Genomic DNA, 144,179 nt, shown 5'->3' on the forward strand with positions numbered 1-144,179 from the left:
AGAGTCTTAGTGAAGGCTGGTTCAATTGTGTAACATTCTTCTGCCAGCTTAGAGCTTTCTTTTGGCAATGAACAAGTCTTTTCCTTTTTGGTATATTTGATATATGCAAAGATGCTAATATTTAATCACTTATGAATGTTGATGCTAAATAAAATGATGCAAGTCTGCACAATATAACTTGTGAAAAAATTCAAACTATTTCATGACCATAAAATCCAAATATTTTCTTTTTATTATATTCCATAGTGCATACTTCCAATCAATTTAGCACAATACTAAATAAGCAAGACAATATTTTGTAAACATAATTGAGATTATTGCACCCATCGACTGATTAGTCACCACAGATTGATTCACTTTTGCTTGGTAATTGGAGCAGCAAGTTGTACTACTGCCTCACGAGTCTCAAACTGTGCAAATGACTGGAACAGGTCTGTGTCAGTCTCAACACGGTGACCATGTGCTTAGCAAATAATGTCTGTAGAGTTTGGGCCTCAATGGTTATGCAAGGTTCATTTAGAGCACTAGTGTGAAAGACTGTCCAATCTGGCTTTAACAGAGTGAACATGATCTCAGTATTGCAGTTTGTTACGAGATCTCAGTATTGCAGTTCATGCATGCACAAATGTGGAATTGTTCTTTATCTTTGATTTTGAAATGTACATTTTTAAGAAAATAGTTTAGAAAATTTAAATATTTGATCATCGTGATGGGAAGGTCAGCATTTAGCAGCCTCCTAATTTTTGAATATACAGGCTGTTGAATGAACACACAAGCAAAGACACCTTGACTTAAAATGTTCCTATTTACACTTCATTTGCAAGGTCACTTAGGCCCAAAGCAAAATTTGAGCAGCTATGGGTCAGAATGACCAGATGTTGCTGAACAGATGTCATCCAGTGACAAAACATTTAGAATTGATCCAGTGAACAGCTCCTGAGCAAAATAAAGTGATGGCAGTAAATTAGTGTAATTCAAGGTACAACTCTCATTTGTTACTGCATATGGCCCAGGATTGGTCACCCAAAGTAGTTCCTTTTACAGCTATCCTAAACCTATTTGCACATTTTAGTGAAATTGCTCCCATCCATTCTAAATTCGTTGGTAACAGTTTAGCTTCAGTCTGAGAGAATACAATTTCAAATATTTCTGAATGTTGGTAATAAAAAATAAATGTAAACACAATTGTTCATTTAAAAAGTGATTTCGATGATCATATTTACATAATCATCAGATTGAGTTCAACAGTTTAAATAAATGAAAGGAAGTTAATTAGATGCTTATTAAAGTACAGGCTCATGACATCACATTTCCATGCAAATGATGAGGGGTGGGGTATTCATAGATACCAAGTCTGCACTCAAAGCATTTAAGAAAGATCAATTTAATTCAGTAATCACCGTAATCATTTTTTTTTGGTCAGAAATGGATGAAATTATTCAACTACATTAAGATTGGCAAAACCCATCCTGTGGCTCAAATGACTGTGAGAGAGTGGTGAATGAGAAGAATACCATTGTAATTCCCACCCAGGGTTTGCTGAGATGAAGAATTATCATGGCATGGGGAGAGCAAGTCTCCAAATGATAGGGAAAAAATATTAAATGGAGACAGTCACTCCGAATGAAGTATTATTGACTGGATGTGCACCCAAAAAGGATTTAGTTTCTTATCTACAAATATTTCACGAGACTGCCATTTAACTTTTTCCTCCGTTAAATGCAGGAATATTTAAGTACCGATTCAAACACTGTGAGGTGGGGCATAGCAGATGTGAACCAGAGATCATGTGTTTAAGAATAATATCAACACCACTAAACAAAATTAATTTTGAACATAACATGCCAGAATAAATCTAGTGAAAGAGGAAAACAGATTCAGCATGACTGATTAAAAGCAATTTTCACTTTAATTACCATTTTTATCAAAATGAAGCTTGAGCATAATTTGCTGAGTATATGTACCATTTTTATTTTTTCCTTCCCCCAAGAGCTCATATCATCCATAATGAGCAAGTATCTTTGCCTCCTCCAATCTTTAGCCAATGTTATTCCAAAAATGTTCTGAAATTGCCCTGGATAAGCACCTTATGTCATTGCAATTATGATTTACCTTGATAAAATCCCAAGCACAAATTCATTTGCACATTTTCTCCACCATTCCATGAGTTCGGTTCTAATGTTATGTCACTATAGCATGCAATCAAGATCAAATATTGTACACATTCCTCTATGCTCCTTCTGGAGGTAAAAAAATACTTTTGTTGATCTAGTTTAAACCAGTTAATAACAAATCAACTCAAAACATACAAATTTGAATGTGCCTTCGCACCATCAGACAGATTTGGTCTTTTGGCTTTTCAGTAGGATGTGGAAATGGTGGTCATAAAACTGAATCAAGAGGCCTACACAAAGGATTCAACAAAAACTGGTTCTCAGTGATCTTCTGCAAGACTAACATGGATCAGTGGGTGAAAAACCCCCCAAAAGCAAAAAAATCTTCCAGAAACAGTTCATCTGACAAAGTATTTCAGCAAACTGATCTAAAGACAATGATTGAATTAGCATAGTAGAATATATAAATAATCAAAGACGTTTGACAATAGTTTAACTGTATAAACTTCTTTACTAGAATACTACTTTTTGAGATCCTTCCAGCATCCTGAGAACCCATTTTAAATTATTGGCACTGGTTCAATTACAAGAACTTTGAAGCCCTTTCCAAGAGTTGATACGTTTGATGCTTCTGTTGAAGGTGCATTGATTAAAGTGCCTTGGTGCTTGTGGAAGGGACAGTGTGGGAAGCTGGTTTCTGTGGGTAACGATCATAGTAGTAAACTTGAAAAAGAATAGTAATGTCAACAAAAACTTGCAGTAATCCACATATCCAGAACTGGAAAGGTGCCTGATTCAGAATGAAGTAAGCAGTCTTGAAAGTGTCACCACTCGTCCACATCAACACCATTGTGATACTTTATGGGGAGAAAAAAAAACATTATAAATTAGTTATCCTTCACTTACTAGACTTGTGTACTCAAATATATCTAAGGTAACATGATTTATATTATAGCATATACAGTACCTGCTTCATTAATAGGCCAGATAACCTACTCTTTTTATTGCTGGCAAGTTCCACAAAACCATTTACTGGCCCCTCAGCTTGACTGAACTTGACTAATTGAGTTCTGATTAATACTTTTGAAAAATTAACGTTTAGAATGAGGGTAAAAAAAAATCAGAGGGCGTCCTGGATAGTGTAGCAGTTAGAACAATGCTGATACAGTCACAGCAACCGTGGTTCAAATCCGGCACTGTCTACAAGGAGCTTGTATGTTGTCCTTGTGTCTGCGTAGGTAATCTCCGGGTGCTACGGATTCTTTCCACCCTTCAAAAGGGTTGTAGCCTAATTGGATGTCATGGGCTCATGGTCTAGAAGAGGCTGTTACAATGCAGTATGGCAAAATTTTTTTAAAAGTACAGTAATTATTTGCTGTGGTTCAATTGGTAGCAACCTTGCCGTTCTTTCCCTTCTGCAAAGAAAGCACAAAATGTTGGTGTTCCTTTACAGTAATGGGAGAGTCTTGCTCTACTAAAAGGGTCATTTTTTTTGGATGAGCTGTCAAACCAAGATATCAGATGGATAGAAATGAGCTTAAGGAAATGTCTTGAAGTGGAGCAGGAGAGTCCTTTCTGACATCCAAAGCAATCATTTAGTCAAGGTTATGAAAAGCATATAGTTGGGTCCTTGACTTGATGATTGTGGGATTCCACTGTGCATTTCCTACATTAGAATAAGTAGTTTGATGGCAGGTATATGTTTAGGGAATTGAAATGCACATCTTTTTCCCCCATGGCACATCAGGACAGAAACTATTTCACATTTGCATCATCCTGCCTCAGCCAAATCTCATCTCAGCATTATTCCCCATTCTTCCTAGAACTTTTGACTGATCACATTAAAAATAGCAACAGCTTGTATGTGGAACAATCCATGATTTTGGATTCAAACAGGAGGATGAAAAGCTCCAGATGACAAGATTAAAGTACAATCATTAAACAAAAATCAAGTTTCAAGCAGTGACTTTAAAGTAAAATGGCAAACTGAAAGACTGCAAATCCATTTAAAAGAATAGGTTTTATTCATGGCAGCATCTTTTTTAAAAATTGTGAGTTTCTCTTGGCAAGGAACAACAATTATGATGAACATTCAAATAACTTGAAAATTTAGCTTATTTTGCTCATCCCTTGTGCCAAATGTCAATCAAGTTTAAAAACAATGTTGAAGTTTTTGCTGTGAGAAATACAGCTGCAGAGATGAATGTTTCTGATCTGTCTTGATTCTCTTTGTCATGTTTTTCTAAAACAGATTTCATTTGACAAGCTGACAAATCTAGGGCTTCTGAAATTGTTCTGACTAGTAAATTAAGATATTCCTCAGATTTGCCCCTTCCATTAGTGTCCCATTATAAAATAGGCCTAGTTACTTAAATACTGTATCCTAACAAGTGATCTCCAGCACTTCCCCATAATTACTCCATTCCCTCATGACATTCTTCCTCATGCATTGTTTATAACAATTAAAGATAAACCATCTGGATTAAAGATGATCAAAGATAAACAACAATCACTTTTGAGAGCAGAACCTCAAGAAAGACTGACTGGCTGAGTTGGGTAGATTCACAGAAACCACTATCAGAATGTACAGGATGAGACAAATCCTGTGGGTCCAAACAGAGTTCATAATTGTTGATCGCACTGGAAATTGATGGGTGATCCAAAGTAATTTAGAAGAATAAAGTTTTGTTTTATAAATGATCTATAGCTTCATATGTACAGAGGATCCTGAATGATGAACAAATATCCCAGAGTAAGCTACTTTGCTGACTAATACATCAAGTTGTGAGCCACCCTTGAACCCAACAACACTGGACAACAAAGATTTTGCATCCTGAACACTTTTGGGTGTATTTTATGGATTTGGGGCTGCTTATCATGAAAATCACCTTAAAATTTTCTATCACATACCTTTTTTAGATATTACCTATTTTTGTGATTTCCTGACATATTTTAAGTCTACTTCAAGCTTACAAATCTATGAAGTACAACATGTCATTAAAAATTCAATTTCAGCATTCATACTTGGACTTCGTCCCTGCTGATCTTGGTGCAGTCAGTGTCAAAAATGGTGAAAGGTTTCACCAGGACATTGCAAAAGTGATCAGGGCAACTGGGAGCCATCAATGCAATCCGACTATTGTTGGACACTGACTGACATGAGAGGCATCAGATGCATAGTACCAGCAAAAATCAGGGGCAAAACATTTTTAGGTCAGTTGAACTAACGCAATGCGTCAGCATCATTGGGCGATTAAACAGTCTAAATTCAATAGAGGTTCATTTAAAGTTTCTCCAACTTCCTACGTGATACAGCAAATATGAAATTATCTTTGAGCTCAGCTCAAAGTTGTCTATCATGATCCCCAATTTTTTTCAGGAAGCAAACCTTTTGAAAACATGTTGTCCTTTGTAATTTTATGATGAAATGCAGCTCAAGAGGAGTACATCAATTTGACATTTGTAGGATAGGAAAACGGACCCATTACTGTATTTGCTTGCTCTATGGAGTTTGTTAATTTAGAAGTTTACACTTGTCTTTCTGGTTTAGATTCCAAGTTGCAACTACAAGAAAACAAGGATTGAAGCACATAGCCATCGTACAAAAGCAGAAGTTCATGCTTTGATCTCAAGCTCTTGCTAACTTAAATAAATAAGCAGATAAAGATATAAAATATAAATGAGGATAATTTAAGGAATTATCATCGACAATGAGAGCTCACGAGTGAAACAAAATCTACAGATGCTCTGACTACAGTAACAACAAAAATGTTGGAGGAACTCAGCACGTTTCACAGTGTACATAGGAGGACAAGATATATAAAGGCTTCAGGCCTGAGCTCTTCTTTAAGGTATGAGTAAAAAGCAGGCAAGCATCTGAATTAAAAGAGCAAGGTGTTGTTTGGGGGAGTGGGGGGGAGAAAGAGAATGGGGCAGGGAATTAAAATAGGAGGCCACTGGGACATTCTGCTATTGCGGAGGACAGAGGCAAGGTACTGAACGAAGTGATCTCCCAGTCTGTGCCCAGTCACTCTGATGTGGAGACGCCTGCCTGCTTCTTATTCATACCTTGAATAAGGACAAATTCCTGAAACGTCATTTATATATCTTTGCCTCCTATGGACGCTGTGAGACCTGCTGAGTTCCTCCAGGATTTCTGTGAATATATTCATGGAGCCTACCTAATACAAACAGTATCAAAATGTATTGTATGCAGTTCTGGTTGCCGTGCCATAGGATGTCACTAAGCTAAAAGGGTGTGAAAAGATTCACAAGAATTTCACTGGGACTGGAGGACTTGAGTTACAAGAAACTGGATAGGCTTGGAGATTTTTCACTGGACACAGGAGTCTGAAGTGCAACCTTAGAGAGATACATAAAATCATCAATGGTATAGATAAAGTGAATGGTTTGGTCTTTTTGGCATAGCAGAGGACCCTAAAACTAGAAGGCATGCATTTAAGATGAAAAAGGGAGCAATTTTTCCAAGTAAATGGAATGAGCTGCCAAAGGAAATTGTAGAGGCAGGCACAATTATAACATTTAAAAGACATTTGGATTAGGGAAGGGTTAGAAGGTATGGGCCAAATGCAAGCAAGTAGGCTAGCTAATGTAGGTCCCTTGGTCAGCATGGATGAGTTGGGCCAAAGGGTCTGGTTCCATATTGCATTGCTCTATAACTAAAATAGAATCAAAACTGATTCTAGATAAATTTTCAACCTGATTTACATTTCAGACATTTACGATTGTTGCCCTCTGGAACAGCTTCAACAGATACCAAATTTGCTCTGCAAGTGCTCAGACTATGTCATGGTAGCAATGCACATCGTTAACAAGGAGCTGAGAAGAAAGCAAGACAACTGATTCCAAAAATAATTGAAATTAAAGATTTATAATTCAGGAAAAAATACACTCAAGAAGTTACCTTAATGAAGTAGTTATTTTGTGTAGAAGAGCTGACAGGAGTTAGAAATGGGAGAAAACAGGTCAATAGAATGGGCATGGAAATGAGAAAGTACTACATTAAGAACAGACAAGCCAAGGAATTAAAGAAAATATATTTTTGGCAAAGACTGAGTCAGAATAATAAGAGTTAATACAGGAAGTACAAACTTCAAATGCTAAAAGGGCACCAGAATAATAAATGCTTAAAAGAAAAATCACATTTTTTTTTCTCATTTCTGAATTTCCATACTTCAAAAAAAAAATGATGAGCTTAGTGAGAGATCTTTTAACAAACGAAGGACTATTTTGGGGAGACCCAAGCACACTTGGTCTATCAGCAGCCTTTATCCAAAGGTAGTATGCCGCTGTATTATTAATTGCAAATTTAAGCTTGCTTCAATAGGACTATAACTCTCACTTTTGCGTTATGAAATATTCAAACCAGAGTCCAGAACCAGAACTTCCTAAGGTAAGCTGATAGTTCAATGTAGTACTGAGTTAGCAGTTCCAGCTGGGGTGTGAAATGCAGTAAGGTGTAAAATGGAGAATTCTTCTGATATCTTGACCAATATTTGCCCATTTACTTTCAACAAAGAACATCTTCATTACCATCTTTATGGCCTTGCTGAACCTCCAAACATAACCAGAAAACTCAACGGTGCAGGAATTGGCGGAAGCTTCAACCCACTATAGTTCCGCTTTAAAAAGATAATAGCCAAGCTAAACACAATAAATAGATTTGTGCTTTCCATAAAGATGTTATTAGCATTGCTCTTACCTCATGCCTTCTGTGGATTTGTTCTCATAGTTGCGATACAACTGCGGTGTGCCGAGCATGGCTTCAGTGAAGACAGCACAGAATCCAAGTGTTTCCACAAAGAGTGAAGAGTCCATAAGGAGGTAGGTTATGTATGCAGCAACAACGGTGAAAGCCAACACACACTGGACATAATCAATAAATCTGCTCCACTGCCAAAAGTATTGTAGATCAAAGTCTAAAGCAGAAACAAAATGTTAAGGAAAGTGCCATGCAAATTTCTAGAATTTTATTAGTCCTAGATTTTATCACAATGAATTAAACATGTCACATTCAACTGTTATACAAGCAAATGAACATAAAGATTTAAACTGTACAACTTGCTATATTTGTTTTCCTGTTTAATGAAATGGCATTATCTATGCAACAATGACACGTCGTCCCAATTCAATTTTTTTGTTCCTCTTTTTTAATCACAGTACATATGACACTACATTCATTATCTATATTGTCAGTCCCTATGAAAACAATTTAGTTACAAATACTGATGTCACTAACTTCTACAAAACGAGAGTTCTTAATCTGACACTGAAGATGAACTCTTATCTAGAATGTATTGTTGTACAGGGACATTAACGTCAGAACAAAATGATAAAACACTCCAGAGAAGCAAACTGGGAATTATTTGTACCAAACCAAAGCAGGATATGTTTTAAAAAAAAACAATGTTACTGAAATAGACAGGCTTTAAGAAAGGTTGAAGAACAGAACTTTGGACAGTGGCAAGGTTTAGGGAGAAATTCAAAAGGTTTAAATCTAAACACCTCATGACAGGTGAAGATTGGAGAAACCCAGGAAGAGAGCAATTTTTTTTTTAAAGTTTGAACATTGCAAAGGTTACAGAAATGATGAGATGAGGCTATCTTAGCTTTTTGAAAGGTTTGAGAGGGGATCAGGTCAGTGACTGAGGTACTGGCAGAGGAGCCCTGACATTGGTACAAACAAGATACAAGCTTTAGATCTTTGCACAAAATGAAATTAGAAAGTAAAAGGAGCCTATTCAGCCCCTTACATTTATCCTTCATTCTAATAAATCACAGATGATCTTTCATTCACCTTTTCATAAATCCTTTGATAGATTCACCTGACTTAAAAAAACATAAATGCTGTATAATAGTCTTTTCATTTTTCTCCTGCTGGAAGTACACAGTAGAGAAAATAGCCCATCTGTGTTTATCCCTGAAGGCCCTTTCATACAGTCAAGAAGCTAGAGTGTAAGGAAGAAATTCTCCGCTCTTATGTTGGGAGACTTACCTCCAAGGCACTGACTGCGATCCTCTTGGGGGAAGGGTCAGTGGCGGAGCCACCTAGCATTAATGCAATGCTCCTGCAGGCAGGGATGGGCTAATAACATTGCAATGACACCGTGACCCATTTTCCCTCTCCCTCCATGACCCCATAAGGGCAGGGGCGAACGGTGCGGGGGACGTCAGGCCAGGGACGGCCGATGTAGGCTGTGATAGCTCCACCAGCTGCTCCAACACTTCACTGGGCTGCTTTGACCTTCAGGGCTGGCAGTGTCAGCTGCTCAAAATGTGGCAGAGCAATGGCATTCTTCCCTACCCATAATGCCTCATGCAGCTGGAACCGCTCCAGGAAATGAAGAGCAGTTCCAGCTGCATGGGGGAATTATGGGTAGGGAAGACAGCCATTGCTCTGACACGCATTTATGTCAGGCAGTGCCAAGGCAATAGTCGCCCTGTCGACAGCGGCTCCAGACAAAGCCTTTTAGGGCTGCTCCCTGAACAGCTAAGTTTAAAAATTTTATCTGCCTCTGCAGCCAGCCTAAAAGTGGAGGCCCAGCATGAAAACACCAAGAAATGTCTTCAACATTTGAAATAACTCAAATTTATCACTCATCTCCCTTCAAAACTGAAGAATGCAAATGGTTTCTGAAATTGTTCGTTACACTGGACTACAAAGATACTGCTTCCTGAACATTTTTGGGTGTATTTTATACAAGGTCAATGCCAGAACAAGTGTTAGAGGGGGACATTAGGGTATCTGGGATTGGGAATGGGGGGCACAGTCCAACAGTCGTAAACTCATTCAGCAAGGGGGAGTGCACTGGTGGTCTACCTGCCATTTGGATGTAAACCTCCTCCGTGCCTCTGCCATAGCAGCCAAGCGCTGTTTTTATTGCATGGAGAGTCACTAGTGTGTGCTGGTGACTCCTGTCTCACAGTAGTGACGTGGGTGGGGCAGGTGGTAATTCACTAGTGTGCGTCAAGCTAGACGCTAGAGATGCTTGACGCACGCTAGAGATGTGGACGGGGCTGATGGCAAGCGAGCCTGTCATTTTTTTTTTTGTGATTTCCTGCCTTGTTTTAAGTCTACTTAAAGCATATAAAACCATAAAATGCAACATGTTATAAAAAACTCATTTTCGGCATTTATACTTGGGACTTCTTCTCTGCTAATCTTGGTGCAGTCAGTGACGAACATGGTGAAACATTTCACCAAGACATTGTGACCATGGAAAACTGGTATCAGGGCAACTAGAAGCCATCAATGTTGGTCGACTATTGTTGGACACTGATACGAGAGGCATCAGATGCGTAGTACCAGCAAAAATCAGCGGCAAAACATCTATAGGTCAGTTGAACTGATGCAATGTGTCAGCATTATTATACGATTAAACATGCTAAATTCAATAAAAGTTCATTTAATGTTTCTCCAACTTCCTATGTGCTACAGCAAATCTGAAATCATATTTATGTTAAGCTTGAAGTTGTCTATCATACTCCACAATTTTTTTTTCCCAGGAAGCAAACCTTTTGGAAAAGAAATGTTGTCCAGTATAATCAACCTCGTGTCTCAAAACCCAAATCCCTTAACTCCATGAGTTCTTCCAGAAATAGGTTCCTGTGCATCTTTATCAAAGTCCGTCTATATTGTGAGGATTTTACCATATTGAAAATTGTGTATCCTGTTCATAAAGGGTGGCACGGTTGGCGTACCAGCAAGTGCAATGCCTTTATAACACCAGTGCTCGGGACCAGTCCAGGGTTCGAGCCCCACGCTGTCTGTAAGAAGTTTGTACGTTCTCCCCATGTCTGCGTGAGTTTCTCTGGAGGCTCCTGTTTCCTCCCACCATTCAAAACATACTAGGGGTGTAGGTTAATGTGGTGTAAATTAGGCGGTTACAGTAATGGCCTGTTACTGTGCTATTTGTCTAAATATAAGAGTTATATTTAAAAAAATTTAAAACAGAGAACAAATCCAGACTGGCTATTTTTTGCCAAGTCACAATGACATCTAAAGAGGATTTACCTAGCACAGGTATGAACACTGGAATTTTAGTTGTCCTCAGTTCAAAAATAGTTGGATCCAAACTTGATCTGAACATTGAATTCCAGAAGTGAGAGCGAATGAAATGAATATATTTGACTCAAAGTAGCATAAAGGAATCTTGTTAAAGTTGATGTTAACGTTAATGGGATCAAGGGTAAACACTACAATGTTCACACAAAACATTATGGGAGATTGTTAGAAGCCAACCATTCTAGCTCAGGAACTTTGCTGCAGGAGTTCCTCAGAGAACATGCTAATAAATCGTAACTAACATTTACTGCACAAAAGTACCAAGCAGGAGCATTTCAGGTAAGAGAATCCTAATCCTGACATTCAATACTATTACTCTTGTTGAGTACCTCCAGCCCAAACAACATCTTAGACCAGGGAACAAAAAAAGGGGATGGGAGAAAGAGGAGAAGGTGAAATAGGATCAAAACTCAAATCTAAATTGGACCAGCCACATAAATATAGTGGCTGCAAGAGCAGGTCAAAGGATGGGGCTGTGAAGTAACCAACATGCTTTGTAATACTACAAGAACTTGCCATGGGTCAGGAAATTGTGTCAGGGAAATGTGAAATATTGTCCCCATTCCTAAATAAGCCTAGCACCAGCAACAGTTAAGAAGAACATCACGTTGCAGAAAATGAACAGGGTGCCTGCTGAGTACCCCCATCTGCTGCCCTAAAACATTCAAATCCTTTGATTCTACCACACAAGGCATCATGTTCACCATCTACAAAATGAATATAATCTTTACCATCAATGACAAAGCCAGGAGACTATCTGCACTCACCAACACATCCAAATTGTAGACCAACCCCCCCCCACCCCCACCCAGAAGCACTGGAAGAGCATCCTTACCTAGAGTGGGAAGTTCAAGGTGCAACTCCATCAGAACTTTGTTGAACTATTAGAGATGGACAATAAATTACAGCATTGTGCCCTTGAAAAATGAATTTTAAAAACCCTCCAAAGCAAAACAGACTTGGCAGGCAGAGATGAACACTGATGGGACCCCACCAAGACTAACAACTATAGCATCAATCTCTCACCATTTTAGTTCAACCTCCTTGAGTTCCAGTAACCTCTCAGATCAGGTTTTGTATCTATGACCAAGTTTCCGATTGGCATGGTCCATCAAAACACTGCCCTTGTACCGTTGTTGTTGAGGTCAATATGTGGATCCTCATACAAGTATGAATGAACTCTGGAATTTTAGTTGTCCTCAACGGCACACACTCAACACCCTGATGTAGATATCTTTCAGGCTCACTACCAGACTTAAGGGTGATTGACTTCAATGTCTCTGCATCCTATCTGATAATGTCCTCGACTCCATGTTCCTCTACCAATGTTCAGATGTGGTGCTCACTGTCTTAATCTAATCACAACAAGGTCTGAACTTTCTTGCTTTTCTCTGAATAATGCTACAACTTGACCTGTGGAGAACCAGTTCTCTTGCTTTGCCAATTTTATCTCACTTGACCCCTTGGGCCTTTCTGCAATAGAATAATGCAGTGACATTGGGAAGGGCAGGCACATCAACACACAAAATCCCCAAGTCTTGCCAAATCACTGTGCTTTTTGAGGCTCAGAAAAAATTCTGGGTCCTGATCAATCAGTAAAACAAGATCCCAATCAGTCTCTCTCCGATCCAAAGGTAATGATCTCTCGAGGTGAATTATGAATGGCATTGCTTTGCTCAATGCCAATTTTCAAACCTCTCATTCCATTTATACAACTTATTACAACTAATTAATAAAATAGGAACATTTTTGTTGGAAAAGTTTCCCTGACAATGTGTAATGCACCCTGCAAATTGTATAGGGTGCGCATATGATTTGCTGTATTGCTATTCAAGTATGCTGCCATTAAAAACAGAGATACATGTTGAGCACCTCACCAGAGAAGAGGTAAACAGAATCAATTAGCTATCGGGAAAGGAAAACAGATATATGGGGGTGGGGGGGACGGGGATGGGACTAAATTCTTCAAACTCTTAAACTAACAATAGCAGTTTATGTCTGGGTTTATATTTATTCATCTTAAAAAAGGTCTAAACAGATTCACTGACAAGGCTTCAGGATATTTTCCCCTCATTACATTAATTCTGGGCCATGTATAAATAGGTTTAAAAAAAACTAAGCAACATGTTAAAGGTTATCTTACGCAACAATAATTAGAGAATACTTGCTTTTACTCTCATATGTGCCAATTATTTCTGGTACTTTATGATGGAGGTTTACCAGCATCCAAACTGCATTTAAAGTTGGCTCTTTCCTTGTCACTCAGATACATTTTTTCATATTTAGGATGACAATTTGATTTCTGAAAAAGCTTCATATTCACAGAGAAATTATGCTCCACAATTTGATCCACATTGCATTACAATATTCAAACCCAATGTCAAAATGCCCTCTATCGGGTCCAAATCTTTGGTTTCAATACTTGCAAAAATATATATATATATTGTCCAAAGTAACACTTGTGTTAAAGTTTCTTCCACATCTCTGAGTATGGAACATTTGGAACAAATGTTTACATTTCAATGGAGATTCAAAAGCAGCTAAACAATAAGACAAAGAACCCTGATTTTGATTGGGGAAGATCAAAGATAAGAAATAGGAAAACAGAGCAGCCACAGGAGAAACAGCTTGGTGGCGCTGGATACCTAACTTTTGAAAGTAATGAATGGGCAACAGCTCATTTAACTAAGCTAAGCTTGGACAAATGGGTCTATAATGATGAAGCTGCAAACAAGTATAGAAAGGAAAGATATAAAGAAGTTTATGTTAAAAAGTTATAATGTACAGCACTGGGAAACTGGAAGATTGGGATAACTTTAAGAGACAACAAGGGGTTACAAAGCAGGTCATAAAAAATGGGAAAAAGGATTATGAAAGTAAATTGGCACAAAATATAAAAACAGAAAGCAAAAAATTTTTTAAATATATAAAAAGGAAGAGGGTGGCCAGAGTTAACATAGGACCCTTGGAGGAGGAGAAAGGAAAACTGGTAGCAAAAAATGAGGAAATGGCCGAGGCATTGAACAAATATTTTGTGTCAGTCTTCACGGTGGAAGACACGTCCAGCATGCCCAAGTGCAGAGTTAAGGATGCGAATGTTGGGGAGGGCCTTGATAAAATAGTTGTTACAAAGGAAGTAGTGATGGAGAAACTAATGGGACTAAAGCCAGACAAACCACCTGGTCCTGATGATATGCATCCAAGGGTTCTGAAGGAAATGGCAGAAGTTATAGTTGATGCATTGGTGGTCATATACCAAAATTCCTTTGATTCTGGGCAGGTCCCGGCAGACTGGAAGGCAGCAAATATCACGCCATTTTTAAAGAAGGGATGTAGGCAGAAGACTGGAAATTATCGGCCAATTAGTTTGACGTCTGTAGTTGGAAAAATGCTTAAAGATGAAATAGTGAAACTTTTGGAACATAAAGGTTCAATCAGGCAGACGCAGCATGGTTTTAGAAAGGGAAGATCTTGTTTGACAAACGTTAGGATTCTTTGAGGATATAATGGGTGCGGTGGACAGAGGGGAAGAGGTTGATGTTGTATATTTGGATTTCCAGAAAGCGTTTGATAAGGTGCTGCACAAGAGATTTATCAGCAAGTTACAGGAAAGTGGAGTCCGGGGAAGTATATTGGCATGGATCAAAAATTGGTTGTCTGACAGGAGGCAGAGAGTCAGGATAAGTGGGAGTTTTTCAGGTTGGCAGAGAGTGGTAGGTGGGGTGCCGCAGGGGTCAGTGCTAGGCCCACAACTGTTCATCATTTACATGGATGACTTGGAGACTTGGAGGAGGGGACAAAATTTGGTGTAACCAAGTTTACGGATGAGCAAATTGTAATGAGGATGTGGAGAGTCTGCAGAGGGATATAGTTAAGCTGGATGAGTGGGCAAAGGTCTGGCAGATGGAGTACAATGTTAGTAAGTGTGAGGTTATCCACTTTGGCAAGAAAAATAAAAGAGCTGAATATTATTTAAATGGTGCTTGTGCATGAATCGCAAAAAGTTAGGTAGCAGGTGCAGCAGGTTATTAAGAAGGCAAATGGAATGTTGGCCTTCATCACTAGAGGAAATGAATTCAGGAGTAGGGAGGTAATGTTGCAACTGTATAAGGTAATGGTGAGACTGCACCTGGAGTACTTGTCCAGTTCTGGTCTCCATATTTGAGGAAGGATATACTTGCTTTGGAGACGGTCCAGAGTTGGTTTACTAGGTTGATCCCTGGGATGAAGAGGTTGACTTATGATGAAAGATTAAATCGTCTAGGATTGTATTTGCTCGAGTTCAGAAGAATGAGAGGAGATCTTATAGAAACATAAAGGATTATGAAGGGTATGGATAGGATAGATGTAGGAAGGTTTTTTGAGCTGGCCGGGGAAACTAAAACCAGAGGACACAGTCTCAAGATTCGGGGGAGTAGATTTAGGTCAGAGATGAGGAAAAATAGTTTTTCCCAGAGAGTAGTAAATGTTTGGAATTCTCTATCCAGGGAAGTGGTTGAGGCTGCTTCATTAAACATATTTAAAATTCGGTTAGATAAATTTTTACATGATAGAGGAATTAGGGGATATGGGGAGAAGGCAGATAGGTGGAGTTAGGTCATAAATTAGATCAGCCATGATCTTACTGAATGGCGGAGCAGGCTCGATGGGCCATTTTTGGCCTACTCCTATTCCTACTTCCTATGTTCCTATTATGTCAGACCATTTAGCCCAAGAAATTTTCCATTTTGTTTGAACATTTGATTGAGACCTTATAGTGGGCAGAATGAGGAGATAATGCATGCAAAATAGTAACATAATGTCAGTCATTTGCCAATATTAATTCACAAATTTTTAAAATGCCAAAGTCAATAACACAGATGCAATAAGTATCTCAGCCCAGAAAATAAACAAACTCTCTACTTTCTTGTCCATTTCCTAGAACCATTGACTCCTCAGTAGACCAAAACCACCAACCATCACTCTCTAGAACAGGGGTGTCAAACTCAAATTCACGGAGGGCCAAAATTAAAAACTTGGACTAAGTCGAGGGCCGAACTAAATATTTATTGAAAATTTTCAACAACATCTGCATGTTTTCTCTTCTTTCAACATATGTAATGTTAAACTTTTTCTTATTAAAATAAATGTTTAATAATAGTTTTGGATAAACTCTTTCCAGAAGCATTAACAAATGAGAAATAAAATATTCAATAAATAATATTTCTCTATAGAGGATTTGTCAAATGTTGCTAGTGTGCTGTCGAATAGTAAAATCTGAGGGCTATTGAGAATGTGGGAGAATAACATGATTCCTGAAACAATCAAATGGGCATGAACTCTAGCAGGGTTATTTGCCATGCCCATTTTCCATTGGTACAGATATCCTTTGATTTACACACTTTTCAAGTTTTATGCCTAATGAGCTTGTATCCAGGTGCAGGACCATTTTTAACCAGGAATATATTTATCACTGTGACATGAAACTATTGGAAGATCATTTTATCCTGAGATTAAAGTTCATAATACTTACTCAGGCCTGTGTGCGGGAGGGCGGGGGTTTGTGGGCGATCGGGTTGGGCAACGACAGTGTGGGGGCATCGGCTCTCGCTGCAGGGCGGCATCTCGGCGGATCAGCGGCCCCGTCACCATGAGTCGTGGGTCGCCTGCGGCAGGGAGGGGGAGTGGGCAACGGTCCTGGCGAGGTCAGGCCCGAGGCCTCCGGTTCCGGGCGCTAGGAAGCGGCCTTGGCTTCCCCTGACACCGGCCATGCCGCGCTGCGGTGGGGGGGCGGGCGGGGGGACACGACAGTGCGGGGGCATCGGCTCTCGCTGTAGGGCGGCATCTCGGCGGATCAGCGGCCCCGTCACCGTGAGTCGCGGGTCGGCCTGCGGCAGGGAGGGGGAGTGGGCAACGGTCCTGGCGAGGTCAGGCCCGAGGCTTCCGGTTCCGGGCGCTGGGAAGCGGCCTTGGCTTCCCCCGACACCGGCCAGGCCCAAAACCAGAGTCCACGGTGAGACCCTGCAACGTAAACAGAGGAGGTGGGGGCGATTAGCGGGCTGACGCCAATGCATTCTGGGATTTGTTGTATTACTGTGCATGCGCTATACTGGCGCGGCGGCCAGCGGGCCACCTCTAATACATTTTTTAAATGATCTTGCGGGCCAAATATAATTATATTGCAGGCCAAATTTGGCCCGCGGGCCAGAGCTTGACATGTATGCTCTAGAATATGTTCAATGATTCAATTTCCACAGCTCTCTGGTGCAAAATTCATAGCCCAAGAGGGAAAAATAGTCCCTATCACCTCTCTCTTAGAAGGGCAATTCCGTATTCTAAAATAATGGCTTCTAGTTTTTGATTTTCATCAAGGGGAACCCCTTCACAGCATCCATCTCGCCAAGCTCCCTCAGGAACCTGAATATTTCATTAGGATCATTTCTTGTTTTTAAGACAAGGCAAACTTTTTCAAGCTTTCTTCATATTCCTCCATTGTCATCTATCCTTTATGAGAAAGGTGACAGAATCTGTACTGTGCTCCAGTATTCTGTACATCTTTCCAACATTCTGCAGTTGTGGAAAAACTTACTTTAAAAAAAAACTCTATTCTCTTTGCATTAACTTGCCATACTCACATGCTGACTTTCTAACTTACAAACGAGAGCACTTAGACTCCTTTTAAAACACTATCAAGTCTCCATTCAAACAGCATCTTGCTTTTCTACTCTTCCAAACGAGGTTTTGTCTCCTCACATCTTGCCCTCGCTTTCCCAGATTTTTCTCATTCACAATCTATATCTCTTTTCAGATTCTGATTTGTCTTCACATTATAATTTTTATCTTCTTTGTACTGCAATATTATGTCCCTTCATGCAAATCATTAATGCAGATTGCAAATAATTGAGACCCATGCTAATCCTTGTCTCGTCAGGCAGGGCCTCATTTGTTACTTCAGAACCCAGAAAAGTAGAGAGGAAGTTACTCTTGATCCCAGTTGACGGCCAACGGCAACACTAAATTTCCGATGTCATTTGCACATTGAGCTAAGTATTGTGTATGTGGTTTTATTAAGGGGTTCTCATTAGTAGCCACTAAGAAGTAACCCAAAATTTTTAAAGGAATCTGGTATTTTAGCAGTGCAAATTTGGCCAACGTAAACATTCAGGGCGTGGTTGGGGGGGGTGGGGGGGGGGAAAGAGTAGGGATTCAATTTGAAAATAAAGATTACCAGTACTTCATCTGTTGCTATTATCTTTCTTTTCAGCCACAGAGCGACAAAGTGACAAATTCATGAATGCTTTGTTCTCACCACCTAACACAATTATCCAGAAGCTTGATAATTTTCCACAAGTCCCATCATTTCTACTTCCTCCATCCCTCAAAAAAAACACCCACAGGATCATGCTTTTGGGGTACCATTCCAGTGGAAATGCACCCCACATTACAGAGTAATCAATTCTATTAGAAAAGCAGCTTTGGAACCTATCGCTTTACACCCACGCATAACATGGTTATGACAATTTGCAATTCTGTGCTATTGTTGACTTTGGCCAAGCACAGTCACTATGCAAGTGTATTAATTTTTTTATGGATTGTAATGTCAATATTTCTCCCAAAATTTATATTTCAAATATGCTTTGATTTAATTACTTTTTGCTTTCAGCTTCTATCCTACTCATTTTCCATGTTCACCAATTCTGCACATTAAGCCATTATTGAGTCTAAAAGCACGCATATCAAAAGCTTTTTGGAAAATGAAATCTTGATTCAACTACCATGAGGTAGCAACATAAAATCCTTTATTTAATACTCCATAAAGTGGTTAAGTTGATTAATAATTGTGTTATTTCTTTTTGGAACATGGAGATAATTTGTCAATGGGAATGGATGCTCAGTCTTGGATGACATGACTGTACTGTATGCCAACGATCCCCTTGAATCTACGCCCAACAACAACCTCGGTTGTAAAAGAAGATTTTGCCAACACAAACACTTGATCTTGGTATGGTTAAAGGATGAGCAGTTGCATCATTGCTTTGCTGTTAAGTGCACACCCTGTGCCAATGTTTCTGATGTGAATCCCACAATTTAATGCCCATGTTCTGCAAACAATGTAACAATGTAATGAAGAATAACATCAGAATAGATTGAACCATATTGGACTTTCCAGAGTTTTGCAGATAACACCACATTCAAACAGGCAGTCATCTGAAAAACACGAATCCCTCCTCATCATATCCTCACACAGATCACTAGATTTAACTCGTGCCATAGATCCTGGAATTTGTTACAATAGACAATAGGAGCTGGAGTAGGCCCTTCGGCCCATCGAGCCAGCACCGCCATTTTACAGATCATGGCTGATCACTACCATCAGTACCCCTTTCCAGCCTTATCCCCATAACCCTTAACTCCTTTGCCCACTAGAGTCTTATCTAACTCTCTTTTGAACATAATCAGCGAATCTGCCTCTACCACCCTCTGTGGCAGAGCATTCCACAGATTCACACTTCTCTGGGTAAAAAAATGTTTTCTCATCTCCGTCCTAAAGGGCCTACCCTGTATTCTTAAACAGTAATCAATTAGTTTATTTGCAGCATTATAGGGTGCCATCATCATCAGCTTTTATAGTTGAATTCACATTGCAATGTACTGTAAATTTGTTCCATTAATGTAGGCTTGCTGATTCCTTCTGAATTTCTTGTGCAAGCTGGCTTATCATTATAGTTTCCTCTCTCTAACGTACTCCTTCTCCCATTTGCTAACACCCATGTTGTTGGTGCTAATTAAGTGTGGGTTTCTCTTGAAATTGATTTTCCAAGGCTTGGCTTCATTAGTAAAAATCAGAATTTAATGTCTATCTCTCATTGTACTTGAACCAAAATGGTTTCATAGTCCTAAATATTGATGGAATTGGAGACACGTTTAAGTCAAACCAGGCAAGGATAGCATATTCCTTCCCTGAAGGACATTAGTGAACCGCATTGGTTTTACGGCAGTCTAATCATTTCCATGGTCTTCATTACTAATGACTCAGGTTTAGTTTGAGGCATCATACATATAATCAAATATTTAATTTCTGGTATGTTTGCAGCCTATTTCCATTCTGCTCACATTTTCACAACTTGCCTCATCCCTTTCTTCTCTTCCACCTCCACCTCAAAGGTTAGGGGCAATACCTATTACAAGACCTCAGATTCCCAAGTTTCTTGAGCTCCATTTCTTCCATTTTATTGAGACTTTCCAAGCCTGTGCTTCTGCCACGCATTGCTTTTTCTTTATCCATGGTTTCCCTCTGTCATAGTTGATTGTTATCTGCTCTCATCCCCTCGGCTTCCAGCAGAGGAAGTATAGGGTTCCCCTTGTCCTCACTTTCCACTCCATTTTCAACAGATCATCCTCTATGATTTCTACTTCCTTCAAATTATGATACCAACATTCACACCTTCCTCTCTCCTTTCAGTGTTCTGAATGGACCACTCCTATTGCAACTTGCTTGTTCACTCTCTACCAACTCTTCTCATATGCAACAGAGAAAATGCTACATTGGTCCTTTCGTCTCTTCCTTTCCCACGATCCAGCAATCCAAGCAGTTCTCTCACAAGCACTTCTTTCAATTTAGTGTTCTACACTCACAACATAGTTTCTTCTACAATGGAGAAATTAAAATGTTTTGCAGAGCATCCATCCCAGTCCTATTATTGGACACCCTACAATGTTCCAACGAGGCCCAATGCACATTTAAGAAACAGCACCACATTTTGAGTCGGACACAGTTGAAACAGTACAGAATTCAACAAATTCAGAGAAACCAGCCATTTCCCTTTATGGCTAAATGCAAAGCAAGATTGATTCACCTCTGACATTATATCAGTTTTCTCTCCAATAGATGTTAACTGATCGCAGTATCTCCAGCATTCTCTTTTACTTCACCTTTGCCACAATCACAGAGTTCTGCATGCCACAATTCCAAAGCATTTTCCTCTCTCTAGCACCAGTATTCTTCACCCTCCATTTGCACTCCTCTAAAAAAGATCAGCTGCGATTGACATGCATGTTAGCCACTGATATTGCAGTGGATAATTTGAGAGGAGAGAGTAACGAGTTGCATTCGAGGAAGTTCAAACAAAACTGTTAACTTTACAGGCGCACAGAACCTTTTAAAAAAAACCCATGAGACTGCATTGTGGCATTCGGCAGCTAGTTTGCTGGAATTTGCAGTGCTGCTACACATTTATCTCTTGTTTTTAAAGTGGCACCAACACCATTTTTGTCACTTAGACAATTTTGGTCTCTTCCCACCCAGACATCATAGATATACCCTTTGAACTCGTCATTCGACTCAGCAACTTAAAACAGTTTGACAAGTAATCATCATGTAATGCCAAATCCTTATCCATCTCCATAGAATGGAAATTTGAGACAGAGAAAAATTATCTGATCGTCTCCAGCCTTCTGCGTTAAATTTAAATTCGACATGAAGCATGGTCAGGCCCTTCCAGTCCGCAAGCTGTGCCCTCCAGATACATTAGTTAACTATAATCGCTGAACGTTTTTGAAGGATAGAAAGAAACTGAAGCACTCGGAGGAAACCCACACAGACATGGGGGGAACGTACAATCTCCTACAGACGGCGCCAGATTCGAACCCGCGTTGCTGGCGCTGTAATAGTGTTGCACTAACCACTACGCAAACTGCTCTGCCCAACTGGTACTCTCATTCAGACTTGCAGCAGTACTTTTTTTTTCAGCTTTTTGAAAGAAAGCAAAACAATTTAAATAATTATCTGATATTCTATTTTCATTCCAAATGGATGCAGTCATTGGAACTAAGCAGGGTAATAGATTGGCACAGACTAGATGGGCCGGAGGGCCTGTTTCAGTGCTTTACTATTCTATGATTCTATGGAAATGAAGGGGCCCTAAATAAGAAGATCAATAACTGAGGTCAACCTCAACCATAGAGCAATAGAAAGGTTTCCCAATATACACTAAAAGATAGATTGCCATATCTTTTATGTTGCATAGACAAGGCACAAGGAGATGCCAGAAAAGGAAAGCCCATGAAAAATGGTATATCAGTGACTTGTATAAGACTGATAATCTCTTTGTTAGATTCAATTTAATAATTCAACGTGATAGTAATCTTGCTCCAAATCCTCTAATGCTTTCATCACTTGGAGGAGGGAACAAAATGCAAGTTTGTCCGTGATGTAAAAAGAGTAGGGAAGGGCATACTGTGATAAGGACATTATGACTTGGATCATAGACCCAAACTTGCATAAATGGAACCTTCAGCCTAACCAAGCTATGCTGACCAAGTTGTCCATCGAAGCTAGCCTCATTTGCTTGTACTTAATTCTGCAATGCGATAATGGAAACATTAAGTGATATGGCATAAAAGTGTAAAGCCATAAACTTTGGTAAAAGAAGTTAAAAAGTGAATTATCAAAATGGAGATGAACTGAAACTGAGTGAAGTTTAGAAGAATTTAGGTGTTCTAAGGTTTAAATCATAAAAAGTTAACAGGCAGGTTGAACAAGTAGTGTAAAAAGCGTGGGATTGGAGCTTAAAAATAGGATGGTTTGGTTACAGTTGTACAGGACGCTGGTGAGGCCTCACCTCGAAAATTGAACACATACTTGACCTCTATATACAAAAGAAATACATGTTTGTAGGCAGCCTAAATTCAAGATGCCAATTCCTGGAATGCAAGGATCACCCTTTCAAAAGAGGCTGGAGAGATTGGGACTTCATTTTTTGGGGTTTAGAAGAATGATAGTGACCTTATTCAAACATACAAGATCCTAAAAGGGCCTGAGAGGGTAGATGTTGAGACGTTTGCACTGGTGAGAGAGTCAGGAAAAAAAGAGGTGGGGCATGGATACGAAATATAGCATTGGTCATTCGAAAACTAGGTGTACAGAAAAATCTCAGGTAGTAATGAATCTCCAGCATTCTCTTTCCCAAGGAGGGTGAAGGCCAGATTAATACATATGCTTAAGATAGAGATGAGTAAATATTTGAAAGGAATTGAGGGTTACAGCAGAACTGTTGCAGAAGAGGCCACTATAGATCAGTCATGATCACATTGAATGGTGATATCTGCTCGAAGGGCCAAATGGTTTACTCCTGCTCCTATTTTCTTGTGGCTTTTTTTGTGTTGGAAAGCTGTTATCTTAGGATCACAACTTTGTAATGGTCATCCTGCTGAACTATCTTTTCTGGAACCAGAGGCTTATTTCAATTGTTGTACAGATTCTCCTGAACATTCAGATTTAATGAAGATACCCTGGCAGGTGTCATCCAACCAATATCAGAATCTCCTCAGTTTTTAATCTCCAATTTCTTTAAGAATGTGCAGGACAAGGATGCCTCCATTTTGACCATTTCAGTTAGAGAATTTTATGATTTAACATCAGCAAAATCATTTGATTTAGAAATTGACAAAAGAAAATTTCATAAATGGTCCCCCCATCCGCCCACTATAAGCTATATTTGGAAGCACTCGGTTGTAGGTGCTGATCACCTTCCAATCTTCAGTTTGAATGGAGACACACCACATACATTTGTTAAGCATTTAAAAGTGTAATATAATGATACAACCCAAAACAAATAACAGTGCTTAAATGCTGGCCCTGTGTCAGACATCTTGAGGGCATATAACATGGAAAATCTTTCGGTAGAGGAAAACAGGATTTGTGCAAACATGAGACATAATATTTCTGTATGCACAGGAGTCAATCCTTGAAATGATAAATAACTTACTTCTCTTTGCTCAGTTTGAAAACTATGTTATTTGTGCCTGTTCATTAGCAGTATCTGAAAGGTAGGTATCAAGGTAACTCAGATGGTTTGATTTAGTTTACTATGCTTTTAGAACCAAGGAAAGAAATAAATGCACTTTTGCTGCAAAGTCTGAAAATATTCAGAAGAATCCCACTTGGCACTTAAAACAGGGAAGTCCAAAAAGAACTGAGGGGGAGTACAAAGCCAAAAGACATAGCAAAAAAATAGGCTATTCAGCCCATTGAGACTGCCCCACCATTCAATCTTGAGCCAATCAATTTTCCCCACTCTGCCCCACTGCCAGCCTTCTCACCATAACCTTTGCTGCCATGGCTAATGTGGAATCTATCAATCTTTGCCTTGAATACACCCAGACTTGGCCTCCAAAACCACCTGAGGTAACAAATTCTACAGATTCCTCACTCTCTGGCGAAATAAATTCCTCAACATCTCTGCTTTACGTGGACACTCTTCATTCCTGAAGTTGTGCCCTCTTGTCCTAAACTCTCCCACCATGGGAAACAACCTTTCCACATCTACTCTTCCATGCTTTTCAACATTCGAAATGTTTCAATGACAGCTGTCCTCATTCCCCAACAAGTACAGTCCAACAACAAGTCAACAAGCCATCAAACATTCCTCAAAGGTTAACCCTTTCATTCCTGAATCATCCCTATAAACTTCCTCTGAACTCTCTCCAACACCAGCACATCTATTCTTCAATGAAGAACCCAAATCTGCTCCCAATAATCCAAGTGAGATCTCACCAGTGCCTTGTGAAGCCTCATCATCACATCCCTGTTCTTATAATCTATTCCTCTTTAAATGAATGTCAGCATTGCATGTGCCTTCTTCACCACCGACGTTTACCTTCCAGGTTCGCGGCACGAAGATTCCAAGTCCCTTTGCATGTGACCATTTTCGAAAATGGTCGGCCCACTTATTTCTTCTACCAAAGTGCACGACTGTACACTTTCCAACATTCTATTTCATTTGCCATTTCTCGGCCCATTCTGCTAATCCATCTGTTCTTCTGCAGACTCCCCAGTTCCTCGATACTACTTGCTCCTCCACCTAATTTCATAGCATTAGCAAACTTGGCCACAAAATAATTCATTCCAGAATCTAAATCATCGATAACAATATAAAAAGCACCCCAACACCAAACCCTGTGGAAGACCACTAGCAACTGATATGATACCTGTATTCTGATTCTCTGGCTCCTGCCATTCATGCAATGCTCTACCCGCACTTATCTTGGTAAGTAACCTCATGTGTGGCACCTTGTCAAAGGCCTTCTAATTACTGAAATACACCACATCCACTGCATTTCCTTTATCTAGCCTACTTGTCACTTTAAAGAATTCCAATAGGTTTGTCAAGTAAATTTTCCCTTGTAGGAAACCATGCTGGCTTTGGACTATCTTGTCATGGGCCTCCAAGTATTCTGTAACCTCATGCTTGATAATCTCCAACATCTTCCCAACCACTGATGTCAGGCTAGCTGGTCTATAATTTCCTTTCTGCTGCCTTCTTGAATAGTGGGGTGACATTTGAGATTTCGAGTCCTCTGGAACCATGCCAGAATCTAGCGATTCCTGAAAGATCATTAACAATGCCCCCACAATCTCGGAGGGTGCAATCCATCTGCTCCAGCAGACTTACCCACCCTTAGACCTGCATTCACTTTCATTCCCTGATACACACTGATAATGTCTCCTTGTCTCCCATTATTATTTCTCCAAGCATCATTTTCTACTCGTCCTATGTCTATTCCTACTTCCATTTTATATACTTGAAAAAAAGTTTTTTGTATCCTGATATTATTTGCTAGTCTACTTTCATACTTCATATTTTCCCTCCTAATGAGGTTTATAGTTTTTAAAAGCGTCCAAATCCGCTATCCTCCCACTAATTTTTGCTTCCTTGTATGCCCTCTTTTTATGCTTTTAGATTGACTTTGAATTCCCTTGTCAGCTACAGTTGTGACATTTTTCCATTTAAATATTTTCTCCTTTTTGGTACGTATCTATCCTGCATCTTCCTCATTTCTCACAGAAACTTCATCCATTGCTGCTCTGCCATCCTCTCTACTAGTGCCCTCTTCCAATCTGCTTTGGCCATTTCCTCTCTCATCTCACTGTAATTCCCTTTACTCTACTAAAATACAGACACCTCTGACTTTAGTTTCTCCTTGATAAATTTCAAATTTGAACTCAATCATATGGTGATCACTTCCCCCTCATGGTTCATTTACCCTAAGCTCTCTAATCACCTCTGATGCATTACACAACACCCAATCCAGTACAGATGTTCCCTAGTGGGCTCATCCACAAGCTGCTCTAAAAAGCCATCTTGTGGTCATCTACAAATTCTCTCTCTTGACATTCATCCCAAACTGATTTTCCTAATTTGCTTGCATGTTAAAATTCCCCATGGTACCATAACATTACCCTTCTGACACACTTTTTCTATTCGCTGTTGAAATTTGTAGTCATTACCCCAGTTACTGTTTGGAAGTCTGTGTCTATAACTGCCAACAGTGTCCTTTTACATTTATCAGTTCTCAACTCAACCCACAGTGATTCTATATCTTCTAATACTATGTCACCTCTTTCTAATGATTTAATGTAATACCTTACCAATAGAGGAACCACCACTCTCTCTGCTTACCTGCCTATCCTTTCGATACACTGAACATCCTTGGACAGTCAGCTCCCAATGACATCCATCCTTTAGCTACAATTCTGTGATGGCCACAACATCATACCACCAATCCTACTACAAGGTCATCCACTTTATAACTTATGCTGTGTGCATTTAAATACTAAACTTTTACCCCTGTATTTGTTACATAAAAAAAAAATATGTTCTTGTTGTATTATAGCTCATCCCATTGGCTGCCTGTCCTTCCACCCCAACACCCTACCAAGTGTCTCTACTTGTGCACCAACTGCCTTTTCCTCAGTTCAAAGCCCTTGTGAATCCAGTTTAAACCACCTCCAACAGCATAAGTAAACCTCCCTATTAGAATACTGACTTCCCTCAGTTCAGGTGCAGCCCATCCCATTTGTATACATCATCCCTTCCCCAGAAAAGGTTCCAAAGATCCAAGAATTTGAAACCCTGGCCCATCTCCTCAGCCACTCATTTGTCTACTCTAACTTCCTGTTCTGACCTTACCTAGCTTGTGGCACCAGGAGTAATTCTAAGATTACCACCTTGGCGTTTCTGCTCTTTACCCTCTTTCCCAACTCCCTAAACTTGTTTTGTTGGACATCCCCCACCCCCCCCACCCCTTGCCTAAAACTTTGGTACCAATATGTACCATGACTCTGGCTGCTCACCCTCCACTTTGAGAATATTTTGCACCCACTTAATGACATCCTGGACCCAAGCAGCAACACACTATACTGGACTCTTTTTTTGTGGCAACAGAATTCTCCTATCTGTTCCCCCATCGACTCCCTTATGACTATCATTTCACCTGACTATCCTTCCCTTCTGAGGTTCAGAGCCAACCATCGTACCAAACCTCCTCCATCAGTATCCCCCACTTTGCAAAAGTTCACTTTACGCCACTTCACTTTTACAAAAGACCTACATTAGTACCTTTTTTTGCTATCTGAAAGAAATCAGATGAGGATTTTCACTTTTACAAAAAAAGCCGAAAAGCGAAAATAGCATTCAACATTTATTTTGCAGCAAGCCATTATAGAGGCAGAACGCATCCCGAGAAGCGAAAGCGGCACCACCAAGCTCCTTCCCCAGTATCTACACTCAGCATCAAGTCACCATAGCTTTGAACTGTCTGTGAATATTTGTGCTTTATCTTGATTTATTTTGTGCATCTGTTAGCAAGATATCTCCTAAGGTATCAGAAAAGCCCAAGAGAGCTCATAAAGGTGTTATGCTTAGCGTAAAACAGGATGTAATTAAGCGTTTTGATCATGGCGAATGAAATAAAAACATTGTGTGTGTGTGTTGAACTTGCCCCCGTCCACCATTCGTACTAATTACACACAGAGAGAAAGATTATGATTTATACATTAAGTAATTTAATACATTAGGTTTTATGTGTTATTTGCTAGGTTATTTTTTGGGTCTGGCAATGCTCAAAAATTATTCCCATATAAAATAATGGTAATTGCTTCTTTGCTTTACACCATTTCGGCTTAAGAAAGGCTTCATAGGAATGCTCTAATTTCAGATAGCAGGGGAAATCTGCACTTGTTGTTGAGAGGATCACACCTACTGTAAGGGTCCAAGACATTACATGTCAAGTCTCCAGCAGCTGGGAATAGCTGAAAAATCTGCAAGGATTTTTAAAAAATCTAAAACCGATTAAAGGAAAAACATTATTTTCTTTGACTTCTTAAGTTCAATTTTTTTTTGTTCTCATTTTCTCCTCTGCAGTTCAGTAAAAGAATGTGCATGCATGGACAATGTACAGAACTGCAAAAAACTTAGATCATAAAGTGACTATATGCAAGTCTGGTGTATATTAGCACTTTAACAGGCATCAAGTTTAGTTTTAAATTAAATTTATTTCAGATGCTTTCAGCAATATTACATGCCTTTAAGTAAAAACCCCAAAAGATATTGAATCAGATAATTAATAATTTAAGCAGATGAATTTTCATTGTTTATATTTAAATGCCTGTTTAAAAGTTACACATGTCAGATACATTGTGATCACTGTCAAAACCTGCCTCCTACAGGACAAAAAATGTATTACCCCTTTAAAAAAATTTCATCAGGCAAAAACTGAATCTCTCATTATTTAATGAAACAGATTTAAGGTCGCCATATCCTACATAGACATGCAGGCTTAGCAAAACTAATGAGCATTTATACTAAAACACCGAACACAATGTTCCCATATTTGAAAAACAGGTAGATACAACTTATACTCCGACTAATTCTTCCTACACTCCTATGCATAGGAATATGCACATGTTGGATGTCATTCAATGATTTGTTATATTTTCAATCTTATGGATCAGAGTTTGATCAAAGGAATTGTATATTTTCTTTGAATTATACTATTGATCCCAAATACTAGGGCTGCACGTCACAGCATCTCTATGTTCAAGAACAGTTTTTATCCAACAGCTATCAGTTTCTTGAATGTCTCCTTTCTAACCTAACCAGGATGAACAAAAGATCTGCAACATCAAAATGTCACTTATTTTGCACCAACTAAATCTGTAACTATTTCTCATTTATAATGTTATTTTCTTTTCTTTTCTTTTTCTCTCTTGGCAATATTGTGATAATATACTATTGGAGTTGGTGTGTGGTATATGCCCATTTGGCTGTAACAGGAACTTCAGTGCATCTGTACATGACAATAAATACTAATTGCTTAAAAAATGGTGGTATTGTCAGAGCTGCTGTAACAGCAGCATTGCTGCAGGTGCAGACACACAGAGAACAGCACTCCCCCGTCTGGTCCCACCGCTCAGTCCAGGATTTAAATGGCTTGTTAAAGCAGCTGACAGTGATTTATTTTAAAATCCTGCGACCACTGGGTCCAAATGTTACAGACTCTGGGGAAGTTGAGGACTGATACAGGGCACCAGAAAAAGCGAAGGTAATCCTCCATTTGAGAAGGAAACAGCCCATAGGACGGTGACCATGGAGCTCTGAAGGATGAAGAACACAGCTGATGGTGGGCTGTTGGTGACTTGAGGCGAGGAACCCACACAGTCAGTCGGCTCTCACCATGCTGCAGATGGCTAGAGACTGTTCAAGTCCGGCTGAAGGGATACCAGGTATTGGAACCTGGATGCAAGAAGTTGCTGAGGATGGGGTGGGAGGGTCAGTCCTGATTGTGTCAGAGGTTCCGTTCTGGAGCTTGGGTTGCTCATGGTTTGGACTAAAAACTGTGTAGCTACAGAAGTACTAGAGGCGAATCCATGGACACTCAGCAACTTGGGGGTGGGTCTCTCTTTGCTTCTCTTCCTCTAAAAGCAAGGGGAACCAGGCAATTTCTGCCGATGGAAAATTTTCGTCTGCCTTACGTAGACTTAAGGAAATTTCATGTAATTACTTTTTTTTTAAACAGAACAATAAAATAATCTAGAATTAATCACAAAAACACTAGAAATATGGAGTAGGTCCAGCAACATTATGCTTTATTAGAGCGAGCATAATGCCCCGGGTAAAAGAATAAGCAGTTCCACCTTTGTAACTGCTCTCCATTGAAGCTAATTTTCCTCCCAGCCTGTTGTCAAAAAAATGGTACACACACTACTGGAAACAGATTCCACGCAAGGCAGGCCCAAGGTCATGAGTAAACGATGCAAGTTGCAAATTCAGACAGAGCTCACTTTTGTCTTTTGAAAGGGGATAACCTTTCAAGAATTCTTCCTTCAGAGAATAAATTTTAAAAAATTCTGCCTTAGCACATACATTTTATTCATTCCACATGCACAAGAATAAAAGAGCAACATTATGGCAGAATCATCAACTTGATAGCATAACACCATGTGGAAATTTTTTGAAAGCCTATAATTTTTACTATTGACTAAGTTCACTTCAAATCAATTCAAAAAAATTTTGCTCCCATTGTTAGAGATTAAAATTTTACACCCACCAGAATGAAATACATTAAAAAATAATCTGAATATAAAAACAAAGTTAGAAATCAAATACAAGATACAAATTTATCTTAAAAACAAAACTTTTTCCAACTTTCCTTAGTCTTGGCATATATGCTATACCACTGGCCACGTTAATGCAATGGTTCTTGGATAACTAATTTACATTTTTCTTTACCAATTTTCAAATCGGAATCTCCAGGCACTGCCAGTCATTAGACTGATGCATCTGGTACTTTTGTTTCGGATTTCGAGCATTCAAGGTATATTTTCCTCCGATTAATTGGAACAATATGACGATTCTGGCTCTCTCTTTTACGTTCTTTCCCGACTTTCATTGACTTGCCCCATTAATGCCTCGTTAACTTGCACTACATTATATTTTTTTCATTTATTCTCTCCCACACTTACCTGATCACAGCCAATTTGCTTCCTTTCATCTTAAAATGTGCCTATATTTCCCAGCTCTGACAGAAGATAATTGGACAGATGCCACTTGTTTGCACAGATGTCACCTGTCTGCAATACCTTGATACTTCTTTCTGGCTTAATTTCAGATTTCCAACATCTGCAGCATTTTATTTCTTTCAATGTATTAATTTCCATGCATTCATGGAATATTACTACTGTGTTAACATTAAAAAAAAGATCTAATACAGGTTACCCTAGTAACATTGATCCCCATAGAAAGTTCAGTACACTCGATGACCTGATGCAAGTGTGATCGGTGAAATCCCATGAAAGGCATAACAAATCAGATTAAATCACTGAAGCATGTATTCTTGCTGCCAATGCAGATTAGTTCCTGCGATGAATGCAAGTCATGCAATAGACATGCTGGTTAAAAATAAACTACAAAGTTATAATATGCAGCATTACATTCCCAACAGATTATTGAACTCAAGAACGTGTGGGATAAGCGGTAACAACATCACCCAAAATAAATAAATGACTGCAAGTTGTCCGAAAAAGTTCCTTATCCAACTAAAAGTTTGTAGAAAGTATGCATCATCAGAGAGGCCAAGTCTTGATTATTCATCTCTAAATTTACTGATCTTGCTTTTCAAATTTCACTGGGGTTTTTTATGTTTAAGATCCTCAATACATTTAAATAAAATTATTGTCTGGTATATTTAAAATTAACTGGCCAATAGTGCAATTAAAGTGGCAAAATAATTTCATGCTCCTGGGTTAAGTTTTCATATGCTAATTCCCCAGTACAAATCAATTAAACAGCTGTTCCATAGCAGTCTTCAGAGCAGGGAAAATCATTCTTCATTAACATAGCATGCAAACTTCCCAGTCTCAGTCATTGTGGCAGGGGTAGCTTGGCAAGAGAGCGCATTCTGTTTTAAGGAAGGAACAGAAATCCTTGAATGTTAATGGGGAGGGGGAGAGGAAACTGTCACTCAGGAAATAGGAGAGTTCTTGCAGAATCATGTTAAAATAGTTATTTGGAAATCTTAACTTTTATAACAGCATCTCCAGTGTTAATTAGCCTGGCACAGCTGGAGAATTGCTACACAGTTAGGAACTCAGATGCTACATTATTTAATTTGAAAGATTTAAATTGCTATTTATGCCTTGGTGTAATCCAAATTTAGCTTTTAAATTTCCACACACTCAGTTTACTGAGACTACATAGGTATAATGATATTTCTGAATGAATTAAGACTTGAAATGCACAAATTTTCAGAGGAGAAAATTAAGTTGTATACCTATGTGCTCATTATTCTAGGGTTGGTGCCAGAACAATTCATAGCAGGAGCATTAGGGTAACCATTGGGGGCACAATCTGACCTTCAAAAATTTGCTCAGCCGGGGGACGGCCTACCTGCCTGCCTTCCATGAATCCCCCCCACCAACGTAGAACATAGCAGAAAAACGCTTTGCTTATATTGCCTATAGACTAGTGACGCCAAACGCTAGAGACTCTAGACTGCGCGTCACAATACCTCATTTAGAGGGCAATGGCTGTGAGCAGGTGGGGGAAGCACAATACCTCATTTGGGGGTGCAATGCCCATGAATGGCCCTCCTTGTCGCCAACCCTGCATTACTCCCTGATCAAGATGTCAAATATAGATAATTATAGACAATTAATACAGTACTTAGAAATAAAATAATTATCATAAGAAAATATGAATAATAATTGTACAGATTTAGGTGGTTTCTTTCTTTCTCTTTTTCTTTCTTTTCTTTTGGGGTGGGGAGGGAGGGAAGAAAATATAAAAGTTTTTGTATCATTTTGTATTATGTTATAATGTGGTATCTATATACATTGAGTTAATGTCTGTATTGATACAAATGATAAATAAAATTTTCCACAAAAAATGACAAATATTGTCAAGGCTTTCCAATGATCAGAATTACACAATTACTCCCATTTTATTTCAACATTGTGCAAACATTCCTTTCCAATGAACAAAAACACTGTGCGGGTCAAGTCTTAAAACCACACCAAAACAAGCATGCATTCAACAAAACAAAATTAAAATGGAAAAATGCAAGGGTCAAAGTATGGCTAAGGAATAAATCTTGGGTAATTGCACACTACATGGGTGTATACATACCCAAAAAGAACTTCCTAGGAGTTTTGAGTTCTTCATCTTTACTGTCTGATATGATAGACCAATAGCCCAAAAGAGAAGAGAACAAGAGCAAATTGATTTTGATTCAACCCACAGTTTTAGTGACCAATGCACAGTGCTACTTTGTTAGCAGAGCAGAAATGTTAGTAAAAAAAACTTGAATGTTAATCATTTCACCCATACTCCCCTCTCCTCCCCAGACACACCCGCAAAAATTATTTCCTCCTTTGCTGTAATTGGTTTTAACAATAGACCTTTCATGAAGTAGCTCCAATAATTGTCATTTTGTGTAAACCAAGAACAGAAAAGCTGTAAGTAGTTAACATGGTTAACACAGTCACAATAAAAAAAAACATTTTCTGCAAGGAAAATGTACCAGTTTCTTTTTCAAAAAGGTTGTTCAGCAAAAAGTACAAAGTAGCATTAAATCTCACCATGAAATGTAAAGAATGGGTTCGTGATATTACCATTCCCAGCTTGCACATATTCAGATGCATTTTTTTAAAATATTAACAGACGGCCTATTCTCATGTCAAAGAGTCTGAGCAATACATAACAGTAGAAGGCTCTTCGACTCAACTCACCCTGCCAACAAAATGCCTACAGTTAGTCCCATTTGCCCACGCTCACATCACTCAGAATCTTTCCTATTCATGTACCTGTCCAAATGCCTTTTAAACATTCATTTTATCTGACCCTACCATTTCCTCTGGCAGCTCGTTCCTTTAACCTATTACTCAGTGTGTAAAACAGGTGCCCTTTAAGTCCCTTTTAAGTCATTCACCTTAAATCCATACCTTCACGTCTTAGACTTTCTACCATGGGGTAAATCCTGTAACCATCCATTTATCTGTGCCCCTCATTATTTTATACACTTCCAAAGTCACCGCAGAACTTCCATTGCTCCAGGATAAACTGTCTCAGTCTTTATAACACGTGCCTCCCAATCCCAGCAATGTGCTTGTGAATCTTTTCTGCACACTTTCCAGCTGAATTATATCTTTCCAATAACCAGTGGACCAGAACTACAGGATTAGTATTCACTCCTTTTAAGAACATCTATTAAGAAGCAGTGCCTTAAGCAAGCAGCCCCCATTATCAAGGATCCTGACCACCTTTCTCACTTCTACCAAGAGGAAGGAGATACAGGAATCTGAAGACAAATACCCAATGACACAAAACAACATCTTCCCTCCGCCATCAGATTTCTGAATGGACAGTGAACCACTGACATCACCTCACTTTTTCTCTTCCTTTCTTTGCACTAATTTACTCATTTTTAAATAATGTGTTTATGGAAATGTAATTTATAGCACTGTTTGCACCTGCAATGCACAATAACTGCTGCCACAAAACAACAAATTGTGTGACATATTCATGACAATAAACCTGATAATATACTCCTTACAGTTTCACCTACATCTTGTACAGCTCTAACACAAATATTCCAAGTCCTGTATTCTCTGCTTTGAGTGACACCAAACACCTTCTTTAACACCTTGTCTATTCGTATCACAACTTTCAGAGAACTATGTACATGTACCCCTTGGTCTCTATTCTATAACCTTCTCTGAGGCTCTCCCATTTACTCTCCCATGCCTTGTCCTGTTCTAACTTGCCAAAATGCATTAGTTTGTGTTTAAGGGGTGGCACAGTTGGCGTAGCGGTTAGCACGCCTTTATAGCACTAGCGACTGGGATTCAATCCCGTGTTGTCTGTAAGGAGTTTGTACATTCTCCCAGGGTCTGTGTGGGTTTTATCTGGGGGGGGGGGCTTCAGTTTCCTCCCACCTTTCAAAATGTACTAGGGGTTGTAGTTTAATAGGGGGTAAATTGGGTGGCACAGGCTCATGGGCCAAAATGACCTGTACCGTGCTGTATATCTAAACTTAAAACAATATTTAAAAATGTTAATTCCATCCGCCAATACTTGGTCCACTTTCCCATTTCACCATGATCTCCCTGTAATCTTAGATTAACATCTGTAGTGCATTCTGAATATCCTCTACAGGGATGTTGTCCCCAATCATTGAACTTGTCAAATTCAGCAGATATTGACATCCTCCCATCATTCACAGCAATGACTATTTGGGACCCCAAACCTTTCTTCCCCTTGCACTTTATGCATCAATATTGGGGTGTCCCATCAAGTCAATTATTGTGGTGCAATTTAAAATTATACAGTCCAAGGTGGCTTGTCCACAGCTTGCTTATCTCAGGTACCAGAACTGCTGAATGGCACAGATAACCTTCAACTAATTTCTTCACGATGATTCAAAAGGGACCATTCATCAATCCCAGTTCAAATATGTGTACATTTAGCTCTGGGAGGAACAAGGTCAGATTCAGTTAAATTATGCCCATTGGTAAGAATAAAACAAAGGTATTTATCTCCTAGATACACAATCTGATAGAGGACACAAAATATATAGGGAACATGCAGCACTTCAAGTCACTGAGCCCTTTGAGCAGTGGTTCTCAACCTTTTTATTCCCCCATTCACATACCACTTTAACTATCCCCTATGCCATTGGTGCTCTGTAATTAGTAAGGGATTGCTTAAGGTGGTATGTGGGTGAAAAGAAAGAATGTGAAAACCACTGTTTTAATTGTACCTCATTGACTAGTTATGTGCACGGTTTCATAACTCCAAAAGAAATGGGCCAATGACAATTTTTCTTAAGCAAAAATATTTCAATAACAATTGGGTCTAGAGCAGTGAGTCTCAACCTTCCCTTCCCACTCGCGTACCACCTTAAGCAATCCCCTACAAATCAGAGCACCGATGGCATAGGGAATATGGGATGGGAGTGGAAAGAAAAAGGTTGAGAACTGATGTCTTAGAGGAAATTACACTTGGGGAAAATTTTATTCCTTCCCTCATTGGTTTTCATATATATGTATATGGATTAAGATCAATCTCAGCTAATACATGAAGTTCTGTTTAACTTTCAGTTGTACTTCCTACCACTCCCTTTGTAATCTTTCATTACATATCAAGGTAGAATATTGCCCAAATGCTACAACACGCTAAATTAAATTTGAAAACTTTTAAATTGAATGTTGATAGTGTACTTTCTGAGAAATAACAGGGTTTTATAATAAACCATCTCTTGGAAAACAATTAGCAGTTAAGCAAACAATGATACAAACAATGTTGCAAAGTATATATTAATCCGTAACAAGAATTATTTTAATGAGTCAATTTTATTGCTGCCTAATATTTAAATACTGGAAATATCTGAAACAATGACGAGGGCAGAGCACCAAACTACCAGATAATAACTTCAGTAGAATCAATAAAATTAAACATTACACAGTGTAATTGTACAATGCACATGATCAACAGTACAAAGATATGTGTTTCGGTATAGAGGATAAAGGACAACGGAGGTGAGAATGCTTTCAACCAGCAGCAGGATATGCTAGAAGATAAACTTCAACAATAACTCCTCTGGCTTTCTATCCCATGACAATTCAGTAAAGATATTGGATCCAAAAGAAAGAGCAATTACTACATTGCAATTGAGTTTTTTTTTAAATATTAAGACAACTAGACAGAGCATTTCTTTTGAAAGCAATTCCACCCTACCCAAAGAGAAACTCATTTATTGTGGAATCAGGAACTAAAGCTACTAGTTTTAATAAAACTGTCAGTTTATTTACACTGTTGCTTTCGTTTAAAAAGCTATCTTGATTAGTTACACAATAAAACACTTGGGGATGTGTTCATTACCTTGGCACTAACCTGTAAAGGCACGACGTCGTGTTGCAAGTTCGTTGGCCATTCGGACAGCTGTACATAGCTTCAACATCACTAACATGGTGAGGATTATAATAATACTTTGCAACAAGAGGGGTGGCTCAAAGTACCTTCCAAACCTTAAGTAAAGAACATATTTTGCAGATTAAACTGTAAAATCTTTTTGAAATTAAAATGAAAAATAAATAGTACCAAAGCAGGTCATTTATGCCTCTACATTGCCACACCTTCTCTCAAATTCATCAGTAGTACCTACTTTACATCCCTAAATTCTGCCAACATCCTACATTTTTTGTATTTTTAAACAAGTAAATATAATTCACAAAGTCAACCTTTATTGTCTTTCCCCTGCTGCCTTAGAGAAAATGAAGGTCAGCGACTTTGTTGAACTGCTCCAACAATGTTGTCAGTTCCAAGATTTACACCCAAACCGTGGTGAAGGAATGGGATACAGCAAAGTACAGGTTGGAAGTGGACACAATAGAAGCATTTAAAAGGCTTCCCGACGGACACACGAACATGCAGGGAATAGAGGGATATGCATCGCGTGCAATTAGCAGCCATCATTTAATTTGGGCATCCCGTTCTGTGCAGACAGGTGGGCCAAAAGGCCTGTTCCTGTGCTATACTGCTCTATGTTCTTAAATTCTTAGTTTTGGCATCACAGAAATAGCCCCAAATCCCAAAAACTGATTACCAATTTGAGGTAAATTAGAAGTACAGAATGTTTGCAAGCTATAATAAATAATTTAACACCTAATAAACTTAATATTTACTGATTTAAAAACTATCATGATCACATATAATGCATGTAACTGCTGTTTGCTGCTTCAGTGGTAACCAGCTACTGCAGATTGCAAGAAAGTTATTTTGCCCACTTGAAATAGCTTGTTTAGTCAGCGTAGCAAAGTAACCAACAACAATTTGCCAATGGCTTTTACCTCAACTGATATTACATTGTCCTGTTAAATTCCTATAAGTATTTATAGCTACAAAGGGGATGATTGAATTTACAAATGCACTTCGAGGGGAAGCACATCATGTTCCTGTGAGTCTGCTGCCTTTCTCTTTTCAGATGGTAAAAGGAGTTTGGAAGCTGCTATTGGAGCAGTCCAGGAGAGCAAGTCCAGTGCATTCTGTCAACAGTACTCTCTGCAACCCTTGTGTGCTGGACATGATGGGAATGATTGTTTAAGGTGATGGATGGATTCCCAATTAAACTATTTTATCTGGATGGTGCAAAGTTTCTTCATGGTGTTGGAGCTGCACTGTTCCAAGTTACTGGAAAACATTCCACCACACTCCTTGTTGATAGTGGAAAGGCTTTGTAGAGTTAGGAAGTCACTAGTAAGGCAGCAGCCTTTGATCTGCCCCCGTGGGCAATAGTATTGCCAGACTACTTGATTTTGAATCAAAAGTCATTCCTGATAAGTTGTCAGGGGTCAGACACAAAGATAGTAATTTCATTGACTATCAAAGAGAGGTGGTTAGAGGTCATTTTGCTGACGTGATCATTGCTTCAATCTGTGTGGTAGGAAAGTTAATTGACAAGATTTAAACCTGCCTTATTATTTTTCAATGCCTTGCTCTGTGCAGCATGGACTATTTCATTTGGAACTGCCGAGAAATTGAACATTTGTAGTGAGTTGTGAGAAAGCGGCTGTGCAGACTGGAGACACAGGTTGCTAGCTTGGGTATCACCATGGAATGTTTATTTAAAACTCGCGCGCTTGCTTTTCAGGCCGAGAAAGTGCACACTGATGCAAGTGCACACGCCAATTTCTGGCCTGGTCTGGAAGAGATGGATGTGTGCCGCCATCTTCACCGTGGCTGCCGCACTGACCGCGCATAACAAGCGGAGCCGGTTCATCCAGACACACCTGTATGTCACCACACAAAACCCCCCCCCAAACCAGCACCGGTAGTGTCCTGTTGCACTGATGGCAGATGTTGTTGCTTTGACAGCTTGCTTCCGTAGGTTGGCTGCTGGACCATGACCGGCTGGGATATATCCAAGTGTGTGGGCTTCAGGCAGTCCATGGTGAAAAGCTCCTCTCTGCCCCAAATTTCCAAGGGAAAAGTGGAATCCGTTCTGTGGAGCACTCTGTAGGGTCGCTCATAGGGATGATGAAAAGGTGCTCTACGACCACCCCGGTGTACAAAGACATAAGCACAATTCATTAGATTGCGGGGAACACGAGAGGGAGGCTGGCAGCGTTGTGAGGGTGGATGGGGTGCCAGGGACTGCAGCTTGTCCCTTAAGCACTCTAGGGTGCTCCCTGGGTGCAGGGTTGGGCTGGGGGCAGGAACCAGGAACTGGGAGAGTGAGGGGCTCCCCATAAAGCAACTCAGCAATCGAGGCATGTAGGTCATATTTGTGCATTGTATGGATATCCAGGAGGACCCATGAGAGCTTGTCTGCTCAGTTCAGACCCTTGAATCACACCATGAGGGCTGATATCAGGTGTCGGTGGAAACACTCCTCCAGGCCATTGGACTAGGTGTGATAGAATGGTGTGTGGTGTAGCTGGGTCCCCAGGAGTTTCAAAAGTTCACCCCTAAGGTGGATGTGAACTGCACACCACAATTGGTGGACGGGGACGTCGAAACAGGAGATCCAGGTTGCCAAGAAAGCCCTAGTGCACATCAGCAGTTATGTCGGGAAGTGGGGGTCACCTCCGGCCACTGGGTGAATCTGTCCACTATGATGAGCAGGTAGCGGTATCCCCTCGAAACAGGCAGGGGGGTCCATGATGTTCACGAGAACATGTTCGAATCGGCGTGTCGGGTTCAAACTGCTGGATAGGCGGTCGTGAGTGCATCTGCATCTTTGCCATCTGGCAGTCCACACATGCTCTTGCCTACTCTGTGATCTCTTTGCAAAGGCCATGCCAGATGAACCGGACAAAAATCATATGAACTGTTGTACGGTTGGAGGGCATGTATGAGGTCAAAGACCACTTTCTGTCACTTAGCTGGTACCACTGGAAGGGGGCTTCCTGTTGCAACATCACACAGGATGGTGGTGGTGCCATTGTCCAGGGGTAGGTCTTGCAGTTGTAGGCCAGTGATGCCATGCGGAAACATTTTGTGCAGGTCAGATTGTTGGGCCCGGGTCAGCTTGTAGAAGTCAACACCCTGCGACAGGGTGCATACCGCTGGCCTGGCCTGGTCTGCGACTATGTTGAGAGATGGTAGATTGAGGTAGTAAACTCCGAAATGTACGGCAGATGCCGCTGTTGGCGGGCAGACCTACCATGGATCTGAAACTTTGTGGAAGGCGAAGGTTAGCGGCTTGTGGTCAGTGTAGACCGTGAAAGGCCGGCCTTCCAGAAAATAGTGGAAATGGTGAACCACAAGGAAGAGGGCGAGTAGCTCCCTGTCTATGGTGCTATACTTGTGTTCTGGTGGACGGAGATAGCAACTGAAGTATCTCCCACAGTGGTGCCAGATGCATCGACCATGAGTGTTGTGGGTGCGACCATCCGTGGGTACGCTAGCATAGTCGAAAGTGCCAGGGCCTCCTTAGTACTTGTGAAAGCGGCTGACGCTTTTTCTGTCCAATCAAGGTCTGTGGTGGATGCAGTCGTCAGGTTGAAGATAGCGGCTGCTGTGGGGATGAATCTGTTGTAAAAGTTCACCATCCCCACGAACTCCTGAAGGCCTTTGAGAGTAAATAGACTTGAGAACTGGCAGATGGCCTCTACCTTGTCCGGGAGTGGCATTGCGCCATCTTTGGTGATGCAGTGGCCCAAGAAATCAACCTCCACGTGGCTGAACTCATACTCTGCGGGGTTGATGGTGAAACCAAACTGTGCCAGTCAAGTGAATAGTTGTCGTAGGTGCGCCACATGTTCCTCTTGAGTGCTGCTTGCCACCAGGACGTTGTCAAGGTAAATGAAAAGAAACAGAAGGTCACATCCTACCGCATCCATCAACCTCTGGAACATCTGTGTGGCATTCTTCAGGCCAAATGGCATCCTCAGGAACTCAAAAAGGTCAAATAGAGTGATGATGGCCATCCTCTGGACGTCATCTGGGTGGACCAGGATCTGATTATACCCTTGGATCACGTCAACTTTGGAGAACAGGTGGGCGTCATGAAGGTTGGCCGTGAAGTCTTGAATGTGAGGCATTGGGTAGCAGTCCGGAATTGTAGCCTCATTCAAACGATGATAGTCTTCACAGGGTCACCAACTGTCATTGGCTTTAAGCACCATGTGGAGGGGTGATGCCCAGCTCCTCTATATGAGTGAACTCCTCCTTGGTCAGTCTGAGTTTGTTTAGTGCCAGCCGGCAGGCTCGCGAGTGGATGGGGGATGCATTGGTCACAATGTGATGCTGGACGCTGTGCCATGATTGTGTAGAGGTGAACTACGGGTGCAGAATGGTCGGGTAGTTGGTGAGCAGGCAGGTGTAACGGTCGCCTGAGGTCGCCACAGCGGCTAGGTGGGTGGCTGGCTCATCAGATGTTCTGAGTGGTCCCGTCTGGAAGGTCTCCACATGGACAAGACATCTGCCATGCAGGTCCACCAGTAATGAGTGAGCCCGAAAGAAATACGCACCCAGCAGGGGTTTGTCCACTGCCATCAGCGTGAACTGCCGCTGAAAGTCCATCTCCTTGAAATGCAGAGGTATGCGCTTCCAGCCAAAGGTCCAGATGGTCGAGTTGTTGGCCAATCGTAGGGTTGGGCCGTGTGGTCTTGTGCGCATTTCCAGTGAAGTGGGTGGAATAATGCTGATCTCGGCTCCTGTATCAATAAGGAACCCATGGCCCGAGATGTTGTCCCACACATGAAGTAGGCTGTTCTGCCGGCCAGCTATCGTGGCCACTAACGGTGGATGGCCCATTCATTTCCCTGAAATGAGCAGGCTTGTCAACATTTTCGTGCCTCGGCCCCCCCCCCCAACGTTGATTGTAGAAACACAGATGTTGATCTGTGAAGGCTTGGCTTTGACAGCTGTTGCAGCGCTCCGTTGGGGGGGGGGCTTGCCTTCCTGGTGGACTCGTGCTGTGGCCTGGTCACTCGGTTTACAGTCTTGGGGGTCTTGCGCGTGGTGTGGTAGAGGGCGTCGGCCTTTGCTGCGACTTTACGCGGGTCACTAAAATCAGCGTCCACGAGAAAGAGCCTAAGTTCTCCGGCATTTGTTCCAGGAAGGCTTGCTCAAATATGAGGCATGCATATGGCCTACTGCCAGCGTAAGCATTTCACCCATAAGTGTAGACGACGTCCTGTCCCCAGGCCATCTAACTGCAGGAGTCTAGCGGCCCTCTCATGTTGGGAAAGGCAATACGTGCTGATAAGGAGGTTTTTTTAAAGCCATATATTTACCCTCTTCTGGCCGCTCTTGGATGAGATGGTCTACGTGGGCAGCAGTTTCCTTATTGAGAGAGCTAACAATGAAGAAATACCTCGTTGAATCGGAAGTGATTTGCTTTATCTGGAGCTGGGCCCCCGCTTGGCCGAATCAAATGCGGGGCCGGATAGTCTAGAAGGTTGCCAGCTTTAACGCTACAGCACCTACTGCTGCGGGGTCCACCTTGTTGAGTCTTCAGGGTGCCGAGACACGTTGGGGTCACCACTGTAGTGAGTTGCGAGAGAACAGCTGTTCAGACTGGAGATTCAGGCTGCTAGTTCGGGTATCACAACAGAAGGTTTATTTAAAATTCACGCACTTCCTTTTCAGGCCGAGAGTTGAACCGCACGTACATCCCGCCGCTTGTGTCATGCTGATGCAAGCACGCGCCAACTTCCGGCCTGGACTGGAAGAGATGGATGTGCACCACCATCTTCGCCACAGCTGTCCCGCGTGTAACAAGCAGGGCCTGTTCGTCCTGGCCCACCTGTGCATCGCCACACATTGATCAAAGAACATTCCCCACGTATCATGAAAGACGTTCGATGTAGCAGCCCAAGAGGATTCTTCACTTCAGAAAATAATTTAATATATTCTAATGACTAAGTTTTGACAAAGGGTCTTCAACCCAGAACATTAACCATTTCTCTTTCTAGAGATGCTGTCTGCTCTGCTCCACATTTCCAGTGTTTCTGTTTTTGTTCAAGAGTTACTGTTTCAGGTCAAACACCCCATGTCAGAACTAGGAAGGAGAGAAAATAATACTGTCAGGCAGGAGTGGGGGGATGGATTTGACAAAGGAAATGTCTTTGATGGGATGAGGGAAATCGAGGAGAGAGAACATAATTTCCATTCATTAAAAATTATGAACTGAGGGCAGTTAACAATTGCAAACACATAAAGGAATGCAGAATGCGTGAAATGCAGGGGGCAGGATTTTCCCAAGTGATCAGATTGCATTCATAAAAAGGTAAGAAATGAGCCAACACCACAGATGGACGTTTTTCTAATGCAGAGAAAGTGACGTACCTGATTGCGTCAGAAAGGCTACTTAGATAGAGAAGGCGGTGTTGTTGCTGAACCTTACAATAGGCTGAGTACAGTGCAACAGACCACAGATAGATAGGTTAGGGTGGGAAACTATAGCGTGTCAAGTAACAGAAGGCACTGCCTTATCAGTTTAGACAGCGCTTGAGCATTTCAGGCATTCCAGAAAGCCATAAACACCACCTTTGTTTTGTTTCTCCAGTGTACAGAAGACCATAGTATGAATACTGAATACAGAACTCTGAAATGGAAGAAGTGCAAGTGATCTCTGTGTTTCATCTCCTGCGGTTGCATCATAAGGTGCTACAAGAAGAACAGACCAGGGAGTCATGAACAGAATGGCCTTTTCAAATGCTAAAAGAGGGAAAGAGAAGATGTGTCTGGTGGTAGCAACTCATTGAATGTGGCTGAAGTTGGCAAAGTTAATCCGTTGAAGGTAGAGGCTAGTAAGAGGAAGGCGAGTACTAGGAGAATTGTATCCTTGCTCTGTCCAGGAGGAGAAGGTGTACAAGCAAAGGTGCAGGAAATAGATGTGACCAAATTAAGTTATCGGACATCAAATGGAATTTACAGAAAAGAAATCCAAACTTTTAGCGTCCTTTTTCTAACTTCACACCTGAACATTTCTATGTTATTATCCTGTTTCCGGTCTGAAGCAATCATCCACATCAGATATGCATACTGACACACACAAACATGGAACAAATTCATCTGCAGATACTCAAAAACATTTCTAATTTGCCTAACTCAAAATTTAGCTGAAAGTTCAGGTATCATACTAGTAAATCCACACTGTGTTCTGTCAAGTGGCTACGACGTTCTTCAAAAATGTTTGATCGGAGAACTTCAGTCAGCTTGAAACACTTGGTCTGGGGGGCGTGGCAAGATGGCATAGGAAACAGACGTGCCTTCCAGACCTCTCCTGACTCTGATTTACTGTTTTGTCTTTAAGTGCCCGTTAAAGTTCTTTTAAAAGTTTATAAATAATAAGAGGTGCGGGATTAATACCTAATGGTTTATATGCAAAAAAAGGTAAAAGAAAACATCAACAGACTGTTAAAAAACTACATTTTCCGAAATTATCTGAGCCTACTTGTTTACAAGAAGCCAGGACTCAACGTAGAATGGATCCAGAAGAAGATGTACAGAATTCGGCATTGAAACTCCGTTTTATACTGGTAAGGCTCTTTGAAGGTCGCACTCAGCAGCTTTCAGAACAAAGAGCTGGCCGGGTGCAAGTATTTTACACAATGGCCACTGTGAGTGCTGTTACTGAGACTTGACAGTTGAATCAACTGGGGCGCCACCAGCTGGAGAGTTAAAGAGCTGTCATTCGACTGCTACAGTGGTGGCGCTGCAAAATGCATCTTCAATTACAACGGTTTTTCCAGACATCGATTCAGTGAAGATGATTAAAGAGATTTGGCTTAAAGATAACCCTGATCTTCAGTCTCCTGGCATTGCTGGGGTGACTTTGAGAGGGATTTTTATACGAAGTCAAACTGCTAGAAAAGGTACTAAATTAAGGGAAGGGACAGAAGATCCCGTGGTCTCTAAGGAACAGCAAGACCACATTATGCCTGAATCTACTTCTGTTTAAATGTTTGTTAAGGATCTTGAAGATAAGATATATTCTGCATTGAGTCACAGCTAATTTTGTGAACCCGTTTATTTCCAAGATTAATGTGATGGCGGAAGCCATTAATGGAGCTTTTAAGCTTGAAACCATTGAAAGATTTGAAATGTGTGATCAAGGTTTAGTCGATGTACAGGATCAACTGCAAGATGAAAATAGAATAATTGAAACATTGCAGATCCAAAATAAAAATTTAGCAAAAAAGGTTGATTATTTGGAGAATCAATCTAGACGGAACAACGTGAAAATTGTTGGTTTGCCAGAAGGCATAGAAGGACCAGATCCAAGAAAATTTTTTACTGAATGGATTCCACGAGTGTTAGGACAGGATAAATTCCCTGAAGGTTTAATACTGGAACGTGCTCATAGAGTTTTAAGAAGAAAATCTTTTTCAGGACAGAATCCAAGACCTGTTCTGGTCCGTTGTTTAAACTATGGTGACAGAGAGACAATTTTACATACGGCTATTAGAAATGCCCAGCAAAATAGATCTCCTTTGATGGTTCAGAATAATCCTGTTTTCTTCTATCAAGATTTGAGTCAAGAAATTATGTTTCAACGACGCAAATTTAATTCTGTGAAAGAACGGTTGTGGAAAAAAAGACATAAGGCAACATTCAGGTATCCTGCGGTACTGAAGATTTTTCAGGATGGAAATCAGCCAAAGTTCTTTGACAATCCTAAAGAGGTTATGGACTTTGCTCAGTCTCTACCAATCATGCAGTTTCAGGAACGATGTAGTCCTTCAAGGTCTCCAAAGAGAGTAGAGATGTAAGGTGGGATCCAGATTTTTAAAAGAAATGGAAGCAATGGTGACCGAAGTGGTAATGTTGATTTAAAAAAATAAATCTTTTATCTTTTTTTTTGAGAAGAGTTTAAATAGTTTAAATAATTATGATAGTTTAATGAAATGGGAATTGGGATAGGGAACTGGGTGGGCACTAGTTTCCAGAAGTCATCAGCTACCTGTGAGTTATCTCACACCCAATATTTTGGGGGAGTTACCGCTTTGGGCGGTTTAAACAGGAGGAGGTAGTCGTGACCTCCGACCTGTTTTTTTTTCTTTTTAATTTTTGGGTTAAGAAATGAAGGGTTTTTTTTAATTTTTTTTTTTAAATAAATAAATTTTTTTTAAACTCTTTTTGTTTTCTGATTGCAATTGAGAGGGAATTAGGAGGTTTTTTTCTCTCTTTTTTTGGGTTTTTTTTTCTTTCTTAAGAGGATGATGTCACAGAAGATAAGTCAAAAATTGAGAATGTTGAATTAGATGAAGAGGAAGATGAGGGGAAAGGTGATAAGAAGAAAAAGAAGAAAACCAAGTACAAATACATTGAAGGAGAAGCGTTTAATAAAATTAAGTTAATTTTGATAGAGAATTTTGAAGATGTTATAAATGAAGAATTTGGAGAATTTTATAAGAGTTTGAACTTTTTTTTCTTTTTTATATAACGGGAGGGGAAGGGAATAAAAAGTTTATCTGATTGTTTTTCTAAGGGATGTTTTTGTTCTCTCGATGAATTATAAAGGAAACTTGGTATTAATGGAAATTCTGTATTTATGTATTATTAATTATGATTTTTTTGTATAACAGATATGTGGTTGATATATGATTTTAATATTTGAACTTAGTTTTAAAGTGGATTTCATTTGTTAAATACATGTATTATGTTTGATTTAAATATATGTTTAAGGGTATTATTTTAGTATTGATATTTTTTTTTGTTGTTAAGTTTTATCCTTTTTTTGTAAGTGGGTTTTTTTCTATTTTATTTACAATATTGTTAATTAATTCTTCACTCTTTATTTTGGGTATTATTTAAGTATTGATTTTTTTTTGTTGTTAAGTTTTATCCTTTTTTTGTAAGTGGGGTTTTTTCTATTTTATTTACAACATTGTTAATTAATTCTTCACTCTTTATTTTGGGGGGAAGGGTTGGACTAATTTTAAATTAGACGATTAATGTTGTGTTATAATTATTGGGGGGGGGGGTTAATTTGTGTAGTTTAATGATGTAGTATCCTAATTTTTATTATCTTATTTTTTATTATTTCTTTAAATGTAATTTTTATTTTATTCATGTCATAAAATTTTAAATAAAGTTTAAAAAAAAACACTTGGTCTGAAAGGCCTCTCTTTTATGTGACCTAGTTAGCTCTGTAAACCATCTTGAAGCTTATCACAATGAATGGCAGAGTGGGTTCGAGGGGCCAAGTGATCCACCATCCACTTCTGCTCCTTTATTTTTATATATTCAGATATTCTAATTACTATTCATTGACTCCCAGTTGGCAATGGACATCTGAATTATATCTAGTTGAGAGACACAACCAGTCACTCTTCTTCCTATCTAAGAACAAATTACTTTAGACATCCATATCCATACATCATCCAAGCAACATTAGTTTGGAACAGTTTGCCAGTCACTCTGTGACTGGTCTGTTCACAATCCCCTTGCCCAATGTGACATTATAAAACATTGATATTCTCACTTCCTGAAAATTAAAAACACTATTGCCCCTTTTCCACTGGCACCCTGTCCCAGGAATTAACTGGAAATTTACCAGGACAAGGTCCAGTGGAAAAAGAACATTGTTCGAACGCTGGTTTCAAATGACATTATTTTACACTGGGGATTAACCATCTCTACCTCTACTCATATTCCTAGCATTTGCTGGTGCCAGCTTGCTGATAAAACCAGTAGAAAAGGGACAGCAGAAAGTCACCCATTTCCAGTTGAAGGTAGAACTCTCCGATCCCTACGGATGAATGCATTCAGTGGAAAGCAATTAGTGTCCCAATTAAGGGTGACTCAGTGGACACAGCACAAAGGGCTTACTATCCGAGGACACTGCACAGCCAATTCATTGGGATGGCAATGGAAAAGGGGCCTATGACATCACATTCAAGGTTAAACTGCAGTGTTCATTGGTATCCAAATACCACAATCACGGAATCAGAACATAAGAAATAGGACCAGGAGTAGGCCATCCAGCCCATTGAACAGTTCTGCCATTCAATGAGATCATGGCTGATCTAATTATAGGCTCATCTCCACCTACTTGCCTTTTCCCCACAATCCTTAATTCCCCTACTTTCTCTAAAGAATCTATCCAACCTTATCTTAACTATATTTAAAGATGGAGTCACATGATGGAGTTGGCCAGTTGGGTAAAACCAGCCCCCTCCAGAAAAAAAAGAAAAAAAGTTAGGAAAAGACAAAGCTCAACAAATATAAAATATAAGAAATAGAAGATAAAGTTACAGAGAAGAGAAAGAAGATGGCACCCAAGAAGAAAGAAGAAGGCCTTACCTGCATGAAGGAATAGAGAGCTGTGGTGGCGAGGAGCACCCAATCCCAGAAGTCGTGACCTCCCGACCAGTGGACTTCAAAAATGGCTCTCGAAGCCAAACAAAATTGCGCAACTGCGCATGCACAATCAAAGGAAAAAGGAAAAAAACGACGGGAGGGGGGCTCAGCAGAGGAGTGGGCAGCCACAGCGCGACCAGCTGAGGGACACTCAACACCAGGGCACTCAGCTTGAGGATGGTGGCAGGGGAGGGAGCGAGGAAACAGACGAGGGAGAAAGACAGGGGGGTGACCGACAAGAGGATCAACGGCAAGAGGCCCGCAAGATGGGCAGCCCAGGAGGGGAGGACCAACAGCAAGAGGACCAGGAAGAGGAGACCCGACAAAGAGATATAAGCAACTCATCAGGAAAAACAGAAGAGACACAGACACTAAGAGAAGAAGACATAAACAAAGGTACAGACACAGAAGAAGAAGAAGAAGAGGAAGAAGAAGACCAAGATCTTCACAGAGAAATAGAAGGTAAAACAGATGGACAGAATATAGATAAAGCCTTTTTTGAAGAACAAATGAGATCATTAAAAGAATGGTAATCATTAGAATTTAGTGCAATTAAAAGAAAAATGAAAAGAGCAGAAGATAAAATGCAAAGTTTAGAACTGGTCATGACAGAAATAGGGAAAAGAATAGAGAATGTGGAAAAGCGGGAAATGGCTGTAGAAATGGAAGTAAATGAATCAAGAGAAAAACTGGAAGTGACAAAAAATTTAGAGACACAAGAGTTGTTATCTCATAAAATCGATATGTTGGAAAATTATAGTAGGCGAAACAACATAAAAATAGTGGGCCTGAAGGAAGGTGAAGGCAGCACAGACATGAAGGAATTTATAAAAGGATGGATCTTGAAGGTCCTGGGAATGACAGAAATGCAGGAAGAAATGGAAATAGAAAGGGCACATAGAGCACTAGCTCCGAAACCACAGAAACATCAAAAACCAAGATCCATCTTAGTAAAATTTTTGAGATATACAACAAGAGAAAATATACTGGAGCGGGCAAGGAATAAAGTTAGAGTAGATAATAAGCCATTGGAATACAAGGGTCAAAAATTATTTTTTTACCCAGACACGTTTTCAACTTTTAAAGAAGTTTAAGAGGAAGGAGTTTAAAAAACGATTTTATGGAAAAAAGGTTATAAATTCATGTTAAGACATTCAGCCGTACTTAAAATATTTATACCCAGGGAGCAAAACAAATTGTTCTCAGATCCGGAGGAAGCACAAGAATTCACAGAACATTTGCAGATCATTTGCAGGACTGAAGAAGAGATGAAGAGATGTAACAAGAAAGAGGAATGGCGATAAAGTGTATATATAAAGATGTAAAAACAATGTATATGTAAAGAACTAAAGAGGGAAAAGAGAAAGGAAGGAAGGGGGAAAAAAAGAGAGCTTTGTTATATGTGTTTAAAAAAAAGTATTTTCTAGGGGGGGCTGAGGGGAGAGGGAATAACCATCACTGCAAAATCAGTTGACGCTTGTGAGCAAGATCACAATCCAAATGGAAAGGGGAGTTGTGGTTGCCTGGCGAGGGATAAGGGGCAACTCAGAGAGGGGGGGAGCTTTTGGGGTTAAGGTATTATTGGGTGTCGGAATTGTTGGAGTATTTTATGTTTTAAATGTGTTGTTTTACATTGAGTTTAAAAAGGGAAAACTAAGAGATAAAAATGGGAAAAAGGGGGATGGAGGTGGCGAGGAAGTGGAAAAGAGGTGTAAGCAAGATATAAGATGGCCACGTTGAACTATATGGCTATAAACATTAATGGAATACATAACCAAATTAAAAGGAAGAGGTGACTAAATTTACTGAAGAAAGAAAAAAATAGATATAGCATTTGTGCAGGAAACGCATCTAACTGAAGTGGAACATAACAAATTAAAGAGAGATTGGGTAGGACACGTAGCGGCAGCGTCATATAATTCAAAAGCTAGAGGTGTAGCTATATTAATTGATAAAAATGTACCAATCAAAATAGAGGAGGAAATAATAGATCCAGCAGGAAGGTATGTAATGCTAAAGTGTCAGATATACTCAGAATTTTGGAATTTGCTCAATATTTATGCACCTAATGAGGAGGATCAAAAGTTTATGCAGGATATTTTTTTGAAGATTGCAGACACACAAGGAAATATATTGATAGGAGGGGATTTTAACCTTAATTTGGATCCAATGTTGGATAAAACTGGACAAAAGACAAGCAAAAAGAATAAAGTGGCCGAATTTATGGTTAAATCAATGCAGGAAATTAAACTTATGGAGGCAACACACAAGAGAGAAGGAATATTCATATTATTTGAGTAGGCATAAAACATACTCAAGGATTGATATGATTTTGTTGTCGGCCCATATTCAAGGGAGCCTTAGGAAAACTGAATATAAAGCTAGATTACTATCTGATCACTCACCCCTGTTATTAGCAATAGAACTGGAAGACATCCCACCAAGAACATATAGATGGAGGTTAAACTCCATGCTACTTAAAAGGCAGGAATTTAGAGAGTTTATTGAACTCCAAATTAAAACATATTTTGAAATAAACACAGAATCAGTGAAAGACAAATTTTATGGGATGTAATGAAAACCTTCATTAGAGGACAGATAAAGTTATGTAAGTAAGATGAAAAAAGGATTACAATCGAGAAATAGAGCAGTTGGAAAGGGAGATAGTAAGTACAGAAAAGGAACTAGTAAAAAGGGATGATATAACAAAAAAGAGAGAATTGGCAGACAAAAAAAATAAAATACGAAACATTACAAATGTACAAGGTGGAGAAGAACATAATGAAAACAAAGCAAAAGTATTACGAACTGGGAGAAAAAACACATAAAATATTAGCCTGGCAACTTAAAACAGAACAAGTTAAAAGAACTGTAATGTGGATTATACAGAATTTAAAAAAGAATCACCATTTAAATGGCAAGCACAAGCAATCCAATACCTAGGGATCAGGTTAGATAATAATTTAAGCCACTTGTACAAACTAAATTATCAGCCACTAATAAAGAAATTGCAGGAAGACTTAGAACATTGGAAAGGATTACTGCTAATGTTGATAGGGAGGGTAAATTGCATTAAAATGAACGTGTTCCCAAGGATACAATACTTATTTCAAACGTTACCAATTTCTTTAACAGAAAAATTCTTTAATGAACTAAAGAGAAACTAAGGAACTAATGAAATTTTTGTGGAAAGGGAGGAAGCCGAGGGTAGCGTTAGATAAATTAACAGAGAGGAATAACCAAGGTGGTTTGCAGTTATCAAACTTTTGAAATTATTATAGAGCCGCACAATTAAGGTATTTATCAGATTTTTACCAGACAAGGGAAAAACCATACTGGACTAAAAAAGAACTAGATAAAATAGGGGAGAAGGTACCGGAAAATATACTTTATAAGTAGGATGAAAAGTTGGTGCAATATAAAAGCTCACCAGTATTGCATCATTTACTTAATATATGGAAAAAGATCCACTTAGAAAGGAAAAAAATGAATTACCAACTACCAAAATTATTATTGACGCAAAATCCACTAATCCCTTTTACAATAGATAACCTTTCCTTTAGAGAATGGGAGAGAAAAGGAATCAAAAGAATAGAAAATTGTTTTTTGGGAAATAATTTATTAACATCTGAACAGTTGAAGTACAAATATGGAGTAACTCATGGTACAATGTTTGTATATCATCAACTGAAAGCTTACTTAAAGGATAAATTGGGAAACAGATTGATATTACCAGAAGGAAGCAGCTTTGAATATGTGATTACAGACACAATGATAATTAAAAGATTTATAACGAAGATGTACATTAAGCTGCAAGATAAGGAAAATGATGAAATAAATGATAAACCTAAACAAAAGTGGGAAAAGGATTTAAACATAAAGATAAAAAATGAAACATGGGAAAAGTTATGTTCTGGAACTATGAAGAATATAATAAACACAAGGTTACGCATGATACAGTATAATTGGTTACACAGGTTATATATCATGCCTCAAAAGTTTAAAAAAATGGGATCCAACATTATCAGATAGATGTTTTCGCTGTAAGAAGGAAATGGGAACAACAGTACATGCAATTTGGGCATGTAAGAAAGTGAAAATATTTTGGGAAGATCTAAATCAGATATTAAATAAAATCACAAAAAATAACATGCCAAAAAATCCAGAGATCTTTTTTCTATGTAATACAAGAAGTAAGGAATTAGGCCTCAAATTGGATAAAGCGCAAAAAAGATTTATTATGATAGCCTTAGCAGTAGCAAAAAAATGTATAATGTCAACTTGGAAAATGGAAGAGAGCCTGAGAATACACCAATGGTACATGGAAATGAATAAATGTATTCCATTGGAAAAAAAAACCATATAATTTAAAATATAAAGTCACATTGTTTGCACAAATTTGGGAACCGTACATGGAACATAACAGAGAGGGCTTGCCTTGGACCTCCAACCCCTAAAATGATCCTCCATCTCCTAAAATGATAAGACAAAACGACTTGATTCAGTGTGTCACAAATAGATGACGCATTTTTCTTGTTTATTTTCCTTTGTGTGAAGATATTGTTTTATGGTTTTATTGTATTTATGGGTTTTGGAGTGGGGGGGGGGGGGTGGGAAGAGGGGAGGGAGGGAAAGGGAGAAAAATGCCACTGTGTATATTCACTGAGAAACGTTTGTACATAGTTTGGTTGAGATGGTTGACAGTGTGAAAATTTTTTAATTTTTTTAAAAACTGCTTCAAGGGGCAGCGAATTGCATGGATCCACCACCCTCTGGGAAAAGCAGATCCTCCTCATCTCCGTCCTAAATGGACTACACTGGATCCCCTGGGTCTCGTCTCCCCCACCAATGGAAACATCTTGCCCGCCTATCTCATCTCTGCCTTTCATAACTTTCTCTGTTCCTTTGGGATCCCTCTCATTCGTCTTAATTCCAGCCAGGAGCCCCCAATAAAACATCCCCTGGGCAAAAAGCACATTGAAACCAAACTGTTTGTGCCAAAAGTTTTAGCTCTCACTTACCAGAACAAGATTCTTAATATATTGGCCACAAGCAGCACCAAGCAAACGTGGATGGAGAAGCCCTCTGCATTCTGGCTGCGTCGGATGTCTCTGTACTGAGGAATGTAAGGCAACACACCTCCGAATATCATTGCCACCGCCGCTATCCAGGAAGCCAACTTGCTGACAGGTAGGGCGAACAGCTCGAGAGAGCGGAGACCCTCTTCCATTTTCGCCCCCCCCCCCCCCCCCCCCAAACTCCAGGTGAAGCCGCGCACAGCGATCCGCCCCTTCAATCGCCCAGTCTGGACGCGTCAACCGGCTGGAACATTGGGTGGCTGGAGCCTTGGCGCAAGGTCCGGCGGCCGCCTCGTCAGTGGGGGCGAGGGGGTGTGCGGAGATGTGCGCCGCGGAGCCAGGGGCACGGCCGTAAAATCTCTCGCGATGTCACTGAAGCATCCGGATTTCCTCCACGCCACGCCAGCAACTGAAATGTTTAAAGCAAGAGATGATTTTCTGGAAGAGGGGGGGGATCAATAAAACAAGCCCCGCGGCCGTGGAAAGGACGGGCTGCACGGCGAGTGGTTCCGAGACGTCCCGATCCCTTGGAGGAAGTTATACAACTCCTTCCCTTCCTTTCACAGACCATTAAAAGAAAGCAATTGCAAGATAGGAGATCATAAAGGTTGATACGCGTTATCTGCGACTGATAGAAGGCAAACATGGATCTTCCTTGCACCCTCGGTCCCAACTTTGTTCACTAACTATCCAGCCCCATGGGAAATTATAGTTTTAAATGGAGCCGAGCTTTCTCCTCCCTTCTTTTGTTGTCACGACGTAGCAGATGGAGGTCACTGGCCCGGTTGGGGCCATGACATGCTATCATAGGTCACTGGCGTCAGGTTCAACTCCACCCCATCACCCTTCATTTTCAATGTGGACATCCAGCATGGTAACAGGCCCGCCAGCCCGTTCGGAAAGGTGGAAGCCCACACTGACAAATTCCTTCCAGGTAGCGCTGGATTCGAACTCGGGAGCTACCACAGCGTTGCCCCTTTGTATTTTTTAAAAAATCTGTATTTTGATACATTCAATGAATGCTTCCTTGGGCAGAGTTCCAGGGATTCACTCTGCTCTGGGAAAAGTAGTTGCTCTTCATCTCGCCCCAATTCTAGACACACCTACCAGTGCAAACAACCTCCCTGCATCTATCTTTATACCTTTCGTAAGTGAGTGTGTTTCTTCAAGCTCCCTTCTCATCCTTCCAAGCTGAAATGAGTTTATTCCCAGCTGCTCCATCTCTCCTCTTAAGATTCCCAGAATCAACCTGTGCTGAAGCTCCCCTGCCACCTCTCAAATGCCAGCAAGTACTTCCTTTCTCAGGAAACGAGAAGACTCAAGAGACTCCACGTGGGGTCTCAGCAGAACAGGATACAGTTGGAGCAGAAGCTTCCCCCTCTTAAATTCAACCCCGCTAGCAATGAGGGACAACATGTCTTGTGAGGCAAAGCTGACAGGCTCTTTGCAGCAAGGAAAGATGAAAGGTGATTTAAGAGAGGTACATAAAATTATGGGGCACATCGATAAGGTGGGCAGCCTGCACCTTTTTCCTGGTTTGACAGTCGCAAATACCAGGGAACATCTTTTTAAGGTGAGCGGAGGAAAGTTTAGGGGCGATGTCAGAGATCAGTTTTTTTTAAAAAAGAGTGGTGGGTTCTTATAACACATTACTGGGTATGATGGTGACACCAGATACAATAGGGATATTCAAAAGACTTACATGGAAGGTACAAGGTGGGGAAAGATTAGATCAGGGGTGGCCAACTTTTTAATTTAGACATCCAGCACTGTAAAAGGCCATTTCGGCCCACGAGTCCATGCAACCCAATTAACCTACACCCCCTGGATTAGATTACTCAGGCTGGCATAACATCGTGAACTGAAGGTCATTTCTTGTAATGTTTTGTATAACAACCTATTTGACTCCTTCATTACCTGCTGCACCTGCAAAGACTTTTTGCAATTCATGCTCAAGCACTCCAAGATGCACAACATCCTGCAATTTTTCACCTTTAAATAGTAGTCAGATCTCTTATCTTTCTTTCCAAAGTGGATGACCCACACTTATTGACATACTCCATCTGCCAGACCCTTGCCTGCTCATTTAACCCATTACCTCTCTGTCCTTGACACAATTTCCTTTTCCGTTCAATTTAGTGTCATCAGCAAACTTAGATGCACAGCACTTGGTCCTCTTCTCCAAGTTACTTAAATATGTTATAAACAGTTGTGGACCCAGCACTAATCCCTGCAGCACACTATTATCCATTCACTGTCAACCAGAGAAATACTCATTCATCCTAACTCTGTTTTCCATTGGTCAACCAATTTTCTATCCATGCCAATTCATTACCCGCAAATCTGTGTTACGTATATACACCTTCGTGTTTATGATGCCATATCTATTGTGTGCTACAGGAAGCCATTTTAATTTGAGATAAACAATGAATAAAACATCATGTCTCTGTGCGCTAGTGTATTTCTAAGGCTAGAATACATCACATATTGGCTACGAGGATCAAAACAAACTTACCCTATGCTCCAAATAGTGGAATGAAGATTTAAAAGGGAAAAACAAGATTTTCATCACAGTGAGCCCCACAGGCTCAGGCACAGGGAACAAAAGAAAGAAGATTCAAAATGGAGAGACAGTTTAGAAAATTTGTGGACTCAGAAGAATCCTGATATGACTATGTAGAAAGATTTAATCATCACTGTCTTGCCCAACACACTGCCTTTGAACCAAAAAGATCACTATTTCTGAGCCAAGTGGGAAGCAAGACATTTAAACTGATGAAATCTCTGTTAGCACCTGAAAGACCAGGTACAAAACCTTAGGTAGAGTTATGTGGTATAATAGGAGCACATCAAAGTCCAAAACCACTGGCTTTAGCAGAAAGACAAATATTTTATTTCAGAAAACAGAGAACAGGTGAATCTGTAAGCAAATTTTTGCTGAATTATGAAGACTGTCAGAACACTGTGAGTTGTGTGCATTCTTAAACAAAGCATTAAGAGACAGGTTAGACTGCAGTACCAGACAAGTGATGGCTAAGTCCAAATGTAACCCTTAATTCAGCATATGATCCAGCCCTGAATTTTGAGAGGGCCGATAACAACTTGGACATCGGCCAAAGTGAACCACCAGTGGTGGAAACTTTTTTCAAGAATGCTTTCGCTGTGGAAAAAGCAACCACAACCCAGATAATTGTTCTTTCAGAAAATCTAGATGTTACCTATGTGACAAAGAGGAGAACATCATAGCCAAGTGTCCAAGAAAGAAAGAAAGTGGGAAAGCAAAGACCTATATTTGAAAAACTTCCCTCAGGAGTAAGAAACGTGGAGGAGGATGAAAACCCCAACAATTAAACAAACAACTCAGAGGAAGACAAAATATGGGAAGTCACGTATATTTCCGGAATAAAGGATAAAAATTCATAAAAATCAACATTCAGGTGAAAATCAACAATGAACAAATGGAATTGGACACAGGGGCAGCAATGTCATTAATGCCACTGAAGTTAAAAATCCGACTGTTACCCCACCTCACCATTAAAGAGTCTGACATGATGTTGTAAACTGTCACAGGGGAGGAAATCAAGGTGTTTGGAAAATGCAGCATAACTGTGGAATATAAAGGACAGACACTGAAAAGATTACCTCTCTACATTGTTGACACCAAAGGGCTGTTCAGACATTCAATTAAATTGGATATGTAATGAATGCATGCCTGGAAGATAAGGCTAAGCCAAAACTGGAAAAAGTGCTCAAGAGTATCAGGCTATTTTCAAAAAGGCCTGAAAAAATCCAAGGAATCCAGGCAAAATCAAGTGTTGAACCCAAGTTCTTTAAGCCCAGAATGATATTGTTTGCAATAAAGGGAAAGATTGAATCAGAAATTAACAGATTGGGAAATGAAGAAATACTAGAAAGAATTCAAAACAGCAGCTCCTATCGTACAAGTGTGAAAAATCAATGGAAAAGTCTGAACTTGCGATGATTACAAAGTCACCATTAATCAGGCTTTGCAAATACATGAACATCCTATGCCCAAAGCAGAGGAATTATTTCAGGCCTGAACGAGGGAAAGAAATTCATGAAGCTGGACTTATAGAGTTGAATGAGGCCTCAAAAAATATGTGGCAATCAATACTCATTTGAGGTTATTCACCTAGACCTGAATGGCATATGGAATATTAGCAGCCCCAGCCATATTTCAAGATGTCATGGACAAATGATTGCATGGCATAAATGTAGGATGCTATCTTGATTACAGGCCGAGATTACTTGGAGCACCTATCTAACCAGAAAGAGTCCTTAATCAACTGCAACAAGCAAACATTCACCTGCATCAGGACAAATGTGTATTTGTGGTATCTTCTGTAACATATTTAAGCTTCCCAATTAACAGTGAAGAAATCCGAATGAATACTGTTGGTACCGAAGCCGGCTGCAGAGCACCCTTTCTAACAAATCGAGCCAATTTGCAGTCGATCCTGGGTTTGGTTAACCATTATTGGAAACACATTCCAAATATGTCAACATTGTGCAGTTCGTTGAACCAATTGTTAAAAGATCTGGAACGAAGAGACTAGTAACATGGTCGATTGCTTGAAAGAACTACTAACGTCATGTGACAATGTTCTTGTCCACGATGACCCAGAAAAGGAAATAACCATTGCAGTCAATGCTTCCCCAGTGGGATTAGGTGGTGTTGTCACAAGGGGAACAACTGGTGGCCTACACCTCAGTCTTTAACGGTATGCACAATTGAAAAAGAAGGGCTTGCCATAATATTTGTGTCAAACGATTCCACCAATACTTGTACGGTAGGAAGTTTACCTTAGTAACAGACAACAAACCACTAAGTTTGACTCTAGGCCCTAAAAAAAGGGATACCAGTGCTAGCTGCAACAAGAATTCAAAGATGGGCCATGCTGCTCGCTCCATATGATTACGATCTGAAACATAAACCAGAAACACAAAACAGCCATGCTGATGCTCTATTTCACTTACTGCACTGTAACATGAACAGAAAAGACAAGATAATTAAATGGACGGTGGAGGCTACTGCAATTAATCAAGAACAACTCATCGCTTACCAATTACAGCAAAGAAGAATGGAAAGAAGAAACACTGTCAAAGGTCCTACATTTCACATTAAATGGGTGTCCGAGACCAAAGCCATCTTTCCCGAACTGAAACCTTATTGTACATTGCATAATGAGATATCCATTGAAAAATGTTGTTTATTATGTGGACCCAGGACAATCATTTCTACAAATGGCAGACTGCCATGTTATCAGAGCTTCACAACAACCACCCAGGCATTGTTTGGATGAAAGCTTTGGCACATATACATGCCTGGTGTTCCTTATTATACATTGATAATGAACAGACGGTAAGAAGATGTGCCATTTGTCAGAGTAGCAACCCAAAGCTCCTCAAGCCGAAGTTAACCCATGGAGATGGCCATCATGACCATGGCACAGGATTCACATAGATTTTGCTGGTTCATTTATGGAAGAAAATTTCCTAATTTGTTGCCGATGTACACTCTAAATGGCCAGTGATGTCACACATGAAGAAAACAACAACAGACCAGACAATTGAACTCTCTGATAATGGGCCACAGTTTGCATTGGATGCCTTTAAAATGTTCTTATGTAATGACAATATATAACACATCTTGTCAGCACCCTACCACAAATGGGGAAGTGGAACATTTTGTACAAAACTTTTAAAAAGGTAACGAAAACTAAAAATCTCAAAAATATCACAGATTTCCTGTTAGGATACAGAAATACACGGCACTCTACGACCAAACGAACACCAGCAGAATTGATGTTTGGACGTAACTTAAGAACAAGGCTTTCCACATTGGCCTTCACATGGAACAATCCACGTCTCTCCAAATAAATCTACGAGGTCTCTGCAAGTAGGAGTCTGGCTCGGGACTACTGAGACAATAGGGAGTCATAGGTGATAGGAGTGATTCTTAAAAAATTGAGTCCCTGTTCTTATTCTATACTGGTGGGTAGTAAAATATGGAAGCGGCACATCGAGCAGTTGAGAGCGGTGGATGATCCTATGGCCACACTCACTGTTCATGATCCCGATGAAATTCCAAATGAGATTCCATGGGCTCATTCCCCTGTTGACGATCCAGAAATATCTTTGGGAAGTGAGCCCCCTTCAAGGATGACTGTTCAACAGGGCAGTCCTACCATTCTACTAAGCACTCCTACCGCTCAGCAGCGCAGCCCTCAGCAACATCCAAATGTGGCACGCCAAATACAAGGTTCACAGTCTTTAACACAACTGAAGTACTACCTGAAAAGGCAAAGAGTCTGGAGAAGTCACAAAGTATTCTGGTTGATTCTACCTCATTGAGACAATCCAAAAGGGAAAAAATCCTCCAGAATGGCTGAGAGAGTATGTACAGTGAGTTGGCTGCTTAACATGTCATACTTACATTATGGTGTCATTGCAATTCTCACCATTAGTCTATGGGCACCATGTAGTTATCATAGTTTAGTATACAGTAAGTGCTGTCTATATGTTATTTTCACAAAGCATTTATTTTGTGTGGGGGGGGGGGAGAAGAGTGTAATGTATATACACCTGTGTGTGTGTATGGCATCATCAGCTCGATGTGATGACATTGCCACTCATATATGTGTATAATTCACTGGGTGCTGCAGGGAACCATTTTAGATTTGCAATAAACAATGAATAAAGCATCACTTCTCCATGTGCTAGTTATTTTTAAACCTAGAATACACAACACTGTGCATCCTATTCTCATGAAGAAGTCTTTGTGTAGTATCTTATTAAACACCTTCTGCAAATTTAAGTATACCACATCCACCTGCTCCTCTCAATCCACTGCACTTGTTATATCCTCAAACAACTCCTGTGAAGTAGTTACATATGACATATACATTGCTTGGTGGCACAATTTCAAAGTCTCACTATTACTTCCCATTACCCCTTCCAAATAATCAGTGGCTAAGAGACCAAATGATTTAGCTATAAATAGCCAAACTAATTAGAATACAAGGGGACTCGTTTTTCCTGCCTTGGGTTTTACCATTTCACCATTCGTACAGTCTAAAGTTTTTAAACTAATTGAAAACTTGCAAGTTATAGCATCATGCCTCATGCCTGACGGCCAAACCAATCATAGAGGGGCAATAATCTCTCTAGAAACACAAATGGAAGAAAAAACCTGGCACTGAAAATATATGCACTCACAGGCAAACCTGTAAAATTAGGACCGTGATAACAGTGCTTGCTGGTGGTAAAGAAAACTGCCAAAAGATCTAATTATACGAGTCACATGTTTAATCTTTCTGACATCGATTTATACTTGACGTCCATTCAAAAAGAAGCATGGCATCCAGCATCTCTGATAACATCAAGCAGCCTGGGGTGCAAAAAACACTCGCGTTGAAGAATTCTCTGAGCAAAACAGGAAGGATTTTGGAGGAATATTTTAAAATAACTGTCGCCATCAATTTCACAATAAGATTATAAAGTTCATTAGTTTCACCAACATATGCTGAGATTCTTTATGGCGAAACAGGATAGTAAAACTTGCAACAATTATATTATACTTATGAGGGGATTCATGTCAGGAAAGAAGTGGAATAAACAGAAAGATAAGGCAGTCCAAGATATAAATCTGGATGGAAAATAATTTATTTATTGGATTGTTAGTTTGCTTATTTCCAATTTTTTTTGGCACAGAGTTACATATTAACAATGTCACATCAGTGTTCCAGCTCCAATTTTCTTTGGGTTCAATTCTGCCTTAAAGCTAAAAATGAGTTTGTGATCCACTTTAGATACATGCATGTAAAATAGGATCAACAGCAGAGCATTCAATGGCATCAAGTTCTTGATTAATTACAAACTTTTCCTGTAATAAATAAATTAATCCTTGCTCTATTAAACATTACAATTGTACAACATTTTGCATTATGAAACTTAAGCTATATAATTAGCTGCACCACATGTGGTATGTATTTATTTTTAAATGGGCTGTATTTCAGGATCATAAAGACTTCAGTTATGATCACATCCCTCCACAAACTCAATGGCACTCAACTTTAACACTTCACATTTCCTGCTGTGTATTTTGCTCGCCACATCACAGTACTAAATATTCCCCAAACTCCAATAGCAGTTTTAAAATGCATGTTCAACGGCAAGCTCAGAACCTCCTGCAAAAAATTAATACATTATCATATTTCCTCATGACAAAAGAGATAATTCAGTTCAACTACAGTGGAAAATATTTTTTTCCCCCAAAAGGTTTGCTTCCTGGAAAAAAATGGGGATTATCACAGACAACTTCAAGCTGAACACAAGGATATTTTCAGATTTGCTGAATCACACAGGCAATTGGAGCAATATTAAGTGAACTTTTATTAAATTTAACATGTTTAATCACATAATGATATTGAGCCAAGCTCTCAGGTTGACTGCACATATTGCACAACAAATGTGAGGAGCCCAGGGTTTGACTTGGTCATCAATTTTGCAACCCAAGTAAACTCATAGACTTTCTTAACAAGTGCAATCATGCTGTGTCTTGGAACTCTCCACAAATGTAACAGAATGTATTGCACCTGTTGCAACATTGACGAGATATTTCTGCTATATTGAATCTTTCTGAAGACGATAAATGCCATTGTTAAGTACACTCATTTTGCTATTACCTGAAGAACATGTGTTCAATCTATAATCGATGTAATCCACAGCATTTGTACACGTGAGCTGCTTTTTTTTTATAAAAGCTTGTTTGCGCCTATCCTAAGCAAGCCCTGGCTTAAGTCAACATTTTCAAAGCACTTGCACTGAGTGTATGCCCAGATATACTTTGAACAAAACAGCTGCCATTTATACGAGACAAAATATGACATGAAATCACAAAAATAGGTTATATCTTAAAAAAAGGCATGTGATAGGAAAATTTTTAAATGATTTTCATGATCAACAATCCAAACTCCATAAAATACACCCAAAAAAGTTCAGGAAGAAAAATCTTCGTTGTTCAGTGCTATCAGAGCAATCTCAATTACTCACTTATTTCCCTATAGCCTTTTCTTTACACATAGGAACATAGGAAGTAGGAACAGGAGTAGGCCAAAAATGGCCTATCAAGCCTGCTCCGCCATTTAATACGATCATGGCTGATCTAATTTATGACCTAACTCCATCTACCTGCCTTTTCAGCATATCACCTAATTCCTCTATCATGTAAAAAATTATCTAACCGAATTTTAAATATGTTTAATGAAGCTGCCTGGTTAGAGAATTCCAAACATTCACTACTCTCTGGGAAAAACTATTTTTCCTCATCTCTGTCCTAAATCTACTCCCCCGAATCTTGAGACTGTGTCCTCTGGTTTTAGTTTCCCCGGCCAGCTCAAAAAACCTTCCTACATCCATCCTATCCATACCCTTCATAATCCTATATGTTTCTATAAGATCTCCTCTCATTCTTCTGCACTTGTTCTTCTGAACATACTGTTTAATGGTTGGCGTAGAGGTTTAATTGGGCAGCATGGGCTCGTGGGCTGAAATGGCCTGTTACCATGATGAATGTCTAAAAAAATCTCCCGGATTCTCTCATGTTACCACACATCCAAGCAGTAATCAACATTATCCAATTAATCAACACCTTTGGAATCTAGGAGGAATCTGGAGCATTTTGGAGAAACCCACATGGTCACAAAAAGCCCTTTCAGGTGGCCCAAACCTCACCTCACCGCCCACCCCCCCCCCCCCACGTAAAGCCACAAATTATCCCTCCTTGCAGTTAAATACCTACTTACCTGAATGCACCCAGAGTACCTCCAAGGCGCTGATGCCAACCATCCTCGGGGAGGAATAATCAGCAGAGCACTGGGCTCCGCCGATGCACCTGAATTAGGGGTGGGCTGATGACTCCATGCTACCTGACAGCACTGGGATGGGGAGGTCTGCCGGGGCGGCCGGTAGGGGATGCTAGGGGCCGCAAGGGAGGCCAGTGCGGAATGTTTCAGCCCGGCTGGCCGTTCTGGCACCTCACTGGGCGCTTCGGACTTTGAGGCTGCTCTCTGCGGCACAAAACACGGCACAGCAATGGCGGTCTTCCCTACCCATAACCTCCCATGCAGATAGAACTGTTCTGAGAAACACAGAGTGGTTCCATCTGCGTGGGGGATTATGGGTAGGGAAGACTGCCATTGCTATGCTGCATATTTATTATGGGTGGCGCTGCAGATCCAGTCGTCCCGCATCCATCAGATCCGGAGGGCACTACGAGGCGCCTCTGGATAGGAATGGGAAGCTCAAGCAGCTTTTTAGGGCTGCTGCCTGAAAGGTAAGTTCTTGGTTTTCAATCCGCTCCTGTCGCTGGTCTCAAGGCAGAGCATTCACCTGAAGTGGCCTAAAGAGAATGTGCCAACTTCCATATAGTTGTACATGAGTTGCAGGAATTGAGAGACACTGCAATACCTACTGCATCTTTGTGCCACCCTATATATATATATATTGCCATTTAAGCAAACTCAACAGCTTGCATTCTAACTCATATTCATTGATCACACCATTGAGGGGCAAAGATCAGAACAGCTATGATTTTGTTGATTGGTTAAGCAAGCATGAGGAGTTGGAGAATTCACTCCTACACCCATTCTTATGGACTTAACTGAATGATGTAGAACTGTCAACCTTCAGTTTAGATCATTCTAGCTCAGTCCTTCCTTCTGAATCTTTACTCCTTCAACTCAGACCTCTTGCACATCTCCAATTTTCAGTGATTCATCAGGTCATCTTGTTGTCAGCTGCTTTTCAAAAAAAAATATAATTCACCCAATGTGGACGTTGCTAGTAAAGCCAAAATTTGGCAAGGTGGCGGTGACTTGCCTTCTTGAATCTCTGTAAGCCACTTACATACACCATTCCCGTATTTCAAGAGTGAAAAAAGATCAGAATCAGGATTTATTGTCATGAACGAGTCACAAAATTTGTTGTTTTGCAGCAGCTTCATTCTGTAAACACTCAAATAAACCACCCTACCATACATCAGATGGAAGCTCATTCCACACTAAATAAAAATTACAGCCTCAATAATAAGAGCAGGAAAAGTCAAAGTAAGACAGTTTGGTTCAGTGATCATTCAGGAATCTGATGGCAGTAGGAAAGAAGCTGTCCTTGTGCCGCTAAGTGCCTCTCTTTAGGCTCCTGTACCTTTTTCCTGATGGTAGCAGAGTGAAGAGGGCCTGGCCTGGTTGGTGGGGGTCCTTGAGGATAGAGGCTGCTTTCTTACAACACCGCCTCCTGTAGATGTCCTGGATGGATTGAAATCTGGTGCCGAGTTAACAACCCCCTGGAGATTTTTCTTGTCCTGAGAATTGGCACCTCTGTTGGCAAGCAGCCAGAATGCTCTCCATGGTACATATGTTCAAGAGTCTTCGGTGACACACCGAATCTCCTCAAACGTCTCACAAAGCATTGCCGCTCGCAAGCCTTTGTGATTGTATCACCGTGAAGGTTTCAGGACAGATCCTTGGACGCATTGACCCCCAAAAATTTGAAGGTCTTGACCCTCTCCACTACTGAGCCCTCGATAAGAACTTGATCGGGTTCTCCTGACTTCTTCCTGATGTCCACAATCATCTTTTTGATTCTGCTAATATTCAGCACAAGGTTGTTGGTGTGATATCACTCAACAAGCTGATCCATTTCCCTCCTGTACACTTCCTCATTGCTGTTTTGTGATTCTCCCAACAACTGTGGAGTCATTGGCAAATTTGAAGATACCATTGTCATTGTGCCTCACTCATGGGTGTATAGTAAGTAGGACAGTGGGCTAAACATGTATCCTTGGCATGCACCTGCGTTGATAGTCAATAAGGGGGAGATGTTGTTTCCAATTCATACCGACTGTGGTCTTCCGATGAGGAAGTCAAGGATCCAGTTGCAGAGGGGGGGTGCAGTCACCCAGGGTTTGGAGCTTCTTGACCAGCACTGAGGGGATAATGATGTCGAAGGCGGACCTCTAGTCTATGAAGAGCACCCTTGTGTACGAGTTGCTGTTTTCGAGGTGATCCAGAGCTTGGTGGAGAGCCAGCAATATTCTGTCTGCTATGGAGTGGTTGTGATGCGTCAATGATGCATTTCAAAGTCAGAATGTTTACAAACTTAAAAAGGCAACATGCTGGTTCTATAGTTCCTACATGTCCTGGATGGTAGAAGTTGGAGGTATCCTTCAACACAACCTTTTACCAAATTCTTTAAGCTGTAGCTCTGTTAAATTTTCATCCACAACACATAAATGCAATGTTATTGCAAAGCCATTTTTCTCTTATAAATTATGTTACTATAGTCCATGTAAATACAGATAAAATATATCCCAGCCTATTACTTGAATTATATTCTTGGAAATAAAAGATTTACTGTGAAGGTATGAGAATGTTTCAAATTTTCTTTGATGGTCTGTCCTGGGAAGCAGCAGCCAAAGACAGCATTTTGCTTGGAAATAGTTAAATGTACAAGCTCCTTGCACTGATGTCCCATTGGGATCTTGTAATAACTAAAGGTCATGAGGTGGAACTATATCATGGTTCTGCAAGTTGATAATGTGAACATGTATTGTTCTCATATAAATCCCAAGTAATATGCTGGGTTTTTTTTAATGGAAAAATAAATCCATCCCCTTCCTTCTCGCACCATATATGCCCTTTTCCATCAATACTCCACACCACATCAGATCCCCCAAACACACCCTTTTCCTCACAACCCCAAACTCCTCAACAATCTTTCTCAGGCTAAGCTCCCTACACAATCCCCTCAACCCTTGATCCATGACGCACAACCCACTTCCATCCCTCTTCTCTCCTAGACACACAAGGCCCTTCAAGCTGCCGTGTGAAATGGGATTAACCGGGCAATTTGCCTGGTTAAGGCTCCACTCACACAGGAGGTTGAAAGGATCCAACCGGTCAGGGTCGTCATAATTCAACCGGGTCCCTGCCTACATAGGAGGCAGTCAGGGAACCCAGTAATACTCACCAAGGTCAAGTCCTTCTGCACCTTGAAACCCAGTCTTACTGACCCACACCCATTCACTCTCCCTCCCCCCCAGTGTCACTGACCCGCACCCTCTCCCCAACTCAATGACCCACACCCTCTCCCCATCTCAATGACTCACACCCTCTCCCCATCACAATGACCCACACCCTCTCCCCATCTCAATGACCCACACCCTCTCCCCATCTCAATGACCCACACCCTCTCCCCATCTCAATGACCCACACCCTCTCCCCATCTCAATGACCCACACCCTCTCCCCATCTCAATGACCCAACCCTCTCCCCATCTCAATGACCCACACCCTCTCCCCATCTCACTGACCCACACCCTCTCCCCATCTCACTGACCCACACCCTCTCCCCATCTCAATGACCCACACCCTCTCTCCATCTCAATGACCCACACCCTCTCTCCATCTCAATGACCCACACCCTCTCCCCATCTCAATGACCCACACCCTCTCCCCATCTCAATGACCCACACCCTCTCCCCATCTCAATGACCCACACCCTCTCCCCATCTCAATGACCCACACCCTCTCCCCATCTCAATGACTCACACCCTCTCCCCATCTCAATGACCCACACCCTCTCCCCATCTCAATGACCCAACCCTCTCCCCATCTCAATGACCCAACCCTCTCCCCATCTCAATGACCCAACCCTCTCCCCATCTCAATGGCCCACACCCTCTCTCCATCTCACTGACCCACACCCTCTCCCCATCTCAATGACCCACACCCTCTCCCCATCTCAATGACCCACACCCTCTCTCCATCTCAATGACCCACACCCTCTCTCCATCTCAATGACCCACACCCTCTCTCCATCTCAATGACCCACACCCTCTCTCCATCTCAATGACCCACACCCTCTCCCCATCTCACTGACCCACACCCTCTCCCCATCTCAATGACCCACACCCTCTCTCCATCTCAATGACCCACACCCTCTCTCCATCTCAATGACCCACACCCTCTCCCCATCTCACTGACCCACACCCTCTCCCCATTTCAATGACCCACACCCTCTCTCCATCTCAATGACCCACACCCTCTCCCCATCTCAATGGCCCACACCCTCTCTCCATCTCACTGACCCACACCCTCTCCCCATCTCAATGACCCACACCCTCTCCCCATCTCAATGACCCACACCCTCTCTCCATCTCAATGACCCACACCCTCTCTCCATCTCAATGACCCACACCCTCTCTCCATCTCAATGACCCACACCCTCTCTCCATCTCAATGACCCACACCCTCTCCCCATCTCACTGACCCACACCCTCTCCCCATCTCAATGACCCACACCCTCTCTCCATCTCAATGACCCACACCCTCTCTCCATCTCAATGACCCACACCCTCTCCCCATCTCACTGACCCACACCCTCTCCCCATTTCAATGACCCACACCCTCTCTCCATCTCAATGACCCACACCCTCTCTCCATCTCAATGACCCACACCCTCTCTCCATCTCAATGACCCACACCCTCTCTCCATCTCAATGACCCACACCCTCTCTCCATCTCAATGACCCACACCCTCTCCCCATCTCACTGACCCACACCCTCTCTCCATCTCAATGACCCACACCCTCTCTCCATCTCAATGACCCACACCCTCTCTCCATCTCACTGACCCACACCCTCTCCCCATCTCACTGACCCACACCCTCTCCCCATCTCAATGACCCACACCCTCTCCCTCCCCATCCTAACTACCACCCTAGCCCCGGTCTCACTGCCGACCATCCCGCCGTCCTCACTCCCCCCTGCCCTTTGCCGAAACCTCACTCGTCGCACTTTTTTTCCTCCCCTTGCCACCGCAGCCGTCTCACTCACCCAGGCCCATCTCCTCTCTAATTGACGTTCATGTACCAGCCGCCAGATCTTCCCGCTGCGCATGCGGCCTTTTCAGAGACGCCGCCGCAGGGTCTTCACGCCCTCCCGTCACGGAAACGAACGCGGATGAGCAGAGGCTCCGGGCTGAAGACACACAGGAGATTGCCGGTGCTGGGATCGGAAGCGAGTGGAAGTGTGCGGGTCGAACAGCATCCGTGGGAGAAGAGTAAGCGGCTGCATTTCGTGCGGAGCTGGGATCTCTGTCCATCACATGAAGTTACTCTCAAGGTGTTTTCCTTCTCAATGGATTTTTATGGCTTTAGTCGATTTTTATTTCTAACACGGCTCGGCTGATTTGATGGATCATTTTTGGGAGGAAAAGGCAGGTATTTAATAGTAATCAGGCCATAAGATCGCCTTTGGACCTCATCACTCTGGCATCTAACTGCAGTTCAATTACAGGTTATCTGCGGTGCCCGCGGAAGAGTGAAAATTGATTTTGAGAGAAAACTTGCATGTATTACCATAAACCAAACAAGTTTCTATGGCGATGGGTGAGGTGGGTGTGGAACATCAAGACCATGATTCGTTATCAATTTACCAGCCTCAGAGAAACAGCAAATGTGTTATCAGAAGTAAATCACAAAATTCTGTAGATACCGTGGATGAAGTAAAAGCATAGGATGCTGGAGCAGCAAAGGCAAAGATGCATCACCAAAGTTTCGGCATTGAGCCCTCCATCAAAGTATGAGAAGATGCTGGAACAAAATGGGGGGGGGGGGTGTTGGCAAAGGCAGGAGATGATGGGTGGAGAAAGGAGACAGCAGCAATGAGAGGGGGGGGGGAATGGCTGGGCTGAGTGAAAGAACTGGAAGTACAGGAAAGGGGAAAGAAAAGAATTAGCAGGTTTAAAGGAAAGCAATAATGTCCATGCCAATGTGGCTGGAGGGAGCCCATACAGAAAATAAGGGGTTGTTCCTCCAATCTGCGGGTGGTCAGGGTGGGACAGTACATATGGCCATGGACAGACACGAGTGTGACCTCGAATTGAAATGGTTACCCACTGGGAGATCGCTGTGGTTGCGATCGGAGAGGGGGTGCTGAACGAAGCGATCTCCCAATCTTTAAGATGTAAAGAATGCAGTAAATAAGTCCTCTGGATGTACAAGTGTTGCTTCAGGTGAAAAGCCTGTTTGGAGCCCCGGACCGTGATGAGAGAGGAAGTGTGGGCACAAGTGTTGTACCTCCTGCGGGCTCAGGGGAAGGTGCCGGGGGGGGGGGGGGATGAATGCACGAAGGAATTACGGAGGGAGCAGTCCCTGTGGAAGGACGAGAGGGGAGAAGGAAAAATGTGTCTGATAAGATCATGTAGTAAGTGCTGGAAATACCCACGGATAATATGTTGGATGCGGTGGCTGTTGGGGTGACAGGTGAGTGGGGGGGGATTCTATGTTTGTTGCGTTTGGGGGCAGAGGGGGCCAGGACAGATGAGTGAGAAATGGAGGAGATGCAGGGTGAGGGCTGAGTTGATAGAGGTGGAGGGGAATCCATGTTTGTGGAAGAAGACTGACATTTTAGAAGCTCTGGACTGGAAGACCTCATCTTGGGAACAGATGCGGCAGAGAAAGACATTGAAAGAAGGGAATGGAATCCTTGCAGAGGGACGGGTGTGAGGAAGTGTTGTCCAGGTAGTTGTGGGAGTTGGAGGGTTTGTAGTATGTTGTATCAGTCTTCACCATGGACAATACTGAAAATATTCCTAGCTAACAAATAAAAATCCCAAAATAGTTTACCAAGAAACGATGTTTACACATTTAAATCCAGCCTAAATAGTTATTTTCTATCATTCAGCAATTGAAATAACCCAACCACAAGATAAACAAAACACGGTAGATGCTGGAAATCTAAGATTAATGAATAACATTGAACAAAGAAGACTTTGCTTCCTGAAAACTTTTGTGTGCATTTTATGGATTTTGGGTTGCTGATCACAAAAATCACCTTAAAATCTTCTTATCACATGCCTTTGTTTTAAAAAAAAGTAAAATATGACAGCACATAACAAAAATAGGTTTTAAGTGTATATTGCCCACAAACCATATAACCATATAACCACTTACAGCACAGAACAGGCCAGTTCGGCTACTAGTCCATGCCATAGCAAATCCCCACCCTCCTAGTCCCACTGACCAGCACCCAGTCCATACCCCTCTAGTCCCCTCCTATCCATGTAACGATCCAGTCTTTCCTTAAATGTAACCAATGATCCCGCCTCGACCACGTCTGGCGGAAGCTCATTCCACATCCCCACCACCCTCTGCGTAAAGAAATTTCCCCTCATGTTCCCCTTATAATTTCCCCCTTCAATCTTAAACCATGTCCTCTAGTTTGAATCTCCCCCTTTCTTAATTGAAAAAGCCTATCCACATTTACTCTGTCTGTCCCTTTTAAAATCCTAATCACCTCTATCAAGTCCCCTCTCAATCTTCTACGTTCCAGAGAAAAAAAGCCCCAGTCTGCACAACCTTTCCTTGTAACTCAGACCCTGAAATTCTGTCAACATTCTCGTGAACCTTCTCTGCACTCTCTCTATTTTGTTTTGGTCAGTCCAAGCATACCTGGGCTTACACTCAGTGCAGGTGCAAAATAAAGATTGTCTAAGACCTGAACATGCTTGGAAAGCATTTAAAGATGTTGAGAATTTTTTTTTTTTTTGAAACTACAGATCACTAAACTACACCCAGCTGATTGTCAACATCCTGCAAGCATACATATCGATGAAGTGCAACAAATTTCCCCACTTCAAAACAATCTTCATCTTTTTAAATCCCTGGTTGTTTCCATATCTTCAAAATCTAAATATTAATAGTAGAAGTAAAAAGCTTATTTTGATATAAAGGCATTTTTGATGAAATCTTACCTTTTCTACCTATCTCATAATCATTTTTATTCCACATTTCAATTAAGTACTTCAATATTGGTGGATCTCTACCAATTAACAATTCTGAATTCCATTTATAGATAAATTCTTGCATACACTTCTCATCAATTTTAGCCAACTCTATATTTCCCCAAACTGAGGATTTATTTAAGTCAAACATTCCTCTAATAAATTTCAATTGTGCAGCTTTATAATTCTGAAAATGTGGAAGTTGTAAGCAACCTAATTCAAATTTCCAAGTTAATTTCTTCAAGGATACTCTAACCATTTTATAACAATTGAATTGAGATCTTTGAAAACTTTTTTGAGGTATTGGACAAGGAATAGACTGAAAAAGATATTGAATCCTTGGAAAAATATTCATTTTAATACAATTCACTCTATTAAAATTATAGGTAAATCATTCCACCTACTTAAGTCATCTTTAATTTTATTAAATAACAGTAGTTTAACATATAAAGTATCTAAATTTCTATCAATTTTAATACTTAAATATTTAATCAGATTTTGTGTCCATTTAAATTGAGCAATTTTTATAAAAGTATGGAGACCAGATTTAAAAATCCTTGGTTTGAAGATTTGATCTTCCAATCTGTTCTGGTGTGGTGTCTTGTTTTTCACAGCTGAATAGTTGAATATTTGTAAATAATGGTCTCCTTTCTTTTTAGTGGATAGATATAGGGGGAGGGGGAGAGAGAGGTTTGTGGGGGTTTTACTTATATATTTTCTGTATATGAATTTATTATAATCAATGTTGTTATGGTTTTTAAAATTTTAAATAAAATATTAAAAAAAAAGGAAATTCATTTTCTGCATTCAGACTTGGACTTCTTCCTTGCTGAACTTGGGGTAGTCAGTGATGAACCTGATAAAAGGTTTCACCAGGACATTGCAACCATGGAAAAGTGCTATCAGAGCAAATGGTGTCCTTGAATGCAGGCTGACATTTGCTGGACACTGACACAAGAGACATCAGATGCTGAGTACAGATGAAAATCATTTTTAGATCAGTGGAATGAACACAATGTGTCAGCATCATTGTGCAATTAAACATGCTCCCTTCACTAAAAGTTAATGTTTCTCCAACGTCCTATGTGATACAGAAAATCCCAAACTATATTTGTGTTAATCTTAGTTTATCATAATCCCAATTTTTTTTCAGAGGCAAACCTTTTGAAACAAAATTGTTGTCCAGTATAATCGCCGCATGTTTTTGAAGGGTGAAAGGAAACTAGAGCTCGGAGGAAACCCATACACAGGGAGAACACACAAACTCCTACAGATAGCAATGGATTCAAACCAGTGTCACATGTGCTTTAATAACGTTGCGCTAACCACTACACTAACCGTGCTGCCAATTCCTGCTATGTTTGTTTCAAATTTTCAGCAGTTCTTTTATTTTGCTTTTTGAAAGCAGCAACACGAATAAAGGGACTCTAAAGAAGTTCAATGATTATTGAGATCAACTTCAACGAAGGTTAGATAATGTACACATTCCCAGGTCATTTATAAAAATCACAAGGACTAGAGATCCCAGAACAGATTCGCATGGAATTTCACTTGTCGCTGTGCTCCAGGCAGAATATGTTCCATCTATTACTACGCTTTGCTTTCTACAAGTAAGCCAATTCTGAATCCACAAGGCCAAGGTTCCATGGATCTCATGCCTCATGACTTCCTGAACGAGTCTACCATGCAGGACCTTGTCAAATACCTTACTAAATCCATATGCACAAAATCTACTGCCCTACTTTCATCAATTTGTTTTGTTACTTCTGCAAAAAAATTCAATTATGCTGTGAGGCACGACCTGCTCTTCATAAAGCCATGCTAAATTTTCTTGAGCAGATTATGGTTCTGTAGATGCTTGTAAATCCTGACCCTAAGAATCCTTTCCAAGAGTTTGCATATCATTGACATAAGATTAATGATTTATAATTCCCAGGATTCTCCCTACTACCTTTACATGCCATTCTCCAACCCAATGTACCTCCCCTATAGGGAGGATGCAAAGATCTTTGCTAATGTCCTGGCTGGTCCTATTTTTAAGAAGGTCTTGCATGTCCTCTTAACTTCAACTTACTCCAGCACAAAAGCTTGTTCTATATTGACTTCACATTGTTCAAGTTCCCTTTCTCTGGTGAACATAAGCTAAGTATTTGTTTAGGACAGTGACCAAAATCAACTGTTTGAAACATCATCAAGAAGAAAGAGCAGACTAATGATCTCAGTGATCGGAAGGGGACTGGTGGGCCAGGAAGACTCCACTGCTGATGACAGAAGAATTCTCATCATAATGAAGAAAAGTCCCCAAGTGCCTGTCTGACAGATCAGAAACATCCTTCAGGAGGCAGGTGCGGATGTGTCAATGACTTTTTAGGCAGAGAAGAGGGCGCACAAAATCGGTGAACCGGTGTGGACTCGAAAGGCCTGTTTCCGCTCCGTAAATGGTTAGATGGTTATTGACAACCCAGTCACTGTTGATTATGCTCCCTCCCTCGCTGGTATGCATATAACCACTGATTATAATCAGTGCTCAAGCAGCAGCTGTAGAGAACTGATATTTTTGTGTTGATCAGAAACTTAGCAAAAGGTCATTGATCTGAAACATTAATTCAGTTTTGCTTGCCACAAAACTATCACACCCATGTACTTTCAGCATTTTACTCCCAATAACTCAACGTGTTCAGGTTACACAAGGGAATTGTGCATCTTTTTTCATCTCACTTTCATTTTTTTTTAGAAAAAAAAGACAGAATTTGACCACAAATTGTGATTTTGCAATTTGGCATTCCTAAGGGTTTAGTAATTATGGATCTGATCCCTATTATTAGATTAATTCCCCACCGCACCCCCATAAGATTCTCTCATTACAGAAAATATGTCTTGGGTTTGTTAGAACCACTACATAATCTGTATAGTCATGCAAGACTCTACTATCCATCTCTAAAATTCCCTTTGCAAAATAAATAGAGGGTATGTAGTTTTAGATAAAAAAAATCAACATTGCAAATTCTATGCTCAATATATTATCTAAAGGATTTTTTGATAACAATCCCCTGTAACATTTATAAAAACATTTGTTTTCTTCTGAATCCTATCCATAACTTTGTGGGATTACTTATTAGTATGGTAAACAACAGCTGAAAATACTAATAATAGTATATTTATATTGAGGGACTCTTTATAATCTACATCTTCAGAAAACCAGGTACCATATGGCAAAATACAAAAACATAGGTGGCTTGTAAAAGCAACTAATATACAACTTCTGTTGGGAATAGAGATGATGACATTTGCTTTTCCAATCACTTTATCAGAGCAACATTTAAACAATCCATCAGTCATGAGCCATTCTTCTTGTATAATTTTACTTGTATATCCAAAAGGCACAATCTATCATGATTGAAATCACTAACTAAAAATATAATTTATTACCATATTTAGGTCACAGAAATGTAAGGAAAGTTACGATGGCAAATAGTCAAAAGTTTCTTCAAAGGACAAGAGAAAACAGACAAACACAATTTTCCAATCGAGTAGCACAAGGCAAAAATAAAACAATGAGGTATCCAGTGCAAATGTTAAAGCAGAAATGAAATTGAAAAAATACTGATATTTTATTTACAATGGTAAAAATCCAGGATGAAGTACGTGGCAAATTGTTCAATGGTGCATGCACAAGATCTCAATATCTGTATTTTGTAGAGTAGTCTTTTGGAGAAACCACAAGACCCCGTCCCTTGCGAGCTCCTCTGTAAACTGTTTCAACAATATCAATCATCTCCTGCTTGTCTTCCATTGGCCAATTAATTTTGTTGTTGTTGCCCGTGCCCAAATCAATCATGATGTGCTTGTTTCTGAAAAGAACAAAAATTTGTCAAGGATTTTTTTTTTAAACTTTCTGCTGTTTAAGTGATAGCAAAGGAAATAGCTGCTTTAATATTTTTTTCAATTCCCCAGTTACACAAATGAGAGACAGGATCTCCGATAACCTATAAGTTGGGCACATACTACACTCATCCATATGTGAATCACAATGTATAGAGTCTGCAAATCTCAGATTAAATGAAAGTATTGTTTTTTATTTACCACTCCCTGGATCAAAGGAGAAACAACTAACCATTTAATTTACTGAAAATGCACATGTAAATGCAAGATGAGTGGTAACTTTATCTACAATAAAACACCCAAAATTCACTGGGCAAAATATGGTATACTGAAGGTAGAGTTGCAAAGGATTAAAATGTTGTAGAAGGGAGATACAAAAAAAAACTTATTTGAATATGTTTGCATGAAGTAAAAAAATTACAAGAGTATTATTTTTGAGTTGTCCAATTCTTCAGGACTGAGTTAAAGTTCAAGTCCTGAAATAACATGGCACTGAAATGAATGAACAAAGTTTATCATTAACTCTCAGAACACCTCCAAACATCTGATTCATGGATACATGTTACAAGTAGATAGTATTCCTGTTGAAGAGTAACCATTATGATGTAACAGTGCTGAACCTTGGCATGCATTTCTATGTATGAATTAGATAGAAAAATCAGTCGGCCAGTAATCATAGATTACTCCATGACTATCTATGTCCACTTTGAGAGAAACCACCAAACAGTGCCTACTAGAATCCCTGAAAAGGCTGAGGACCCTGTGATATCTGTCTCTGAGAGTGACATCAGAACATGATTCAAGAGGGTGAACAAAGCGTCAGACCGACAGCATACCTGGCAGGGTACTGAAAATCTGCACTAACCAACTAGCTGGAATGTTCACGGACATTTTCAACCTCTCATTGTGTAGAGGTTCCCACCTGATTCAAAATGGCATCAATCATCCTGGTCCCCAAGAAGAGTAGTGTGAGCTGTCTCAACAACTACAGCCAAGAGGTACTAACTTCTGCTATGATGAAATGCTTTGAGAGGCTGGCCATGGCCAGAATTAATATGTACCTAAGCAAAGATCTGGACCCACTGCAATTCACCCATCATCACAATCGCTCCACAGCAGATGCAACATTGCGAGCTCTCCACTCAGCTTTCGATCACCTCGAAAACAGCAATTCATACGGCTGCTCTTCATCGACTACAGCTTGGCTTTCATTATTCCCTCCGTGCTGGTTAAGAAACCACAAACTCGAGGCCTCTGAGAGACTCCATCAAGGACATGTACATGAGGCAGTGTCTTAAAAAAAAAGCAGCCTCTATCCCCAAGGACCTCCACCATCCAGGCCATGCCCTCTTCTCTCTGCTACCATTGGGACAAAGGTACGAGCCTAAAGATGAGCACTCAGTTAGAAGGACAGCTTCTTCCCCGCTGCCATCAGATTCCTGAATAATCAATGAACCAAAGACACTTACTATTCGTGCAGTATTATTTTAATTTTTTTTTACAGTAATGTTGTAAGATGGCTCTATAATGCTGCTACAAAACACCGAATTTCATGTCTTGTTCATGACAGTAAAATTCTGATTCTGATTAGCTGCAAAGCAGTAAAACCAGGGAACACAAACTTGTGTCAGGTCTGCCCTCCACTGGCATTAGTGCCTTAAAACAGAAACAAAATGTCAAGACAATAATGAAAAATAGTTCAGATTTGGTAAAGAAATGCCAGCAGTTCTGCATATCACAAATGATACTCAACTTTGGGATTGACATGTGACACCTTATTCCACTTCTTGCAGAAGGGGTAACTTGGACATTTTGCCCTTTATTTACAGTCTGAACACTCTGAAACAATTTATTATGTTTGCTGCTCCTCTAACGTCAATGGAAGGAGACTAACATATGAGGCAATATGATATTTTAAATTTGTTTGGAGTTGCATTTTTTGATTACAAACATTTTCACTGATTTGAATAATTTCTTTTTGAATCTTTCTGAATGCCAGCCAGTTAAGTCAGAAGTAATTGCACAGCTGATCAAAGTTTACTGCCAACTTTTTTTTTAAAGGGTAAAATTAATTCTGCCACTGTTTGATCGTATTATGGCAGAGGAGACACTGGTCATGCCATGAAAGATCCAACCAGTTTCACCCTTAAGACCCTTTTCAGGACTGCAAACATCTTACCTCAAAACCTGAACCATATTTCTTCTAAAGTAAACCAGAACACGTTATGCACTCGCAAGTTTAGGTGGCAATTGGGAGGGAAAGGTGTATATGGAACACAGAAATAAGCCCTCAGTACCCATCTAAAAAAAAATCCCATTTACAAGCACTTGGTTCATAACCTTCTATGTCTCAGTGATAAATTTCTCATCCAGAAATTTAAAAGTTAAACATTATCACATGATACAGCATCACAAATACACTTGTTTTTATGAAAAGGTTGTTCCTCCCTTACAAATATTTTCCTTTGGAAAATCCTAAATAATTTATTTGTCACCTTGAATGGCACATTGTAGCAATTTCAATCATATTAGTCAACAATAACTGGGAAGCAGCAATTTTATTATTCACCTAAAAATAATTAAGATGATATTCAAACAACTGAAAAGTCTTAAGATATATTGTTTCTTCTGCCAGTAAAACCCATAAACGTGTTAGCAAAGACACAAAGAAATTCCTTATCGTTCATACTGTTAGGCTGACGTAATCTTGAAGATCAACAAATCATATTTCTCCTGCACAGCCTTAAATTCAATGGCAAGAACATTGATTTTTCTAATTTTAGGTAACCCTTCACCCCATCTGATTGCACGGTTTCCATTTCTTCTTTACCTATTTTTTCTCCAACTTTTCTTTCCTCACCTCCTTTACTAATGGTTTCTGCCTCTACCCATTTCTCTTCAGACCTATACTCTTATCACCTCTTGGATCCTTTTTCAACTTCTTTCCCCCTTACATTTATAATTTCACCTACTCTATCTTAGTCTTGATAAAGGGTCCAGACCTGAAACGTGGACTGATCATTTCTACCCACGGATGCTACCTGATCCAGTGAGTTCTTCCAACAATTCTTTGTCTGCTTGATTCCAGCCTCTGCAGCTTTTGCACTTCTTTGTTGTTGCACTACCTGCTGTACTTGGGCATGGGTTTATCTACCTGGACAGCATACAAAACAAAGCTTCTTGCTTGCATTTTGGTGCACATGATAATAAATAATTCAAGTTAAACTTTGTATTTGATGTGCATTTTTAAAACTCCAACAGCATGGGCATAGACTAGACTCTTACACGAGTGCAAGGCTGATGGAATCAGCTAGCTTCTGAAAATTTTATAAATTGCATTTTAATCAGAAACTGGACAAGTGGAGCACCAGACATGGAGATGTTTGATGTCAACAATAAGTTACAGAACTTGCTTGGTTCAATTAATAAAATTATAAATCTCATAAAAAATGTTCTAAGAGTTGTTTCTAATTTGTATCATGCCAATCTTGAACTGTAATTTTACATACCGGAAGAAAAACATAACAGTGCATGGATCGTACAACTCGTACATCTTGTTGAAGTCTGGTACCTCGGTGATATCCACAAGATAAATAACAGCAAAATTTTTCACCTAAAAAAAGAACACTGGTTACAGATTTTATATTGTATGAAATAAATCAAGTGAATATGACAAACCATGTAAAGTAAATTGCATATTTATCAAGAACCCAAAAGACATTTCAAATCATTGGAGCTTACTAAAAAGTGATTTAATAACTTAAACACTTGGCACTATAGCCAACATATAATTGTTTTACATGATTTTTCTTACATTATGCAATACTGAAAGTCAGATTTGTAAGTGATAGTTTGAAGCTGATACTGTATTAACAAAAGCAGAGTGTAGTGAAAACACAAAAATGCTGGAGGAACTCAACAGGTCACACAGCGTCCATAGAAGGTAAAGATATATAACCAATGTTTCAGGCCTGAGCCCTTCTTCAAAGTAGTGGGTGTACAGGTGATGACATCTGAATGGAAGCCTTAATGATCAGGGCTTCAAACTAGAAAGCACCAAATGGAGCCTAGGATATTTTTCTGAAGGATTGAGGAAAAAAAAGGAGGGAGTTGTAAAATTTGATTGTCCATGACCTCAACAAGTCAATGGAAAAAAAAATCAGTCAAGTTGTTTCTAGCTGTTCATCACAAGATCAGGAAAAATAGACTGATTCATTTATATGGCATGAAGAAAGTTAATTCAAAAGAGAAATTTTCAAATTGCTCTTTTTTAAAAAGTTGTGAACAGTATTCTTTGAAAAACACTACAATTTACAATTGGGCCAACACTCAGGGCAGCAAATGCAACCAGGAGCCAGCAGACCACGCCCCAGCAAGCGAACCGGCGGTCATATGGCTAAGGCAGCATAAGGGCCAGCATTCCCCACATGGCACTGGGCCCCACTGCACAGCCAACAGCTGGGGGATTGCACAGTGGGAAGAAGGTAATGTAATGCAAGAATGTTTGCGTGTGGGAAATCTGCTATTGTTATGTGGGCAGCGACATCAGTTGATGGAATGCCAACAGTATAAAAGCCAGGCTTCAGCCCCAATAAAGCAGAGAGCTATACCTCACTACACCCATGTGTGTCCTTCTTCGAGTAGTGCGCGGCTATAATTGAAGCCCCCAATGGTTTAGACAGCATCTAAACCCAACGATGAGTGAGCTGGTAGCAGTCCACACAGTTGTCCTGAGGCTGCTGACCTTCTGGACGAATTAGCCCCACGTCTGGTTTGACCAGGCTGAGGCACAGTTTCAGATCCGGCAGATTACAGTGGAGTCCACCTGGTACTACCTCGTGCTGAGTGCCCTGGACCGGGACACAGCGAGCCTGATAGCCAATTTCATCCAGGAACCACAGGGAAGGCTCCTACACTGCCTTTAAAAAGCTGCTTATCGAGACTTTCGGGCTCTCAAGGAGAGAGAAAGGGGCGCGTTTGCTCCACATAGATGGGCTGGGGGACAGGCCCCCATCGACCCTGATGAATGATATGTTTGCCCTAATTGGGAAGCATGCACCTTGCATAATGTTTGACCAGGTAATCTTAGAGTAATTACCTGAAATCATCCAACTGCTCCTGGCAGATGCCGACTTAAGTAACCCCGTAAAGTCACAGCATGAGCAGACATCTTGTGGAACCAAAAGAGAGAGTGCTCGGCATCGGTAGGGTTCATTGCCAAACTGCAGAGGGAGCAGCAATCCCACAAGGGAGGTGAGCCTAATTACCAGTGGTGCTTCTACCACCAGTGATAGGGCTCTGGAACCTGCCGATGCCAACCACCATGCACGTAACAGGGCCAGCTGGCTGTCCAACAAGATAGCCTCCTGTACATGAGGGACCATCAATCAGGGCAGTGGTTCTTTGTGAACACAGCAGCGGAGGTCAACGTCTGCCCCCGTTGGACAGGAAACCAGAAACAAGCAAGTGGGCCCCACGTTCAGATCTGCTAACAACAGCACCATCAGGTCCTATGGCACATGCAAGGTCCAAATGAAGTTAGGAGACAGCCTCTTCTTGTGGGTGTCCACGTTGGCAGCAGTGGAACAACTGCCCCTCGGGGCAGATTTCCTGTGTGCCCACAGTCTACTGGTGGACCAGAAAGGCCGGAAACTCGTCCATTCAAGGACGTTCCAGACTCCCAGACCCCCAACTGGACTCGGTGCAGCATTCCACAGATGAGTATGCCAAGATCTTAATGGAATTCCCGACAGTGCTTACCGCCCAGTTCACCTCAGAGATGCCCAAACACGGAGTGTGACATTACATCCTGACCCAGGGCTCACCGCTCCACGCAAGAGCCAGATGACTGCCCCGGAGAAACTCAAACTAGCTAAGAAGGAGTTCAAAAAGCTGGAAGAACTGGGCCTAGTGTGGTGGTCAGGCAGTCCATGGGCTTCTCCCCTGCAACATGGTGCCCAAAGCCACTAGGAGTTGGAGACCCTGCAGCAAGGCCACTACGTCGGATGGCTACCCCATGGCGCACATGCAGCACTTTCTCTAAAGTGGACCTCTTGCAGGGATACCATTAGATCCCTGTTAACCCTGACGACATCCCCAAGACCGGCTTGTTGGAATTCTTACGCATGCTGTTCGGGCTGAAGAATGCCATGCAAACCTTCCAGATGGATGCGGTGGGCCAAGACCTGGACGGCACTTTCATCTACCTCGACAACATCCTGGTGGCGAGCAAATACCATCAAGAACACTTGGTGCACCTCCGTAACCTCTACACCTGGCTGAGTGAGTTTGGACGGACGATCAACTCAGCCAAATGCCAGTTCGGTTTGGAGACCATTATCTTCCTAGGCCAGAGGATAACCAAAGGGTCACACCACTACCCAGCAAGGTGGAAGCCATCCAGAAGTTTTCTAGGCCCAGCATGACCAAGGGTCTGCAGGAGTTTATGGGGATATTCAATTTTTATAAGATTCATCACCTCAGTGGCTAGAATCATGCGGCCCTTATTTGCCCGGATGACGGACAAAGCAAGGACATAACCTGGGACACAGAGTTGGCAGAGGCCTTCGTAAAGGTCAAGGAAGCACCAGTGGGCACTGCTCTTTTGGCACACGCAGGGCAAACGCTCCAGCAGTCCTGACAGTGGACGCCTCAGGAACAGCGATTGGTGGAGTTCTGAAGCAGATCAGAGAGAGCTGGCGGCTGCTGGCTTTCTTCAGTCGGCATCTGTGACCTTCAGAACTGAAATACAGCACTTTCAACAGAGAGCTACTGGCGCTGTACTTATCCATTCGCCACTTCTAATACTTACTTGTTCAAGGGCAGGACTTTTACGGCCTCCACCAACCACAAACCCCTGACCTTCGCCCTAGCAAAAATTTCGGACCTTTGGCCAGCTCGCCAACAGCGTCATCTGTCGTATATCTCCGAGTACACCATGGATGTGCAACACATCTTGGGCAAAGACAACTTGGTGGCAGATGCACTGTAGAAGCAGACCATCCACACGTTATCGAAGGGAGTGGATTTTTTGGCACTGGCAAGAAATTTCGGGACTCCAACTCCAGGACATCCCAGTCAGCTCAGGTATCTCCACCCTCTTGTGAGATGTGGCCACCGGACAAATCAGACCTATCGTCTCTGCGGCTTGGTGACAACAAGTTTTCGATTCCATCCATGGGCTGGCTCACCTATTCATCAGGACCACAGTCTGGCTGGTGGCCAGCAAGCATGTGTAGCATAGTCTCCAAAAGCAAGTCAGCGGGTGGGTGAAGGCGTGAACGCAGTGACAGACAGCCAACATGCAGCGGCACACCAAGATCCCACCACAGCACTTCAGGTCCACAGAGCGAAGGTTTGACCACGTCCATGTGGACATCGTGGGACCCCTACCAATATCCCAGGGCTTCCACTACTTCTTCAAAATGGACAACTGTTTCACCAGGTGACCAGAAGCAGTCCCAATGGCAGACACCTCCATGACCTCCTGAACCAGAGCCCTCATCTCCTCCTGGGAAGCATGGTTCAGCATACCATCCCATTTCACATCGGACAGAGGGGCCCAATTCACCTCCAGCCTCTGGTCTGACCTAGTGAGTCTTTGGGGCGCACAGCTACACCACACTACTGCCTATCACCCACAATCAAACAGGCTAGTGGAGCACTTCCACAGACATCTCAAATCCACACTCATGGCCAGACTACAAGGACCCAACTGGGTGGATGAGCTACCATATGCACTGTTGGGGATCCGCACTGCACCCAAGAAGGACCTCAACACCTCTTCTGCTGTACTCGTGTACAGAGATCCACTGGATGTCTCCAAGGAATTTGCACCGTCCCTGGATAACAGAGCAGCACTCCTCCGCAGGCTACAGGAACGAGTCGACAACCTAGCCCCAACTCCACCGACAAGTGAGGAACCACATACCCAAAGACAGGGAGGATTGTGAATATGTTTTCATCTGCAGGGGCCCACACCGTCCACCGCTACAGAGGCCATACGAGGGTCCATTCCGAGTCGTATAAAACAACGGCGCCTTGTTCAAATTGGACGTTGGAGTAAAGATGGAGGCCTTCACTACAGACAGGTTGAAGCCAGCACAGATGCCCTATCAAGACTTCAGTACCATGCAAGAGAGGCAAACTGTCAAAGACGACAGAGTCTCTGCCTTCGGGCAGCAAAGACAAAACCACCAGTTCTTTTGGGGGGCGGGAGGGGTCATGTAGTGGCATACTGCCGCGTTAATCAGGCCAGCACTCAGGGCAGCAAGCGCAACGAGGAGCCAGCAGACCGCACAGCAGCACTGGCCTCAGCGAGCGAACCGGTGGTCGTACAGCTAAGGCAGCATAGGGGCCAGCATCCCCAACATGGTGCTGGCATCCACTGCACAGCCAACAGCTAGGGGATAGTGCACAGGGATGAAGGCATTGAAATGCAATAAGGGGGCCCCGCGCCTGGGAAACCCGCTATTGTTATGCGGGCAGTAAAGTCAGTTGATGGACAAACAGCAGGAACGGCAGAAGTATAAAAGCCAAGCTTCAGCCCCAATAAAACAGAAAGCTATACCTCACTACACCCGTGTGTGTCTTTCTTCAAGTAGCGTGCAGCTACACATTACTAATTTTTTTCACAAGCAATTTCATAAGACAATTACAAATCAACCAGGTTAGTAGATTTTCAGCTCCAAGTCAGTCAGAGAGTGGATTTTCTTTATGAAGGATGATTAATATATCAAAGGATTTTTTTTTTAATATACACGCTCATGGCCATCATTATTGATAATGAATTTTCATGACCTTGTTTACCTACTTATTTGAATTTAAACCCCACAACTCCCATGGTGTCTCCAGATCAACAGTCCAGGCTTCTGAAAACAAGTTCAGTAACTTCTCCTGACATTGCTATCCTCAGATTACATGAGAAGGAACCCACAGTTAATGTTTTTTTCTGGTATTTTACTTTAATATTATTGATGTTAAATCTTGCCTCATTTCTCGATATTTTCAAAGCTCACCTTTTCAGCTATACTGTACAAAACCTCGTCCATCTTCATGCATGTTGGATCCCAGTCATGACCAAAACGAATGACTACAACACGATCTTCTTCCGACAAAATGGCCTGGTCGACTTGCCAACCATTGTGGAGATGCGGTAGCATATACGACATTCTGGTAGAGATGAATTAGCTTCCGATACAAAGGAAAGCTTCCAATTATTATTACAAGTAAAGGATACAATTACTCAACTGGAAGGTTCAACCTAAAATCAACTGCTTTCTGGGACTGAGAGGGGCTTTTGAAAAAAAAGCATAAAAATAGAGATGGCTTAATGTGGCATGTGTTAAAGCATTTAAAGAATGACATCACAACTGTTACAGTAGTTGAAATAATGAAAATTGCAATTGTAAAAATGAAAATACTGCAGAATATCACCTATCATTTGCTCCCATAACATTCCACCTATGTTACTCCATTTAGTTAGAATGCACCACTAGAACTTTTAATATTATTCATCCATGGAATGAAAACAGTATATTTTAACTTAAAGGAACACCAACAATTTAAGTGTCCAGCTTTAAACAGTAAAAATGTTGATCGCTTAAATTGATGGGCGTGTAGCAAGCATGTTAACCGAGTGAAAGAATGAGGCCAGCAGTTAGTGGGCTTGTTGGAGCTCGTGAGCTTTATTTTGACTAGTATGCTTCTGCTTTTAAGGCATTTGAAGCTCCTGCCCCTGCTAGCTGGAAACTATGTCTTGATGATGTAAGCGCACTACCTGCCCCAAGCTTCTACCGGAAAAGGCTGCGTGGTGCCATCTTTGATGCGGCTGCTCCAAATGGCGTGCACTTAACACACAAAGCTGGTTCGCCTGACCATCAGATATGTGCATTGCCACAGTCGTATAATAGCAGAAAGGGAATGTCCAGTGGAAGTTACATGCACTCTTTTGACATATTTATTTTCAAACATATAATGCTGAATTCACTAGTAAGTATTTGTGGCTTAGTAATATTGTTAACCACACTTTCTGTGCCTTTATTAATGATGGTCATTGGTTAGCAACTGGCTGGCCAATCTAAGTACAACTCAAACTTAGGGACAACTTTTTTGATACCCTGTTAAAACCAACTCACATGGTTAGGTCCTGTCAGGGTCAGGTCAGCAGATTCTGTTATAAAGCCATTCAAGAACCATTTCCTATTCTAGATACATGCTCCCAGTTGCAAGATTAATCTGCCCCATCATCCCACAGTATTGAACCTTGGTGAACTTACCTACAAAGAACCAACTCAGCAAGAACCAAGACAACCAAGAGGACTGATAATATTTTGATTCCTGATGCAACCCAATACCTAAAGTCAGATCCAGATTAACTTGGCTTGGACAGCCTGATGCACACAGGACATCTTTAAGAAACTAGGTGGAGTAATACTTCAGTCTGGTCTACCCATTGAACAAAAGTGACTGCAGAACCATTCAAGATCTTCAGTCACTGGGCCAAGAGAAATCAATCACAAAGAAAGACTAATCAGAAACAAGCCCTCCCTTTGTGGCCTTTTCTACATCGGAGAGACTGGGCGCAGATTGAGAGATCGCTTCGCTAAGCACCTTCGCTCCGTCCACTATAGTGACAGACCTCCAAGTAGCCTACCATTTCAGTTCTGCGTCATACTCTCATTCACACATCTGTCCATGGCATGTACTATGCTAGCCCACCAAGACCACCTGCAAATTGGAGGAATAGCACCTGATTTTTCTGTCTGAGCACTCTCCAACACATGGCATTAACATCAACTTTTCCGGTTTCTGCTAACCTGCTCTTCTCTTCCCAGTTCTCCTCCACCTACTCATTCCTCCTTTCTTTGATGACTTCTGTCCCCTTTTTCCCTCCCTCCCTCCCTCTCCATCCAAAACCTCCTGCCTTTGCGACCACCCCTCCCCTTTACTCATTTTGCTTAGATAGCTGTAAACATTTTTCTATACCTTGATGAAGGGATCAAGCCAGAAATGTCTGTTATGTATTTCTACCTTTGATAAATAAAGAACATTGTTTGACCTGCTGAGTTTTTCCAGCATTGTGTGTTTCTACAAGTTCTTCGGCCCACCAAGCTTGTGTTGACCATAAATCACACGTTACACTTACCACATATTGATATCATCTTTTATCTATCCACATTCTCATCAACTCACCAACACACTAAAGGTAATTTTAAATGACCAATGAACCCACAAACATGCATGTCTTTGGGAGGAAATTCATGCAGTCACAGGGAGAATATGCACACTCCACATAGCACAAGAGTAAGGACTGATCCTGGGTACAATCAGGATTATTGGGAAAATCAGTTGCCACTTTTATTTTAACACTAGCAAATAGGCTTTTCTTAGAGACAAGACAATGGAGCAGATTCTTCAAAAACAATAGAAATGAAAAATTAAGCACAAATGCTTAGAATTAGCAAACCCCATGCAAATCACAGAAGAGGAAGAGTCAGGGGAGGGGGTGATGGGTAAGCCGCAGTGATGCTGCAGTGGAGATGTCAGAGCCCAGGGGAGATTGCGATAGAGCTGGAGGGGGGGGGGTAAAAAGAAAGCCTGGGGGGGAGGAGGAGAGAAAGACTGTGGGGGGGGGGGAGAAGAAGGGAAAGCCTGAGGGGGGGGGGAAAAGAAGGGAAAGCCTGGGGGGGGGGGGAAAGAAGGGAAAGCCTGGGGGGGGGAAGAAGGGAAAGCCTGGGGGGGGGGAAGAAGGGAAAGCCTGGGGGGGGGGGGAAAGAAGGGAAAGCCTGGGGGGGGGGAAAAGAAGGGAAAGCCTGGGGGGGGGAAGAAGGGAAAGCCTGGGGGGGGGGGAAGAAGGGAAAGCCTGGGGGGGGAAAGAAGGGAAAGCTTGGGGGGGGGGAAGAAGGGAAAGCCTGGGGGGGTGAGAAGGGATTGCAGGGGGTGAAGAAGGGATTGCCAGGGGGGTCTTCGGGGGTGGGGGCAAGGGGAAATCTGGGGGACAGGGAGGGAAAGCCGGGTGAGGTGGGCACGCAAGGTAGAAAAGGACGGGGGGGTGAAAAAGGTGGCGAGAGGCAGGAAGCCCAAGGGCGGGGGTGGGGTGGGGTGGGGTGGGGTGGGGTGGGGTGGGGTGGGGTGGGGTGGGGTGGGGGGGGGAAGAGAGAGGGTGTGAGGGAGTCCGCCCAGGTAAGGAATTAGGTGCCTAGATCTGAGCACCAATTGCCAAAGGCTCACCTCCGCCGACCGTTCACCAGCCGCATGCGCGGAATCTGCCGCGTAACATCGCGAGATCTGACAGAGTCTGTGCGAGATTCGAGCAGCAGGGTCAACAAGAGAAAGGTGGTGATCAGGTGCTTGGACTTTCTCTCCTTTCGTTGATTACTTTCGCCCACTTCCAAAGAGTTTATTCCTGGAAAAGCAAAATAATATATATGGAGTAAATATGAGAAAACGTTAAGCACCATCTGTGATCTGTTAACTTTTCCACTTTCTGGTCATAGGCAGAGTCAACTTGAAACGTGGGCTCAGTGTTTCAACCTCGAAAGAACCTACATTTTTACTTTGAGATTCAGGCCACTTTTGCAAGGAAATTTGACTTAAAATTGGATGGTTTAGTGACTTTGCAGAGGAATTGGAGAACACTTCTTTATTTTAACGTGGGAAACATGCTGAGAAGGGCAACATTTTCAATCAGAGCTATAACCATGATTTAAGATTATTAATCAACTGTTAGGAATAGGGACCAGAGACCTGATTGGGCCAATCACATTCAAAAAGCATTGATGCAATATTGGCAATTTTCATTTTCTGACATTTTAAAAAAAATTTTATTCAATATATCAACATTCTTGCTCTCTCAAATTAGCTTTTGCCAGTTTATCTGCATGAAATTCTTGCAGACTTTTGAATGTTATATTTTTCACATACAATGTCAGCCTCTTGGTGTTCCAGCTACCACCTTCCACCCTCAGAATTGTAGAACTACAATATAGGAAGAGGACATTCAGCCAAAGTGCCTGCCTCAGTTAGCTGCAAGGATATATTTTTTTTAGACATACACATTGAATGTTCATTTTAGAGTTGCTCTTAAATCTGCTTCCGATGCCTTTTCAGGTAACTCATTCGCAACAACCAGTGGACTGAAATCAAAATTTTCTAATTTCATTAGTAATAATGTTGACAAATATATTAATTGTACCATGAATACCACAATAAATGCATTATCATTATGCCATCATCACTACCCATTTCTCACCAGACTATCTCCAGATATGCCAACACTGGTTCTGATGGATTTCAGTCTCTCATTCCTTCTGCAAGATCCTTGCTCATTCTAAGATTATTTTTCTGTATCAGTAAAAATAAAAACATTCATTTTTTTAAATAATTTCCGATAAATTAACTTGAAATATTTAGTGTGACCATTGGATGGCACTGTGAACCAAGAGATGAGGCTGGGTCAATTTGTTCTATGTTTTATAATGATAATTAGTTTATTGTTATACACATGAGAACAATGTACATATTCTCCAAAGTTCTTACTTTGCTATGGGCCCAGAGAACCCCAAAACCTATCAGCAAAAGAAATTCACCAAGACAAATTGTCACTTTAACAAAAGTAACTTTTAATTGTCTTTAAACATGAAAACAGGATCAAACTTTAACTTAACCCCATCTAATTCTAAGTGCACGTGGATGTAATGTTCATATAAGTTCAGAAAAATTATTTGATTCACAGTCCAATCTCCGGTATCAGGCAATTTTTATATTGTGCACAGATGTTAACATTTATGAATTTCACCAGATTTTGGTGCTTGAAAGGTAAATGGTTACCACTCAGGAAGATTCTTTTTGGTTTTCAGAGAGAGATTTGTTGCTCGTTGGACACGAACTGATTCCTTCCGATCAGCCACTTCAGAGTCTTGCCGAAGAAACTTGCCCCATCAGGGTTTTCCAGATGATAACCTCTTTCTTTCAGGTCACCACAGAGTTCCTTTTCTGTTTCCTTTATTTCAAGTGAAATATTATACAGCTAGACATCTCCTCTTGTATGGACCACAAGAGCTTTGACCAGATTAAACTAAGAACTCACAACCAGTCTTCAAAATGGTTTTTTCCACAAGCTTGCCAGCTTGTCCTGTTCCAGTCCCAGCTGCTGCTGCTGAACTGTAGAACTGAATTCTCTCTCTCTCTCTCTCTCTCTCTCTCTCTCTCAGAGAAAAGCCTGTTTTTCTTTCTCTCTGCTTGCAAAACCACATGACCTTCCAAGAACAGCAAACTACATTCAGACAGGCTGCAGCACCAGACCCAATCTTCGAGTCCAAAACAACAATCCATTACTCCACAGCATGTCCAATTAATAACTACTTATGAAGTCCTTATAGGCAATCTTCATTGTTTTTCCAAAGGCACTCGGAGCCTCGACTGTTTGGCTTGAGCAGAACTCTGGAATTTTAAATAAAATGTGTTTTGAAGTGTTTGTATCTGTAGGTGACCTAACTAAAAACCCCGCAATCTATCTCCTTTAAAACATAGCTATATACAATATAAAATATAACATAATCTGTCACAACTTGAAGCAGTCAAACAGGTACTCTTGTAAAACAAACTCCAATAATATACATTAAATTGAAAAGTTAGATAGATAATAAATATTCAGTTTATCTTGGTTAGAATTTCAGGCCAACATAATAATAGGGTTAGCATTTGCTATCTAGAATTAATGGAATAAGATAACATGATCCTAACATATAAGATCCTTAACATGATAGATGTTTTTCACCAGTATGACAGTCACATACAAGGGGAATATACTATAGCTACAAAATATTGGGCTGGTCATTTAAAATTGAGGTGCAGTTCTTCTCACAGAGGCCAGTGAATCTCTGAGGATGGTAGAGGGCAGCTCATTTGTTATCTTTCAGTAGGAGGTGCATAAATATTTGAAGGATGGAGAAATTGAAGGTTAGGAGGAACTGGCAGATAAGAGGCCAACATGCATCAGCCATGATCATATTGAGTGGCAGGGTAGGCTTGAGGAGCCTGGAGTGAATTCTGATCCTATTTTCTTGTGGGCACCTGCTATCTCCATTGCTACTTCTTTCAAAATCTTGAAATGTCTCACATCAGGTTATACTTTCAGTCCCATTTATTTTTCCACTATTATTTTTTATCATTTGCTCTTTTTATTCAGCTTTTTATTCACACTGTTAAGAGGTTTCTTCTTCCATGAATGCGAACACAAAAGATTACTTTACTTTCTATATGGCCTCATACCATTTATCCCAATTCAGTCCTTCAGGGAATCACATGAACTTCTAATATATTTATTTTATAATTTATATTTTAATTTCCCTTGTAAGATTATTGGCATATTTTACTTTTCCTTTCCTTTATCAATTTCTTGGTACTCCTTTGATGAATACTGAAATTTCCCTGATTCAAAGCCTGACTCTTTTGGTAACTTTATGAACTTTTAAAATCTAATTTAATATTACTTTTAACTTCCCTTGTTATCCACTGCTGAACTACTTTATCATGTTGAAATTTGCTTGCCTTATTTGCTATAATCTTGGTAATATATCTTCAAATACCTGCTATTGTTCTCTAAGAAATATGCCTATTTACCTAGTTTTTTGGTTTATCTTTGGAAATTCTTGCCTCAGAGATTTGAATAGGCTCTTGGACCCTGCACCAATTCTGAAGCAGGAGATGATTTTCTCAGTGTATGTTCTCATAAGGAGTCCAGCAATAGGGAGCAGACAGGTCCAACCTCTGTGTCAGACAGAATCTTTATTAAAATTTACCTTGTGTAGTCCCAATAATGTGCAATGTGAAAATCATCTCAAGAGATGGCACTATTAACCAAGAAATAGAAGTGAACATTCAACTCCATGCACTTGCACAGGGAAGTTAAAACTTTTTCTAATTTCATCAACTGTGTTAAATTGGAACAAAATAAAAACAAACAATATCATACGTGTAATGTGCTATAAACCTTTCATTGTAATATTACGATAATTGAAAAGAAACAGGAATGCATTCGGAATGAGCTTTCATTTCATGAAGCTTAGCAGGACAATCATGCAAATTTAGGATTTCTGTTCTTGATTCCACACGTTTGAACTATTCAGTATTGTATGTCACAAAACTTGTAGGATCTATTTGTTTTGAAAACTGTTTCCAAAATATACCATAAAGAATGCAAAATAATCCACAATTCAGCTGATTGATTGGTGAAAGCTTGTATTCATTGGATAATGCAATGTAACAGTTTACAACTGCAACATTGATCGTATATCCTGGGGTACAAGTTAAACTTTAATATACCGTGCAGACGTAGATGAATACTTGCTACTGTCTGATGCTGCTCACAGTTCAATACCAAATAGAGTTCCAGAATTTGACAATATTTGCTGAATTACAGAAAGGACAAGATTTGTAGTTCACCCTGAATTGCCCCAGAACCAAATGGCTTGCTGGATTATTTTAAAGTTCATTTGCAAACAGCAGTTGTTACTTCCACTGGACAAGTGGAGGCACTATACCACACATGTCAAACTCAGGCCCGCGGGCCAAATTTGGCCCGTGATATAATTATATTTGGCCTGCAAGAGCATATCAAATATGTATTAGTGCTGGCGTGCTGGCCCGCTGGCCGCCGCGCCATTATAGCGCATGCACAGCTAATACTACAAATCCCAGAATGCTTTGCAAATGCGTTGGCGCCGGCCCGTCAGCCCGCTAATCGCCCCCATCTCCTCTGTTTTCTTTCATTAGCATCTCCGACCTGTCGCCCAACTCACATGTAATAAACCCCTTGCGAAAAATGGCCAAACGAAAGACAGAAAACAGGACCTTTCAAGACAGGTGGGAGACAGACTATATGTTCATCATTTTAAAAGGCAAACCTGTTTGTCATTGAAGCAAGTTGTTATTTTTTTTGACTTGTTGGCTTGTGAAAAAAAAACATTTAAAAGGAGCTTAAAGGCTATAGAGAAATATTATTTATTGAATATTTTATTTCTCATTTGTTAATGCTTCTTCTGGAAAGAGTTTAACCAAAACTATTATTAAACGTTTATTTTAATAAGAAAAAGTTTAACATTACATATGTTGAAAGAAGAGAAAACATGCAGATGTTGTTGAAAATTTTCAATAAATATTTAGTTTGGCCCACGACTTAGTCCAAGTTTTTAATTTTGGCCCTCTGTGAATTTGAGTTTGACACCCCTGCACTATACAGACAGCAAGAAATTCTACAGTATTGCTTATAAGGAAACTTCCCTTAAAATTAGCATATTTACATATTAATTCCAATGCCTTCAAGCCCACCAAAAAGCACCTTCCAAGCACAATTGACTGAAAGCAATGATTTCCATCAGCAAATGTCTAACATTCCACTGTTTGAAATTGTAATGCCGTTTAGTGTTTCACAGGCACTGATAAGAGATCATCTCTCTACCTTAAACCCTCTGTTGTGCTTACTTTGCTAATTTAGACTTTACAGCAGAAATTATTAAGTAGGACTTTAGAAATGCAAATATCTGGATTAGGTGCAGTGGTGTATCATTCATTAGAAAGGTGATGAAAAACACTCCTGAGGCTGAATTTTCTGGTACATTAGCCTTTGTGGATTTGTTTGTGATGCACTTTTTGAAACCGCAAAATCTCCACATTGAATCATCCAGTAAAGATTTGTGAACCTGATTTTTAAAAAGATCTGGTCTGTTTTTTTCACTGACTTTGCCACAGTTTTTCAAGTGAACTTTAGATGAACTTACCAAGTAGAGGAATGGAATATTTTCAGTGCTCTGATCCAGGCCAGGTTTTGCAGTATAGACAAACTTCACAGAATTGCTGTAGAAATGGGGCATTGTTTGCTCCTTGAAACTGGGCTTCATAACATTGCTTTAGCCAATGTTTGGAGAGAATGCCTTCAAGATTTTATGACGGGTTATGACGGCTTCGAACCATATGAGTGTGAAATACCTTTTTTGGTTGCCACTTGGCACATTGCATTTCAAAGCACGTGAGCCCAACAAGTTTCATATTCATGCAAATTGGCTTTAGTTCCCAGTACACTTAATTGGCACTTCATAAATGGAGCAGATAATTATCTCCAGAGAAGTAACCGCACCTTGACGTGAAGAATAGATCCTAAGTTATTTCAAATTAGATCCTGTAGATACTTGATAAACTCCACTTTCTTAAAATTGCCTAATTGTGGCAGACACCAATTCAGAAATGGATTGACTGAAGAAGAGAGAAACACAAAAACTCATTGCTGGAATATAGAAAAAAATAAAAATGAGAAGCTGGAATGATTCAGTGGGTCAGGCAGCATAGAAATGGTCAGGTCGAGACGAGAGTAGGAAGGGATGAAATCCAATAGGTAAGGTGGGGGAGGGAGAAAAGAAGCTAGATGGGCAAGGAGGTGCATCGAAAGTGGGAGAGATGCAGAGACCCCTGGGGGGGGGGTGGGGGGAGGGTGTTGAAAGAATTGCACTTCTATGACATCATTCAGATTTGGTCAGAATGAGCCAAAGTACTTTACAACTGCAGAAACAGGCCTTTTGGCCCACTTCATCCATGCTGACCATCAAACACATTGTTACACTCATCCTATTTCTCCTCTGACATTCTCACCAATCTCCAACCACTTTCTGATTCTCCTGAAACTGAGACAATGGGCACAATTTTTACAGTCGTAAACTAACCTATTATTTAGCACACCTTTCAAATGCAGGAGGAAAGCGGAATATCTGAAAGCAAGCTACATAGCCACTTGTAGGCTTCCCAAACTGCACACAGACTGCTGAGGATCCAACCCAGGCTGCTGAAGCTGAGGGGAAACAGCGTTAACAGCTCGATCACTGTGCCATTCCACATGGTGCTCAATGTGTGCCAAGGAAGCTCCCACAAACATTTTCTGTTTGAGTGATATTGAATGAGAGATAAATACTGATCCAAGATACTGTGATGAGCTCTACTTGCTTTCATTGAAATCAGGACAAGGAATCTGCATGAGGGAACATAAAGAACCTTGGTTTAGCATTCACTTTGTAAGTTGACATCTCCAACAGTGTATGTGCTCTTTTGTGCTCATCTCTGGAATAGTTCTTATACTTGTAATGGTCTGATTCAGAAGCAAGAGAGGTTGTTCAGTGACAGCCCGAAGTTATAAGTCTGTGGCTTCAAACCCCTCTTCAGATTCCTGAAAATTCAAGTGGGGCTGATCAATGAATATTACAATGTTGTAAAATGGAGTGATTGAGGCCTTTATATATTCTCAGGTGTGTATATGTGTATGGAAAATACCTCAGCTTTAACTGAAGATTAAACCAGGAATGTTTTCCAGACCAGATTTTATTTTTTATCCAAATTCACCTGACAAGTAGCTTATCAGTTAATTTAACAATTTTATTTTGCTTGCAAATTGGTGACTACGCTTGGTTACATTATCTGCACCTCAGGAAAACATTTTATTGGTTGCGGATTGATGTTATAGAGTCAGGATAATGTGAACTATTTTGCAACCGCATAAGAATACATCCTTATCACTGTAATAACTGTAGTGCACCACTGTGGGGCGTATGTATATGTATATCAGTGTGCGTGAACAGATTCCTGAGTAGGTAAAAATCTCTTCTGTTATTTGAATCTTGCATCTCTAAGTTATTTAAGAAGCCTCCCAAGTAACAGAGAAATAACAGTTGATATTTTGGGGAGTGTTAATAAGTGGTTAATGGAGTAGGATGCAAGTTTCAGAGCTCCTGTGAACTCTATTTATAAAGTATAATTAAAAGCCCTCTAGGTAATGCAACTACCATAGTTATGAGTGTTGATTTTGAAGAGTTGAGGTGCCCAACAAACAAATAAAAACGCGCAACACCACATAGCTGCCCCAGAGACCTATCTCACAGACAGATCCCTTGATCTTATCTGATCATGTCTCACCAGGCAGTTAATCGCCCTACCAGGAAGAACAGGAATTAATAGTGATGTGTTAAAACTAGAAGCAATGTCGTAAAGACATCGCAAAAACTATTAAAACTAAGAATTAGGTCTGAGCTACAGGGTGTAAAACTGCAACTCGTGACCAATAAAGTGTCCATAGATACCAGACTGAAAGAACTTACCATTCGTAAGATAGATGTGTACTGATGACATCTCTTCAACGCAAAAGAAAATTAAAACTTTTTACACTAATATGATAAAGTTGAAAAAATTAACTTAATTGCTGATTCTTTATTTGCAATAACATTGTAAATTGCTTCACAGAGGTGCAGTCACAAAAAATAAAAATGCTGAAGCTTCAGAAAAAGATAATAAGAAAGGCAAGTTATAAACATGTTCAGTAAGCTGGATCTGTAACTCAAAGAATGGAAATTTCCCAGTAATTGTTTTGGGTTGCATCAGAGATATTGAATTTACAAAGGTCAGATCTTATAGTAAGCTCACCCAGTTTTCAGTTTCATTAATCTGACCTGCCAGATGCACAGTTACACAGTACAATGGGAATTGAAATGAGCACATTAAAAACATATTTTATTCACTCTTCTGATCATTTTGATCTTTTGCCCTGCATAAAAGCAGAGGATTCAAAAGAATTTTATAAATGACTGACACTTGGTATACTTGTAATACCACATAAAAGAAGCCCAGCCTTAATGACTAAATGCTTAGCATACCTTGTTTTCTCAAATGGATAAATTTCAGATTTCAGATTTATTGTACACACATGACATCACATACAACCCTGAGATTCTTTTCCTGTGTGATAGGCAGAATTACCACTTAATGATATTGCCAAAAAAAACTGTACACAGTGTAAACAAATAAAAGAACTGCTAACAGATAACGAATGTAAACCAACTGACTTTTTTATTAAGAACAATGGGTGATCTTAAATCCCTCGGTGAAAACACAGCAATAAGTTGTATAGGATTTGATATCACTTCTATTATAGAATAATGTTGTCTTCATTGCATTTAATTTTTCTTTCCCTCAATTGAAATTATCTGTGGCAGTTGTGGATAGTCCTCTGTGAGATCTGATGCCTCACAATTCCAGTAACCTGGATTCACTTCTAAACTCCAGTGCTGTCCATGTGGCATTAGCTATGACCATGTAAGTTTCTTTCAGGTGCTCTCGTTTTCTCTTCCATCCCAAATGGTAATTCTAAATTTGCCCAAGTGTGTGGGTGAGTGTAGAATCTAGGGGAAGTCAATGGAAATAATGGGAAAATAAAATTGGAATATGTGTGTGATTAGTGTTGGTGTGTGTTTGATGGCGAGTGTGCATTGAAGAGCCTTTTTCTCCGCTGTATGACCTTCCAAGAGAACAGTCGCTAAATTACTGGGAAGATTTAGGTTCAGAATTTGCAGTCAGCAAAGAAATAACAACACTGGCTTTAAAAGAATTCTAATAATAATTATAACTTCTCCTTTCCCAGTGCTTTATGCTCTCACTTGTGTCCATCAGCTCTAATGTCACAAAGATCACTATTCAACAAACAAGGTGTACAGAGAATATTATTAAATGCAATTTAAATTATATTCAGAGTGCTGAATAAAGGTTAGAACTTAATTATAAAATAGTGAGAAGATAAATACAATCATATTTTTAGGTGAAAGAATTACAATCCACATCCATAAAATGAGTAACTTCAAACCATGAGCTTCCTAAGAATAAGTTATTGTTTTGCACACAATTAAACTCTCATGGACCACAGGTAACAAAGTCCAATATTTTCAGGTGACTAGAAGGGCCTAATGGCCTGTTTCCGTGCTGTAATTGTTATCATTTCATAAATAACTGAAATTCACATGGGTTCAACCATTTGTCCTTCATTGTATTGGAAAATGCTTTCAAAAACTTTGGGATTTCTGCATTGGAAATCCAAAAGTTGGCATAAGTTTTCCAGAGTAATGTTGACATGAATGTCACTGCATTTATGTTTATTCATATTTGCTTAGACAGGGATATAGAAGCATATTTCCATGAAAGTAGCTACAATGGTAGACAGAATGACAAAGGCATTTGGCATGCAGGCCTTCACAGGTCAGAGGATTGAGCAAAGAATCAGGAATGTCATGTTACAACTGTACAAGACATTAGTGAGAGTACATCTGGAGTTTTCTGCAGCATTCCATATTTTCCAGAGATAGGAAAAATATTATTAAGCTGGAAAGGGTGCAGAAAAGATTCACAAGAATGCTTCCAGATTGGCAAGTTTGAATTAGAAGGAGAGAATAGAAGGTCTGGGATGTTTCTTCCTGGAATTTAGGAGGCTGAGGGTGGACTTTAGAGATGTTTAAACTCGTGAGAAACTTGGATAAGTTAAATTGTTTGGATTATTTTTGCATGGTAGGGTAGTCTAAAACTAGAGTGAATAGAATTAAGGTAAAAGGAGAAAGGTTTCAAAGGGGCATGAAGTGCACCTTCTTTTACACAGAGAACTGGTTCAGGATATAGAAAGAGTAGAAAAGAAACTCTCCATGAATCTGGAGGTTTGTGTATCTTCTGCCCAATGAAAGGTGGTGAGAAGTGAGCATAACGAGGGTGGTTAGGTCTTTTAGTATGTTGGATGCTTTCCCGAGTCAGTGGGAGGTATAGACTTGGTGCAGCTTCAACTATTTGTCTGCTTCTTTCATGGTGTAAACATTGGGAAATTTGTCTGATTGCAGTGTTAACAGAGAATTCTAAAACATAATTACTCCCTGAAAAGATCATTTAATATCTGTGAGTTGTCCTGGCCTCAACAGCATTTCAAAATTTATCATTTTGAACAGTGAAATTAATTTTCATGGTATTTCAACCTCCAATTTGTTCATATTTTTATTTTTCATTCTTTATTTCACATTCAATACCTTTTTTATTAAATACAAAAATGAAAGGTTTTTACATCCTTGTTTGCTGTCTGTGAACAAAACATCATCACTGGGTGTTGAGTTAGCATAATGGCTTACTGTTGTTGGAAGCAAGGGAATCCCTTGATAGCCTGTGTCTGAATGGTAATCATGTAAGGAGCAAGGAAAATCAAAGCTGACGAGGCTTTCTAATTTTTATGCCTAGGTTTCATTGACATAGCATTGGGTCAAACTGAGATTAAGGAGTGCATAGGGAGCTCATTGAACCTCCTGGGTTCTTGCCAATTCGAAACAAAGTTTATATAAATGCTTTGGGAAAAGGGTTGACTTCTCATATGTAATACATTGCAAATGTACTGCATGAAAACAGAACTCCTTGGCTGTGAGAGTTGGATTTATAGCCAGGCATTATAAATAAAAGGCTGCTGGTTGAAAATTGATACTGTAACTACTGACATCAGTAGCTACTGTATAACAGTAGCCTCAGGGTTTCTGACATCACCAGATCCTTGTGATTGAGTTACACTGTTTTAATAAACTCAAGTTACTTTATCTCTTTGCATTTTCTGAAAATTATATCTTCATAATCCGCTCAGTCATTGGTTAGATCATATAAATTATGTTTCTGTAAATTTCCCTTCTCTGACATTAGATACCTATCATCCTCTTACACCCATGCCAGCACACACCCACTTCCAGTCAATATCTGATGTGATAATTAAACTTCCTCAAAGAAAATATGAAAATGTTGGGGGTGGGTGTGTTGCTGGATTGGACAGGAAATGTTCATATTTGTTGCTACCAAATTATAGGCATTCATTTAAATAAACCATTCAGAAATTCTTGGATTGCAGACACTAAATCAAAACTAGTAAGAACCCTGGCCAAATGTAATTTGAAGCAACAACCTTCCAGCAAAATCTGAAGCCACAGTTAGGTGGACTCTAAATCAAATTGTGGTGAGTGGCAGAAAGGCAGCTCTGTACCTTCAGGTGCCTTGTCAATAGGGAAAGGAGCTTGTAGGTTTGGTTCATAACTCTATTTGAAGACCACCATAATACTACTACAAGACCATGAATAGCCATCTGCACTACCACCATTCCTTTCATTGTGACCAACTGTCAATATTTTTCCTTCTACTTTTTATATTATTATATTTCCCCTATACTTATGAATCATTAAGTATTGTGTTTTGGAGCCATTTGGTAAGCAAGGAAGACTTTCATTCCATTGTTACAGGCCCAGAGGACCCCAAAACCCCGCAGCAATAGAAATTCACCAAGACAAATGGTTACTTAAACAAAAGTTACTTTTAATTTTCTTTAAACATAAAAACAGGATCAAACTTTAACTTATTTCTATTAACTTAACCCCCTTCTAATTCTAAGTGCATGTGTATGTAATGTGTATTAAGTTCAGACAAGTTCTTTGATTCACAGTCCAATCTCACATCTCACTCCTCCAAGTTCACTGGTATCAGGCAATTCTTATACTGTGCACGGAATTTAACGTATATGAATTTTCACCAAGCTTTGGTGTTTAAAGATATTGGTTACAACTCAGGAATGTTTTTTTTCATTTCAGAGAGGAATTCGTTGCTTGTTGGACACACACAAACTGATTCCCTCTGATCAGCCACTTCAGTGTCTTGCTGAAGAAACTTGTCCCATTGAGGTTTTCCAAATTATAACCTCTTCTTCTGCAGATAACCACAGAGTTCCATTTGTTTCCCTTGTTTCAGGTGAAACTCTCTAGCCAGTCATTTCCTCTTATATGGACCACAAGGATTTTCAACGGGCTGAACTCAGAACTCACAACCTGTCTTCAAAATGGGGTTTCACAAGATTCCAGCTTGTCATGACTGCAAAAAAAAAGTTTGCTCTCTCTCTCTCTGCTTGCAAAACCACACGACCTTCTTAGAATAGCAAACTGCATCCAGACAGATTGCAGCACCAGACCCAAACTTCTGAGTCCATTCATCTGTTGCATTCAAAACAATAATCCATTTACACCTGCTTTTGAAATTCTTTAGCAAAGCAGTCTCCTTGTTTTATTGTCTTTGCAAAGGCTCTCGGTGCCTGCATGACTCACCTTCAGCAAAACTCTTGCATTTTAAATTAGATCTGTTTTGTGACGTGTTTGTACTTGTTTGTGACCTACACTATCCCCACAATCTATCTCCTTCAAAAACATATCTATATGCAATATAATATAATCCATCATGGCATCTACATTGAATTTATGTATATAAAAATGAACATAACTGCACCAAATTGACTCCTAATTTCCCTTTCTTCATTTTAATTCTATTTGCATTTGTACAGATCAGTGGTTTTCAATTTTTTTCTTTCCATTCTCATGCCATCTTGTAATTTTTTGTTTTGAATATTTTATTTATAAATTTTCAAACTCAAACTCAGTTTCTATAGCATATAAAATTCTCCATTGAGTCTGAGCCTTTCCCCCCTTCCCCACACTCAACAAACCATAGTTATGCACAACATTCAAGACACCCACAACAAAGGCTGGGAACACATCAGGGATTTGTCATGGCCCAATGGCCTGCACCTAGGCTGGAACATTTTTATTGACTTTACTTGATTGGAATGGAATGGACCCCCCCCCCCCCACCCCTTCCTCAGTAGAAGGATAGACAGGGGAAGCAGGGTAGCAAGATTTGCAGATCCACTCTATGATTGTATCCTATAAAATTTAAATATGTTTGGCAAATTTTTAAGATTTCTTTTCCTTTAAGTTCTAGATAATTTTCTCCAAGGGAAAACAACTTTGCCTTTTTATATTCCAGAGTGTAATGCCCAAATGAGAGTCAGATTTGCAGGTAACTGCAATGCACTTCCTGGCCATTGCCAATGCAATCATTACAAATTGGATTTGGAATTTGGACAGCTTTGTCTTAATCCATCATGTTTTCCAACAGGAACAGGTCTGGGTCCTGTGGGAATTCTTTATCTAGGACTTTTATCTAGGACTTGGCCTAGTTCCACCCATAAGAGTCTCACCTTGGTACATGTCCAGGTTGCATGCACAAAGGTTCCTGTCACAATACCACATCTAAGACATTGGTCTGAAATTTGTGGTTTACACCGTAAGTAATCTTTATCCCATAGGTGCTCTGTGATTAGCAAGGGATTACTTAAGGTGGTATGTGAGTGGGGGGGAAAGCTCTAAACCCAATAGTTACTGAAATATTTTGCTTGAGAAAAAATAACATTGGGCCATTTCCTTTGGAGTTATGAAACCATGTACATAATGAGTCAATTAGGTACGATTAAAACAGTGGTTTTCAAACTTTTTCTTTCTGCTCACATACCACTAATCTCACGTATCTCTAATCCCTTACTAATCACAGAGCACCTATGGCACAGGGATTACTTAAAGTGGTATGTGAGTGGAAAGAAAAATGTTTGAAAACTATTGGTGTAAACCTACTGCATATTTTGCATCTTAAACACTCTTCACTATTTCATCAGTATTTTTCTTTCAGTGTCTTGAGATGCCTCCTGATGATATCAAAGGAGGCCAGGGAATATTGCTACACAGTACAGTCTTTCCTTTGCTCTATCCTAAATAGAGATTACCTGGCAAACTGTGGAAACGATTCAAGGATGCACTCAAAGCTTTCTTGAAGAATAGCAGTCCTTCCTCTGCCTCATGGAAAATTTTGGCCCATTCAAGGAGCATTGAGGATGGAATGGAGAAAGGTAAAGTGCACAGAAACCAGTGTAATTAGCACAAGGGCCACGATATCACCTCACCAACCTTCTCCATCAGCCATCTTTGCACCATCCTGGAAGAGACTATAGTCCACGTTTCCAGTAGGGACCCTTTATCCAGACTAAACTGGGAAGGAGAGTCGGAAGGGGTTATGAGGGAATTTGGTATTGGTCAGAAGAAGGTGGGATAGGTACGGAGATTAAGGGAGGGGAGCAGATCACTGTGGGAGAGGGGCAGGAAATGAGAGAAAAACAAGGGCGAGAGCAGGTAAAGATGGTAACAGTGGAACCAGATAAGAGATATCTCCTCGTTCCTCTCCCAATTAACTGTCAGTTGTTTCTACACATTATCGCTCTGACATTATTCCACATTCCATTGGAACATCTTATCTGCCAGCTTCATCACTTTTCCATTGTTTTGGAGTACTTACTTTATTGCCACACTCATCTGCTGCGCCCGTCTGGACTTCACCGGATTGTAATGGAAACCGGTCATATTCCCATCTTATCCATTAAGACGATGGACAACCGACCCACTCTTGTATCTTACACCTGTGCACTCTTGCATTTTTGCATGGCTGTTTGCCTGACTGGTGTCAAACTAGGGCGATATCGGGTCCTTTTAGGCATGTCCAGGTACAGTACACTGTCAGAGATCGGCGGGAATATTGAGTTGCTTACCATTTCTACTGCCGCAAAGTCAAAATTGATCGCGGCTGTCCATTAATGCGACTGGTCTCAAGCAGTGCTTACCCGCTGCATATTTTGTTTTGAATTTCAGTCTACTGCAAAACTCTGTGAAATCTTTTGAAGGATGGATCGCAGATCTGTAGGATTCTCTCCCCATCTGCAGGATGAAGGGCTCAGGCCCGAAACGTTGGTTATCTTTGCTATATAAAGTACACTGTTTAACCTGCTGGGTTTCTCCAGCATTGTGTGTCTGCAGACTTTCGTGTTTTAGTTCTGATAGCACTGTGGTTTATATATATATATCATTGTTGTCAAGAGTTTGCGTAGCTTCTGCATTGAAACAATAAGTTCACTTTTAAAATATTGGCTATAAATGGGCAAGCAGAAATCATTAAAAAAAGTGTAAAAGGAATGGAAGTTGTTGCATTGATCGCATTGATCGTTCGCTGTGGGCGATTCTAACTAGCTTCCGGGCCTTTCTCACTAGAGGGCACACTGTGGTTAAGAAGGAGGTGTTCCGCATGTAGTCAGTAGAAGTTGGGCTGTGTCCGTCTGAGAACGCGAGCGAATGGAAATAGATATTTCATAATTCGATGTGGCTGTCACTTCGCTGTTTCTTCACGGCCTAGAAAATAGCAGAACTTAAAATAAAATGGACACGTCCTTTATTATCTCCCAGTCTTAGTGTCTTCGCCAAAGAGACCCTATATATATATTTTATCTTTCCCCCAGAAAAAGAGCGGTTCTGTCGATTCTTGAATATCGCTATCTTCAGACACTTCACGCATATTTTGCTTCCAAGTGGTCACACCTGTGTGTTTTTCACTGGGCTAGATGTGCAGCAGGATGAAGGGAAAGACCCCGTCCATCTATGGAGAAATCGCAGTTTAACCATCCACCCCCCCCCCCCCCCACCCCCACCTCCTCACCTCGACGTGGAACAAGATCAATCATCCCAGGTTGTTGATACTGGGTTCTTGTTTTTGGACGCCTCCTGTTGCACCTTGGTGCTGCAAACTTACCTACATGTAACTGCGCATCTGTGTTTAAAAGTTAGAAACACTGAAAGGTCTAGATCAGTGGTTTTCAAAATATCCTTTCCCCCCAACTCACCTTCTCCTTATGTATTCCCTATGTCATAGGTGCTCTGTGATGAGTAAGGGATTGCTTAAGGTGGTATGCGGGTGGAAAGAAAATGTTTGAAAACCACTGTTTTAATTATTCCAGATTGATTCATTATGTGCACGGTTTCATAACTCCAAAGGAAATGGGCCAATGACAATTTTTTTCAATCAAAATATTTCATTTGGGTCTAGAGCAGTGATTCTCATCCTTCCCTTCCCACTCACATTCCACCTTAAGCAATCCTTTACTAATCACGGAGCACCGATGGCATGGGAATTAATTAAAGTGGTATCTGAGTTGGGGGTGGGGGATGGGGGAGTTTGCAAACCACTGTACAGAATACTTTTACCTGGCAGGTTGACAATAGGTATTTGCTTAATGAATGGAGTAGTATATATACTTTAAACACTTATGAATCATACTTTTTGCAAAGTACATGCCAACGTGCATAAACATTAAAAAATGTCCCTTCCCGTCCAATATGAAAATGAATGTGTTTTATATGGATAAGAAGTCGCTCACACTACTTTCTATCACACGAAGTGCATCTGAGAAGTTGCTACAGAACTAGATACACATACAGTAATCACATTTATAGTGATTCATTATCAAACAAACTGCATTCGGTGGCTCATTGCCAATTACAATTCAGCAATTTCCTCTTATTTAGCTGGAGAATGTTCCGAATCTGTGTACTGATACACATTTTTTTTATCGCTAATCAAAAATGCATCGTTTCATACACATCGCCCATCAACCTCCAGGGTAGTCGAATGTGTCAAATAGGACATTACAAAGGAGAAGGGGGTTGCAGAAACGCTTACAATGGTTTTAAAACGCATTTCAAACGGACATGTACTGAAAAATAGTTATTCAAAAATGTTCCAAGACAGTTGTTGTTTTGTCTAGGGGCAGACCAGCGTACTCTTCCATCAACGAATAGTGACAGGGACAAATATTTTTTCGAAGTTTGCCGTTTAGCTATATTTTGATCATTGGTTTCATACACTTCAATATCACATTCTAAGTCTATAACTAAGACTTTGAATGAAGACTATCAAGTGCCAGGTTGCGAATGCAGTTATTCGATGCATTCTAGAAATAAAGTGGTTACTGGAATTCATGCCAGGGGAATATAACGATCTGCACATACATTTTGTGTGCAACGGACGATTTAAGACCGCGGGATTATTTCCATTAACAATGTTAACGAACTCGTAAGAAGCCTCGGAGGCATTTGGTCCCCTATGGTAACTTTGTTACTGAGGCATCGGAATACGTTACTTCGAGTCGATGTTTATTGCATTCATTTCAATAACGTTGGAGGATCTAGAAGCGAGGATAATGGGGATAACGTCCATAGCATATAAACTTTCTGCGTAAACGAACGGACGAATTAAGGTCAGATGAAATGATGCGGAGAGAGACCCCTCACATTTGTTCGAATTTGCATCAACAAGATAGGAAACGGGAGAGAAAGAGAGAGAGGAGAATAATGAGTGAGTGAGTGAGAGAGAGAGAGAGAGAGGGGTGTGTGAGAGAGAGACCATCGAAATACAAAATATATAGTGAATGAGTGAAAGTCAGAGAGAGGGAGAGGAGTGAGTGAGTGTATGTGTTTGGGGGGGGGGGGGGTTGGAGTGGTGGAGAGACTTCATCAAAATGCAATCTCTAATTTTCTGGTTGCGTTGTAAGTGGGTATGTTTTGGAAGACAGATCCGGAATTCCAACTGTCAATTTGACTTTAAGTATCCGTCTCAGAAATGTGTTATTTGTAACTGCATATATGCAGTTTAAAAATATCATTTGTGGAAGTGCAGGGGCAGGACCATTGTCACTTAATTTTCCAAAGAGAATTCGCCACCCGATCAAAGGTGGTTTCAGCTCTTCGATCCTGAATAAGGTGAATGCAGCTGAATGAATGCCGCGCTGACTTCCTTTCCGAGTTCAGGTCTGCATCCCGTCATTTGCGGCAGTGTACTTTTCAAGCAAGCTTGGGAAACAGTAGATGGGAAGTTTTAGTTGATCTTGTTTTTAAGAAAAAAAAACTGTGCTCTAACAAAGTTTAACCCAGGGTTCATGCTATTAAAAAAAATCAAAACATCAGCAATAATGCATGTCGAGATAAAACGGCATATTTCCAACTAATTCCAACTTATTTTCAGAAAATGGAAAGCTTTAAACTAATGGTTACTTTTTAAATATAAAATCGCCAGATTTTTGACAATACTTAAATAAAACAGCAAAGTTCTTGAAAAATCAACAGCATATCAGGTATATCAAACATCTCTGCCCTGGTTTTCTGATGGAGATGAACATGTGTTAGTGAATTTGTAGAGTTTAAAACACTGCTTGGACATTTCTACTTTGTGTAATTAAAAGCACATCGAATGCTTATGCACTAACTATAAATCCCAGGAACTAAAAAGATTTTGGATAAGTACTTGCTGTAGCAAAATGTGCCTGCCCGCTAGCTGTCAATATTCTGAATATCTGCAGAAATTTTTCTGTTTGAGCAAGCTGGCCAGAATCTATCTAGAACACGGAAACGGCGCTTGTAATAAAATGTAAACAGCGATTCGCTTCCCTGGTTCTTTTTCTCCCAACTCTAAACAGAATAAATTGATGCCAGCATTGTAATTAATTTGTGAGCTGCACTAATTCTGGTAACTTGAACCGGCCAGTATAATCTTTCTAAGTGCTGGCAGCTCCGGTGGGGATTCGCACATTTCATGCTTCATTACTCAATTCAAGCGCCTCTTGCAGTGGATAACCTGCATGCACGTTGCCCTCTGAAATTAGAAGTGAAATATAAAATCAATATATGCACAATATAACTTTTACATGCCCAGAATTTTCAGAAAACAAATATTAAGTAATTATTTCCAGCACCCAAGAACTCTGAAACTTTAACTTCAGTATTGCAATGACCTTCAATTTCTCAATCACAGTTCAATAACCGGGAGTGTTTCTGGTGTTCTGATGTTGAAGTGCTGAATGATATTTACAAACTCACACAAGCAATGTACATTCTAGACGAAACCACAATGATTACTGATAAATATTTATTATTCCACTGGCTAAAGTCAAGCCAATCATCGACGGGACTTGCGCTAAACTCGTTGATCGATCTAATCTCTTGATGCATTTTACTTGAAAATAATTTCGAAGATAATGATAATCTCTAATGGACTATTATGATAGAACTGTAAAAAAAATGCAGATGGGTGGTACACAGTGACATTTCACTTACAGGCCACATCAGGAACACGCACGAACGAAATATGAGCCAAAAGTTATAAAGTTATGCATTTATTGGTTCCAGGCACCAAGTTAGGTGGACGTTAAACGTCGGCTGAAATGGGTATTTCCACTGACCCAGCACTCAGTGTTGGTCTGGAATACACTTAACGCGTAAAGATTGCATAAATAATATACGCGGAGAGGGGTGGGGGCGTTGGTGGTGGGGTGGCGGGGGGGGGGGGGTGGAGACAGGCAATATTATGGAGGATAGTGGCCATGCAAATAAACAAGCTGTTGCCATTCTGTAAAAACTTTGGCTACATTCTTTGCACACAGAGAAAGCGAATCATGTCATGCATCATATATCTTTGAGACCACTTTTTGCAGTTCTGTAACAGGTCCAATATCGTGCAACGAAGTGTAACTGATACTGAAGGGAAATCTTAGGAGAGTTAATAGACTTTTAAAAGTTGTAACAACCCATTCACCTAGCATAAGCTGGCTTTGGAATAAGTACGTCCGTATTATGAGGTTATCCCAAGGAATTTCCTTGAAAATAGCAAAACAAAACTCTAATTCTCTAAAGTCACAAATGCACCTCTATTCCTAATTAGATTAAGTGATTATGGAATAGGTTCATTTCAATAGCTACGGAATCAAGATATGATACATGGTCAAGCAGTGAATATTTTTTATAACATGGTCACTAGTGCACTAGTAAGTAGATTTACTTTTTTTTTAAATGAAAAAGGTAGTTTGCACCATGAGATTGATGCAGAGCAGTCGTAAAGTTACTGTAAAACACCTGTTACAAGCACAATGGTCAAAGTAAAATTAGTAACAAAGTGGAAGAATAATTTAAGTACATTGTTTTTAATGAACGTTATATTCTATATATTCTATATGCTGTTAAATATGTACATATACTCTATAATACGGAAGTAATATCGTCACTATAATTTTAAAGCTGGTAGCTTCAATTTCTTTATTTGATTAGCTACTCTTCTTTCCAACCGCGCCTCTCGCTTTTACATACAATTGTGTTTCACAATGTAACCTTCCTGGTGTTTTAAATGTTGTTAACAGTTTGTCGTGCTCTTTAGAAAAAGTGACACGAGGAAATCCGCACGCACGATATTGACGAGCAATAATAATCACAGATTTAAAAAAACACCAAAACAAGTCCCGACGCCGGCCATCAGGGACAAAGCAAGATGCACACTAGTTCTATGGTGGAGGGGACGCAGCAGGTCGGTGGATTTCAATGCTACACATAGGATCCCTTTTGTTATGTTTGTACCCAATTAATATGAGTTAAAAAGCGGGGAGAGAGAGAGAGAGAGAGAGGATGTTTCAACCACTTGTTGAAGTCGATTCTTTCTCAGGTTTTCTGTTTATATATAGCAGCCTCTGCACCTTTACATAGGCTTTACATAGGCTCAACTGAGTATTCTTACCCTCCCCCATCTTCTGAAGTAGGCTTCACAACACTTTCAGTAATTGCAGATGCCATTTGCAGGGAACAAGCTACCCCAAAAGTTCCTGTGATCATTAATCTCTCTCTCTCTCTCTCTCTCTCCCCCCCCCCCCCTCTCTCTCTCCCCCTCTCTCTCCCTCCCTCTCTAGATGAGATTTGGTGGCTGAAAAGTGGTTTTGGACGCAGAGATACATGTCTGCAGTAAATTCATCAATGCTGAGACTGGCTGTTAGTTTCTGACATTCCTGGCGAGTACGCAGGCGCAGGCAGGTGGCACCCAACACTTTATGACCAGGTGAGATGATTCTGTAGAGGTAAAAGGAGAAATTACTCAACAGTTCGCAGATCCTTTGACGGCAACACGGACATCTCCAGGCAATATGTCGATACTGGGAAAAATGAGCGACTGGCAGGTATGTCGAGAATTATTAAAGACATGGCTTCAACATTACAACCTACAGGCTGCTAGCATTTCGCTAGCTTCTGAAAGTTACTCGTTAAGAAGTAACGTGAATAAATACAAGCACTGGGACGAAGAATTGGGAATTTGAAGTACTAAAGTCCGAGCTTTCCACAAATATTTACCTGGTGTAACAATGTTGTAAGTAGTTTGCGATTGAATAAAATAAGGATTTATTTTTCCGACCAGCTCTAGTCAATTTTAAAAAAAAACCCACCAGTTCCAAATACATGATTAGATGGTTTTTTTTTTTGCTATGGACTGTGCAAAAACTTGTTTCAGCAATATGTCTTCAGCCCTTTTACCTTTGTCTCCTATGTTTTGCATTGAATTTGTAGTCAATTTGCTGTCGAAACAGCTTTCCTGATTTGTAATTAAAAATACACCATTGCGGGCATGGTCATATTACTTGGAGCAAATTACTCTAACAGTTCATCTCAGATTTGTGTGATATTGCATAGAACAATGTTATTATTGTTGCTGAATTTGAACATGTTTAACACGTTGAATAAAAAAAGTACAAAGTTATTATTCTACATTTTTATTCTTAATCATTATATAATTAGCCAAACTGGTTGCAATATACGTAATTAATTTAAAGCTTAATTGCAAAATCTACTTGGTAATCAATTACATTAGCACGGACAGTAAAGCATCACGTCAAATATTTGATGGTTTAAAACTTTGAATAAGACACCAATTACAGATTAATAAAAATTTGTATGAACGAAATTCTGCAGACGCTATGATTGTAGTAAAAACGCAAAAATGCTGGAAGAACTTAACAGGTCTCGCAGCGTCCAGAGGAGTTACACCCTACATCAGGTTATTAATCTTACAGGTCAACATTTGCCCGGAATTTAAAGATTAGAGTCAAATAGTATGTAGGTGATTCTAGTCTTGTTTTGTAACGAAGCGTTGAGTGCACATATCTGCAAGAATCTCAAATCTGTTTAAAAGTTGAGATTACGTGAAGTAAGTTTTAAACTTCGCAATAATTAATCACTTTATTTCTGGGACGGGATGAGAGGTGGCACTATCGTGCAACTTGTGTAAATATTTAAGAAATTAAAAAGAGATAGTCTGTCACCCAAAAAAAAGGAAACCTCAATTCAAAACGTTTGAGAGATGCTGATTGTTAACATAGGCCCTTAGAGTCTATTGAAATATGTCTTTCCATGGACTAAACATTTTGGTTTCAAAGATGATGTATTAGAACGTTGTCATATATCTATCAATGGTGTATTTAATATTGTCACTGGGAAACTAAAAAAAAACCCAAAATGACCAAAACGCATGCTCAGTTTAAACCAGGTGGTTCTCAGGTTTAAACCGTGTCAGCTGATAAATGGACATTCAAAATTCCCTCCATTCTGTGCATCATTAGAATTTGTGTTTTAGGTCTCATAGGTATGATTTATCTTTGGAATGGTTAATGATAAATGCAGCAGGTGCACAGAAAAATTAAACTCTACTCGTCATGATTGCATTCGGTGAACTGAAAGCAAGAAAGTTTATTTAGATTCTTGCAGTTAATCTCAGTCCACCAAGATTTTAACCGAAAATATGATGCGAATTTCTCATCCATCCAACCCCACCCCACCCCCGAAAATTGTTTTTTTTTTTCCCGAGGGACTTTCTTATGGCCAGATTTATATTTAATTAAAATGACAGTAAATTGGAGACGTTGGCGGAGCTTACAAGATATTTCCGAATTGTTTTATTCTCAAATGCTTTCATAAAAACGAGAACACTACTTCAAACTCTTCAGTCGTGATTATTTCTTCTTAGTAGTTACATAGCATGTAATTATTAATTGCATTTTGAAGCATCAGCTGACGCCTCATTTTATGAAAAACAATCTGAAATGGCTATTTGCACGAAATTCTCAACGAGCCTTCGAGTGAAGGAATGGATAGTGAAAGATTCAAACTCCTTCAGAACAAACGAATACCATGCAGAATTATATAGTCCTGCGTATTATTTAAGCAAAAGTAACACGAATCACATCATTATACATTCTTTACATTAACCCGGCGTTGTTACAGATAACATTGGAGCGCCTTATAGTGCCTTGAACCTTGATTATATCCAAGTGTTATTAGTTTTAATTCAGGGATTGGACATTTTGGGGATTGCTTCCCTTCCACCTGATGCAACTGAAAATGTAAAATACTGTGATGCAAAAGAACAGGTCCTGAATATATTCTTTACGGCTGAATGTGAGCAGGTAAAAAAGAACTTTCTGAAACTAGGTGGTATTGTTTGTAAGTGTCTTCTGCGAAATGAACGCATTAAGAAAAGACATGCAGTAGGTAAACACTTGTTTATGAACGCATTGTATTAGCTTGATAGACAAGAGGTTTAAAATATCTTTAGGTTCAAGGAAAATATTTTTTTTACCTCGCTTAAGATGCAATGTTCACTCTCATTCGCTCAAGATGAAGGTAGGAATTATTTTTTTCATCGGGTATCAAAGTATTCGGTGATTTGGAGCGAGGTATGCTGAAGCCGTTGATATTTCGGGTCTTCTAATTAAAGATAATAGGTCTTGATGACATCTTTATCCCGGAGCTCCACCAAAAATGGTAATGAAGATTAATTAAAGTCGACGCCTATATCTGGCCACACAGATTACCTGTGTTGAGTCTAAACTTTACACCTTGGAAGAAAGACCGTGCGTCTCAATTCATAATTCAAAGTCAATTAGCTATTTATTATGATAACAACTTCCAGGTAAAAGCCAGCGAACCGATTTGGAAGACGGCGCTGGTTCGAAATAGTTTGCTTTTAAGTCGTTGTTTATCCGTGGTCTTAAATAGCTACATAACAACCTGATTTCCACATCAATTGGTGGTAAACCCACACTTTACTCGCTTGTTATTTAAAGACTGTAAATATCAAAGGGAGGTAAATTTCGAATGAAGTTCTCCTGAGCAAGCCCACTGTTTCATATGGATGCCACTGAAGACAGCCAGCAAAGCATCTGATTAACAAAGCTTTTAGAACCACTTCATTCCACCGTCCTAATAGGCTGAAAGTCTCCGAGAAATAAATCGTATGATGGAAAAAAAAACTGGATTTCTTTACCTGCTTCATTTGAACCTCCCCGGGGAAATGGAATAAAAATAGCAAGGGTAATGAAATCGCTGTCATTCGTAATCTATTTAAGCATATCCGTTGTAAAATAAGTAAATGTTAAATCTATTTGTTCATTCGATGACAACGCGAAAGGGAGTTGGCTGCTTAATGCATAAAGGAATATGACATTAATATCTGTTTGAAATATGCATGTATATATATATAAATATATGTAGATATATATATATATATATATATATATAATTTATTAATATTGTAGATATATCATTTAACTTGGTGAAAATTTAAAATGCACTGCATCGAGGTTAGTTCTTATTAAAAAGTAAAACAGCACTTTGAACAATTGAGCCCCTGTGTTTCAATAAGATTATGAGTCTCTTGGGAAACTATCATCTGAATCATCATCGTTATATCTATAAGTTTCTGTAAATCGACACAATGGCCGATAAGTTAACAATTTGAGATTCATATCCAATATAATAAATGGTTCGGTGTGCACTTATACACCTCACAATATATTTATGTTGACGTCCATTATCAGTCGACAGGGTAAAGATCTGTACCTGTGTCCATTGGAGCAGTAATGCGGTTGCCTGAACGTTTGGCTGGCGTTCATATGCTAATTGGGCTGTTATTAGCGAGTTACTAAAGAGCTGAGAGGGGAACGCGAGCGACCATTAGAGGGAGATCTCAGAGCACATACAGAGCTCTAAACCAACACACACTCTGTACGGGACTGTCCGCTTTCTGATACACCCCGCCAGCCACTTTTACACCAATCCATGAGAATGCTGTGGAAATTAGCGGACAATATCAAATATGAAGAGTGTGAGGTAAGAAATTTTATATTAGCTTTCAAAAAATAAAATGCAGTTTTCAATGCAACGCCGAGGGAACAAAACATTTATCCATCACATCCAGCGTAAATCAAACATTGCAAATGATTTCTTTAAGCATTAAACATTCTTTCACAAATCGATAGATGTAGCAAAATAAAAACGAAACATATTTAAACATTCGACTTGATAAAGCAACATAACAACGCAATCTCGGATTGTTGTGTGCAAACCTATTGTGCTTCAATAGCTCCCCGCTTGTAAACAATACAAAAAAAAACGAGGTTTAAGAAATCTGAAATATATCTAATTAATTAATCTGGCTGCAAACTTTCGTCTGTAGACATTTTAAATAGAAATATTTAAAAAGGCATTTGGTAACAGACGGTTTCGATGTAGAAATACCATTAAAATGTTGAAAATGTTGAGTTAACCACACCATCGCCATAAAGCCATGCAGCGAATTCTGACGTAACTGAATGCAATGCATGTTTTGTAGTAAACTTCAATGAATTGCCATCAACTAAAATTTGTAACCGTCTGCATTTGTTCATAAACATTCGTCCCGCTCCTTTCGCTCCAACCCGTCCAGTAAAAACATTGAAATCTGCACAAAAATATAATGTTGCCGTTATGATTAAAAGATTTACGTAAATGTGTGTGTGTGTGTGTAAAATCGACAGCGACAGTAAGATGGTAATGGCTAAAGGCCTTGACTCTACCCGGATTGGGAAAGTTGATCTGCACAGTTTGCTAGGTATTATTTGGGGGAGTTGTTTTTCGTAGTTGTACAGCCGGTCAAACGGGTTTACAGAGCTGGGCTAGAAGACAGCTCATTCCAGGAGCTGAACTAGACAGCCCTTGAGTTTCACTTTCCCCTCGGAACCGAAGGTTTTTTTGGGGGGGGGGGGGAAAAAGTTTTCAAAAAGAAAGCAGAGAAAAGTATGAAGGAACGGCGCGATCTTCCGGCGAAGCGAGTTAACGATCAAAGCTGAAATCCATTTATTTGGAACTGGCTTCGAGCTGAGTTTAGACAAAAGTGGTGTTTTTCAGGATCGCTGTGGGGAGCAGCCTTGCGTAGAAGTACGTGGAAACGAATGAGGGCTTCCGAGACTCCATAGTGTGTCTCTGCTGCTCCCTCTGTCTCTTAACTTTTAACCCGTTGTACGATGGACCAGGGTACTAGTGACCCAGGATCAGGGCAGAACACATCACCGGGAAAAGATCTCAAAAGGAAGAGAGCTGAGGGCGCGGGCAGCCTCTCACCAGCCAGGAAGCGAGTGCCCGCCGACATGCCTTTAGCATTCTCTGGATTTTCACACGAAAACGAGGTGCCAATTCCTTCTTGTGTCACCCTCTCGCTCTCTCATTCCTTTCTTTCTCTATTTGTGCCTCCATTCCCTTCCTTCCCTCTCCCTCTCTCTCTCACTTTCGCATGCCCTCGATCACTTTAAAATGTTCTCTACTTCATTGTGATTCGTCAGACCCAGCGGTGTGTCCCCCTCTTTTCACTCTCTCTCTCTCTCTGATTAGATACACTGAATCTTTATTCAATGGACGTCATTTATAACAGACACAGCCTTCAGTTGCTTCCTCGCTTCACGCTTGATTTCCGAGCATTCTTCCCTTATTAAGTATTCGTGTAATATTAATAGTCATGAATATTTGCTATTATGTGCGGACTTGAATCCGATGCTCCTCGTTAGTTGAGGAGAAAGGGGGAAAAGTTTGAAAAAAATCTATCGACGTGACGCCCTGAATCTAGACACAAACGTGATTTTTTTTAATGTGTGTTATTCCCAATGAAGACATTTTTCAAGTACTGATGGATTCCGCTCCCTTGATCCTGCATGTGACTTCCCGGCGTTGTGTTCGTGTTGTAGTTGTATAGTACTGGACTGTTTTTTTTTTCCAATTTTCCCCACTCTAGGTCTCTCTCTTTTTTCCCCCTGACGAACTCAGATCAGACTGTCCGCAGATGTTAGTGCACAGTTTCTCGACGATGGTGAGTTACAGTGAGATGCCACTAGATTTAAACAAACCCCAACTGGTAGCACTTTCGATTTTGAACCCTGTGGAATAATATTTTGCTGAATTCGCCCCACTTTCAACGTATTCCTGTTACGGTTAAAACTTGTGATTGCAATGATGCAAACATAACGAATAAGTGATGCCTGCAATTAATTTAAAATTGTTTTTAATGCCATCTCAATATCTGATTTCGTTTCAGGATCGACACGATGGAACCAGTAATGGGACTCCACGTTTGCCCCAGATAGGGACAGTCAGCCAGTCTCCATATCCGACCGCCCCGCCGTTGTCTCACACCCCTAACACGGATTTCCAACCGCCTTACTTCCCTCCACCGTACCAACCCATCTACCCGCAGTCGCAGGACCCTTATTCCCATGTGAACGACCCCTACTCGCTCAACTCTCTGCACCCGCAGCCGCAGCCACAACACCCGACCTGGCCGCAGAGACAGAACCAAGAGGCGGGCATCCTGCACCAACACCGCACTCTGCCGCAGCTGGCTGGCTTAGACCCACGGAGGGACTACAGGCGGCCCGAGGTCCTGCTTCACAGCACCCACGGACTCGATTCCGGCCTTGGAGATTCATTACCCATCCACAGCATCGCACACGCCATCGAGGATGTGCAGGTAACTTCTTTGCGGCCCATGGGAGTTTTATTTCATTCTCCCAATTTTCCCCTCCCCCTGCTGTTTAATGAGATATTTTCAAATCTGGGAGTGCCCCCCCCCCCCACCCTACACCCCAGTCATACATTTTTTTTTTGTTGCGTTTAGCGAAGGATTGGTCTTGAGTTAGAATTTCAAAGTAAAAAATATCCGGAAAGCTGTATTGTATCTGGTTATAAAGCAGTACAACCCCAACAAAATGCAATATAAAAGCTTGAGAACACATTTGCAGCTGTATATTAAAATATAAACAGATTACTAGTTTCAATAGTCAAAAATAGATATTTATGTTCTTCAATTAATTAAATTGAACGCCCCCGTTTTAACTTTATGTTTGCAATTTGTAAACAATTAGCCCCCACCAGAGTACAGTGTACTGTGTGTCTTATTCAATCTTTCAACTTGGCAGAACAGATTTATTTCATTCTGTATTTTATGCAGTGGTTCACAGCCGAACATTGTATGTTTTTAGAACATTTTGAAGGGGCTTTAATTCCCTTCTCTTGAGAAAATAATGGTCTTTTTTTTACATCAGTTACACTGATTTATTGGGGCTAATTTCATCTCCTTTCCTCCTGTTGGGATATTATTATGTAAAAATACAAAGGGCACATGCTTGTATTGTGCTAAATTGACCATTATTCAGTGGAGAGAGTCATTGAATTCTTAGGTTGTATCGCAATATGAATTTCTACCTTCAACGATAATCTGAAATATTTATAAGTAGATATTGCTTATCTTGCAAACAAAAAAAAGCGTAGAATGAAAACCTACCGCACTGTTGGTCGCCTTGGTTTGAGGCAAGGTCTTGTTTCGAAACAATGCTTTTAATTTCGTTTTAGAAAAATGCAGATCTCAAAGCTCTCGTAAAATATTCATAAGCAAGAAACCTTCATGCATTCACTTCCAAACAAATATTCATTATGAATGCTTTAGTGCGATTGAAAGCTGTTCAACATTCCACTTAATACCTGCGGCCATACTTTGCTTAAATGTGACTGGCTCTTTAACACACATTCGCGCGCGTACACACACAATCACAAATCTGTTGTAATCACGCCTGAAATACAGCTTTAACCGTGTGATATGCAGTCCCGTTACTCCCGGAGAACAATTAGTAATAAAGCCATGTTAAGAAGATGGGGAAAAAAGTAGAGAGTAAGGAGAATTTTTAAAAAATCTAAATTATTCCGCTTATTTTGATGCGACTGTGTGTGATAAAGCAATTAAAAAGTCCTTACTTTGGTGAATTATTGTTCAGTATTTATATTTGTAGGAGAGCCTGCCGCTTTGGAGTGCAATTATTATAATGACACCCCGGTGTCAATTCTTCAACCTGTCAAAGTGTTGCCAATTTTGTACATTTTTGTAGTAAGACTAGCGATGGTCGCCTTTAGCCACGATTAACTGGGAAATATATTCTTTTTCTATGCCTTTTAAAGATTATAGACTCCTGGATTGTAAACCTTTTAAGTAAAACGGCTCTTGGTTTTTTAAAAAAAAACAGTCTCAGTTGGTCGAGTCATGCTGTTGATCATTTTAAATGTATGGTTAATAGAAGCACAGTTTCCAGCGTTAATTTTAAGAACTGAACACGCATAAAATAATATATATTTATATATACACATATATAATTGGGGCGATTTGCGCGTGACTGATTGATTCACAATTTTAATTGGGAGAAAAAGAAAACCACGGGAAGTACAGATGATGTACTGGGAAGCTGTAGAACGAAGATGCAATAATAAGTAACAAAGGGTGAAAAGCAATGAATGACGCTAGGTCGGTAACTGACATTGCAGCGGCGATTTGGAAGTGACTGGTATTTGTAAATGAACTGGGTGTTTTGCGGTGATTGCCAATCGCTCAGTCTCGGTAGAATTCATGTCAAATTGGTAAACATATTCCGACACTGTATGTCGATGTTGGAATGAGCAGATTTGCTCTAACTTAATGGCCCCCATTAATGCATTTCTGGAGAGGGGGAAAAAAACTGCTGGGATGGGCAGTAGAACGACTGACACCCCCATCCATCCCCAACCCCTTTCCAACACCCACTACACCCCCCCCACCCCCATTCAACCTTACAAAGGGAAAATACAATCCTCAGAACTTCAACCTTTCACAAAAAAAACCTAAAACACCACAACGAATATTAAAATTATACATTGAAAAGGGAACGGGAATGATCAGGCTGTGGTTAAATTCACGCATTATATTTATAGGGTGGATTTTAACAACTTTTAACGTGACTTTCATGTCATTCTTGCCATGATAGAGGCTGTCCGCTGTTTTTTTTTTACTTCGACAAGTTTATGGTAATATTTTAAAAATTCCATTTCAGCATGTTGATGATCAAGGCATTAACATACAGGACCATACCGTCATTAAGAAAGGCAAGTTCTATTTATTTTCCTTCAAATTTAACACCTTTCCTACCGACGTTAATGGAGTACCACAGATTCCCATTGCTTTATTGGAGTTTTGTTGCATGCAGCACCGAATGACAAACCGGGGAATTAAGTCAATTAAGAGAGAGATGATGATGGTTTGCTACGTAACCTTTGGCCATTTAAATTTCGGTGCAGCGGGAACGCTCACACAAAATAATATTGCCCTGTGTATCTCAGTCTCTGCACGTTGGTGTGGGTTTAAGGAATTATTTACAGTTGTGGTCCTTTAATGAGCAAAGGAATTAGGAAGCATATAAATCAAACCAAATGCCCGAACTTGCAGAAGCAATTATACTGTCGATTGGCGTACATGCTTTTGAGGGTCTGGTTAGTCATGTGCGTTTGGACATGTATTTATTTCTGTGGAGCTTTGCTTGGGCAGAATTTTTTCTTAGTCTGGGCTTCATAAAGAACCGCCTGCTTCCCTTGCCAAGATGTTCATTGAGATGTTGCTGTTGGATTGATTTGATTCGAATTGGGTTTATATGCGATAGTGCATGTGTGCACATTAATTCGTAAAACTCCACCAAACGATTAAATGGTTTAAGTTTCATCTTTATACTTCCCCGGGTTTTGTCACGTCAAATTACATGTGCAAAGGATAAATCTTAAGAGATGCTCTTTCCACGTCGACATGATAATTGGCTCTTTTATTAGTAATCTCAAGAGTTCGTTTAACTCCTATTGTCTCTGTTAGCCTCCCCAGAGCTATTAATGTCACAAGTGATCTATCCTGAACTAGGAACTCGACGCCTTCAAAGATCTAGAGTAGATTTCCAGTGGCACATAGAGAACCTTTAAGCATTGCACTTGATTGCGTGGCAGAGATTTAAAAAAAAACAGGGGAATGTGCAAATGCACCGTCGACCTCCAGCTTACATTTTAGCCAATCAATAATAAAAATGAACCATATCGCTGCACAAGTTCGTTCTCCAGAGGGAAGAAAATTAGATGGATGCATTGCATTGTTCAGAGCTAATGCGGACCTAGTCATCGAAAGCCCACAATTGTTCATTTTTTTTTGTTTTGGCCGATTATTCCAAATCACGGTGTTTCACGGAAGCAGCTCGTCAATGTCCTGCCAATTCCATGTTTTTGCTGTTGTGGTTGCAATGAGCTGATAAATGGAAGTTAGGAGCCGATGTCTTGGTGTTCCAGCGTGTGCCCGTTGTCTCACGAGAAGCAATGGTTCTTTCTCTTGCGTTGAATGTCGTAGGATGAAAATCCAGATGCAGACTGCAGCGGGATTAAAATGCTATTAGATAAAACAGCATAACAGCAACGAGACTGTCTTGTTTAGCTTTGCTTACGTTATTGCAAAATAAATGCCTCGAAATTAATTTAACACATAAGGCTGAACGTGATTTAAAGCAGTGCTAGCGATTGAAACGTGTAACACGAATATATTAGAAATTGAGTTCATTCTCTACTTGCCAAACAAGGAATCTATTTATGCTGTGTTGAATCACAGAAGCATTTTTTCTATTACACAATGGAAATGACTTCACTGTGATAGTGACACGTTTTGAAATCGGTCTTGGCAGCAAAATGCAGTTAGGAAGCTAACTTTGGAAAGAATATACATATAATAAAGACGTGGTTCACTTCAATTTGGTCTCGATGCTCAAACAATCAGGTTTTATTTTATGTTTCTCTTAAAATGGGCAATCCAGCGACGACGCTGCAGCAATCTGCTGCTTCTTGTGACAGTCCGATCTTTGAATAAGACAAAGGGCCAGATAGACTCTTGTGTAATATGTAATCCGCATCGGTACAAACAAACTTGCACGGAGGTTGGAGTTGTAGGGTGAGTGGGGACCAAGACTGAGGAATGTTGGAAAGTCACCTTTTTGCTAGTTCATGTGTTGCCGGCCATAGGTTGATCTGTTTGATGCTTCTGTTTCAGGTCCAATGTCCCTATCCAAGTCTCATAGTGGGGCTGTCACTTCGATCTCAGTCAATAAGGACGGGCTCTTTGGCGGGGTTGCGAACCCAAACGAGGTGTTCTGTTCAGTTCCGGGTCGCCTCTCCCTCCTCAGTTCAACATCAAAGTACAAGGTGACGGTGGCGGAAGTGCAGAGACGTCTCTCTCCGCCTGAGTGTCTCAACGCTTCGTTGCTGGGCGGAGTGCTTAGGAGGTGAGGGCTATTGGTGCTGCATTGGGACGCTTTCCTAACCAGCTCAACTTGGTGCAAGCACTGCACACACAACAAACAGTAAACTGTTTGATTTGTGGCATAGATCTCACCGTTTCAGCAATTACTTATTTCTGCTTTTTGTTAATTATTTTAATTTCCAAAATTAGATGGAGTAGTTAACACTTGCATCACATATTGTCTTTATGGATCCATAGGTACAGACATGAATGGTCAATAGCAATAATCAATACTTTGATAAACGCCCACTCGTTACTGAAATAAATTATGACCAATACATTTTACCATGAACAACTATATATATAATTTAACTGCGCTAATTATAATGTTATTTACAGCGTTGCATGGAATTTATTGTAGTCTTTTCATACTTTAGATAACACAAGGTGGAGGAGGTTTTATGAAGCTAATTCCAAAATCAAATGCAGAAAGTTATTTAAAATTATTTTCATCAAAAAGAAAAGTAATCTTGCTAAAGTTCAGATTTGTTTGAAAGATGAGTTGTGATCATCACATGAGCATGTTTTTTTTTCTTTGCTGTTAAAGAGTCTCAGCATCTAGGAATGACAACTAAAATCCATAATTGACAGGATATGTATGCAGTTCCGACTTTAACCAAGAGTTTCCATTTATTTTTTATAGGGCGAAATCGAAAAATGGAGGACGGTCATTAAGAGAAAAATTAGACAAAATTGGATTAAATTTACCGGCTGGTAGACGTAAAGCTGCCAATGTAACGCTACTAACATCACTTGTTGAGGGTAAGTGAATTTTATTGTTTTTCCATATTAAGGATAAGGACACTTGGGATGGTTGTAAAGGAGCGGGAAATGTTGTTTTTGTGGAACCACGTGTCCTTCTGTAATCCGCACCGGCGTACACCAGTCGTTGCCTTGTGTTAACCCTTCAAAGTGCTGACGGGGGGGGGGGGGGGGTGAAAGAAATAAAGAAAAGCCACACGGTCCGCTTTAGCGCTGAACATTTCAACGACTGTCTTAGTATGTCTACAGTAAGCTGCTGCCAGAGTTAGTAGAAGAGTAAAGAGAGGTCCTGGAGTGATCAGAGGATGTGCTTGGTGCGTTGAAGGGAATGTAGGAAGGTTCCAAACCGCTTTTTGTTTGTGGGATGGGGGTGTAGAGGAGGTGGAACGTGGATGGATTGCTTTGTGCATTTGGGTCTTAATGCCTGAAATAACGTCATGCGATTGAAGTGCTAATGACGGACACAGTCATTCCTGTGCCTATATATTGTCTCCCGGAGTGCTGAGCTATAAAATCAAGTACAGCGCAGAGGCTGCGGAAAATGTTTTAATTTACTTGGTTTAGAAAGTGAGATAATCAATGGATATTCCCAATGCATTGTTTGGTTAGAGCACAAATCGAAACCCGACGATTTATTTAGTATTTCCCGCGTTGGATGTCTTAAAACTGACCAAAGAGTGAAAAGCGTTTGTGTATCTGTTTATAATTGATGCCTATTGTGCCCAGGTTGTAGGTTGTAATATGGCTACAATAGACCAGTGTGTCAGGATGGTATGGAGAGAGGTTCTTAAAGAAAATCATTAATCTGATTATGGTTCTGGGTTATAATTAGCCAGGAGTGGATTCACGCGTTGCTGGCTCGCAGATGAATGTGTGACCAGTTGAATTTCTAAGGGCCAGGCTGTTGGACTGTGTCCTGTTGTTATTGTTTATGATCTGTTCCATTTTATGGTAACGAGTGACTGGACTGTGCCTTTGAAACACTAATTGGCGCATGCGTCCTTCCGGTTCTGGCTAATAGCAGGAAGCCCTGCAGTAAAACCCAACTGGTTCAGGAAATTAAAACCAAAGGCTTTGAAATCAACAAAAAGATAGGGTTCCAGAGACCTATGTATTCTATCCTTTTAAGAGAAACAGTCAAATATATGTTGTTTGTAATGAGTTCTTTTTCTAAAATGGTTAAATTGTAATCGTGAAATATTATTTTCAAATTGTTTCGACTCACTAATTGTAATGATTAAAACATGGTAAATCGTCCGGAATGTTGATTATTTATGGTGCATCAACGGCACGTGCATTTGATTTGAATCATTCCTTTAAACCAAACAGATTTGGTATACATATTATCATCTTGCTTGGGCAACGAACTGCCTCTGTATGTTTAAGTGTAGTTAAACTGCAGTTGATCCACATGCAGCCTTTTTACAATCGGCAGAAGTTCAAACATATCCACACACAACTCATCCTTTTTACTAAGTGCCCGTCTACAGGCAGTCTGGGTCTGCTGTAATGTTTATGAGCCAACATGTGAAAAATAGCAAACGGCCATTTCTGTCCTGTATTACTACACTGTGCTTTGTTGTTCAGTTGCATTGGGTTTACGGAACACATGCTTATGTGCAAGAGGATGTTGCATAGACATGGTTTGAACTGGCACTGAATGCATGACAACAAAAGAGATATTGTCAATTTATTTGATATCCTATCCAGTTCCCTACTTAGCCCCTAGTAATGTCGTTAAATGACTCACTGAAGCTTTCCAAGATTTTTTTTATTGCATGCTTTAAATATTTAGTTTGTGACAAATGCCAGTCTGAAGGATCCAGCAGGGTACTTGTGAACTATTCCTTATGTTAAGATACTGAAAGAAGTCAACGTGCGGATGTTAGTTATCATACAATGGAATCTTAATACTTAAAGGGACACCACCGTATTTTTAACTGCTGGGTTGTACCGATGGTAAAGTGATAATTTTAAACAAAGTTGCAACCAACGTATCATATGTCCATTTTATCTAAGTCTTGTCGTTAAATTTAATCGTCTTGATATAATTACTCAGCAAAATGCGAGTAAAAAGGCTGCCACTTTTTTTTACAGAGCCATAAAACTGGTGTTGTAGCACTTTAAATTTGATATGTAAAACAATTTTATGAAATGTTTGGAGAGCGGTTGCTGCCATTAGTTTGTTTGTTATGGCTGTCTGGCATAATCAAAATCTATCGTCATATTAGAATTGGATTTGGAGCATCTACCTACATTTCGCACATGTCATTAATTTCCGTGCCCAGGTGAAGCTGTGCATCTTGCCCGCGATTTCGGTTACGTTTGCGAAACGGAATTCCCAGCCAAAGCAATAGCCGAGTACGTCAACCGACAACACTGCGATCCCAACGAGCAAGTGACGCGTAAAAACATGTTACTGGCAACAAAGTGAGTCCTTATTAATGAAAACTTCAAGTGAGATTTTGTTTTAACCCGATCTGCATTCTGGTCTGCAACTGTGAATAGAGTATATGTTGCTAGAATTGCTTGGATTTGATGAGAACGTAATCGGACCATACGAATATTGTGGAAGTGCCAATTTGGAGTCTGGCAAGGGCTCGGAAATATGCGATAAATGGCAAAAATGTTCAGGTGTGGAATGTGAAACAGTAGCCCTAAAGGTCTGTACCCTCACACCTGGTGTGCTTGTAGTGTTATCATTAGTATTAATTTTATGACCTACTGGTCTCAGTTGAAGTGCCGCCTCACTTGGCGTCCAATGCTTTCACTGTGAACCACCGTCATTTCGTGGACTCACATATCAGATGGAGTTATTTAAGCCGTAATATTTTCTCAGCGGTTAATAAGCATTATTTTGCAATTGGGTACAGCAGAACTGCTTGGATGAAAAGGCACGTGTGAAAGTAAATTATCCGTGCTGAAATGTTGGAGAAAATTTCCAGGGTTGTTTTCTAGCCTTTAATTAAGAATCTGAAATGTCACCGAAGGGCATTGCGGTGTATTCGCGTTTGGAGGTTGGTAGAGCAATTTGTATCGATGATTGCATTACCAGTGAAGTAAGCATTTTTTCAAAAGGTGCGAGATATTTGGACTTCAGTGAGGAATACATTCTCCTTTGAAAATAAATTCAGCAAATTAAACGTCACTGAATTCCAAATATAACTATAAAATAGCAAATTCAATCAAAGGAACTCCCACAAGCACTCATTCACACACACACACACACACACACACACACACACACACACACACACACACACACACACACGAACAAACATGATGGGTAATATGAGTTATCTGGACTATAGCGACTATTTAACGCATATTAATTATCTATTTTTACTCAGACTATAGCTCCAGAGAATAATATAATTGTTACTGCCCTCTGTATTCCATTATACTCATTTGTATTTGTTGCACCAATTTGTTACTTAAGATGGGATGCACGCAGTATATCAGGACCCCACCCCCTTCCCCCCAACCCCCCAAATGGAAGCAACGAACGACTAGTTCAAACTTCAGGGAACACTAACTAAGCTTTAAGCTTATTAGCATTCTAAACTTCTAATGCGAATGCCTTGTGTATCAAAAAATCGTTTTTAAACTTCTGAATTGTAGTTTTTGTCCACGAACGCTCAAAATACTGATAACTTTTGCCAAAACGTACACCTCGGTTTTTGCTACTGTTTCATTTAGCTTGAGCAAGTTCCAAACAACAGTGCTGAATAAAAGTTGTTGTCCCATTAATTCTTCCCCCATCCGCACTGAAGTCCTCTAACCCGGAAGGATGCTGCAAATTAAACATTACAACCTGTTATCTTAATTTTCAGACAAATCTGCAAAGAGTTTACAGACTTGCTGACACAGGACCGATCTCCTTTGGGGAACTCACGACCTGCCCCGATCTTGGAGCCTGGTATTCAGAGTTGCCTGACTCACTTCAGTCTAATCACACACGGCTTTGGGAGTCCAGCTCTGTGCGCTGCTATAACTGCCTTACAGAACTATCTTACCGAAGCACTCAAAGCCATGGACAAAATGTATATGAACAATACTCCCAATAACCACACAGGTGAAAATCCCAGTAAAAGCGGAGATAAGGACGAAAAACACAGAAAGTAGTTGGATAGCAAACGTACAATTTCCTAAAACAAAACATTTAAAAGTTGTCATATAGTTGTGACTGTTTTCCCCTCAACCTGGACTCGGAGACTTAGCAAAGAAAGAAGGCGATGAAGAAAAATGAACTGTTTTTTGAGAGAAAAAAGAAAGTCGAAAAGTTTCTAAAACTTTCTACCGAGTTAAACCTTCATCGGACTGCGTCTTGAATGACATATCCCCCGTTGTCTAAGTCTGTTAAGATTGTAGTCACAATCATTTAAAGAAGGCAACGAAAGCACATTTTATCAGTATTGTAAGTAAACTCGAGCAGTTCTTCTGTCATAACCATCGTTGCTGGGATTAAAAAAAAGAAAAATCCTCTAAGGTATTGATAAATTTTGATGAATATATTGCATCTTGCAGTTCATGGTGTAATAAGGGAAACAGTGTTCATGTATGTATATATTTATTTATGTGTAATTTAATGGGAATTGTAAATATGGTGCGTCTGTTTAAACCTTTATTTTATTTATCTGGTGATATCGTTTACCTCCTGTTAGTGGGTTTTAATCTTCATCAAATACAGTAGACCTTTCCGTGATTTTATGGTACTTAGAAAGATATTGGGGGAACCCTGGGAAACACATTTTAGCCCTCTGTAGCATGTTGTGGCGATAAACAGTTGAACAAAATCCAAGGGGGGGGGGGAGGGAAAGAAACGAGTTTTATATGATAAGCATCGAATTTAGTTTATAATACCACAGAAATTCGAATTTAAGAATTATAACTATTTTTTTTAAAAAAGCATCTGTGATGTTTTTTTGTGTTTTAAAATATCCCATGTGTTGTGACAAAGGAATTACCTGACACCATGTCTTCTTTCCCTACTGAAAAACCAGAGCAATAAACTGATATTGTCTATAGAACGGTTTAGTATTTTATTGTTGGACTGACAGCATTTGGGACGAGCTGATATCTTGTATGACCGGTGGCTAAATTGGAAACAGTTCTTAGCTGTATTATATAGAGTTGTGTTGGCAATAGTTTACATGCCTGTCGATGTATCATAGACCTTTGTTACCCAGATAAATAAATATTTGATACGCTTTATGTCGATTTTTTTAATTCAGTGGCTTTCGTTTGCCCAGGCGTATTTTTACTTGGCAGTATTTTCCTGCAGCCTTTCTGTATGGCTTGCAGTAATTGGGTTTAACTCTCCCTTGGCAATTGCTCCCCTGCAATAAGCAGCTGAACCCATTGTTTCCCTCAAGTATAATAAAAAAAAACTTGAACTTCAAGTTAGAGTTGAACAGGCTTGCTCTGGTAGTTTATTGAGTCGTAATCAAAATAAATGATAAAAAGGTGGTGGTGGTGGTGGTTTGGAAGAGTGGGGGAAGAGGTGGGGGGGGGGGGTGGGGGGAGGGACGTGGATTGATGGGGCGGAGGCGGGGTGGAGATGGAGAAGGGTGTGTTGCTCATGTCTTCAGTCCCCTGAAATAATGTACCTAATGATGTGACAAGTCACTAAATAAACCTCGCACGTTTCTATGATACTGTGGTTATAAAATGTCGATCTGCTGTTTAACTCGTTAACACTCTCCATTCTCAATGGCAGGTTTTTGGATAATGATAATCGTTTTAATATATTCTAGCGGATGTTCAGTAAGCTATGTTCAGAAATACTGCGTATTTTTTACTGTCTGTTTTAATAAGTTGATGTTTCTACCACCGCCCCCCACCCTGCAGAATCAATGTGTGAAGTATTTTTTCATTGCTAGAGTACAATTCAGCCAATAGATTTAAGGTTGAAAGCGACATTACCCTTTCCATATTATATTTTTACAGGCTTGATGATTCCTAAATAAAACAATGTGCATGGCATGCGCGTAATAAATCCTCAACTAAGAGATGAAAAAAAATATTTGAGATAAGAGAAGTTTAATACACAGATATAATAAGGTCATTTGGTTCCTGTTGACCGCATTGTTAATTATTTGTCAAATAGAAGTTATTTTCCTATATATTATACACAGCGAAATTCTAAGCCAGATAAACGTGTGTGTGTGTGTGTGTGTGTGTGTGTGTGTGTGTGTGTGTGTGAGAGAGAGAGAGAGAGAGATACATAAATGAAATGCGCAATGTTAGCAGGTGAGGTGAAGCGTTGTCTATCAGAGCTGTTTTTCCTGGCCAGATCTCAAAATGTGTGTGGGATACTGTACTTACCTCAGGCACAATGGCATTCATAAACATTATTTCAAGTCTGCTGTTTAAACAGGGGAAGAGAGATAAAAACAATTAAAATAAAATCAAAGCTTAATGCGAGGTCAGAGATGTAAACATTTGGGAAGTGTACCTTAATTTTAAATAACTTTGAGTTGGCAAAATGTATGTCTCCGAGTTTATTGTAACGATTGATATTTTATAGGAATGATATGCATGTCCAAACAGTACAGTGTAATCTTGCAATTGCATTAAAAGTTTTTTTTTTAAAGTTAGAAAGCAAATATTATGAAGCAGAATTTTGTCATGTTGAATATGTCTTTATGTTGTTGAATCATATGCGAGCATCCTGTCTCAATCGCAAGACATTAATATTAATGATAGCTGCTTTCTGGAACCCCAATTCTAATCAATCCATTTTGTCTTGTTGTCGTAATAGTTTTTTTTAAAAAAATGCTGGATATTATTTAGTCATTGTCCGGAATTTTTCATCAATGATATCTCCGATATATTGAAGAGGTTCTTAAATTAAAGAACATCGTATTTGTACCAATGGTTTTCGTGGACTTGGTCAGATTTTTCTTGCGAGATATGACTTTTGATTTGGGGGCTGAGATTTGCTAATGGGTGCTCCTGGTGGGGTGATCAGATGTGTCTCTCTGGCAGAAATTTGTGCAGGGCCTCCTGACTGTGAAAAAACTTACTGGTCTCTGTTATCTAACAATACTGCGTGTGTTTATGGGGAGGGTTAGGGTTAATTAGCGCCATTATCAATCATTAATGCTTGCCTAACATGTCTGAGGTATAATCAGGTTTAGAGACTGGAATCGACATCTGCTTGGTTCCAATTAAATATTTCATGCTAAATCATTTATTACATACACAGCCTACCTTTCCCAAAGAGGCCGGTTGTTATTGTAACTGAATTAAAAATAAAGGGCGTTTAACCATTAAATAGGAACCTCACCCTTGGGGTGTTATTCAAAAGTCATAATCACAAAGCAACTTGAATGACAACGAAGTCTTTTCTACACAATTTTTTTTTGTGCGTGTGTGTTATGGGGGGCGGGGGGGGGGGGGGTGGGGGGGCGGCGGTTAGTAACAAAATCAGCGTTCCTGTAAAAACTTTTAAGAATTACACTGTAGAGATGATCCGCCGACCGGAGGGCGAAGTGGACACAACAGTAGCGAAATAGTCATCAAATCACGGGCCATTCGCAACCAACTTTCTGGGTCATTAGACCTTTCTACCTCGCCCCCAACTCCGCCCAGACCTCTATTGTAACGATTGTTGAAACGAAAAAAAAGTCACATAAGTACGGAGAAGTATGAAGAACAATTTAAAAAACAAAATTCCTAATTATTTGTAACTAATTAAAAAAAAGTTGAGTAAGACTCTCACTGGCAGTTACAATGAACTAATGGAATGCATCGACTTTTCGAGTGTTCCGTTACTTTGTGACAAATAACCTGAGTTGCAGGGACTTGGAGCCACAGTGAGTCAAAAGAGGAGAGGCGCTGTGTCGTCTGTTTTCTTCCCGCGATTAATCAGTTTTTCTTGTCTACAGAATGGAAGAATTAACGTCCATTCAATAATACTGTGGTATTCGAGAAAATGCGTTAAATGTTCGGTTGCGAGACTTGATTAAGGATTAACACTCGATTTAGTAAACATAGGCTTCATTTGCCTGATGCTGATTTGAGATGTAACAAAGCGGTTTTATTTTATATTGGGGGTTCTCTCACTCATGCCATGAGTTTCCTTCTCGGTCGATATCAGATGGCCTAATGTCACAAAGTGAAACAGTTATGTGGTTTGTCCTCCATATTTCCAATTAAAAGCACCTCAGCGTCATCCATTTTACATGAATTATATCTTGCTCTTTCTGTAAACCTGCATCTATTATCGGTGGCGATGTGAGAGACAGGGTGGCGGAAACGTATTTGTTATAACATTGATAGTGGTGCAAAATGGTGTGTTGAAGTTTGAGGTATTCAGTGAGCAACCTGTCTTTCTTTCTTTGAGGGCCAAGTACTTTAGATTCAGGTTGGTGCATTTCATTTTCAACAGGCGAATTTATAGTCGCAATCAACCACTCTGATTATGTTAATTTAGCCTAAGTTAGGACAATGCTTGGCTGACTCTGGTATTGTTTTATGAATGCCATGTGTGCCCATCTTTTAATCACTGGCTTTCTGGGCTTTGCTTGTGCATTTTGCTCTGTTAAAACTGTCTTGGTCCTCATAGAAGTGGAAGAGGATGATATTGCCACTGATTGTTTTAAAGGCAGATAAGATAGGATGTAACCTACTCCCTATCAAATGACCACGAAATACTCAGATGGTCAGTTTAACCCATTCCAGTCTCAATCCATTGACCTAATTCACAAATAAGGGCAGAGATGGTGAACTCCCAATGCCTAATCTCCACAAAATGGAACAGCATGTTACATAGCTGGGAGGTTTGGTTGTACTGATAGCCTTGTGATCGGAAGTCTAGAGGGCATGTATGCCAATATGAGAAAGACACCAGATCCCTCCTCTTATTTTTGTGAGGGATGATATCTAACCCATGTTGTGAAAGCTCAGGGATTTTAATGGGAAAATATAGAGTGGCCTTTACCTTAATTCCTCTCCCATCCTTGACCCTCAATCACTCTTGCATTTTTATTATTTCATCTGGTTTTATCTCATCCCTCAAAATAAAACCTGAAAAGGTCTTGTTCAAAACAAACTGAATGGATCGTCCTGAAACAATCTCTCAATTGAAATCAACACATCATAATGATTAACAGAGATGTGGTCAATATTAGTGCCTGAAAACGTTCTGTTTTCAAAGCAAGTTGGGATATGTTTGTTGGCATTCATTAAATTTTAATGCAAAAATGGCAGGGTCAAAATATTTAACCATGCAAGAGAATGAGGACTTTGAAGGCATATGTAGTGACCTGACATCACATGTTAGCTCAGATGATGCCATGTAATTTAAAGTGTCATGAGTGGCACCTATTGAGATACTGGGGGTGGGGGTTGGGCAGTCAGACGAGGGGTCAGTATAGTGTAGATCCTACCTTGTAGGAGGGTATAGGTTTCAGGCAACTCAGATAAGAACTTAGATAAATCATTGACAAAAGGGACATACAACTAAATTATTGGTGGATTGGGAGGACTGCCTCATGTCTAGAAGAAGGAGAAGGCTGGCACTGTACATAGGACAGAGGTTAGAGTCTATCCCACCCCTAATCCTTTCCGTGTATTGGTCATCTTAGGCTATCCTGAGGTGGACATGGTTCACAGCCAGGCCTTCTAGACCCACTGCTGCTTGAGGCTGTTCACCAAATCCATCTGTAGTCTCCTTAGAATGTCAGTAGCATTATACTAGCCATATTGTAGCTATTGGGGAAGTGCTACATTTGAGAATTAGGACAGGCAATGTCACCACTTAGTGTAATATGATATCATTTCATTGACCTTTGGTTAGGAATGTTCAACTTGTGCGGGCTCCTAATTTTAGATTAAGATAGATGGAACCATGGTCAGTGACAGAAGGAAGGAAGTGTGTGAGACTATTGGTGAATTAGTTATTGAGAGTAAAGTTACTCTCTGAAACTGACAAAATGGGCAAAAAGGAGAGTTTATTTTGCCTCCTCAGTTGTTCATCTCTTCCACATTCTGCTCCTGGTCGTCAGTATCATCACGTGGCTCATAACAAGGGGTAACAAGGTGGAGGGGTATGAAGCAGACCATAGCATGCATTGATGTTTGAATGGGACTCCTCCAATGGGTCAATTTCCTATTCTGTGTGGCTTTCATTGTTTGCTTGTTTGCTGTATGTGCATTTCCAAAGTCATCAGCCATTTCCTCAGCTTTGGCCCACAGTAGTGTGTTGAGGGAATGAACTCCACTTTAGTTTTAATGCAAAGCAACTGTGCATTAACCTTAAAGCGATTTGCATGCAAGTATCTCCAGGTCTATCATGGGAGAATTTAGCAATATATATTTTTTTGTTGTCACAGTCTCCTTAACAGCTGAAAATGTTGTCCCTGACTTGCTCTGAGTTTGTAGTTTTGGATGTGGAATGAATATTTCACTGAATGTAGACATCTTACCTTGCTCCTCATACAGTTTGGGTTAGAAAACTGTTCCATGATAATGGAGACACAGGAGACTGCAAATGCTGGAATCTAGAGTAAAAACCAAACTGCTGGAGGAACTCAGTAAGTTAACAGGGAGATTTCCCTAGATACTGCCTGACCCAGAGTTCCTCCAGAAATTTGGTGTTTTATCCATGAGAATATTGCGTGGAATGACCTCGTACTGGGAGTCCATCCTCTTTATTCCAGCAGGTCCTATCCCAGGTGCCCAATGATTATTCACCTAGACATGCTTTGTTCCAAATAGAATGTATATCAGAACAATTGGCTTATTTGGATACTGTGAATTCAAGAACGAAGCCAATCAAACCTACCTCATCTGCCCCAACAGAATCAAAACAAGAAATGCTGGAAATACCCAGCAGGCCAAGCAGTATTTGTTGCGACAGAAACAAGCCAACATCTCATTAGATTTTTCAAGGTACTTAAGTGATTTGAATCATCTACAGAATTCGGAAACCCTTGTAGAATTGTGGCAAGAACCAAAAGAAAGCCGTTAACAATCAATAGATACACAGTATTGGTATAGATCCTTACTGTTCAGCTATGATACGTTAAGCATGGGCATTAATGAGAGTTGTAAATGGCAGCTATGGATTCAAGCAGCTTTGCACAGTGATTGAGGCCATGAATGGAACATCCACTTTCATTCTTCCAGTGGATGTTCACTGAGCAGGTATGAATTCCAACACTAATATGACACATGGCACAATTTACTCAACCATTGCTGTGTGATGCCATTGAAAGTTTGGAGGATTTACTGTGAGGCTGTTGATTGCCAAATCTAACTTGATATTAGTTGAAAAAAAGATTTTCTTTGACTTTGGGGAGATTTCTGCCCTTCTTTGAAGAGCATCTCAGTTGAACTGCTCTGATAATGACCAAGTATTGCCAAGTATTGCAGTTTGCCAACCTATAGTAGCCAGGAATGGAGCTCAGATCTCAAGACCTGAATCTGACTCCAGCTACTAAGACCAGCCAAGATTTGCATCAACAAAAACATTCGCACATCACCACCTCTGCAAAAACCCAGATTTTGCCTTAATGACTCGCGTTTCCCAGAATCTGACTGGATCAACTTAAAAGTCACTTTTGAGGATATTTAAAATGCAAGTTTAATGTCCGTGGAAAAACAGATCATTTCCCAAATGTCTCTTTTATCAAGTGAAAGTTTACTGAAGTGTCGTCTCTGTCATAATATAAGAAGGGCACGAGCTGATTCAGGAACAGCAAGTTCCCTTAAAGAGTATTGTGATAATGATCCATGATACCCTTGTTTATTGTGTGATAAGCATTTTCAAGGAGATGGGGTTTGCTCTCTTGTTGATTTATTGAAATTTAAGTTTTACCAAAAGAAAGAATTGTTCATTTATTGATCTATCTGAAAGTTGGGACCTCTAACAGTCCAGTGCCCCCCGCTGGATCCAAGCATCAAGCAAGCCTGTTAGACACCTTACCCAATACCATAGCTTTTTGACTCAAATACAAGAGTCCTGCCAATTGCACCATTCTTGGATTTCTGCCAGCTATAAGCTTCTTCACAGTGCAAACACTGAAGTATTGTTTGAGATATTGATGACCATGTGTAGTAATGTTTAAGGAAAGACTTGCGTTGACACTATTACATTACTATGTTCCAAAAGACTTTAGAGTCAATGACACAACTTTTAATGCATTGGCACTATTGGAGTGCCGGAAGCTTGCTGCCGTTTCACCCATAAATAACATGATAATCAACTAAATTATAAGAACATAAGAAATAGGAGCAAGAGTAGGACCTTTGATCTGTTGAGTCTGCTCTGCCATTCAATAGCTGATCTGGCTGTGGACTCAGCTTCACTTATCCACCTATTTCCCATCATCCCTTCTACAAAAATCTTTCTATATGTATCAGAAATATACTCAATGATGAAGCCTCTCCTGCTTATTTTATTGATGTTATCTATTTTTTGTGCACCAAAATCTCCACAAACATGTCAATAAAAAAAAAAAAACTTTCAAAATTCTGGACATCTGAAATCAAAACAGAAAATGTTGAAAACACAGCAGATCAGGCAGCATCTATGGAGGGAGAAACATTTAATATCTCAGGTCTTCCACTCTCTTGTGTTTTTAACCCCTTCTGTCATCACAAATATTTTTGTATCTATTAAATGTTTGATGCAAATATGTAAAACCCAGCAAAAGAATGAATGATCTGTTTTATTGGAACTTCTTTATGCTGCTTCATTACAGATGTTATGATTTTGTGTATATTGTGCAAAACAATGATTTATCATTTCTCCATGACCTTGAACCTTTCTCCATTTAAAATATTTATCCAATATTTCATTAAAGAAATAGCACTCTTTACCTCAACTTATGTTCTGAGGTTTAATAGTGCACTCAGGAAAGAAACTACAACCACTCTCTGTGATAATATTAAAGGAATTTCCCATCATCACCAACTCTCTGGCCAGAAGAAGTATTTCTCACAGTTTAACAAACCCTGATTACCATGTGTGGTAACATTTAAGAAACGCCTTGCATTGACTCTGAATCTTTCAATACTTCAAAGAAATTTAGAGTCAATTACTTAACTTCCATGATGCCATGGAAAGTTTCTGCAATTATAGGTTCCTCTGGTCCAAAGGCTGACCATCAACTGAAAATTTACATTTATCCTATCTTACATTCATCCATTTTTGTTTAGCTTCCCCACATTATCATCATGTCCCCTCAGATTCCATCATTCATCTATGTCACTTGCAATGGTCAATTAATCTGCCAATCTATATGTCTCTGAAATGTGGTAGAAAACTAGAGCACCTGCCGGGAACAACATTGTCAGTACTCAAAGTCAGGGTTAAACCCTGGTTTTTGGTGGTTTGAAGCAATGGCTTCACCAGCTCCCCACCGTTGTCCAAACCTTCCTTGCCATGATGGAAATAAATTTTGTGCGTCGAGTTTCTCTGTCTAAATATTGTTTGCTTCATCTACAAAATCTATGCTGCAGACCATCTCCTGCAACTACATCAAGGGGGCTGTACCATGTGCTGCAATGCTCAACTCTCTTACAGTTGGTATTTTCAAAAGTTTCATATGGGGAGGCAATAACGGGTCATTGGAAGTGTTTGAAGTACAGAGTCATTACAGATATTGGATCCAAAATGTATACAAATATATACAGGTATTCACAATTGTGATCTGTATCATATCATAGAAAGCCCTTCAGAAGGTAGTGGACATAGCCCAAAATATCCCAATCAAAACCCTCTCCCCCATCAAAAACATTTACAGGGAACACTGTCGTCGGAAAGCAGCGGCAATCATCAAACACAAACCACCCAGGACACACTCAGTTCTCACTGCTTCCATTAGGATAGAGGTGTAGCTGCCACAGGTTCAGGAACAGCTGCTACCCCTCCACCATCAGACTCTTCAACAACAAACTCATACAGAGACCCATTTAAGGACACTTACTTTATTGTTCTTTTTCTCTCTCTGTCTTGCACAGTCTGTTTGTTTACAGTTCTTTATTTGTTTACAAGTATACCTATCTTCTTGAGTACATTTTTTTTGCATGCCCAATAAATGGTAATTTTGCTTCACCCACAGGAAAAGAATCTTAGGGTTGTATGCAATGTCATGTATATACTCTGACAATAAATCTGAACTTTAGAACTTTAGATCAGATGAATAGTCAGACGATTAAGAGGAGATTTAATAGAAACGTTCAAAATTCTTAAGGGATTTGACAGGGTAGATGCAGGAAGATTGTTCCCAATGTTGTGCAAGTCTAGAACCAGGGGTGACAGTTTAAGGATAAAGGGGACTGAGATGAGGAAGAATTTTTTCACTCAGAGGGTGTTGAATTTATGGAATTCTCTGCCACAGGAAGTGATTGAGGCTGGTTCCATAGCTATATTTAAGAGAGAGTTAGATTTAGTACTTGTGACTAGGGGGATCAGGGGGTATGGAGAGAGAGCTGGAATAGGGTACTGAGTGGATGATCACCCATGATCAAAATGAATGGCGGTGTAGGCTTGATGGGCCAAATGGCCGACTCCTACACCTATTTTCTATGTTTCTATCTTTTCTCAGGGCAGGAGAGTCTAAAACTGGAGGACAGAAATTTAAGGTGAGGTGAGGGGAGGGAGCAGTGGAAGATTTAAAAGTGACCTGAGGGGTAACTTTATCATACAGATGATGGCACACATATGGAATAAGCTGCCAGGAGGAGTGGTAGTGATGGGTATAATTAAGATATTTAAAAAACATTTGCACAAGTGCATAGATTGGAAAGGGTTTAATGGGCTCAGATGAGTTGGCATTCATGAGTTGGGAGTGAAGGGAATATTTCTGTGCTGTATAACTTTGCCTAACAAATTATTTGGTCATTTACATTTTTCTATTTCTGAGAGTCTTCTCTACACAAATTACCTGCCACAATTATTGCAGTATAACAAGATCACTGTAAAATCCCTCGAATCCGGCACCTGCGGGGATTGGTAGATTCCGGAAAAGTGAGTTTTCTGTTTGCTTGAGACAGTGTGTTGTGTGAATGGAGAACAAATGCGAGGTGCACCAATTTTAAATTTCCGTAATTTTGACCCATTTATTTTTTGCAATTTTTTTTGCTGTTTGTTTGAAGTTGCTGGTGGTTTGAATTCTGGTTAACAGGGATTTTACCGTATTGGCATTTATTATTTGTGAAGGTCTTTGGGAGATCACAAAAGGAACATAAAAGGCCAGACGGAAAACCAAGTCTTTTTTTTTTCGGTTTTTAAAGTGCAACATTCTATTGATCTTTAGGAATTTATTTACTTGCATTTCCATCTCTAGGCGACAAAGCCATAAGAAACTGGATAAACTTGGGTTATTTTTTCTGGAGCTTCAAAGGCCTGATAAAAGTTTATGAAACAATTTGCTGTATAGCTAGGGTAGGCAGTCAGAATATTTTTTACAAGGGTACAAATGTCAAATACTAAGGGATATGCATTTCAAATGAGGGGGAGAAAGTTTGGGCGGGGGGGGGGTTGTGGACAGGTAGTTTTACACAGAGACTAGTAGATTCTCAGGGTAGTGTCAAAGGTAGATATAATAGTGGTGTTGAAGAGGCTTCAAGATAGACATATGAATATCTCTATGGAATAGAAGGATGTGTATGCAGCAAAGATTCAGTTTAATTTGGCATCATGTTTGGTGCAGACATTGTTGATGAAGGGCCTGTTCCTTTGCTGTCTATGTTCTATCAGCCAGGTTAGTGAGGAAGGAGAGGCAAAGGTAATGCTAAACAAGAAGTAATGGTAAGTTGATAGAAATTTGGGTTAATTAGGCGTGAAAGAGCAGAAAATGAAAACAAATGGAGGAAACTATTCTCCATGAAACAAGTTGGATAATTTTTGGGTGTTGGCTTAACTATACAACCACCATTCATTGACCATTGCCGACTATCTTTGAAAGTATATCCTTGGTTTATCTTCAGAAACAAGCTTCTGAGATGCCAGCAATATATTTTAATATACTTCTCCAGAAAATGACGTTTGAAAAAAGAAATCATGGGAAATGTAGATATTGTTTTTTTAATATTTGGTGGTGCCAGCACATCTGGAAACTGTGAAGAAGACACACCAATGAGGAAATTGGCATGTCGTTGGATACTCTATTAAACAGGTGCACTATGGAAAGTATACAGATTGGTTAAATCACAGTCTGGTTTGGTAATTTGTGTGCACAGGAATGTAGAAGGCTGCAGATGTTAGCAAATATAGCAAGTCCAACATGGACTCTCAGCTTTCATCCATTGAAAACATCTATGTGAAACACTGCATCAAGAAGATGGACAACATCATAAAGGACCCCCATCACTCTGGTCACAACCTCTTCTCAATGCTGCTTTCAAGCAGAAGACACAGAAGCCTGAAAACCATCACCTCTAGGTCCAAGAACAGCCTCTTTCCGATGGCAGAATAAAACACAAAAGTCTGTAGAACTTGTGATTGAAGTGAGAACACAATGCTGGGGAAACTCAGCAGGTCTAAATGTCCTTTACATTGCAAACATAAAGATACATAACCGATGTTCCCGGCTTGAGCACTTCATCGATGTGTATTGGATTTCCAGTGGTGATCAGATTCTGGAACCTTTCCATGTTACACTAATCATGGACTGCTCTGATACCATAAAAAGGCCCATCTGCACCATTGTAAAGCTACTTCTTTTCTTGCACTATGGCAACTGTGAAGATCAATTATTTATATTTGTATTTATTATCTCTTTTTAAATTTAATTTAATGCATACAATTGTAGTTTCTTTTTTGTGTGAAGTACCTGTCTGGCTACAGCAAGGAAGAATTTTGGTGCATATGTATATTGTACAATTTATATAACAGTAAACTCAGTGTCAGGATCAATTTGGGACATAAATATATGACTAGTAAGCTCAAGTTAATTCCAGAAGAATGAAATTCACCTGAAGTTGCAGATACAAGGCCTTCTCTATTGCCTTCATGTTTAATGCCCTTGAGATGCTGGTACTTCTATGTTTTCATGCAATAATTATGCTCCTTTCCTATCTAGGTGGTCCTTAAAATCCCTCTCACTTCTTCCATGTTCTTAGACTGAATTATTTTCTGTCCTTGTCTCTTGAGAGTTTTTTTTCTCATTCCTATTTGACATGTTCCAGTTTTTTTTTACTTTGCACATGTGATCCTAATCCTTGATACCCCAGTTCCACATTTTTCATGTTAAATCTCTGGAATCCATCATCTACATTTGATGTACTATCCAAATCATGTTTCTTGTGTTTACGTGTCAACTTATTTCTGGTTCAAAATATTCTGCTTTTATTCCCTTTCGTTAAGCAGCTTTTGGAAATAGATCATTATAGATGAAGCATCTATAATTGTACCAAATTCGAAGAATGCATTCAGAGATGAATTCCGGCTTGTACTGTGGTGTAAAATAAAGCTGTCATTTGCCATCAGATTTCCTCTGGTTGCAAATCAAATGATTTAGATCAAGATCTGGAAAACAGGAAATATGAGCTCCCACTGATTTTATGACCCTTCCACCCAACAAACGCATGTGCCATTGAGTAACTTGATATCACTTGATATATATTCTATTTCTGGAAATGGATAGCATGTAAACACTCAGAGAGATCAAATTCTTTTCTACTTACTGGAGTTGAACAATTAGATTGTTTATGTAAATAATGCTTTCTGACTTCGGAAGCATCAGTGTCTTTGGATTATGTTATCATTTCTTGCTTCTCCTCGTTTTAAAGTGCCATGCACTTGAGTTTTTCTTTGGCCAAATATTCTTCAAGTGAGCCCCATATATGTTGCTGTACACAGTGATATCAATTCAAAGCATCACTTAAGATTTAGATTTCCATTCCCTCTTCAACTTCTGTTCTTGCTCTCCTGGTTGAATAATGATGATTTGATCTCGATAGTTAATTCGCAGAACATTTCAGTGTTGTGAAAGTCATTTCCTGTGTTTAATGTGAGTCTGAAGTTAAGTTAGGAGAATAAAGGCATACGATCCACTGTTGTTGCCATTTTCTCCCATGTGATTAGCTTCACCATTTTTTAATAATTAGGTATCTTTGTTATTTTAGGTCCACGATCATCCAATTTCTAAACCTTTACAGCTTAATGCATTTATCTGAATCAGAAGTAGATTAGTCAAAAACTCTAGAGTACTATTTTGATTAAATCTTCATTGGACTGTCAGTATTCTGATATATTTAAGGATACACAGAATGTGATATACATTCAAGACAAGCCTTAGGACTCAACTTTACAAAGAAATCTAATTCGGCAACTTGGGACTCAAGTGTATTTTATATTTTTTTTATTTGGCTTTTATAACTTGACACAAGGAATATATTTCTGATAATTCAACAGTGACAGGTTCTAAATACAACTCAGAAGCTATGGCTGGTGCTGGACCCGGGATTGTTATGTGCTTGCAGTCCCAGGTCTGTGTCTCCTCTCTCAGTCTGATCACTCTGCTGCAGGCGGGAGGTGGGGGGGGGGGGGGGGGGGGAGTCTTGCCCCAGGCCAAACATATGCTTCTTTCCAGCAAACTAATACAAATTCACCATGGAGAAATAATTGCTCGAGTGAACATTTTTTCTCTCAGCTTTGTCATTCGCTCACTCAAATCGCTGAGGCACACGCCATTTAAATCAGGGGCTTTGATGCTTGCCTCTCCTTTTTAATGAAAACCTGGACCCTTGTAAATGATGTGAGCATTTAAAAAGGCTTCATGGTTCTCCATCAAATGCATAACAGTTTGGCAAATGGATGAATCCAGATGCAGAACTTTCAACAACAACTTCAGATGGGTTGATTGAATGAGGTTCCTGGTAGCTGTGTCGATTTGAAGCTCTTTTTAATTTGACAAAATTGATTCCCTTTCTCATCTCTCCCGACTGAAGAAAAACTTAATATATTTATTTTAAGCTTTCTCATTTTTTTTTGTCCATCAAATTATTCTCTATTTTCTGCCTTGCACCTTTATATGTTTCCTTTTTTTTGGATCTTAGTGTCTCTTACATTCCTTTATTTATTCCTCTCTCTCTCTCACACACACAAAGAAACGAGTCACCAAATATGAATAATTACTCCAAATAAATACAAATAAAATAATTAATCATTCAGCCTAGAGAGAAAAAACACATGAAAGGAAGCTAAGAATATGAGTTTACATCTTTTTTTATTGTTTCAATTTGTTTATATTTGAAAAAAAGTCTAAAAGTTTCACCTCTGTGAAATGGCATAATTCCATTCACATAATAAACAGAATGCAACATTCATTTATTTGTTCCATCTAGATTAAATTTGTAGCAATCCTGAGATGGGATTTTCAGATATTTGAACAGAATTGGATGATTTTAGTACTGCTCTGTTTTCATTTAGGAGCCAATGTGTTAAGTTTTGCATGGTCCACCGTCTGCTTAACATGGAACAACTGTTCAGCTGTAAGCTAATCTAGAATTAAATAAACGTTGATGGCTTAAGACCACACAAATATATTTACAGTTTCAAAATAATTATGCTAATATAGAAAAGATGGTGGAGAATAGTGGTAATGGATTGGGTGACAGGACTGAGTTGCTAGCTCATGGTGATGGTTTATCCAACAGTGACTCCAGATGCCTCACAATTATTTTTTTTCACTTTGGATAAGAACATATCTGCAGATTGAAAGTGAATTAGAAATGAAGCCATTTTATGTTTTTATTTGAAAGTTTGCAGTTAAACATTGATGGTGCAGGAAATGAAAAGGGAAGTTAAATAAAATGCATTTCCTGTATTAATTTAGAATGTGTTTTCACTGCACAGATATAATTTTTTAAGTGTTAAAGAGGGTGGTTGAGAGTGATTGCATTAGTCGGTAACTACATTTCAGCTCTGTTCTCTTTGCACAAACCTATATTTAGGTTTGAATGAACTGACCCTTGAAGGCAATAACCTAGATTTCTGTCCACAATGCTGAATTCAGTTTCAATTTAAGCAGTAACATTTTATGCCTGCTTGACACACTGGGAGGCAAGTCCTCACAAAGCAAATGCAAGTAAGTAGGAGTTTTACCAACAGGACATGCACAATAGGGGTCAAGACGGAACATGGTTTAAACCCCACCCATAATCCTCCATAAATATTTTAAACATAAGGTTTGGAATGCACATGCCTAAATGCTCACCCCATAATAGTAAGGAATGCCCCTTTAATAGAGTCATATTTAATTACATATATTTACCAATATTATGTGATAGTGATTTGCATTTATCATACAGTTTACTGCATGTAAGTTTAGCACAGATCATAACATATGCATTAAATATAGAAATATGTTTTTAATGCATGTGATAGAACAGATTCTATCACCAATGTGTCTATGTACGTATGTACAGGTGGTAGTGTAGGATGACTGTGATTGGCTGAGAGCGTAGCCACACCTACTGGCAGGTCTTAAAAGATTACTCCTCGCCAGACCAGGTCATTCCGGACTGGTTGACCTACTTGTGATATGCTCCAGTCTTTTAGTTAATAAAAGCCTTGGTTTGGATCAACAAGTCTTTGGTTCTTTCGACGCGCTCTACAGTGCAGATTTATCAATTGCACCAATAATGCAGATACACAACATGTAGATTTAACCCAGACATACCAAATGTGTACTGAAGACAGCCATCCAGCACATGCATTCCAACTGAGTGATGAAAGCATCGCAATTATGTCTGATGGGTTACCAAATATGATAGTTTGTTTTTGATGTGGCCTTTCAACTGTGAAATGTCCAGTTCTTTTTAATGGAAAAAAAAGTGAATAAATCTGGATTTAATTTCTCAAGGAATACATCACTATTCATCAAGACAGCACCCTGATGGTATCGTGTCAATACAAGATTACAGTTATAAAAATAACCTCTGTGCTCCTTGCATCATTCTAACCAAGACTATAATCCAATTGATAGCTACAGTTGATTCTAATTGGATATCAACATAAATGTAGAAAAGCAGAAGGGATCTAACACATACATCCTGGGGTTCTCTGCCAGGAGTATGGGAAAGCAAGTGTTTTTAAATGTTATATTATTATTTTATTGATCTGCAAGCACTTAAATTCATTGAACATAGACAAAAAAAAATTCTTTAGAAGAAGCTTCTAAAAGAATACTTTTAATTGTTTCTAGACATTTATTAGAGTTTGAAAAAGAAGTGTCACAGCTTTTGAATGGATGCAGAGGTCTTCCCCATTCTGGGGTACTCCAGCACGGAGCTTCAGGCAAGTACTGGCTAAGGCTTATTGCAGCCTGCAGACCTGATGGTCTAGGCTAGGCTCTGAGGCCTTGAGGACAACTGAACTCACGGGATGCCACAAAGTAGTCATACAAGTGAACAGGCTCAGTGAGTACACTCAGTGTGCTGGATTAAATGTGATCCAGATCATTGTTTCAGCTCAGCTTGGATGAATTTTAACTCTGCTTCTCTCCCCACGTGGGCTGCCTGATCCTTTCGGATATTTATTTTTCATTTTATATTTCTGTGATTTTTTTTTTAAGAAGTAAAATCATGCAAATAATTTTTTAATATCTTATTGTGAATTTTGAAAGGCTATTTGGCCAAAGTACTTAGAAATACAAGATTTGGAATGTTCCAAACTTTTAATCTCAAACTACTGATGCTTTGAATCAGATTAAAAACAGAAATAACTTCATAATTCATATTTCATTCTATTTGCATCCAAACTGATTCAGATGTAAGCACAGTTCGTACAGGCAGAAGATGGGCATATAAAGGGGCTCTAATTTTCTTCAATAAAACGTATTGTCACTCTCACTGCTTGTTGCTTTCATTCATTTGCATCAAGCAAACACTTGTCATGCCACCAATTGTAGCTCTTGTCCACGACACTTGAATCATGGCACAGCCATTTTTCTCAGAGATTCCTTTCATTTGGAAAACTGTGAGATCCCTATAGAGTCATACAGTGTTGAAAGTTCAAGTCCAAGTTTATTATAATCCGATTGTACAAGTACAACTGAACCAAAACAGGTTTTGCCAGTCCTTGATGCAAAAACATGCAGACACACATCCAGACATAAGACACATACAGACAAATGAAACATGTGGATTAAGAGTGTGAGTGGGTGTGGGTTTGTGTGCTATGTCTGCATTTCGTTCATATCCCTCTCAACCCATTCTATCCTCGCATCTGGTCAAATTTTCTTAATTATTGCAATGGTATCTGCTTCAATCCTCTCCTCTGGCAGTCCATTCCATACACCCATCATCCTAAGTGTAAAAAAAATCACCTCTCAGGTTCCTGTTAAATCTTTCTCCCCTCACATTGAACATATGTCCTCTGATTACTAATTACTCTGGGCAAAAGACACTGTGTGTTCACCCAATATTTCTTTTTTCTGATTCCTGGAGCTATGAAAGGATGAGCGTGGTTCTTTAGAAACATATAACATTATGAAGGAATAAATAAGATAACATCAAGGAGGTTGTTTCCACTGACAGGTGAGACCAGAATTAAGGGACATGGGTTCAAGTTTTGAGAGAATAGATTTAAGATAAATGAGGAGAACTGATTTTCCCAAAGAGAAGTGAACCTGTGTATTTTTCTGCCCAGGGAAGCAGATGAGGGTGCATCATTAACTAGAGTTCAGACAGAGTTAGATATATTTTTGCATAGTGGGGAATTGAATTAAGGATTATGGGGAAAAGGCAGGTAGGTGGAGATGAGTCCACCATTTGATCAGCCATGATCTTTGAAATGGCCTTCTCCTGCTCCTATTTCTTATGTTTCTATCTCATTTCCTTCTCATTATCTGATTTTTTTTCTCTTTTTTATGCTTTCTTTCTTTCTCTTCATTTTTCCCATCTTTCTATCTCACCTGTCTTTTCCTAGAGAAGACATTTATCTGGGAAATTTCTGGCCTGTCACAGAACCATCAACCCTCCCATTTATTTTCTCTGTGGGTATTGGAGGTGCAACAACTCATTCTCAATTATTCAAACCCATTTGTTCCCAAATGACAATTTGCCAAAAAGTGAGAGCTCCAAATTGGAATATAAATCCACCCTTGTATCCTATCAGTTCTCTATGAATGACAAATAATTTTATCGTATTTTCTCCCACAATAAGTGACCTGAAAGTCTTAAATGTTATTGTTTATTTCATCAATAAATCTTTGTTTCTGTGTCTATCTGAGGGAATGATATCTATTCTGGGCAAGGGGATAGCCTGAATTCTCTTCCTCAGCATAGTCAACATCAAGTACTCTCTGGCCACATTGTCACAGCGGACGCAACATCAACTTAATTTCACTTTGTCCTCTACAAAATGAATAAAGAGCTTCAATTTCCAGGGACCATCCCTCTGCAAAGGAAAAATTAGCACAACGATCCTCTGTGCTGTTTAATCTTAT

General features: G+C 40.0%; 3 protein-coding genes across 8 annotated transcripts; 1 reads left to right on the forward strand and 2 right to left on the reverse strand.

Moving 5' to 3' along the window:
• Window positions 1–209: 209 nt before the first annotated feature.
• On the reverse strand, window positions 210–53,568 carry LOC138755228 (solute carrier family 66 member 2). 2 transcript variants are annotated; one of them, XM_069920831.1, is made up of 5 exons: window positions 53,354–53,568; window positions 36,909–37,042; window positions 33,144–33,188; window positions 7,837–8,053; window positions 210–2,971 (listed from the first exon to the last, which is right to left on the reverse strand). In XM_069920831.1, exons 1-5 carry the CDS (start codon window positions 53,560–53,562, stop codon window positions 2,764–2,766), a joined length of 813 nt encoding a protein of 270 aa, XP_069776932.1. In that variant the 5' UTR covers window positions 53,563–53,568; the 3' UTR covers window positions 210–2,763. The 2 variants fall into 2 exon arrangements, with proteins under 2 accessions (XP_069776932.1, XP_069776933.1); XM_069920832.1 differs by lacking the exon at window positions 33,144–33,188.
• A 21,105-nt stretch (window positions 53,569–74,673) lies between these two features.
• Window positions 74,674–87,432, reverse strand: txnl4a (thioredoxin-like 4A). Of its 2 annotated transcripts, XM_069915401.1 has the most exons (4): window positions 87,391–87,432; window positions 84,177–84,348; window positions 78,669–78,772; window positions 74,674–75,128 (listed from the first exon to the last, which is right to left on the reverse strand). In XM_069915401.1, the coding sequence occupies exons 2-4, from the start codon at window positions 84,327–84,329 to the stop codon at window positions 74,957–74,959; spliced, it is 429 nt and encodes a 142-aa protein (XP_069771502.1). In that variant the 5' UTR covers window positions 84,330–84,348; window positions 87,391–87,432; the 3' UTR covers window positions 74,674–74,956. The 2 variants fall into 2 exon arrangements, with proteins under 2 accessions (XP_069771502.1, XP_069771503.1); XM_069915402.1 differs by lacking the exon at window positions 84,177–84,348 and having other exon boundaries at window positions 87,391–87,405.
• A 25,120-nt stretch (window positions 87,433–112,552) lies between these two features.
• Window positions 112,553–125,982, forward strand: tfap2a (transcription factor AP-2 alpha). Of its 4 annotated transcripts, none has more exons than XM_069920835.1 (8): window positions 112,553–112,694; window positions 114,628–114,702; window positions 114,928–115,359; window positions 117,743–117,794; window positions 119,758–119,989; window positions 120,650–120,768; window positions 123,057–123,198; window positions 124,602–125,982. In XM_069920835.1, exons 1-8 carry the CDS (start codon window positions 112,644–112,646, stop codon window positions 124,891–124,893), a joined length of 1,395 nt encoding a protein of 464 aa, XP_069776936.1. In that variant the 5' UTR covers window positions 112,553–112,643; the 3' UTR covers window positions 124,894–125,982. The 4 variants fall into 4 exon arrangements, with proteins under 4 accessions (XP_069776936.1, XP_069776934.1, XP_069776937.1 ...); XM_069920833.1 differs by lacking the exon at window positions 112,553–112,694 and adding an exon at window positions 113,515–114,028; XM_069920836.1 differs by lacking the exon at window positions 112,553–112,694 and adding an exon at window positions 113,515–113,780.
• The last annotated feature ends 18,197 nt before the right edge of the window (window positions 125,983–144,179 follow it).

The sequence above is a fragment of the Narcine bancroftii genome, chromosome 2 (assembly GCF_036971445.1).
Source record: "Narcine bancroftii isolate sNarBan1 chromosome 2, sNarBan1.hap1, whole genome shotgun sequence".
Lineage (NCBI taxonomy): Eukaryota > Metazoa > Chordata > Chondrichthyes > Torpediniformes > Narcinidae > Narcine > Narcine bancroftii.

What these genes read in the sequence shown, in the direction of transcription:
- LOC138755228 (XM_069920831.1), bottom strand. Translation starts at nt 53,562, where the DNA reads ATGGAAGAGGGTCTCCGCTCTCTCGAGCTGTTCGCCCTACCTGTCAGC. An exon ending in ATATTAAGAATCTTGTTCTG is followed by an intron (nt 37,043 to 53,353) that starts GTAAGTGAGAGC and finishes TCTTTACTTAAG; the next exon opens with GTTTGGAAGGTACTTTGAGC. An exon ending in TCCTAGGAAGTTCTTTTTGG is followed by an intron (nt 8,054 to 33,143) that starts GTATGTATACAC and finishes TTTCTGCTTTAG; the next exon opens with ACTTTGATCTACAATACTTT.
- txnl4a (XM_069915401.1), bottom strand. Translation starts at nt 84,329, where the DNA reads ATGTCGTATATGCTACCGCATCTCCACAATGGTTGGCAAGTCGACCAG. An exon ending in TGTACAGTATAGCTGAAAAG is followed by an intron (nt 78,773 to 84,176) that starts GTGAGCTTTGAA and finishes TTCTTTTTTTAG; the next exon opens with GTGAAAAATTTTGCTGTTAT. An exon ending in ACTGTTATGTTTTTCTTCCG is followed by an intron (nt 75,129 to 78,668) that starts GTATGTAAAATT and finishes TGTTCTTTTCAG; the next exon opens with AAACAAGCACATCATGATTG.
- tfap2a (XM_069920833.1), top strand. Translation starts at nt 113,867, where the DNA reads ATGGACCAGGGTACTAGTGACCCAGGATCAGGGCAGAACACATCACCG. An exon ending in TGCACAGTTTCTCGACGATG is followed by an intron (nt 114,703 to 114,927) that starts GTGAGTTACAGT and finishes ATTTCGTTTCAG; the next exon opens with GATCGACACGATGGAACCAG. An exon ending in AACATGTTACTGGCAACAAA is followed by an intron (nt 123,199 to 124,601) that starts GTGAGTCCTTAT and finishes CTTAATTTTCAG; the next exon opens with ACAAATCTGCAAAGAGTTTA.